This window comes from Mya arenaria, chromosome 14, assembly GCF_026914265.1.
Source record: "Mya arenaria isolate MELC-2E11 chromosome 14, ASM2691426v1".
Taxonomy (NCBI): domain Eukaryota; kingdom Metazoa; phylum Mollusca; class Bivalvia; order Myida; family Myidae; genus Mya; species Mya arenaria.
Window position 1 is genome coordinate 23,209,872 of NC_069135.1, and position 136,457 is coordinate 23,346,328.

Below are 136,457 nucleotides of genomic sequence, written 5' to 3' on the forward strand. Positions count from 1 at the left end.
AAGATTTAAAAAGTGTTCCATAAAGACATATTGTGAAAAGTAACCTGTCTTTGCGGCAATGGTTTTTATATGGATCTACATGTGGTGAAGGAATTTGACAGAGCAAAGGAACATTTCTGTGATTATTTTAAAATCGGTCACGCGATTCTAAGAAGATTTTCAGTTTTCCATATAGACACAGTTAATGAGCCCCGCCCCCTGGCGACCGTGTTTTTTACGAAACTTCATGGGGTAAAGAAATTTGATACCAGCATACACAAATGAACATTTCTGTGAAATCATTTTTAAATCGGGGCAGTGGTTTCGGAAAAGAAGTCTTTCAAAGTTTTTACTTTCGGTTGCCATAGCAACTAGAGTTCTGCATGGAACCACTTTTATTGAAGGAATCTGGATGAGGACCACCCAAGAAACTTTCTTGTGAATTTTGGTTGAAATCGTCGCAGTGGTTTAGTGGGATAATTTGTTATAAGGTAAATGCTAAAGAAGAACGGACGACGATGGACGATGGACAATCACCCTTTCACAATAGACTAAAACACACTTCGTTTTGAGGTGAATTTTAAGCGTTTAACATATGTTCGACTGACATAAGTTGCATATTTGAATGTCAACAAAGAAAAGAAGAGGAATGTGTGATGATGATAACGCGACAGTACGATGATGATAACGCGACAGTACGATGATGATAACGCGACAATACGAGCGACAGTACGAGTGTGATAACGCGACAGTACGAGCGACAGTACGAGTGTGATAACGCGACAGTAGGATAATGATAACGCGACAATACGAGCGACAGTACGATGATGATAACGCGACAGTACGAGCGACAGTACGATGATGACAACGCGACAATACGAGCGACAGTACGATGATGATAGCGCGACAGTACGATGATGATATCATGAGAGTACGATGATGATAACGCGCCAGTGCCATGATGATAACGCGACAGTACGAGCGACAGTACGATGATGATAACGCGACAGTACGAGTGTGATAACGCGACAGTACGATGATGATAACGCGACAGAACGATGATGATAACGCGACAGTACGATGATGATAACGCGACATTACGAGCGACAGTACGAGTGTGATAACGCGACAGTACGATGATGATAACGCGACAGTACGAGCGACAGTACGATGGTGATAACGCGACAGTACGATGATGATAACGCGACAGTACGAGCTACAATACGAGTGTGATAACGCGACAGTACGATGATGATAACGCGACAGTACGATGATGATAACGCGACATTACCAGCGACAGTACGAGGGTGATAACGCGACAGTACGATGATGATAACGCGACAGTACGAGCGACAGTACGATGGTGATAACGCGACAGTACGAGTGTGATAACGCGACAGTACGATGATGATAACGCTACAGTACGATGATGATAACGCGACATTACGAGCGACAGTACGAGTGTGATAACGCGACAGTACGATGATGATAACGCGACAGTACGAGCGACAGTACGATGGTGATAACGCGACAGTACGATGATGATAACGCGACTGTACGAGCGACAGTACGAGTGTGATAACGCGACAGTACGATGATGATAACGCGACAGTACGATGATGATAACGCGACATTACGAGCGACAGTACGAGTGTGATAACGCGACAGTACGATGATGATAACGCGAAAGTAAGATGATAATTATATTCATGTTTCTTTCTGTTTTCGTATTACATTTTAATACGTACCTTTCTGAAATGACATAAATTAATGCTTACAATTCCATTCTAAGCATTGTTTTATGTCAAAACGATCATTTATTTTAGTTATAGGCCACGATGAAAAAAATGTAATAATGCTTTTTTAGAATATGTATTTTTGCGGTACTGAAATGTGTTTTCTCATTTGTGTTTTGGGTATTTTTTGCAACACATCTTCTTTAGTGTGTGTGTGTGTGCGTGTGCGTGCGTGCGTGTGTGTGTGCGTGTTTGTGTGTGTTCTTTCAGAAGGCCGCATTGTACGTGTCTACAAGACGTGTGTTATGTTTATTTATAATATGATGCCTATGTCTTAATGTGTTACCTTCTTTAAATAAAGTTATTATAATAACGGATAGTACGATACTACGATAACGAAAACGCGATATCTCGAGACTACGATGGTGAAAACCTGACAGTACGATGGTGAAAACACGATAGTATCTAACGCATTATCATCATCGTACCGTGTCGTAATATCGCGTTTTCGTCATCGTATTGTCGCGATTTTATCAACGTACTGTCGCGTTTTCGTTATCGTACTGTCGCGTTTTCATCAACGTACTGTCGCGTGCTCGTTATCGTATTGCCGCGTTTTCATCAACGTACTGTCGCGTTTTCGTTATCGTACTGTCGCATTTTCATCAACTTACTGTCGCTTTTTCGTTATCGTAATGTCGCATTTTCATCAACGTACTGTCGCGTGCTCGTTATCGTATTGCCGCGTTTTCATCAACGTACTGTCGCGTTTTCGTTATCGTACTGTCGCATTTTCGTCAACGTACTGTCGCTTTTTCGTTATCGTACTGTCGCGTTTTCATCAACGTACTGTCGCTTTTTCGTTATCGTACTGTCGCGTTTTAGATATCGAACTGTTGCGATTTAGCGTTTTTCATCATCGTCCTGTATCGATTTCGCGTTTTCATAATTTTACTATCGAATATCGCGTTTCAGATTAACACATTCACAGGCGGTGGCCCTAACGAATTCCGTACCTTATAGGTATTGACTTATCTACTGTGCAGGATTGGATCTATTGAATTCCAATAAAATATGTAAAATGAGATACATCCAAAGAGTGAAATAAACCCATAGAATGGCATAGCTAGATATTGATTTTGTTATAACTTAAATTGTATCTTAGCTGCAGTGCTATAGATAGATTTTCTGAAAATCAAAATTGGTTTAACAAGGCAAATAAACGAGTGCTCGTAAATCGGCAAAAAGTCTGTGCTGCCATTGTTTAAATGGGTAATATTATATAATTATTTTGCGTCTGATTATTTGTTTTCGTAGTCAAATATATTTAATCATGAACAAGTAATACTTGACAATAATTAAAAAAAATCGAAAAAAAAAACCACCAAAGTTTAAATTATTCAATCAGCAATTCAATCCTCATATTCACACAAGTCAATGTTTCAAAAAATAAATAAATATAAAACTTTAATACAAAGAATTAAGGCTATGAATCTGTTATTGACAATCATTGTCTGAGTAAAGGAATAGCGGGTATTCGAAATGTCGTTTACCATTGGTCAAATGGTCGCGAGTGTCCAAGCAGGGGGCAATATTAAATAATGAAGTAAACAAATGACGTCTTAGCGCCGAACGATTCATGCAAAATGAAAGTTAGTTTTCTCTGTACAGAAGTAGTAAGGCAATGATGACATTGTAATTACTTAACAAAAAAGACAATATCATAGAATTTGACGCATGCTTTTGCTATTGTGTTTGTATTGGCAAATATAAAGAAATATACATAAGAAGAAAATGCAGTTAGATGCACCCGCGTTGTATAATGATATCGATGGAAACTTAAACATCATATAGTTTAAAAAAAAAGTTTTTTTAAATACTACAAACTTAACGTTTTACATCTGCAAACTGTAAAAACCCAAAAGGTTGAGATGAAACTAAAAAAGAGCACATACCAGTTAGTCCAACGAGCTGAATTTCAAATATATTTTAACGTGTGTCTGCAAGTTGAAGACGAAATGGAATGTGTGCAACCTTTGTGCAAGCAGCGTTGCACGCCCGATTGGTTTACCCGGAGAAATGCACCCGGGTTGCGCTTTGTTAAGTAAAAAAGTGCAGTTTGTAAATAAAATTTAAAGGGCCAGAATACAGGTATAACTTGATGATTTTTACTTTATTTATTGCATCATCATGTTTTACTTATATGAATTAAATGATACCCCCCCCCAAAAAAAAAAAACACACAAAAAAACACACACACAAAAAACATGTCTTTTATCAAACCATGAGTGAGAAAGACATGGACCGGACACGTACTATTAACAGTAAAGCTTTCATAGTGAAACATACATAGTTCCCCGAAGCATGCTGTGACCTTACCATTGAAGGTTGAGACATGGGTCTTGTGTGCAACACGTCTTCATGCTATAGTGGTCACTCCTGCCATACAATTTTGAAATCCGACCATCAATGTGAATGTTATGTTTCGGACACGAACTGACATCAATAACGTTTAAAAAGCAAAACATAGTAAGTTCAGAGCATTGCTGTTACCTTGACCTTTAACGTACGGACACGGGTCTTGTACGTGACATATCCTCATGATATGGTGGTCACTCTGGACAAGTTATTAGAATTCCAACATTATATAACAAAGGTAATGGACCGGACAAGAACTGTTATCAGTTAGGCTTATATAGAAAAACATATTTGATACAGAATTGCTGTGACCTTGACATTGAAGCTAGGGACAAGGTTTTTAAATCTATGTTGGTCAACTCTGCCATGCAATTTTAAAATCCAAACATGAATGAGATCCTCCGGACACGAAATATTACAAGTAAGGCTTATAAAGCAAAACATACTAAGTTTTGAATGTTTCGGTGACCTTGACCTTGACGGTAAGGACACGGGTCTTGTGCGCAACACGTCATGGTATGTCGTTTATTTCTGCTTAATATTTTAAGATCCGGCCATAAATAAGAAAGATATGGACCGGACAAAAACGGGACGGACGGACACACGGACCGACGGACGGACGTGACGACGTGCCTGATTCCTATATAGCCCAAACATTACTTTGTAAAGCAGGGGTAAAATAATTATGCATTCACATTAAAACATAGTTGTTTGCATCAATCTATAATATGTTCCTTTAACCGTTCCATTTTGAATTTTCAAATCATTGAAGGGATTTGATTACAAATAATGACAGCCAATATACAAAACCCTGAATACCATTCTATAACCTCCTATAGAAATCAATAATTTCAAAACCATTTTGAACAATGTTTATTATAGAAGTCTCAGAGAAGCACTCGGGAAACCGATTAACATAAACAAAACAAAACTTGCAACATGAGCAGAGCATGTCTATGTAACACGATGCTTGGCAGAAAATGGAGCCTACAGTCGTGGTCGACTATCCGATGAAAACTGAAATGAAACCCTCTTTGGGGGATAACTCAAACACCTTCACCCGTTTGTCATCCAAATTTGCAGGATTCGTCTTATACCACTAGATGTCGGGCCTCATCACTCGTAAGCTCATTAACAATAATGTATAGAAAGCATATCAATTACCATGATTCATATACCGTGCGATATCGAGTTGTACAACTCGTAGACAAGTGAAAACAAACTTATATGATGAACTTAGATAACATAGCAAACATTCACCATAAACACTTTTTTGTAAAATTTGACAATCAATTAAATCGATGTTAACGTATCGGTTCTCCAAAGCTGAATGCCTTTACATTCATATGCGCATGAATCATTCGCGCTTGTAAACGCCACCTGGCGGTTAATACATTATAAAAAGGGGAAACTAATTTCCTTCTTATTATTATTCTTATAACTTGGTATAGATTTAAATGAAAATGCATACTGGGAACTTATATGTAAAATTAATGTCCAAAAACAATTAATAAAATTATTGAAGTTTTAAATTTTGTTTTAAATTTCAACTATAATCGGACGAGAAATGTTCTGTATTCTAAGGCCAAAAAGTCACGTTAAAATATTTGTTTCATTATAATGTTTAATATATTGGTCTTTTCTCATAACACTCTTTCAAATGCTTCTAAATACTATTATCAAGCACCCAATACAGGGAGACCAACGTAATTTATTTATTGCGGAAATTTAAGTGAGGGACATGTTCGATGCGGAACAATATTGCGGATTCTTTTAAGTAGTTGGGTGTGTTGACCTGGTAAGTAAGTTAATATAACTTTTATCACAATATAAATACGCATAGCCGGAGGCCAGACGAGTAAGCTCCTCTCGGTTTTTACCGTTGTTTCTAGAGGCCTTAACAAAAAGTTATTGAATGTATAAGCCGAACCATGGTTTTTTACAAAGTGAAAATAGAAAATTGTATAACTTGAAACTGTTTTTTTTTTCAGTCAAAATATTCCGTTCTTGGACCTATTCTAGCATAATTTTATCGAATTTTTCTTTCGCTGCAGAATCAGATTAAGTGCGCGTTTATTTAATTGTAATAAGAACACGAGCTGTAGCATATGTTAATAAGTATAACAAAAGGCAATATGTTACCCAATATGAACGTCTCGCGTATTTGTTATGCAAAAATACATGTACCTATCCGATACATTTGTAAACCACTCTAGCTCTTCATAAAAGCTATACCTTCTAAAATCATAGGGGTACTCAGTATATTTGGTTCTTTGCTTTACCAGGTCCTAAAAAGCCGACGCGTTTTTAAGTTTAAAAAGAGAGTTATTCCAAAGTATTTGTTTCGGAATAAATTTCGGATTTAGGTTAAAATATATCGATGTCCATCCTAATGCACGGTTTGTAACACCTGACCTGATTTCAAATTAATAAGGCAGTGGCTTCTAAAAAAAATGTTTACTTGACTCGTAATGTTGGAATATATGAAGAACTTTTTGAGTCAAAAGTATATCGATTTACTAGTCGTTATGTGTCATAAGTAAATGTATATCTTTATTAACATGTGTACTTTTATATTGAATGTCGATATTGAAAGGTACAGGTCTAAATAAAGATGTGCTCATGTATGTCCAAACAATGAAATAGAAGTGCTTCTCTATTTTCGGAGAGGTACACCTCTACACATGGGATACGAAATTGAGGTAAACATCTATATTTAGAGGTGCACATACTTTTTGGCCGGCCAGTACAATTCGACTTTCCAACCAAATTGTACGTCATATTTAACGTGCAATATTTAAATAATAATCAACAACGTTTTTCGTTTATTTTATCTTGTATTGTAAACAAATGTACCTAATGCTTCAGTCCAGTCTCTATCCAATATCTTTTTATAACTGAATATTTCTTAAAGCCGCGTCGTGTTTATTTTGGTATAGTGATAAATAATAAATATATATACTTATAGTACAACGGGTAGGGAATTCGGTATTACAAATACATGTGACGTCCGTGTTTCGGCAGAGCCATTTTTTATGCATGTATGGTCTGTTTGTTACGTCTCTCGTTCAGTTTCGTTTAGGCTCTTACTTTGTGCTGACTTCTGGGCTGGCCCCTGTAGTTTCCATTGTATTATTTTAGTTACTTTACATATATGACTTTTCACATTAAAATGAAACACTTTAGATGATACTATTTATTTGTTCTAAAATTCATATCTTGACACATATAGTCTCAAATGAGCATTATGTGCGGAGAGCAGTCGGTTTCCAATGTAACTCCTATTTTCCAGTCGTAGCATGACCGTCATGTCACGTGGCCCTATGATGGGTTTAACCAATCTGAAGGCCGCTGAAAAATTAATGAAAAATGACTTATTTTTACGCTGGTTTCTAAAATAATTACCGTTTTCATGTTTTTTTTTCTGTGAGTATGGGGTTTTATAAATGAAATGTCATGAGTACATTACAGTGACATTATAAACTTTTGGAAACCTTTTTTTATAAATTGAAGTTACTTCCCTTGGATTTTTTAAATGAAATTGCCTTTATAATGAATTTTCTTCACTACTCATCCGTCTCTTGAAACAATATTTTCTGTCACTCACCTATTTCTCCTTCAACAACTGTATCGAACAGTTCGTCCTCATTCCCGCTAATGATATGAAGGAACATCTGAGGTATGAGTATAAAACCCTGTGCCGTAATGTTCAGCAGTACGGTTGGATTGTTGACTTCCGGAAGTGAGGGTAGAGAGAAGAAATGGTAGGAAACGGAAGTAGTCTCGTTGTGAAGACAGAGAATGTCGTATGGTGAACAGAACTTCTGGCAAAGTACGGAGTCTGACTCGACCTCTACATCACTGGACAATACAAGGTAACAAAATTAATGAAATAACTATTTATAGACTAAAATATATTGTCTGATTCTACAATAACATACGTGTGTTTGTATATTATGTAAGATCTTGCACTTGTACTGCATTGCGCATAATTTACCTCCTCCTATACATATATGTATTATACACTGATGTGTTTTTTTTTAATATGCCCAACCTCGTCCATTTATGTACTGCTTCTGAATTAGGAGGGGACACATGTAACCATGACATGATCGTAGTAGGATGGGAATTTTGAGTTGACATCTTGTTCACAGGGGGGAAAGGCTAACACTTGTTTATGTTATCCAAGCCTATATATACAAGAAACAAACTATTTTTATGTTTTCCTAGCCTATATATACTATTTATAGGCTATGAAATCATTAACAAAATACAAATGTAGCTTGCTTCTGTCCCCTGTAAACAGGATATTTATAGTCTATATATAACAACAGTATATTTAATATAATTTAAGGGTAGTGTGTACAAATAGTTAATTCAGTATATGATTTAATAGAAGTTGACACATATTTTATGATATTAAAACATAGCTTTGTATACGATAATTGTGTCCAATGAAAAGTAATGTCATGAAAATCTAGTATCAATGTACGTCAGCATGAGGCAGATGACAGGATCCTTGGGTGTTTCATTGTCTCCATCAGTTCAGGCAAAGAATGAAGCATGGTTAATTGTTCGTGGCTCTAGCTGCTGGATGATTACCATAATGAGTATGATTCAAATGTTATCTTTTGGTGGAAAACATTTGGAGATGTTATTATCTGAACATTATTTAAAACGTCATAATAATATGCTTTAAGATTTGTAGAAACAGCTATGTATAGACACGGAGGTCCGTGCTCCAGATAAGTGTTACCTGATTAACAAACTTAAATATACTTAACACTATATCTTGATGATCATGCAGTAAGCAGCATCGCACTAAGGATATCTGATTTTTTTTTGGCTGTTTTATGGGCAAAAGCTTATCAAATCGTTGCCTTCCTTGACCTTTGACTTGGTGGCCAAGATCATTATTAGGTCAATGGGAAGGCAAATAAACATTGAATGTTTACGACCCTACATGTTTGTTGTACTATTTTTCAGGTAATATCCACGCTAGCATAGACCTTGAGCTTTGACTTCACTCAATCTCAATAAGACCTTGACCTTTAACCCCATTCACTATAAGGCTGATCTTAGGCTAAGACCTTGACCTTTGACCTCAATCACAATAAGGCTGATCTTAAGCAAAGATCTTGACCTCGATCACTATAAGGCTGATCTTTAGACCTTGACCTTTGACCTCAATCACTATAATGCTAATGTTAAGCAAAGACCTTGACCTCGATCACTATAAGGCTGATCTTAAGCAAAGACCTTGACAGTTGACCTCAATCACTATAACGCTGATCTTAAAGTATCTGATGTACGATTAAGAATGTCATTTCATCTAGCCATTTGCAAAATCGTTTGATTCTGGTACCAGGTGAATCCATGTTAGTGTGATATCATTTGAAAGGCTAAAGCTTATTGATAACTAATCTGTAAAATAAATGGCCCAATATGCATAACATATAGAGTTATGGAGGTCAGTGCTTTTGTTCTTAATTTTAACTGAAACCGAAAGTGAAATGACCCATTTTTCAATGTTTCAATGTCAAAACAGCGTTTTTGCGCTATTTCTTATGTCAAAATAATTGCATATCCTTCCTCAACACATCAAACCATTTTAATGATACCAACATGATATGGGGTCACCAGTCATTTAATTTTCACTTTATTGTACATCAGAAACCTTAAAATGTAGCAATATACATGTAGGGCTCAAGACAACATCATTAACTTCAATGTAAAAGCACATGAACAGTGCAAACAATACATAACTGATACAAACATGTCGACGGAGTGTTTTTGAATGGAAAGGTCAAAGGCCTGTTGTGTTTTTTAAAACAATTGACCTAGTTACCTGCCTCACATGTATCAATACAAAGTTTGGGACATTTTGGGACACATTTTTAAATTCAACCAATTATTTAATTTTGACATCTTTATATTTTGGGACAGAATAAAATGTAATTGTTCACCTCCTTATCTGGGTATTGGTCATAGAAACTGCATGTTCATGTATAAAACTATATATTTTTTCTAGTATAATAAAAAAATGTTTTCAAAGCTTTCCTATTACTTGACTTTTATATAACTGATATCTTAACTCATTTGACAATTTGACCCAAATATGTTGTACTGATTTCAGACATAATATATAAATATAGTTCAAAGACATACATTTTGACCAATTTTCATGACCTACTTCACCTAGATAACAATATAGAAACAAAAATCCCAAAGAACTGATGTTTTTGATAATGGTTTATTACTAGGTGTAAACAAGACATGGATATTTTTAACACACAATATATACATATATAATTTGAAAATTATAATCTGCTTTGTATTTAATTTAGGCCCCATTTTCTTTATCACTTGCAAGTCCCTTGTAACAGGATCAAGCTTAGCTCACTTATTTTTGTTTACGTAGAATAAGAAAGTTTTTTACTTTTTAGAGTCTTCAAGAAAATTAATTTAAAAATAATCATAAAACAGTATGTTTTGGTTAAAAAAAAATCAAGTTTAAGCAATCAATATGGTAAAAATGAAATATGATTCTTAACAATTATTACCCTCAAGATATTTCAAGAAATCGAGACCAACTGCTGGTTAATGATTTGGTTGGTCAGTTGGTCAAAAATTACTAGTAACCAGTCAACTCATTTAAATGGGCAAGATATTCTATGAAAACATATCCAAGCTTTAGACAATCTGCGGCTGATTTTGAAGCTTAACTCAACAATTCCTATTGCAATGTTTAATATTGCAACGATAACATATTTATACATGGTGATGTGAGTACATGCTTATATTCTACAAGTCAAACACTTTCATGTACATTTCTGCTTAAAATTTAATACCACATGCGCAAATATAATGTACACCAAGAGTCAAAATCATCATAATGGGTATTAAAATAATTATAAAATATAGACTAGCTAACATTTCATCTTATTCTATCAGCATCACTGGAGTCCTACGAAATTGAAGCCGACGTGACATACAAATAAATCTTTGAAATAGCCACACCAGTGTATCTTGAAATCACATCAGTAATCTGCATGGTAATCTGTAACTCGATATCTTGTGGCCCATCGATTCGATTCTTCAGTGAAACTACTGCGTTATTTCTACCAATCTTCAAATCAAAATCCTGTCGCGTAGCAGAAACAACTCCAGCCTGACGCGGACTAACGCTTGTTATGTTCAGATACCAGTCAAAGTTTTTCTCAGCCGATTGTGGGCCAGACATTGAAAATAGATCAGTTGGAACTCGAACATTTGTCGGGAAGGTAAGAAAATTGTACGACAGGGATAGAGGCGCGTTCAAGCATTCTAGGTCTCCCTGTTGGCAATTGAAGCTCAGGCGCTTGCAGCGTACACTACAAAATACAAAAAATGAAAAATATTAGAAATCTGCTGTGCATCGGTATGCATTTTAAATGTGGTTTCTTATTTCATTTTCAAATAGTAATTTAATAATGTATATGCAATGTTACCGGAACCTGACAGGAAAAGTTACAATGTACCAATACTTTTGATAACGAGCAGAATTCTAGTTTTTCATTTCTACTTCAGAAGCCATGCTTAAGCATAGGAATTCATTGCATATACAAAACTATAGTTGTTTAAAAATCAAATTATGCATATTTTTATCATTAAATATAACACACACCTGTGTTTACAAAACTTGGGTAACAGTTTTTAAGAATGCCTTTACAAGAATCACCTTTTCTATTAAACCAATGAAATCACTTACACAATAAAAGTCAATATACTGCCTTAATACAGTGAGTATTATATATTTACTTTGCAAAAAGACCTTCAATATACATGTACCTGCTTTATTGGCAAAAGTTGTTTGTCTTAAAGTCCAAACGAATTCTTTTTTAAAAAACAAAAACACTTTAATTACAAGTCCTAAGGACAAGCTTCACCAATGATTTGCTTGCGGACAAAACAAGATTTCACCAGTAAAGTATTCCTTAGTACCTATTTTGAATTAGAATATTTTGGGGAAAGGCTATCAAAACGAAACAATTATTTTGAAATCAGCACCTTAATAACACATACCTGTTTCTTCTAGGACCTAGAGCAGACCTGGAGAATCCTGACGGACACCTGACCATCGGGCACCTGTGACTGCCACGCGTGTTGAAGCACATTATGTCATCGCTGCCACCACAACGATCGGTCCCCTCACGACATTCGTCAATATCTGGTTAAATAAGATAACGTGACTATTTCTTGTGCACCCATGACTCTCCATGCCACCGTAACATTGGACATTAATGACTGCCTTGCATATTGAAACACATCACTACATTACTGTTACACCACAAGATCATCCACTCCATACGCTAATCATCGTCTAGCTAAGAGGCATTTATTAATTCAGATATATAATTTACAATTTTCAATAAAATAAGTAGATGAGGCAATCTATTGACAAGATGGTAAAGGTTTACCCCTATCACTCAAAAAATACAAGGTTTGAGCCCACAACTAGCCATTACCTGGGCCCATTTTCACTAACAACTTGAGTCTGAGTTTCAAATTTTAAAAGGTAAAAAAAAAGTGTCATTTGAAGCAATTTTTACCTTCAATGCTCTCCAAGAAGTAATTCTACCATGAAATTAAGTTCGCAGCTTTGAGCCTTTAATGTCTTAAAGGGGCTAGACACCAGATGGCCCAAAATTAGCAAATTCATAATTTCTACAATACAAGTCTAGTTTTGGCAATAGGAGCTAGTATAATACACCATTGTACATGATTTAAAGATATTTTGTCGCTGTCTCAGCTGAGTTTACCCGTTTGAAAATAGAGCATAATGGTTTCCCAGTTTGAATCTATATTTAGCATGTGAGTCACATAATTATTACAGATACATAAACCAACGCTATTTTTAAATTAACTTTGAATTATATGTGATAGACAAAATTAATTGAGTAAATCTCAAGTTGGATAAAAACTGCGAAGAAACATGTGTTGTAAGTGATGTGATACATCAGTAAGTAAGATTCAGTGTGTTGTACACAATGATATCTGTTTAATGTTAGTGTTTGACAATATTTTTGTTTCTTGCAATCATATCATCTGGTGTCTAGTTTCTTAAAGTCTTTAACTCAGACTGAAGACATTATCTTGCAGGGTCAAATATAAGCCAAACAATCAGTACATTAAATTTCTGCTTCAATTTTTCATATATCTTACTGACCTTGACATGATCTTTGATTTCCCATCATTCTCCATCCATTAGGACATGCACACTGGTATGACCCGGGCGTATTGATACAATCCCCGGAACACACCCCTGCTCCCTGGTACAGTCTGCATTCATCTACGTCTATAAAAAAGACAAATAAATATAACCTTCCAAACACTTGGACATGAACACTGGTACATCTATAATTAGAACACAATAAATATGACCTTGACACAAATGCTGATATCCTTTTGGCCATGTGCCCTGATATGACTTATGGTAACATTCTTTGATACAATTAAAGTGACACTCTTATTCAAAATCACTACATAAACATGTATAACAAACATAATTTTTGAGTGATAGACCTTTAACTACTTCCTAAATAATGCATTTATGGAAAATATTAACTACTGATAACAAGATTGTAACCATATATTTAATAGCTAAATAAGCAAAAATATTAAATGATTGGTGAATGCTAAAAGATTTACTGCAATTTACTATCATCTCAGAGGGTAGAAATACTGTGTTTACTGCACCTTTCTTTCAAATTAAAATCGGTATTCTCAATAGAAACCATTGACTTCGACAATAATTCTTCCTTTTTGGTATATTAAAACAATTGTCTTATTTGGGAGTAAGAGCTTGTACATCTAAATAATATTTCCAAAAAATGCACTCTTAGTGACTGGTGCAGGCAAAATTTGTCTATAATATCTTTGAATGGAGCGAAGCACTTAGAACTCCAACAACTATTTTCAAAATACCAGTAATGATGAGGGTCTTGCTGTTACCCATCAACTTGATACTGTATGAGAATGTTAGCAGAATTCCATAATAATGTGTGACCTTGACCTTTGAGGTGTCTTTATGTGCCAAATCCTCTTTGTGTATACATGTATCAATGCAGCAACTCATAATGATTTACCTACAATTGTGACCTTGACCTTCAGGTAAGTGATGTTGGTCCTTTACGCAATATGTCTACATTTGTAAGTTTAATATCTGTTCCAGGTCATTTCAAAATAGCACTCACAGTGCATAACAAAGATATATCCTGGACATGAATAAAAAGGACAGAAGGACCAATAGACAGCAATTTCCAATCAGTCAACCTACGAGAGCATTTAAAAGAAACAAACAAAAATTTTCACCTACCAACACAAGTCCTCCCATCTGGCCCGAGGGTGTAGCCCGGATCACATGTGCAAACATAGGAACCAAGAATGTTCACACAGCCTTGGGAGCACAGGGACCGATCATCACACTCATTGATGTCTGAAACACACATATATATATAAATACTTGACATAGCATATCTATACACATAAGTATATGTCCTGCCATTGGCTCAAGTGTGTTCAGGTACATACATGCCAAGAATGTTCACACAGCCTTGGCAGCATAGTGACTGGTCGGCACACTTGCTGATGTTTGAAATGCAGATATATTAATCAAAACTTTATTTGATATAATTTTTCCATTTAGACAAAGCTTGCCTTTGAATAAAGTGTGTAGCCTTGGTCAAAGGTATATTTAGGTTTACGCATCCTAGCCTCTTAAGTTTCATTTATATCACAAGGAAGACGTAAGACAGGTTGGATTGAAAAGATCTGCCATTTATATTCAATTATGTTGTTTGAAAAACGATAATGCCTAGAACATTTTAAGTGCTAACCTCCAACAAAAATTCTTCGCAAATATACAGCACTTTATAATTATGTTACACATATAAGTTTTAATTACATACATTCTTAGAATGTTTACACATCAACCCATCATGTTCATAGATCTATGTGTAAAAGGCATTTGGACCTTGTACCAATATGGAAACCGTTTTCTTTGAATTCATACATTTATTTATTCTCATATCAGAGCAGTAATCATGGGGTAAAGCTAAAATTACTATGCAGTAAGTAGAATGTTTAACAGCAATATTCAGTTATACATATACTACTTATTGGCTTGACAATATGGTACAAGACAATGTCAAGACACCCACTCATCTCATTTTAGTGTTTTAAGAAGAAAGGAGCCATCTTATTAGCAAGCGTATGACATAATATCATAAGATAAAAAAATTCAAATACTCAAATCAAATTGACAGTTACACTTGCAAAATGAAAACAACAACAAAAAAGCTGTCCCTTAACTGACAATTAAAGCTGCACTCTCACAGATTGATTGTTTTGACAACTTTTCATATTTTTGTCTTGGAACGGGACAAATTTTGCGTTGATATCCGAATACGGTGATATATTTATTATGTGATTGTAGACGAGAAAAGAGGGGTTTTTAACTGTAAATTGTAAAGATGGCAAATACCATAAGTATGAAGTTTTAAATCACTCTAGTGTGACAATCTATTATTAAATTACTACAATATTTTCACTCTGATATACCAGATTCATTTGTAAGTAGGTTAGATTTTCTTAAATACATATACCAACCTCTACATTGTTGCGTGCCGATCAACTCAAATCCTGGGTCACAATTACACCTGAAACTGCCCGGCGTGTTCTCACATACGGCGTTGCTTGGACACACATTTCCATACTGACATTCATTTCGATCTGGTAACAAAACAGAAATATAATATAGCATTTTTTCAATCGAAAGAGGCACAGCTCAACAATTATAAAAGCCAAAGTTTTGGTTCTTGCTGTAAATGTGCATATCGTGTCCAGCAACATGTGTATCAAGTTTCATTTCAATATCAGGATACCAAACACCCCTGCCAATATTTTACCATATAAATTTTGGTTTTGAGGGAGGAGCACATGTCAAAAGGTTGGGCCCCTAAGTTACACCCACTTTGACGTCAATTCCTACATTTGCACCTGTATATAAACTCACCTTGACATACACCTCCAGTTCTGGTATACCCATTAGGACACGAGCACACGTAACTTCCTGGCCTGTTAATGCACTCTGCACCACCTGAACAATCGTGCCGTCCATTGATGCACTCGTCAATGTCTGCAAGATAAAGACATTCAGTCTTACAAAAAACTTTTCACTCCATTGCAATGAGATTTGATCAGATAGGTTAACTACTAAAAAACTAATACATTTGGTTTTACCAATTTCTTTTATCCTGATTATGCCATGAGCTGAAATCTTATAAAAATCATGTTTGAGTTTATCTGGGTAGAAACTATTACTAGTGTAAAGTTCAAGGTCACGAGAAAGAGTCTTTGGTTTGGCCTTACTCAAAGACTCAAGCCAGCAGGGTGACTGCACATGTGTTTTTAAACGTATTCAATTTTAATTCAAGCTTTATTTATTTTGCCAAAATTGTGAAGAGAGTTATGATATGTTACTCTCATTGGCATGATGTTGCACTTAAGTTTGTTTTTTTCTTGTGGGGGGAACCAGATTACCTGGCAAAACCCACTTGTCTGGCATTGAGACCACAAGCCAAACTCATATGCACCTGGCTGTGGATCAAACACAAGACACCAGTGGTGAGAATGAAATGCACTAACCACTTCACTTACTAATTCAAATTGTTTTGTAACGTTTCTTCCCTAACTAGCTCGGACACGCTACCCTAAATTAAACAATAAACCTATTCTCGGACTGCATTGTCCCAAAAATTAAGTATGAAATTAATATTATATACACGTGATTGACAATGATTGCTTACAAAACCAATGATTGGAGAAATAATGATAATGGTTCAAAAATCAATGTTTAATTATCCCTAAAACAAGAACGAACACACAGAAACACTACAACAACTATGCTATAACTTCAAACAGGACCAGCATACAAAACGCTTATAAACCAATCACAATATATCAGCAAAACCTACAGTCCTAAGTGTATAGCCTTTACGGGGAATCAAATCATTGACCCTGTTCCGTCTGTATCGCAATGATCCAGGCTTACTAAGAGGCCAAAAAGAAACCCCACGGATGTCCGAACCTAGAAACTAGAAGATGTAGCGCAATGCTTCACTTTAATTCTCCTAGCCTCCAATAGTTCAGAACCCGCCCTAAACAGTACAAAAAGATACTTCAAAGCTTCACTATATATTAACTTGATCTTCTCACATCGGCGTCGAGACACGAACTAACTATTTCTATGCCTTTCGCTTCTTATATACCCTAACATCACGTGACCAGAATGGAATGGTCCATTCTTAACAAACTCTAAGGGTAAAACCATTATATATAACTAACGTTACAGAGTAGGGGTGTCAAGTTTATCAAACATACGAAAACGTAGAAAACTATTAAGAATACAACATATTCGTATTAATTAATCATTTACTAGCTAAATTTAGACATTTAATACTAAAACCATAACATTAGTATTAAATACACAAAATCGTCATAAAGAAGTCATCGCGATAAAGCGAAAATCAAATACTCTATAAAATTCACTAAAACAGAAATGATTATTTTCCGGGCTCCAGACTACATTATTCCATGAACATTACAGTTTTTTCTGTCAATTTATTCTAGCTTTTGCATACTTGACCTTGTCTAGGGTACACCCTTTGTATTGTTATCCATAAACATACTTTGTTCAACTAATTCTCTAGCTTGTTTGGTTGTTTTGCTAATTAACTTCGAAATTATTAAAAAAATTGCTTATTATCAAAACATTTATTTATTATCATAAAATTATATGCCATATAAATTCATCAAATCAAAATCCCACTCACCAACGCACTCATCGTTGTCTCCGACCTCGTAGCCAGGACGACAGTTGACCTTGTCCACACATTGGTAAGAGCCGTATGTGTTCTTACATGTCTGGTAGCTCGCACACACACTTGTTGTACACTCGTCTATGTCTGAAGAGCATAGAATACATGTAATGGATTATATTATCAATTTTTGTTTAATACATATATATATATGTATGTAGTTGACCTTGTCCATACACTCATCTATGTCTAAAGAGCAAAGACTTCATTTATTAGATCATTTTTTGTTTTAAACATGTATGTTTATTATAAGTTACATTTGTCCATACATTTGTATGAGCAATACAAGCTCCATCAAGTTGGTAGCTTGCATAGACACATATTGTACACTTGTCTGTGTATGAAAAGTTACACATTTAACATTTTTTCAAAACCCAGATAAATGTTTACATATTTGAACATGTTGACACATAAGGCATGAGCCAAATGCATTCCTACATGTCTGGCAGCACTAGCAGATCTTCTAAATTGTCCAATTTTACTTATAGTTCAATACAGGAGAAAAAAAGGAACAAAATAAGCCCAGAATGCACCATTTTGGACTAAAAGACTGGACACTTAACAGTTCGTAATCAATGGCCCCAGAAGAAACTGTATCTAAAAAACACTTAATCCAGCTTACCCACACAAAGTGAAGAACTGCCCGCCCTCAGACCTGTCGGGCACCGTAGCTCTTCACATTGCCCTGAGCCTGAGTTGAACCTTGTCCCGGTGGGGCAGCGTTTTGGGTTACATCTGAATGAGCCCTCGATGTTGAAACACTCGTAGCCTGTCCCACAGTTGTGCGTTTGTAGTTCACATTCATTCTGGTCTGAAAGTTTGGATGAAATGAAAGATGATACATTTAACGTATACAAATAGGGGGCTAATATATAAGATCCCTGGATCTATGTTTGTAGAACATTCTAGTTAAGGTACCCGGTGTACACTTAAATAACACTGTGTTAACTGAAATCGGAAGTTAGATGACCGATTGTTAAACTTCTATTAACTTCCAACTCAAAAAGGGGTGAGTACACTTAAATAACACTGTGTTAACTGAAATCGGAAGTTAGATGACCGATTGTTAAACTTCTATTAACTTCCAACTCAAAAAGGGGTGAGAGTGGTCAAGGACTGAGTGTGGTCTAGTGGTATAGGTGTCCGCCTCTCGACCAAGATGTAATGGGTTTGATCCCAACCAGAGGATCTTTCTCATGGCCTCTCAAAAAACAAAAACAATCCTAGTTTCTGCCCAGGAAGCTGGAGGCTGAAGAATGATTCATATCTTCACTATCGACCTTATAAAATAAGCATAAACCAGCTTCCAACTCACACTGATATAAAATTTAGTAAGACCAACAACGCAACACTACATATTTAACCACTGCATAGATAAGCCACTCACCTTGGCGACTGATGTTCCATTCCAGCCTTGGCACATGTGAGTGTGGTTTGTGGTCACCAAGACCGACAAGTAGGTTTCCGACGTGTACTCAGGTTACCCCAAACACACACGACCAGAACCTCAGTTATCATGCGAATGAGAGTGATTAATATAATTTTGGTTAATTAATTAAGTTTAAACTAACCGCTGCATTCCTGCGTGCTTTCATCCAGAGTCCATCCAGTGCCGCAGGGGATGATCCTACGGCAGACAAAAGATCCCCTGGTGTTCTCACAGCGTTGAGAGGATGTACAGGTGTCCATTCTCCTTGCGCATTCATCAATGTCTGTCAAATAAAAAATAAACATTTACTTCATTTGTTTTCAAGTATAAGGTCCTAGTTCGATAAGAAACAAACTTAAGTTGCATAAAAACAAAGCAAAGACTTTTCAGCCATCTGATTAGATCAGTGTTATAACTGTCAAATCCGAGTATAAGATTTCAGGTGGGAAAATATTCACTTTTACGATTTTTTGGCAAAACTTGTCCCTGGGTGCAAATTCATATACTTTGTCAATTTTTTGGCTTGGACACAATTTCAATGACATCATTTCCGAAATGAGGTTTTGTGCGCATACAAAATGGGCACTTTTTTTCTAGAAAAGCGTGATGACTTTTAACTCCAGTTTTAGGCATATAATAAAAAGAAAAATTGTTTGTTACAGTGAAAGATAGCAATATATACACCAAAAGTGAATATATTTTTTGGTGCTCACTATTACGATCTTACACTGAAACAAAGAACTATCTTCTATTTGTTTATTTCTCTTGAAAGGTTTTTGAGTTGGGTCAATGTTTTAGCAATCAATGAAATGGGAATGATAATACATCAACTTTTACTTTAAAAAACAAAACTAGTTATAAATCGGCAATGCATCAGCACAGTCAATTTCCACCCTATACCTTCACATATGTTGGTGGTCCTGTTTTTATGGAAGCCTTCCTCACACTGGCAATAGAAACCACCAGGCCTGTTCTTGCACGACTCGTTAGGTCCGTTACAGTTGTGTTGTCCAATCACACACTCATCTATATCTGCAAAGAAAATAAATAAGTAAGTATAAACTTAAGGAAAACTCCGTAAAAAGAAGTACTCAGTTGTGAACAACATTATTGATAGTAATGATTATCGACTTAATAACAGGGTTTCTGAAAACTGATAAATTATATGGGTTTTTTTGTTTGATCATTAAATGAGTTAACCATGATACTTAAAGATAATGCATTAATAATTTTTTGCATCAACCTATGTTGTGCGCCTTTAATATGAGCAAAGTAGATTCTAACCTTATTGGACTTCATTATAGAAGCAAAAGCAGAGCAAGGAGATGCAAATGCTAATCAACATTCTCTATGTTCATCAAGGGACATAACTATTACAAATATGTTACTCAGAGTTATGCTACACTGACAATTCTTGTTACAGTGAACATGGGTAGCAAGTTTCATGTTAATAATCTTGACGTACTCTAAAATTATACATTAATAAAGATTTCAAACAACTCCAACTATAACCACTCGTAGGATAAAAAATAACCAGCATTTTGTTGCATTGAATATAAGATGAGATCAAAAAGGGAACTATATCAGCTGAAGCACATTACGCTATTCTTAAACCCCAGCCATTTTCCTTCAAAAAAAAAAACCTTGAGTGTCTAGCCATTTTCCTTCAAGAAAAACCTTGAGTGTACATAGGCAGTTTACAATGTTGGAATTCTTTGCATTTAACTACACTACAGGTTAATCCTGTAGTAATTTTAATTTAACTCTATGGAACCTTAATGATTCATTCAATAATACACTTCACAGGGAATAAATTTGAACTTGGTAATGACAAGTATTACACGTTAAAATACCACAATAAATTCATGTTATCATTATTAATTTCACAAACTACATTTATGAATGCACCGGTATATAACCGAAACTTGACATATGGCAGAGATGGCCGAGGAGTTCCGATTGAGACAATATGTGGTGAATAGCCAACATAGAAGAACTTCTTCTTACCTTCACATCTGCCTGTCAGCGTGTTAAATGCTAGGCCAGTAGGACAGTCTAGAAGTAAAACCGTTCACTTGTTATTAAAGCTTATATTTACATCTCACAATAAAACTATGACAAAGAAGAAATAGACTTTTTATGGCTGGTCACAAAAATGTATATGGTATATCTTCTGCTCTTTCACAATCAAGCCACCTACATAATTTCATGATATCTGTATGTATTTTAAACATCTTAAATGACTTCCAGTTTATTTTTTATTTTATCAAAAAAATATTTTCATTATGTTTGTTTATATATTGAAAACTTGATAAAAACATTACCTGAGACCTTCTTAAATTTTACCACACTTGGCTAGTGTGCCAGGTAAGTTTTGTGCAAGCTGGTATATGTTTATTTGCATGAGGGTGAGAAAAAATGTGTATATATTGTATATATTCAATCATAACATTATGTTAAGCCCCCTTTCTGGTTATATCTGACAAAACATGCAGTCTTCCGAGACTCAAATTAACAGACATGTTAACTGACAGACAGACGACATTGAATGGCCAACATGTTACAAGTCCATACATCCCATCTTTTCGAGGGCATGTTAAATGAAAACACATTTATAGATTGTTTGTTTAATTGCAACAATGAAATACAACCTACCATCTCTATAGCAGGTCCGTCCGTCAGTTGCAAGCTTGTACCCCTGTTGACATTCACAACGGAAAGATCCGATGGTGTTGTGACAAATCTGGCTACACAGCTGATCGTTGCCAAATATTGCACACTCATCTATATCATCTTCTGCAAAAGGTGTAGTTAATTGAAATTTAGACAAGAGTGCCCCAAGTTGGTGCCAATGCTCATCTGGGACAGTATTTATCTTTGGCAATTTACTAAAGTCAATTTTTACATTTTCTTAATTTCAGATTTAGAATAAGATTTGTATATTTAAAAACAAAATAACAAAAAAGATTCAATTTAAACAGAGACAATAAGGATAAGGAATTTCTGAAATTAACAAATTATTATATCATATGATCGGTGTTATTTCAATAATATTTCATAAAAATGTTATTTCTTTGTTATATATCATATTAATGATGGTATAATATTTGTTTTATTTGTTTTACATATAAAAAATCATGCCTCTGTGGAATTCCTTACCATCTGCATCATCGTCATCATCATCGTCATCATCATCATCATCATCTCTATCACCACCGCCACCACCACCACCACCACCAGAACCACCACCACCTGACGTATAGTTGTTCACTGACTCGGAGCCAGCACAACAACTAACATAGGTAAAGTCACAGGGATTGCCGATTGATGGAGCTGTACACTGCATTCCCATGTTGCGAGCTGATAAGCCCATCTGGCAGCATTGACAGCATTCCTGGAAATAAATATATATCTTCATATAACTTTCATGGGTCAAGTTACAGGGATCGCAAATAGATGGACCTGAACACTTCCAGTCAGCACTGAGGGAGCTGGGCAAAACCTCTCATGCCATTTTTGACCAAAACTTTCCACACCATATATACAGGGTGGACAAAAGATCCTAAATCATTTTGACATGGTGGACATCCCATTCCTGCAAATGAATATATATTCACATAATTTTTTATTGGTAAGTTGAATCACCAAAGACTTGACCGCACACTGCATTTCCACCTGATGGGCAGATAAATCCATCCGGCAGCTTGACAACATTCCATTTTTTTATTTATACAGATTCATTTTAGTTGTATTATCAAGTTTTCAGCAAACTTAACTCATATCAATGAATTTTGGCTTTATACCAATGAAAGCTGAAAGCTTATAGAAAAACATTTGAGTTCTTTTCTTAGTCTACTTCCATTTAAGCCAACATTTGTAAGTTCTTGGCAAATTGTATAAATTTGTTTTACCTTAAACGTGATAGCAGCTATTGTATCATCCCTAACAGCACATCTTCCACCTTCCAGGGCCAATGTCGTGCCTTAAATATAGACGAAATGTATATACGTTTCTGCACATAAAATCCTTTGAAATGATACCAATAGGGGTCACCAGGAATCCAAACTTCACATATTTGTGTATCTAATACCTTAAGGCCTTTTTATGCCAAATATTAAATTCATACATCATAGAAAACAAGAGCTGTCACAGTATGTGACGAATGCGCCCGAATGTGACATTGACCTATGAACAAGGTCAGTACTTGGAAAGTTGATCTTGCCTTTACATGTCAAATACAAATGACAAGTGATTTTAAATTGCGTCTAAACATAAAAAAATACCACCCATACTTGACAACCTACACTGTTATGTCCTTATAAGCAGCATTCCATTGTGAATAAACACTAGGTGTGACCTTGACCTTAGAGGTAGGGACATGGGTCTTGCACGTGACATGTCGTCTTGGTATGTCGGACACATGTGGCAAGTCATTTTAAAACCTGTCCATACAAGAGAAAGTTACAGCCCGAACATGACAACCTATCTCTATGTCCTTATATATGCAGCATTCCATTGTGAATAAACACCTAAGTGTGACATTAGAGGTAGGGACACGGGTCTTGCATGCGACACGTCGTCTTGTTATGTGGAACACATGTGGCAAGTAATTTTAAAATCTGTCCATACAAGGGAGAGTTACAGCCCGGACATGACAACCTATACTCTATGTCCTTATATGCAGCAGTGTGACCTTGACCTTAGAGGTAGGGACACGGGTCTTGCACGCAACATGTCGTCTTGGTATGTGGAATACATGTGGCAAGCTATTTTAAAATCTGTCCATACAAGGGAAAGTTACAGCCCGGACACGACAACCTATACACTATGTCCTTATATGCAGCACTCCATTGTGAATAAACACTAAGTGTGACCTTGACCTTAGAGGTAGGGACACGGGTCTTGCACGCGACACGTCGTCTTGGTATGTGGAACTCATGTGGCAAGTTATTTTAAAATCTGTCCATACAAGGGAAAGTTACAGCCTGGACACGAGTTATTGAGCCGGACACACGGAGGGACAGAGGGACAGACGGTGCAATTTTAATATGCCCACCTTCGGGGGCATAAAAATAGAGAGCCCTAACTGATGTTTGAATTACTTGAGGCCCAACCCCTATGAATGTTTGATAGTAGATTAGTTGTTTCAAATGCTATATTAACCTGTTTATCTTGTATTGATTATTTCCTTGTAATAATATTCATGCAACTTTAAAATATTATTAAATTAAATAGAAGCAAAAAGATTGAAGTGGATAAACTTAACAATTGAAAATTTTCTATCAATGTCATTCGTTTTGACACTAAATGATGTGCTGTCATTAAACAGTGTATGATATAGCAGTCACTTCCTTTTTATGATTGTTTATTCCTCTACTGATGAAGGCGTAACACCGAATCGTTTAAAAAAAACACACACACAAGAACGTGTTTGTGTGATTTCTTATATATCTCATTTATTATTTACACCTCTTATATAAATAATAATTACCAACTGCCCTAAATATAAGTTTATACATTTATAAATTAATTTAGGGATTCTGGGTTGTACTCAATTATTCCAAGCTAATTAACCGAACATAGCTGCAGTGTAGTTTATCAGCATAGTCCTGTCTGGTAATAAGGCAGGGAGAGGTCACATGGCTGATCGTTAGCCTTCCACTGCATCCATTGTCATACTTACAGGTAAGATAACTCGATGCTACAAGACAGTGTGGTCTTGTGTTGTGGGGGAAACTGGAGTACCCTGAGGAAATCCACATGTCTTGCTAGGCGACCACAAACCAAACTCACATGAACCCAGGAGGCGAATTGAACCTAGGTAGCCTAAGTGTGAAGCCAGTGTGCTCACCGAACAAAAAATATATCTAATAAGAGCATACCTTCTTGGCATTTAGAGTTCTGCTTTGATTTCAGACAACAGACTTCCATGATCTGACTACACATTAGTCTCTTGGAGGCTTCAACATTGGGCACTCCATACAGGTTGTCACAGCGATCGTACGACGCAGCCCATTCTGTCCCTGCTGAGCAGCATTCATCGACAATGTCCGATATGGCCCCTGGAATTTGTTAAATGTGTTTTATTAGATACATTTATTACATGTGCTTGTGTACTTGTCTCCACCAATCAGATTGCAGTATTCATCCTGAATACATTTTTTAGAAGGCCCTTGACTAAACTGAGTCATACAGACATCTTACGCAATCTGACTAAAGACACAAAATCAAAAGTAAGTTGTTGTTTTTTTGATATGCTGGATATATTGAGTTAAGCAAAGCAAAACAAACCCAAACTCTTATTTCGAAATTTACAATAAAAGGTTTTGTCATTAAGCTAGTGAGAAAATATATTAAATAGCTAAATAATTGAAAAAGAAATATCAAGGCATGCATTTTTGTCTGTGTTTTTTTCCCCAACCCTGTGAACCAACTGTTGTACAAACTCTCATACAAACATACCAGCAGACAACTGTATAAAACTGGTTTAGTATTAAATGGTTTGGATAAAGTTAGTCCAAATGTTTAGTGATTGGTCAATATTTATAATGACTGCTGACCAATGAAATTGCTTGCATGTGCAAAGTAACCAAAAGATAACCTGGGTCAAAGTTATCCAGTTTTATACAAATGGCGCGATGAGTCAAAGTCAAGAATTTTCAATATATTGTGTCATATCTCATCAATGTTAAAAGCTGATTAAAGGGCATCATTGCCAGATACCCACCAATACACTACTGCGCTATGCTTCCTTGTGTACTGTGGGCAATTTGGCTTAAATTGTTTTGTAATATTGAATAATTAATGAGGCATTGGTTCCAGTCAAGCAAACATTTTTGGAAATCTACATAAATTATGCACAGACACTCATACTAATGTTTTCCCATAGGAAAGTATTCTGGCAATAGCTTGGATTTAACTTTGTCCCCCTGACCAATCACAGGTGGAGACAACTGGCAGTACAGGGTTATTGGAGAGTATTTATTTGTAACAAATTGTGATTTCATTGGAACATGATTTATCTCCCCTGCTTTATGCATATTCATTTAAATGAGATTTTGTCAGTCAAGATTCGCAAAGTATGTATTAAGTGTATTAAACAGAAGAAAGTACTGTGCTTGCCAATGATGTTGCAACATGTGAACATTTTATTGTAATGGACAAGTGTTTAAAAAACGCCATGCATGACAATGACACCAACGCTATCAGAATGCCTCATATTTTTCTTTGAAAAACAGACAAGTAAAAAAATACAATACAAAATGCAGAATTTCATTATTAACAGCAGATTTCAGAAGATAAGTTTGAATAGAATTGTAAGAAAAAGCATTTAAAAAGACCACAGGATAAAAACAACAAATACCAGTAATATTAATTAAGATCGATAATGACAAAAGCCTAATTCTACACAGTGGCTGAATTAAATGAGACATCTAATGGTGTTTTGGTGTTAACAAGGTGAAATACATTGCAATATTACACTGAAACATCTCATTTTTCTGTTTATTTTATGCCTAAAATGGATATTACATGACAATTAATTGTAAGTTTTCAGAAAAGCTCACTAAATTGAATGCAAGCACAGAGTCATTTCGGAAATGACATGGTTGAATGGAATCCCAGCCTTGTGTGCGCTGACTTTGAATTTTAAGTTAAAGCTGACTAAAATTTCAAATCAGGAAAATATCAAAATGTTATTCACTGTTTGAAACAATGAAATATCATTTTTATTTCACTGATAAATCTCAATAAATCACCAGAAAACCTATAATAAAATGTATCCCTAAAACGAAAGATATCATAAAATCTACAGATTATATAAGAATTCTGTCGTCTGAAAGTACTGGTATATATATTTTACAAAAGAGCAAGACTCATAAACATGCTTATAAACTATCAACTTGCATAGAAATCATGAAATAACTGAAAAAATGAATAAGGCAATTGTCCAGTAGCACATCAACAGAAAATATAAATAGAGATTTTTGCAATTAAAATTACCTCTAATAACATTTTTATAAATGTGAGGAATACCCATGATATAGAAAGACCATAGAATATGTACGTTGAATACAAGTAATATGATGACTTTTGAAAATAATATATATGTATATATAAAGCAAATTGAGAGAAAGTTCTTAGATTTGACTACATACCACGGAATCTAAATTTGAAATTAAAATTATTTAAGCAACCTTTAATTAATTTATTAGCATGCATAACATCTGCACTGATTTAACAGTGTCCATTCTATATCTTTTCATTGATAATTATATAAAAAATAATTCATTCCACTCATAAAAATGTTTAAAATGTGACGATTAAGTATAAGTATAAAATGATTCAATATTTTTTTATTGTTAAGTAAGCATTTATTCTTTTGTACTCTGACTATTTTAGCAAATAAAAGCAAACTTAAAATAATTTTGTTGTTGAAAATAAAAATAAAATACAAACACTCACCATTACATAAAGTTACAAATCCAAAGACAAATATAAAATAGAGAGAAATATCCATTTTATCACTTTAATAAAATAATACCAAAATTTCACCAATAAAAATTTACAAATAAAAAATATTTTTAGCAAAAATTATGAGCTCAGCTCATACTATTGCTGCAAAGACTTTAAAGAAGGAACACTCGTCCAAATGTGTTTCATCTTTGAACATATGAGGCCCCGACATAGGGTGACAGTATCACAAGGAAATTGAAAATGTTGTTTCCTGTCCTTTTGCTGGTTATAAATACCAGGGTACATGTAGGTAGGGAAACCGGAAACAAACAAAAAATTTTTGACGCCTTAGAGAAAATATCAATTTTGTCCTTAAAACAGAGCAAATATACTGGTACTTGAAAACAGAACAAACCTGAGCCAATACCAAAAGCCAGAGGTCAAACTCTTAAACACAGACATAAATAAGTTGTAGACAAACAAATGTTACTAAGATTTGTAAAGTATTAAAACAAACGCTTTAGTAATCTAACAGTAATTAAGCCTGGCCTCTGACTGAAGGGTGCCGAAAAGTAAATAAAAGACAAACCATATTGTGTATCTTTGTTTGTACCCTGAGACTTCATCCGTCAAGGTCAACATAGCTTATGTCTGACAGTCTGTTCAGAAACAAATAAAGTATATTGGTCAAACAGAAATATAGCAAATATATGTCTGAACATTAAATTTCCTGGTTTCAAGGGCAGTAACTCCATATAAACAAGTTCTACTATCAGTATTTAAGTATTGTTTTCACAATGGTGAATTACAGCCGCAAGTTAACATGGCCAGGTTCAATAAATACATCAAAAGCAATTTAAAAATATTAAATGGTAATATAAAATGTTTGGTATAATATAAGAAATTTGACACACCACTGTGGCACTATATTAGGAGCCCCTGAAAGTGCATATAAATCTTCATGGGCTGACTGGCCGGTCCTTATAATGTCATCAATTTACATTTGCCTAGCCCAATGACATCATTGTTTCTTTCATATAGCGCTACCATTACAGCGCGCTTCACGGAATTTGCTTGCATGCCCTATTGCATGCATACAGCATCAATGCAAGAAAAAAATATCAATCTATGAAAAACCCTTAGTGGTGTGTAATTTTTTTTAAATATCAAACACTCAGGCTGATATTTAAATATTATAGACAATATTTCTGTACTTAGTAGCATGCTTAGTTAAACTTAAACAAGTAATTACAACAGTATATGGATCACATTCATTGGTACATAATGTCAAACAAGAGAGTGGTTTTGTTTTGTTGAGGAAACTTGAGTAACCTGAGGAAATACACATTTCCGGCTTGGTGACCTGGTGGCAACCCAAACTCACATTATGCCTAAGCCATATATTAAACCCTAAATGCACTGTTGAGAAACAGGCCATAATTTATCGTAACTTCTTAAGCGTAATAGACTTTTAAAACTTATTTCAATTAGCCAAAACACATACTTTAATTTGATTTTAATAAATAAACAAGAGCACCGCGGAGTGGGTGCCAACGCTCGTCTGTAATTCCAAGTCGAAAAGGGGGGATAACTCAATATTAATTAAAGGCAAAATTATATGACCTGCTATAAACATGCATAGTGTTAATAGGAACACGTGTAGCAAGTTTAATGTGAAAATGTTGAACGGTTTTTGAGTTATGAGGTAAGGTTAAAGTTTTTGGACGACGACGACGCAGACGCAGACGCAGACGCAGACGACGCCGACGACGCCAAGGCTATCACAATAACTCGACTTTTTTTCTTCGAAAAACAGACGAGCTAAAAATGGTTAATTGTGATTATCATTAAGAATTTAAGATAATTCCTATTTAAATTCTTTAACTCTTAAAGAAGTAAATATTACGCCAATTATAGAAAAACAAAAATAAAGAGCTTAGCTTAATCATGTTATAAGAGACTTAAGTAGTTTTGAGAAATTAGGGCCTGGTAAGCTTTACAACCAGTAACTTGAAAATCAAGGCTTATTTAATATGCATGTTCAATAATTAATATATTATTTTTATTTATTATTAAACTAGGTTGCCCATTCCAGGGCCTCATAACTTAGGCATTGTATATCTATTAAGACAGATTACCTTATTTGGCTGATTACAGATTGGATATTAATCACTAATTTGATTATGTTTTGTTATTAGGCCAATTAAGTAAGAAATACACATAAATATACAGACCTTGGATGCTATTTAAACAATGTGGTTTATTTTGCATACAATTAGATGTATTAGATTTTGCTTCATTCATATGATCACTATAACATTTATTTCATGCTCTAAAACCAGTCAGCTGTTATTGTTCCTTAAGAGTTTATGATGGTCCGCCTGTGCCCATTGGCTGCATTATGTCTTGACCTTGCCACTTATAACCTTGACCTTGCTTAACGGGATATCATTAGAAGTTAGAACTGACTACAACTTTCGGTCACATCTACTTTCCAGAAGTCAGTTTCCGAAACAGAGTGAGGTACAAAGAAATTTGAGTGTGTTTCCCTAGCTCTTTTAAATAGACTCCTTGGTCTCTTTTAGGTGCTCACATACAAGGGAGACAACTTTCCAGAGTATTAACCAGTACGTGTACTAGAAATTTCCCAGTATGGAAACATCTTACATCCAGCACCAGGCAACCAATTTTGAATGTCTTTTTGTATGACAACTTTGGGGATTGAACCCAGGACATTCCCTGCTCTATTGTTTTTACTACAGGTTTCATGTTCTAATAGCTCAGCTAATCTTGTTTTTTAGAGTCTCGAAATATAGTGGCCATGCAGCACTGGGCTGGCATTCATAAAGATTCTTAAGTAATTTGCCAACTTAAGTCATTTTCTTAAGCATCTCACTGATCATATGATATAATAACTTCATAACATCAGAAATACATTATTTCATTGATTTGCTTGAAAATACAATCATACTTTGAAGTTTTATGTTAAAAACACATACCGGTAGTCTGTTCTTTTAATTAGACTTTGAAATAATAAGGAGATTGACTTAAAATAAGAAATTAATTAAGATTTTTAAAAGTAGTTTGTCAGTCATTATTCGATTTAGGTATCTCACTGTTGTGCTAATGTCAAAAAGACTTATTTTTATAGACTTTAATCTAAACATTAATATTTTGTAATTTCACTATAATTTATAAACAGTTAAGGAAATCGGTTTTAAGTCAGTAAATGACCCTGCTTTTATGCCGTTAAAAGTCTTGAGGGCATTTGATTTCAATAAGCAAGTTGTGGCTGTAAATGAAATATGTAAAACCACCCAAAAAACTACTTTAACAATTAAACATTTCTTATACAATTGAAACTAATTTTAAGGAATATCTGATATAATATAATCTTAACTATTTTTGCCAAATGAAGAACAAAATGGTGACATAAATAGAAAAATATGTCACCAACAAAGACAGCAAATATCTTAGTCTTAAAACAATGTCTCTGTAATTGCATGAGATAAAATGCTGCATTAACTTCGTTATCATTCCCTATTCTGTAATTGTCCACTAATTGCCAACAAATTGAATAGCCCAGTTTCCTTAGATAAGTAGACTGATCAAAAGTATCTTTTATAGCTAATTGGGGTCAGACTGGTCACAAGACAGGCTTTCAAAGTCAATGGCACTTAAAAAGTCCTTATAAATTAAGAGTATGAATTTACATTAATATACTGCTGCCATTCAAAATAAGTTAAGTATTGTGCATAAAATGGTATTTATAATTAATTTATAAGGACTGTCCGTTTCATATATAAGCATTAAATTATTTCATATAGTTTATAAACACATATTTTTAGCAACCTTTAAAACATTTTTTTTTGCAATGGCCTTAGTTCTACTTAAACCTGAACAAGAGCTGTCACAGTATGTGACGAATGCCCCTGAATGTGACATTGACCTACGAACAAGGCCAGTACATGAAAAGTTGATCTTGCCTTTATGTGTCAAATACATATGGCAAGTTATTTTAAATTTCCTCTGAACATAAAAAAATACCACCTATACCTGACAACCTACACTGTTATGTCCTTATAATCAGAATTCCCTTGTGAATAAACACTTAGTGTATCTTTCACCTTAGAGGTAGGGACATGGGTCTTGCACAGGACACGTCGTCTTCGTATGTGGACAAATGTAGCAAGTTATTTTAAAATCTGTCCTTACAAGGGAAAGTTACAGCCCGGAGACACGAAAACCTATGCCTTATGTCCTTGTATGCAGCACTCCATTGTGAACAAACACTAAGTGTGACCTTGACCTTTGAGGTAGGGACACGGGTCTTGCACGCAACACGGCGTCTTGGTATGTAAACACATGTGGCAAGTTATTTTAAAATCTGTCCATACAAGGGAAAGTTACACCACGGACATGACAACCTATACTCTATGTCCTTATATGCAGCACTCCATTGTGAATAAACACTATGTGTGACCTTGACCTTTGAGGTAGGGACACGGGTCTTGCACGCGACACGTCGTCTTGGTATGTGGAACACATGTGGCAAGTTATTTTAAAATCAGTCCATACAAGAGAAAGTTACACCACGGACACGACAACCTATACTCTATGTCCTTATATGCAGCACTCCATTGTGAATAAACACTAAGTGTGACCTTGACCTTTGAGGTAGGGACACAGGTTTTGCACGCGACACGTCATCTTGGTATACGGAACACATGTGGCAAGTTATTTTAAAATCTGTCCATACAAGGGAAAGTTAAAGCCCGGACTCGACAACCTATACTCTATGTCCTTATATGCAGCACTCCATTGTGAATAAACACTAAGTGTGGCCTTGACCTTTGAGGTAGGGACACGGGTCTTGCACGCGACACGTCGTCTTGGTATGTGGTACACATGTGGCAAGTGATTTTAAAATCTGTCCATACAAGAGAAAGTAACAGCCCGGACACGACAACCTATACTCTATGTCCTTATATGCAGCACTCCATTGTGAATAAACACTAAGTGTGACCTTGACCTTTGAGGTAGGGACACGGGTTTTGCACGCGACATGTCGTCTTGGTATGTGGAACACATTTGGCAAGTTATTTTAAAATCTGTCCATACAAGGGAAAGTTACAGCCCGGACATGACAACCTATACTCTATGTCCTTATATGCAGCTCTCCATTGTGAATAAACACTTAGTGTGACCTTGACCTTTGAGGTAGGGACACGGGTTTTGCACGCGACACGTCGTCTTGGTATGTGGAACACATTTGGCAAGTTATTTTAAAATCTGTCCATACAAGGGAAAGTTACACCACGGACACGACAACCTATACTCTATGTCCTTATATGCAGCACTCCATTGTGAATAAACACTAAGTGTGACCTTGACCTTTGAGGTAGGGACACGGGTCTTGCACGCGACACGTCATCTTGGTATGTGGTACACATGTGGCAAGTTATTTTAAAATCTGTCCATACAAGGGAAAGTTACAGCCCGGACACAACAACCTATACTCTATGCTTTTATGCAGCACTCCATTGTGAATAAACACTAAGTGTGACCTTGACCTTTGAGGTAGGGACACGGGTTTTGCACGCGACACGTCGTCTTGGTATGTGGTACACATGTGGCAAGTTATTTTAAAATCTGTCTATACAAGAGAAAGTTACAGCCTGGACACGACAACCTATACTCTATGTCCTTATATGCAGCACTCCATTGTGAATAAACACTAAGTGTGACCTTGACCTTTGAGGTAGGGACACGGGTCTTGCACGCCACACGTCGTCTTGGTATGTGGAACACATGTGGCAAGTTATTTTAAAATCTGTCCATACAAGGGAAAGTTACAGAGCCGGACGGTCGGACGGACGAACGGACGGACAGTGCAATTTTAATATGCCCACCTTCGGGGGCATAAAAAGCCAAGGCTAGAATTGTTTATGGCCTTTGGAGGAGATTTTCCAAGTCAAATACTACAAGTTTAATATAAATGTTCTTGTGTAGCATACTTCAGGCATACACTGATTGGTAGGTATTTATGTTCCTTTAAAGATCCATTAACCTAAGATCTACAGATCCATAGCAATGAATTAATCCCTCCCTTCCCTCTCTTTATTGATTCCAATTCACTCTCTACTCCTCCCTCTACATTCTGTCTCAATTCTCTCTATTCTCAATCCCTGTCTTCAATCCTATATACTCCCCCTTCAGTCTCCATCCCTATCTACCATATCCCTTATCCATTCCTCTCATCTCCCCTTTCTATCCCTTCCGCATCCCTTTCTTCTCCCCTCTCTTCATTTTCCATCTGACACAACTTTCCTCACTCTATTATCCATCTTTATTCAACACTTCTCCACACGTCTCTAATCCTATCTCTCCATATACCAACTCCCCGCTCTCCATTATCCATCCCTCTCTACGCCCTCCCCCCTCCCTCTCTCTATATCTTAACTACCCTTTCTCCATTTTCTATCCTTTTTTTCTTCCCTTTTTCCATTCTGTACCCTCTCTCTTAAAAAATGATTGCTAAAGAACATCTTTCGAAATGCTAGCTCATGTACCAAAAAAGGCTGATACAATTTTATCTGATAGTCTTACGATTTTTAAGTAGCAAACATTCAATTCCTGAGAAGTCAACAGAACTGAACTTTTTGAAGAAACAAATAAAAAAAAAACTTACAATAGTGCTTGACACCATGCTTTATAACATCTAGAGTATGAGCAAGCCTGGGAAAACATCTTACCAGAGCAGGGCTCATGGGCCTGTGCCAATGTCGCCCAATTCAGAGAGAAATACCTTCAAGATAGACAGCAATAATTAATATGGGACGGATCATCCACTTACATATGTGATAGTTTTCTTCAATGCATGCCTGAAAATATCAATACAATGCCAAATTAAATTGATGGACATTTTATGGACTGGTCGTTTTATGGACTGCAACTTTGAATGCATTAACACTGCATTGCCATTGTTTTAAATAATTATTTCTAAATTTGCTTCAGGCTAAGGGATAGAATTCTACCAGCACTATTGTGTTCTTTGATAGAACCTACTGTTTACACTTAGGTTATAAACAACATAACTCTATGACATACAATATGTTAGGGTAGGTAATCCAGGCAAACACGTATTTTTAGCAATACTACTAAAAATAGTTTAGTGTAACCTTGGGGAACCTTCGAAACCAAAACAGACATCATCGTGAACATTCGATAATTAAACAAAATTAAACTATTTAAACATACGATTTGTTGTATCAATGTCAAAATAAGTCAAGTTCAACAGTACTAGAGTTAAAATAGTTTAAGTTAAAAATCTGTCTGCTTCATTATTTTGCTATTTTCACAATTCCACCAATTTTCACAACCCGGAAGTAGACGGCGCAAATAATTTATGAATGGACCAAAGTGTCTGCTAGAGATTTTTGGTGTTTTGGGTGCAATTTTCGTATAAGGAGGACAAATTTCGATGAGTGGATTGTTGATTGTACCCTCTAAGACATGACTTGCTATTTGCCACATTATTTACGTTGCAGAAAGGGCCACTGAATAACAGTAACAAAACATGTATTTTGCAGTGTTTGTGTTCACATCTTATTTTAGGAGGCTGGGTTGTTTGGGCAGCAGATAATAGTCAGTAGTATACCAGACTTAGTATGATGGTCTTTAATTGAAGATAAATTTTGACTGTTGTAAAACAAGGTGATTAACAAGGTTCAGTATCTAGGAATTAACATTTGTCTTCAGTTGAACTAGTGACAGTTTGTTCCAGGATAAACTCCAAAATGTTTAAACGAAAGAAGAAGTCACCTAGTGCAAAGGACATCAGTTCTTTGACTAAAAAGTCAGAGAACTCAAATGTGTCTTCACAGAGCTACTCCTCCCTTCCAAAAAGCATGTACTCAGGAACAGCTGATAAGAGTGGTCCACCAGCTATGCCACCAAGATCTGTGTCTGGATCGGCAACATTGAATTTAAATTTGAGCAAGAGTCCACCAACAAGTAGCTTACAGGACTTAAAAGGTGCCAATAGCCCACTGGATTTACCCATGGAAACATTTCAATCAATAACTGCTGCCTACAGTAATTTGAGTAAGGGTTACAGTCCGGGTGATATGAACAATTTGAGTAACACTTCAAGTAAACAAAAGTTGCAGAGTAGAAGCCCATACCAAAGTCCTGTTCATTCATCGTATAGTTCCAGTAGTGCCAGTCACAAAGCAAACACTCGTCATCGGTCTCTTGAAAAGGGAGAATATTCTGGTTTGTTCTCCGGGGAATCGTCAATAGATAGACAGATAGAAAGATTACAAATGATGATGCCTGCAGATGGTCACTCGGTAGAATTAAATAACAGTAGCAGCACAATGCCTGTTTCAAGAGGGGGAAGAAGTAGTAATAGTTCTATGACATATTCGCGTGAAAGGTCGCAAGAGAGAGAATATCCCCATATGGGGGCACGGTCTTTAGAGAGGGATCATTACTATCACATAAATAATAATCGATCAAGATCAAGTGATCGACAAGACTTTACCTCACAGTTACATCAGACTCAGGAACAGTTTAGACATTTTAGTCGAGATTCATTGATATTAGAATTACAATCACAAATTACAGATCTTAACAAAGACTGTGCGAAAATGCAGCAAGAACTTGATTCAACCAAAGACAAGTTGAGCTCTACTATGAACAGTATTAAAACATTTTGGAGTCCCGAACTTAAGAAAGAAAGGTCCCTTAGAAAAGAAGAGTGTGCCAAATACAGTCTACTTAATGAGCAGTTTAAAGCAACACAGGCAGAACTGAAGGTAATGTATTTGGAAATGTTCACATTTATATACATGTAGAACATAATTAAATCTTACTTTTTGCTGAAGAAAACTTCATTTGTTTTATTTTTGGTATTATATGTCAATTGCCCATTTTCATGCGTGAAAATGTAGATGTACCCGTAAACTGTAACTTGTCAATGAATTGAGTGTTTTTAAAAAAAATGTCATTCCTTCTATGTTAGAAGCTTTGGCTAGTTTGTTATTCTTCTGTATAAGTAAAAGACAATTTGATTTATTTTTGTTTATTAAACAGTTAAACAGTTTATTTATTGCTTTTACTCAATGACTTCTAAATGTTCTTCGAACACTGTACAATAAACACCTGTTATATGGAGTCCTGGACCTCTTAAAAATGACACAATAGTTGATTGTTATACAGTCTGCAGTTAAAAGACATTGCTGACAGCTGATACATTAGTGATCATATTTCACTATCTAAGATAATGATTTCAGTTTTCTGTTTTAAACTTGTGGTTTAAATTAGAAATGAAATAAAATATGTTGTCGCAGATGCTATTTTCATGTAATGCAGGTGAAACTTGAACATAAAAAAGAAAAATGCTGAAATAAACTTGAAATGCCATACAAATCAGTAGATAAAATGACATCTGGCTGTAAGTTAAGAACATTTGGGGCATGTATTTTACATTTGAAATTGCTGTCATTTAGTTAACTTTTATTCTGCAACATGTAAAAGAAGGTATAAACACGGGGAATGTAATGTTTGTTGCCATTAATTTGTTTCGTGTTTTCAATTAATTAACTATCTCTGACTGCCTATAAAGAAGTACTGAAAAAGGGTACATGTATTTATACAGAATTGTTTCATATAGTTACGTATCTGAGGGCTATGTGTATATATTAATTAGCTATTTGTTTATTTGAAGGAACCAGATTTAAATAAAAAGATACCGTACCTTTAATGGCAATATTAATTACCGTAATTGCTATATTTTCATCCATGTTTTTTTTTAAATGGGGGCGGGATTGACATTTTATCTTATACTTTGTTTAGATGAGTGTTTCACTGTTGAATACGTGTTCATACAATAAAAAAATAGAATGTCAACCCTGCCCCCATTTAAAAAGAACATGGACAAAAATCTAGCAACTAATATTTAGTCGCCTTAAAGTTAATTAAACTTGCAGGAAACATTTTAATGCGTGATTTGTTCTTTCCTTAACAAATTGCCACTAAATGATTGGTGTAGGTTAAAATATTGGCACTCACAGAGGGCACATGTTATCCATCAACTTTCAAGGGATGAAAAGAATTTCCAAGAACATAATTGCCAAGCGGTTTTACGGTACAAGACAGTTTATTCAGGGCAAAATTTCGATTTCATTTTACAGCTACGCCAGACTGTATGTATATATACATGAAAATGTATGGTTCAATCAAGTTACTAGATGATATTGTATTGGTTTTTTATTCATTACGTAGTAACTCGTACTATAGGAAGGACCCAGTTAAGCGATGATTCCATTGAATTGATTTCAAATCAAGCTGTTAAAATGTGCACGAAAAATTCAGCATATGGCTTTTCCTGGTTAAGGTTTCCCACCCAACTTACAAACAGAAAACCTGCATGCTTTGAAATGCGTGAAATATGTTTTGTCTCACAGCTACCTTGTGAGATAGAAGTATGAATACAGTAGTTATAATTGTTATATAATAAAGGTGATAATTAAAGAAGTCCAACTTCAACACAAATTATTTATTTATGAAACAACGTTTCGGCCATTATTTAATAAAGGGAATTCCCATAATTTGTATTTAAGCCATACGACAGAAAATATACTCAAGGTTGAAATGTTTTGAGTCTGAGCATACATGTACATCTTTCAACCAACAAATTTAACAGACATAGAGGATATTTGTTGATTACAGTGTAAGATAATTTTATTTCTCGAGGGTCATAGAAAAACACATTTTCGCAGATGGTGAAGCTAGTTCACATGTATCCAGTGGTTGAAATTAGCGCAAGCCCGCAAGCCCTGCACTGGTAAAATGTCTTTTTGGCTTGCTCAAATTCTGAATTTTATATAGCAGGGCTTGTTCAAAAATTTGATGCCAAGCAATAGTATAATAATTTGGGCTTGTTGATCCAAAAGTCTAATTTTGATGACTGTGTATCCCCTAGTTGCAGTGTCCATCTCAAGTTTTCATTTAATAGCATGTCTTTTAAGTGATTCAAATGAATACTGTATATGATAAAACGGTTTTAAGTATTGCGTTATGATCTGGATAATGGTATCCGACTTTCATGGATTTCTGCAGATCTTTCTTTCACGTGAGTCGAATACCACATCCCAGAAAACAACGCAGTACTTATATCCCTATTGTATTGCGTGCACAGACATTTTGCATAATTATAAAAATTTAGTTATAAATTCATTAACAATTCAAGCAATCAACATATTTTACTCATATTACATATTAAATAAAGTAAAACACAGTCTCACAACTTTCTGAATGACCCTCATAATACTGCTTTTTTTTCTTAAAAAACTCTAAAGAATTATACATGATCTCAATCTGTACCATACCTTAATCAAAAACACATTAATTAATTTATTTTGCTGCTTTCTTGTGAATAACTTTGATTAAGTGCTAAAAATGTTAAGAAAATAGCATCAAAACAGAAAAAGGATGTTATCAGACTTCAATTTATGAGAAAACCCAGCTTGAAAGATGCTACCAGCCAATTATTTGATTATTTTTTTCCAGCCCATTTGATTTTATCTTGGTATTTTATTTATATATACATGTACAAGACTGACAGGTATGGTTCTTAATTGTTACAGCTAATTAGGTAGTGTAACCGGTGCTTCTGCCAGGGTTAGAAAAGGGCAGGATTCTAGGTCAAAAAGGGGACTTATAATTGGCATTGAATGAGCCTTAATGGGGGCAAGGAAGGGCCAATTGTCAATTCATATTGTGTATGTTTTGTAACTTTTTTCCAATTGTCTTTTCTGATAACTCTTTCATCTGCCCCTGAATACCCTTCAGCTGGGAGATAATTAGTCCCCAGAGGTAGAAAGTATTATATTTCAAATGCCATGCTTCAAATTTGGTTTGTTTCTGTAATTTTAATTGGGATTTCACCAAACAAGAAAAGAGTAAAGCAGGACATTTAAACATGTGCTAACCTTTCTCCTTCTGGTGTCTTGGAGTATTTCAAAGGCAGATAAATGAGTTATCTGAAAAGACAATTTTAATTGCTGCCTGTTAATTGACCAATGCCTGGCCAAAGTTTCATGAACATTCTCAAGTATTGACTCAGTTGACTTCACAAAAAAGAAACAATGATTTTTACAAATAATTGTACATTTAGAAACTTAAGCTACACCCAAACAACCCAGAATTGATGCATGGCATATAACTCTCGGGGACTAAATCTCCCAGTTAAAGTGTTTTTCAGGGGAAGATGAATACAAATGTAGGTTATCGGAAAGGAAGATACTGATAGTTTGTTATGAACATAATACATTTTAATGCATGAATCTACATAAATAAAAAAATACAAGTGTGAGTGTAAGACTTTCCTCTGACAACAGTAGAACTATTGAATTACAAATGTTTTTATGGGAGTTTCAGGGGGGTTAAGAGGAAGGGTTTGGAAAGCACAGTCCCTCTTGATATGTGAGCTCCTGTGTATAGATTCAATGATGATGAAAATAACACAGGATGGTCTAATGAATGGGAGTAAGGGTTTGGGGAACACTGTCCCTCTTGATATGTGAACCAGTGCTCCAGCCAGGATTTGAAAAGGGCAGGGTGGAGTTTTGAAAAGGGCAAGCTACATGAGTCGTGTAGAGGTTGGGGTGGTTGTGGGGGGGGGGGGGGGGGTCCACCCTTGTCACAAGGTGTTTGTTTTTTTGTGGGGGGGGGTCCCCCCCCTAGAATTTGTTTTGTTTTTATACTCAATTTAAATCATTTTCCATGATTTTCAGACTTATACAAAATGGTGTTGTTGTTTTTTCTCAAAATTTAGAAGGGTGTGTTTTAATATCAAAATTAAAATTTGTCTTTTTGTCTGTGGTAGTATGATTGTACTTGTTTGGCATCTTCTTTAGTGCAATGTCACATATTTCTTTTAAAAGTTTGTAAGATGAAAGACAAAAACAAACACAGTTAAACATCAAATAAATAGATACACACAAAAAAAAAAATGTAGGGGACGAATCTTAGCTTGGTACGATCGGGTTTGGGTACGAATGTTACATTCAGCCTGTTTGTTATTTAATTGTCTTTGGTAAAATAATGTTTAATATGCTGATGTTTTAGAATAAAATGACAATAAAAATCACTACCCTGGTTTAAAAAATCACTTATTACACATAGAACATTGATAAAATAACTCAGAAAATCGTTCTGATAAAATGGCGGTTTCGGCGAATTTTGACAAGATCGTGGACATGATAAGTAAATACTAAATAAAGCATCAACATAATTTTGTGGATTACAAAGAAATTTTCATCATGAATATTTTATAAATAAACTTTCAAAACGTTTACTGAAAAGGTGATGTATTTGATTGTATTAGCGCCACCTTTCTTATGTTTACATATCGGCAGTGCCGTCTGCTTCAAATCAACAATGTTGAAAATGGCAAGTCTCGTCTGTACAGTACAATAAACAATTATTTTAAAAGATTTAATTGTGCTTCACAACATTTTTCACCATCCCTTCGCATTTTCTATCGCATTTTACGAACTTTCATCATTGGTTGAACGAGTTCTCAATGTATATTCTGATTGGCTGACATTCAATAGGCACGCCTCCTGCCGATGTTTCCCTATTTGGCTCTTCCTAATTATCGGATTAGTAGATGACCGATTATGAATACACAGGTCGTCTGCTCACTACACAAATACACAATTAGCTGTCATATGACTTGGTCAAGGCACATGGAAAGATGAAAGGGCAGTACGGCATATTTTAAGCAATCAATGGGGGCATGGTGACACCTAGCGGGAACACTATTATCATAAGTATTACGTAATTTGTCTCAATTATGACAGCCGATTAAGGGCTGTCAATCTTTTTATAATCATTTCAATAGTAAAAGGGCACAAACGGGATATTTGGGGCTAATAGAGCATTTTGAAAAGGGCACTACTCAAAAAGGGGGCAGGGCGGTAAGAAAAGGGGCACGGGCGCTGCGCCATTGAAAAACGGGCTAGCTGGAGCACTGCTGTGAACTCCTGTGTATAGATTCAATGAAGATGAAAATAACACAGGATGGTCTTATGATCGGGAATGCTCCACATGCTTACAGAAAGATATTGGATTTGCAAACATTTGTATCATTTGATGCATGCCAGATGCATCAATATTATAGCATAAGATTTGGAAAGCTGTTCCCTTTGCATGGGAGACTTTCCGTTCGGCTGCAAGATTTATTAATAATGATACTCCAAATTAGCATTTGTACTTGTACGAAATACAAAATGTGCTTGTATCAAAGAAGGTATTAAGTGGTTCAAGTTGAAGTCTGCATTTATTTGGTAGGAAAAAATTATGTCTGAAATATTATGCATTGCTTTTGATTTCAAGACTGAACTTGATGTTTTAATTAATGGTTAAAGGTTGTTAGTATGTTCTTACAGAAATAATTGGTTTTGGTGCGACACAGCCGCATCACCATTTATTTATGTAAGTACTTACCGACAATCTTTGAATTTTTTAGTGGTCTGCATCTTATTTCGTAAACCCACCTGTTTTAAATCAATAACGTCTGACTGCTAATAAACTGAAATAAACGAATTGAATTTTGAGAAATACTGCCTCATCAGACAGGGGCGTTGTCAGTATTTCACCTTCCATTAATGTCAAATGAATAATCTTAACATCTTACCATGAATTATTTGGTGTTCGAGGGATTTTTTTTGTTTCTGGTAAATAAATGCAAACGTTTATTATTACTTTTACTTTCCTTGAAAAGGTTGAGAAAAAATATCATGCTATTAACAGGCACTTTATCTGCATGGCGTCCGTTAGCATTTGTAGTAGTTTTAGTATATATTGTACAGAGTTTATACAAGTAAATAAACTGTTTAAGTAATTTTTGATATGTTTGAAGATATTAATAATGAATATATACTGATAACATAGAAGCCAAACCACCAATGTTACATAAGACTGGTTTTCATAAAAGCAGGATAAAATCTTCATTTTTTTCCCAGCTATCAAAGTCATCTCCTGTTCCATTTATTATATGATTACCTGGAATTTGCTACAAACAGGTTGTTTCTCTGGAAAATGTTGGGAGTTCTGATGGGTTGAAAAGTGGATGGGAAAAACAGACTCCTTGAAATTGGGCTTAGGTTTATTAGTTTATTTATCTTTTGACCTGAGAAAATCAAGCTGTTGTAGGATCTTGCATTTTTGTTTTAACATTTTAACTGGTTTTGTTGTTTAAGTTTAAACTGATCAATTTTACAACAATTGTGAAACAAGCTATTAAAACATATAAATCACACACAAAATTATGGGCGAGTGTGGTCTTGTGTTGTGGGGGAAACTGGAGTACTTGAATAAAACTCACATGTCGGGCTCGGTGACCACAAAACCAAACTCACATGTGCCCAGGCTGGGAATCAATCCAGAGTTGCCTTGGTGGGAAGTGAGTGAGCTAACCACAACCCTAACTGGACAACCCAGTTTTGCAGTTTGCTGATGCTTAATAAGGTGTAACCCCTCCCACCTTTGTGTACCCAAGTACTGTCACCTTCTACCCGATTCCTGCAAAATGATATTTCTCAAATCTGCATACTGTATAATGCAAACAAAATAGTTTCTGTGTACAACGTTCCCCCCTCTAGAGCACAAGTACAGTCAAAACTCGCTATGTCAAAGTCGTTGAGACCTCCGCAAATACTTCCATTGAACGCGTATTCAATATAACCGAGATACAAAACATGTCAAAATTAACCGAACACATGGAAAAAAGGTTGATGTAACCAGAACATTGAGATAACAGAGTTTGACAGAGTTTTGACTGTACTCCTTAAAAAGCTCCTGATTACGGCGAGGGGGGGTGGTATAGCATTTGTGCTGCTATAAATTATTAAAAAAAATGCTGGCTGGTCCAACTCCAATAAAAGAAAACAGGCCTGCGTGTATACGATAAGCAAGCTGTTGTTAAAAATACATGCAGTTATAGAGATAAGTCAAATGCTTAAATCTGAATTCTCACACTGAAGCGCTTGAAATAAATTAAATCAGAAAGCCATATTTGTAAATTGTAAATTGCCATGCTGAATTTTTTTTATCTTGTCTGTGTTTTAAACAGATAGCCTTTTTATTGTTGTCAGCACTGGCAGGATTGTCGTGCAGAAGCATTGACCATGGCTATAACTCAAAAACAGTCTGAGACCCTTAAAGAAAACTTGGTATGCATGTTGTTAGAAACATCAAGCACCTGTTCAGCAATGCCCATAATTCTGGCTTTAAAAATTGTCAAGAAATGCCCCCTCTAATGTTTTACTGAAGAAACTGCAGTGCTCTTATTTAATTTATAGCCAAAAACCATGGAAATCAAGATTTAACTTTTTTCTCAAAATGTGTTGCATTACATTCTGTAGAAAAATATATTCTGTGCTCTTAGTTGAGCTATATTCTTTCAAACTGTAATATAAAATCTGTTTTTTGATAACCTTAGTGAACACGAAGTCTTGATAATAGCTACAGCTTAATGAAAAAACATCTGCATTAAAGAATTTTCACTGCCTTTCCCTGCTGTAAAAAATGCTCATTTGTTAAGTAACGACTCAAATTATATTACATGTGTTATATAATACAATTTTTCCATTCCAGAAACATGTTAACTCGATTCATGAACTGGAATCGAAAGCCCAGTCAAAATCCAAAGAACTTCCAAGCTCGGTGTCCAAAGCTGATTATGAAAGTCTTAAACGTAACCAAGATGACCAAAATAAGGAAGTTAAGATTCTCCGAAAAACTGTTGACGAAATGGAGTTGCGACACGAAACACAGAAACAGACTCTTGCGGCTAGAGATGAAAGTATTAAGAAACTTTTAGAAATGTTACAAAGTAAAGGTGTAGCTATTGATAAGATAGAAGAATCTCAAAAAGAACTGGAAAAGTTTCGAGTTCAAAAAGTTGAAGATACGATCAAAATGGGTGACCTCAAACGACAGAATGAAAATAAAGAAGCGGAAATTTCTGATCTTAAAGAGGTGAGTCTATTTATTGTCTTTGCTAGAACTACATGTATGCCTAAATATTTATATTTGCACTTGATATTTTTACTATAAATTTTGCATTCTTTTGCATGAATCAGTTGACCTTTCATGACCTCTATATGCAGAGTTTCGGAAGTTAAACTTGCGTCATGCTTTTAAATGTAAAACACAAATATAAAAAATCTCCATAATCTTCCTGATAATTGGGAAAACTATTGCAACCAAAAAACTAAAGTAATGAAGAGGAGAAAATGCCTTGATTTTGCAAATTTTCTAAGAACAGCTAGAGCACTTCATGGAATTGTAAAATCTCGGCCGAGCGTTCATACTGCATTTTTGAGGCATCCAAAATGTTAGTGGGAACATACCTAATAACTGCTCAAAATAAAATTTCTAAATTTAAGCCAGCTTAAAGTTAAACTCTCACAGATTTACTGTTAACTTTTATTTTTTGTCTTAGGCCTCACCAAATTTGTTCCTCGGATTTTTGCCAAAAAAATTGGAGCAAGCAAGCGAAAAAACATAAAAATACAAAGAAGCGAGCAAAAAGCAATAAATATTTTTTTCTTATAATCAATATAAATAAGAAAGATGATTCAATAAAAAAATTGCCCTTTAACCCATTTGAATGCAATCTTGAACTAAACCTCAAATGGGCATTGGGAAAATGTCCGAATACATACTATTTATTTATCTGTTTAGTACACACCTTTTATGGATAAACCAAATTTCTAATATAATTAAAACATATTTTAAGTATAACGATCATTAATAATTAAAAAAAAATAACGCTGCTTTTACAAAAAAGTGACAAACAACTTCTATAATCTACCTGTATCACTTTAACATCAGTTGCTACTGTATTTAGACGTTCATTAGGATTGATTTCAGATTTTTAAAAATGAAATTTTACACTGGAATCATCAAAAATGATCGATATACACTGTATAAAATACCACGCATTGGTTACTTACCTTTACAAAAACACTTAAACTAGCCTAGAACAATAATAATTGATTATTTTTTCAGCCTTTAAAAAAATGAATACCACATAAAATCTGGTTGGTGATTAAAAAAAATAGGAGCGGGAGCACAATATTTTTTATTTTTTTTTACATTTTCAAAAAAATAGGAGCAGTAAATCCGCGGAATGAAACATCAATTTGGTGTGGCCTTAGAATGAGCCAAATTTTGCCTATATATCTGAAAACCAGCGATATACTGGTAAGACTGCTGATAAAAGATCAGATCGCAGTTTTTCATATTTACGTTCCAAAATTAATGATTTATGGCTAAAAGTGTAATTAACAAATAAATGGATAAAACATTAATTTTTGAACATAAATATGAAAACCTGCGATTTTATCTTTTGTCAGCAGTCTTATATCCCTGGTTTTCATGCATTTTCGCAAAAATATGGCTCGTTCCAAAAAAGTAAAAAGTTGTCAAAACATTCTATCGGTAGGAGTGCAGCTTTAAGCTTTTACCCTCCTGTTGAGACCATAATCATGCACAAAATGACTGTTATTGTACAATATTTGGTAGATTTTTATTTATATGAAGTTTCGTTGAGATGAAAGAATAACAGTAGAACTCTTTCAATGTTTTTTTTTCTAGTGTATTTCCATAAATGTAATAACCTGATGTAGATTTTCATTTATATAAATATGAAGTTTTGTTGATTTGAAGGAAAACAGTAGAATTCTTCTAAAGTTTTTTCAAATGCATTTACTAAAATGTAATAACCTAAGAAAAATATATACAGGGGGAGATCTAAATTTTAAAGACTTTTAAAAGTTAAAAGCTTTCAAATGTTTGCCTATTATTTTGTTCAGAACTGAGAAATTATCAAATTATCGTGAAGGTCATATTGCAATGTGAGAGTTATAAAAGCATACCAAGGGTAATTTTAAACTATGCCTTGAACAAACCTGTATTGTTTAATTATAGTTGAAAATAGTCTCAAGGTAACCTCAGAAGAAAACAAGACTGATGAAATTTAAAATAACAAGCAATTAATGGTTTTATGTTCTGTTGCATTTATGTTGGCAGGAATGTCTCTTTTCTAAATGCAGTTCTCAAGGACATTTATATTCCACTGGAAATTAACTCTTAGCCTTGAATAGGCACAAGATAATAGATTCCGAGCTGAGAGGGTTGAATCTGTCTAGACTTCCTCAGAGAACACAACATTTTAGACAATTGGATAATCATTATTTACCAAAAAAATCAAGGTTGAGTTCTGACCCCCCACAAAACAAATAATTATGATAAATATTAATAAAATTCTGAAGGGGACTGTTTGGGGGGAGGGGGAATAGATGGGTAGATGCATGTCATAAGGTGGAGTTCTGAACCCCACAAAACAAATATGATGAACATTTATAAAATTCTGAAGAGGACTGTGGGGGGGATGTCAAAAGATAGGCCTCCCTTATGTTGAGATCCTGGATTTGCTGTCCTGACATGTATCATTTTGGCATCAATGCCAACACTGGTTCTTTTAGCTATGAACATCATTAATCATTCTCAGATTCAAACTTGTTAGATGAATGTGGTTTTTGACTAGTCAAATTAACCCAAATCTCTCAGAAGTATTCCTGGTGGTTATTTGAGTACCTGTAGATAGGATGGGAAGCTTACAGTTCTGAATAAGCCAATAAATGTGGCTGTGAAATGATATACGTTGTACCTGAAGGGCCTCATTCAATAATCAACTGAGAAAGAACTTTAAGTTTAAGATGAGAATTTAAGTATTTGAATGGCTTGTTTAATTAGCTGACCAATTAGTCTAAATTGGTGAACTGAATCACTGAAACATGAATAATATAAGGATAAGATTTATATAGAATATGGTCCTCCATATCAGCACCTCACCAAAAATGTTCACTGGGGCCAATCTGTGCCACTGTATTGTATGTCCACCAGAAAAGTGAATCATATATAGTATCAATATTTTCAATCCGTCAAACACAATAGTTAAGGAATAGAGTTTGGCTTCTGAAAGTTCTCTTTAAAAAATGAAACATTGAAAGAAAAACTATTGTGCTCTTATAGTGCTAGCCATCCCACAATGCCAAATTGGGAGCATTTGTCATGTGACAGTGACAGCTCTTGTTGTTTAGATATTTGTTTACTTTGTAATAATAAAACCACTGCATTGATAGCATTGATAGCTCTTCCTGAGGGCTAAGAAATATAAAAGTTGGTAGTGTCAGATATATAGCATAACTGAGTTTAAATTTTAATATTTCAGAGACTGAGCCAGTTGACAGATGAACTGGAGTCGGCCCAGGTACAGCTAAAACAGTTACCGTCCAGTACCCATACCATGCAAGCAATCATGGAAGCAAAGGTAACATCCCCCCAACCTACCTACATCAAGTGGAAGATAAGATAGAGTTTAGACCTCCCTTCCCACCCCCTCTCCCCCTCAATTTCCTGAACCCCCATCCCAACCAGCCATAACTGCCCTGGATCAACATATACATCTGCCACCCAGTACCTATATCATATAAGCAATCATGGAAACCAAGTTAGCAAGATCATGCTTAGATTTTGCTTCCACTCTACGGTAATCACCCTCCCACCACCTATCCACGACACCACTTCCATACACTCCCACACACAGCAACTGCTCTGGTACAACTCTAACAGCTGCCATCTGATCCCCATACCAAGCAGGCAATCATCAAAGGTAAGGTAGACTAAGACCCCTATCGTTTTACCCAACTGCCTTTATATCTCCTCACCATGCCAGGAGACAACTATCAACACGAAATAATACCACTCCTCATCCTTCTCTTCAGTCCTATGCCAACTTTTTCCTCATCCCACCAAAACGAGGGGAAAAAACAGGAAACAGTTTTTTTTTCACTAAAAAAAACAATACAGAAAATTAAATGTGATTTGCTCATGAAAACAGTAAGTTGGACCATGGACATTTTAGAATTTCAATGAAACAAAGGAATCAGTGTAAGTGACTCCCAACTTATAATAACAATTCAGTTGCAGACATAAATGGTTCAAAATGGAAATATAAAGGCTCGGGCGACCATAGACAGACATGACTCATGTTTTTATGCGTTTTGTTCATGTTTTATGCATATAAATATTGGTTTGGCGAATACTAAATATATCTGAGTATCATGAATTTCCTTTAGCCAGTGCAATTTTGGAATTACACCCAAAACCTGATGTAAATCTTGAAGAGAATATCATTGAATATCTTTTTATTTTTTCTAGCACAGAACTAGTTGTTTCAAATGTTTTAAGCTTGTCTGTTTTTATTAGGATAAAGTCTTATTATTGTGCTTGCCTTCGTGTTGTTGTTTGAGTGCAAAATCTTTCCCCTTGGCCATAACCCTAACTTTTTTCACGTGCTACCAGTAGCAATACTTACATGACCAACAACGCCCAAAACTCGGGCGCAAATAATTGTTGAGCCCATGGTTGTCCCCCTTGATAGGCTAAAATACAGATGAACATTGGTATCTGCCTGTCATGTGTGCTTTCATTATGGCACAGGGCCTGAAGTCATTATTGTCTGGTTACCTTCAACATCGGAGTCAGGAGAGCCCTATAAAGGGCTTTTAAAAAGCCGGTTTTGCTTCTTTGGCAGGGCCTTCACGTGAGCCCAAAGTCCATTGACACCATTGTTTCAGCCCTTAAGCTGCCAGATCAATCACACTCCTGGTACATGGAATAAACGTTTAATCCATCAAAATATGCTATTGACATGAAATTTGAAAATTCAATCAAATACCTTTACTAATATTGTTTACTGGTACTTGCCTTTATTTTTCAAGCAAAATAACTTATAATGGCAGTAGCAGATATGTTTTATATTAGTAGCAGTCAGCCGTAAGATTTCTTCATGAAACCAATTCAATTAGTCTTGTCAACTTGTCCGGTCTCAGGTTTTTTAATGTCAGAAATCATGATGAAAGAACAGATTGGATAATCTACGATCAATATGAGATTGATAGTTCAATTTCCTAATATGATTTCGAGTTCAGCCACTTAATTTATTAGATCTCTCTAACATCGACAAAACAGACGATTGTTTTCATTTTTGGTGTGTTGCCTGTTTTTGTGATTCTGTGATAATATAGCCATTTGGACTGGTATTATGAAACTTGTTCCTTATGTTCGGAATATTTTGTGACAATTTTCTTTATGGAATTATTTAATCATCATCAAAAAATTTGTTATTCAATATTAGGTAGAATTTTAATTTCCTTATGTCCGGAATATTTTGTGACAATTTTCTTAATGGAATTATTTAATCATCATCAAACAATTTGTTATTCAATATTTGGTAGAATTTTAATTTGTGGTAAAATAAATTTGTGAAAAAACAAGAATCTAAATGTAAAACTTCCCTGAAATATTTCACAGTATTATATAAAATGCACCTCATGTTGTTGTTCTTTTTAGCTCATCTCCTTTTCAAGGACAAATGCTAAAGTATTGTGGTTGCCTTCAGATGTGTCCGTATCATCGGCGTTGTTTTGCACAAACTTTTACCGTGAAGTTCTTACCCAAAATAACATTCAAGATATTCGAATGAAACTTGATACACTTGTTACCAAAAAACAAATGTGCACATCTGTCGTATGTACAGCCAGACCCATTACTCTGGCTTTAATTATGTTCAGTTATCTCCCTTGATTGACTTAAACAATTAGCTCTACATCACTCTTGTTTTAAATTAAAACAGTTATTTTTATCCAGGGTTCAAGGATTTCTTCACCTGTGAAAATATTCAGAAATCTCAGGGGTAAAGTGTATCAGATTTGGAAAAGAAGGCGTGCTGAGCCAAGATGGCAGCGTGAAAAGCTCCGCATTATAAATAACAAATTATCTTTTTACCCAGGATTCAAGAATTTCTGCCCTTGAGAAGGAACTTGGTAATCTGGAGGAAAGACTGCACAGATTTGGGGAAGAAGGCGTGTCCAGTCAAGATGGCAGCTTGAAAAGGGACATTCTTCCTTGGAAAGAGAAGGCTTTAAGGGCTGAGGTAAGGGTTTGCTTGAAAATTTGGTAAGGGTTATTATTAGCAGCACCCTGCAAATAATTGGGTAGGAAGAAGTGGGTTAAGATGGTAAGTCTAAAACGGAAAATGATTCTGAGAAAGGGACAGCCTCTGGGGTAAGATTCATTTGTTGTAAACTACGAATTTGGTTATTGTTAGCTAGGGTAGGCTGCTGGCATACCCACAGGATTTAGACAAGTTGAACTATTTGTTGACTTAATCCAACCCTGGGGAAAAAAAATTAGTCAAAATTTCGGTGGTCAGAGTAGTTCTTGGCATCTTGGCTTTCTTACTCTTGCAGCGAGGCTATAATATTGTTATTTTCTGCAGAAGATTTTGGATGAATAATGTGCAAAATATGGATTTTGAGTTCTATGTTTGAACACTGCTTCAGTTCACGATTGTTTAAAACAACAACAGAGTGTTTGCAGTCATTATGATTAGAATTTGATCAACCAGCATAATTTTTTCATATCTATTAGTCCATTCAAATGTGTTATAGGCCATGAAAATACAGTATGTAAAATAAAAATTTTGAAGAAGCCCGAGCACTATTTTTTGTATCTCTAGTTTGCAGTTTGGTACTTATTTCTTTATCTTTGTTCCTGTTTTTTCCCAGCTTGAGACGTTGAAGACTGACCTCGCCACCCGGGACAATGAGATTGTGGGCCTTAAGATGAAAGTGGACACGCTAACCAATCAGCAAACAGAACGGCAACACTACATCGACGTCCTGAAAGATCAGATCAAATCCAAGGAACAACAGTCATCCATGTTTAACGCTGATGTAAGGGTTTGTCCATGTATAATATATGTATTCATGTATATAATATGGCAGTTAAAGGAGAAGTACAAGGGTGTAGGGTGAAAGGGTTCTACCTTTTTCATTATTCAATGTAAATAATAGAACCTTTTGGCTTCAAATCTCAACTGATAGTTTTCCATGTTTAAATCTGATGTCAGCATTAGAATTTGTAGTTTTCTATGTTTGAAACTAACTTAAGGGTCTGACAATTCACGTAATATTAACTTAATTTAGAGTTATTCAACTTTATATAGGAATTTCTTTTATGGATATCACAAATAACAATATTTCATTAACCAAAATCACATTTTAGTATGTGTTTTGACTATTTGAAATAAGCTACTTAAGCCTGTTAAGCTTAAGAAGTTTCAAAAATTGGGGCCTGATGCATGTAGTTTTCCATGTTTGAAGCTGACGTATGGGTCTTAGCTTGTTGTTTTCCATGCTAAGGCTGACGTATGGGTCTTAGCTTGTTGTTTTCCATGCTAAGGCTGACGTATGGGTCTTAGCTTGTTGTTTTCCATGCTAAGGCTGACGTATGGGTCTTAGCTTGTAGTTTTCCGTGTTTGAAGCTGACGTATGGGTCTGAGCTCAGTGCTAGTAATATGACTATTGGTATCATTTTAACATATCCTTTCTCTTCTCATAAATCCCTTTAAAATAGTTCTGAAATAATGTAGGGTCTCCAGACATCTAAAATTTAAATGATTATACACAGGGTACTTGATTAGGTAAATATGGATTAAAATTTCAGCGTTAATTTATTTTCTAGGTGTTTTGCAAGAAGGCTAATGGAAGGAAACTCAATATGTCTCAAAATGTCAGCATTTTAGTTTAAATGTTCAGTATATCTGGCTCCTTTTGATAGCTAGCTAATTGAATTATGTTATGGTTATCTACGCAATTAGCAATTTGTGATTTCTTAAAAATTCATAGAATTGGGACACACCATCTGTTATTCTGTTATGAAGAAATTGTCTCAGAAATAGACTAGACTTTAAGAGAAAAATCTACTTAAATCACTAGAAGACATAACAAGATATATTAATGAAAGGCAACACAGAATTGATGACTCTATTGACAGTTTCAGCACCTGTTTAGAAAATGCCAAGAAGTTAAAATAAAGCAGATGTTCAGCATAAGAACAAAGCTGTTTTGCATCGAACAACGCAAAAGCAAGTTTTTATATGTCCCTGACCTTTCCCTGAAGTCTGAAACATTTATATATGTTGATATATATATGTTTATATATATAACTTGAATGGGATTTTTGCTTAAAATTCAATTAAGAAAGGATAATAAAATTATAATTGTTCAGGTGTATCATTTTAATGTTAAATTATATAGGATTTATTTCTCTTTCCTTTGGCTGCTTCTACATTAAAATGCGGTGAAAAAGTTATATACCGTATATGTCTTATTAAAAGCACCCTGTATGTGTTTTTGGAGAATCCTGCATGCTCCATTTAGCTACTCTTTAAAGTCCTTTTAGTAGGAGTCAAAAACATGATATAACAATCAGTATAAGCTGCATCATAGCTGTTAACAAAAAAATAAATATACCAGCATGTGTAAATCAATATAATGGTCCACTGAATTCATTGCTGTAATATATGAATACACAACTGTTTTCACTTATAAGTCCAATACCTTTCATTCAATTGAGTTAATACTTCACACAGTTGTTCAGGGCCATCACATGATGAGGTTAGATAACTCCATATTATTCTTTACACAGATTATGGCCCCTGATTGACTATGAAACTTAGGTTTAAAGTTTTAGGGCAGGTTGGGATATTTATAAATAACTTCTATACCCTTTGTTCAATTGACTTAATACTTCACACATTTGTTTTGGACCATCTAATAATGAGGTTACATAACTCCAAATTATCCTTAATACAAGTTATGGCACCTGATTGACTTAGGTTAAAGTTTTAGGGCAGGTTAAAGTTTTTGGGCAAGTTGAGATTTTCACTTAAAACTCCAATACCATTCATTCAATTGACTTGATACTTCACACAGTTGTTCAGAGCCATCACATAATGAGGTTAGATAACTCCATATTATCTTTTCTACAAATTATGGCCCCTGAGTGACTATGGAACTTCGGTTAAAGTTTTAGGGCAGGTTGGGATATTTATTAATAACTTCTATACCCTTCATTCAATTGACTTAATACTTCACACAATTGTTCAGGACCATCACCCAATGAGGTTACATAACTCCATATCCTTAATACAAGTTATGGCCCCTGATTGACTTAGGTTAAAGTTTTAGGCAAGTAGAAGTTAAGGGCAAGTTGGGATTTTAATAAAAATAAACTTCTATACCTTTCATTCAATGCACTTAATAAAATTCAAAATTATTTATGACCATCTTACAACAAGAAACATAACTCCATTTTAACCCCTAAATACAAATTATGTCCCTTGAATATTTTTTTTTATTTATTTTTTTTTATTTATTTTGACAGGCACATTTTTACATTCTTAGCCAGTTTTTTTACCAAGGGAAAACAAGGAGGGCTATACTTTATGGCCCTTGAATTTTTTTTATTATTTTTTTTGTTTTTATTTTATTTTAATTTCAGTTATTTGAATGACTTGCGTCATTTTTCGGGTGGTGGGAGGGCAGCATCAAAGTCACCTTATGTATTGAATAATTTTAATTAGGTTTGACATAAATAGACCAAACTTGGTAATATTACATTGTTATTGTATTCACTTCTAAGTAAAAGCGGCGAAGTCGAGCACGCTGTCTTACGACAGCTCTTGTTTAAGGTTAAGTTAATTATTGGCCATGTCACAGAATAGGAAAGTAGACCCACAAAAAGACCCCACCGCAATTCAGTTAGGGCATGCACATTTAATAGGACATTTACAGTAATTAATTTAGCTGGCTCTAACATCGTAAATGGCATGGTAAAAACCATAGAACCAGCTAATATATTGGTGTCCTAATGTCTGGATAGAATTTAATGTCATGACAAAGATCTTCTCTCAAAACACATTACCGGTACAGAACATTGAAAGTCCATTTTCCTACTAATCAAACATTTAAATCCACTCGCTATCTAATAAAGGCAACCACAACAAGCAGTCTGATAGAGTTAATCTGTAAAATTCTCAAATATTTTTTTACATTACTTTAAATAAGATGTAGATTCATAAAAAAAATCTGTAAATTTATTGAAATAACCACTGGCATTTGAGACATGTCTCAACGTCAGTGTCTTATTGTTTTGTTCAGACAGGGAAAACCTTGACATTATAGTTTCCATTTGCATATTTTTTTTATTTAAGACTATATATCTGCTTGTTGTTGTTTAGAGGTCGAAAATCAGATGGTTGAGCCAGCTTGCGTCATTGAATTGTGTATTAACAATTTTGATACAGAACAGAAGACAAAAGATAAAAAAAAACCCTGGATGAGAAGCTTTTTGTTGGAAGCGTACATATTATTGTCTCAATGCGTAATTGGTGATGATTGTTGATTAATCTTATAAGCCCTTCAATTTTAGATTTATGAGCTATGAGAGAGACTTATAGAGGAATATGTCCATGGACAAGAAGTTGAGCAATGTGCTTGGAAATGAAGATTTATTCAGGAATGTGGATCCAATGCCCCCCCCCCATTTTTGTAACCCAGTTAACTGGTTGCTTCTGGTTGTTACATATTTGGTGTTACTACTGACACCCCAGTTTGCTTTAAATTATCATTGAAGCCAGGGGAGCCCTCAAAAGAGCTTCTTAGAAGCCAATTTTGCTTCTGGGCAGATTGGAGGCTTTAAGTGGTCGCCAAACCCCTCGCTGAAATGGTTTCAGCCCTTCAGTTGCCTGGTCTATCACATCCCTGACATTGTTCACTAAATTTAATCATAATGACTGCTATTTCAGATTGATGATCTTCGAGAGAGACTTAGAGAGAAAGATGCCACCATAGACAAAAAGTCGAGTCATGCACAGACATTAGCCATGGACAAAAGAAAATTGGAGTTGGAAGTTGCGGAACTACGAGACAATATCGAGATTAAGGAACGGAAGATCAGCGTCTTGCAGAGAAAGGTATAAAAGAAGCAATGATAGTTTGATTTATTTAAAATGTCCAAAAGGTTGATAGTCTTATATCATCTTTTGTGATTTCTTTCCATTTCTCTTGTTTGGCAATTTGTTTGAAAGCCAATCAGTTAGGCATATAGTCTAAGAACACAGATCACTTTTTGCATATTGTCAGAAGTATAAATTCAAGATGAAACATTCATTCTATAGGGAATTTAAACAGTGTTTTCTAAAGTTGATAAAAAAGGAGCAATGGCGATTTTTTTCAACTTTAGTGAACAAGTTTTATCAAATTTGTATTGTGAAATTTTATATCATTCAGAGTTCCAGACATTTAGTGCATATTTGCAATTAGAATTATAGAAAACGCTATTTCTTGGGTTATTTAAAAGCTGATCTATTTTTGCATGGACAGTTTCTTGATTCCATTTGTATGTATACATGTTATTGTACTTCCTCTGTCGACGTCAGGTTGACAATCTTGAAGAGCTACTATCAGAGAAAGAAGACCAGTTGTTGCAGATAAAGAGTCAGTCCACTACGTCCGCTGAGTCTTCCGACAGTGCCATATCTGCCATGGAGGAATCTATAGGCGAAAAAGACAGGCAAATTGAAAGGTAGTTTAAATAATTGTCTATTTTCCATTCTTGATTAAATATAACAGCTAAAAATATGTAATATTAACTAAATTTTTCTCCACAATGTCGATTAGATCATCAGACAGTGGCATATCTGCAATGAATAAAAGCGGGGTGAAAAAGCCCATGAATATTTCATCACCACAGTAAACAAAATTTCTTTTATTTTTACTGCACCGATTTTACTATAGATGTGTCTATGAAAGATTGAGAGTTTGCATTCATGTTTTTGTGTGCAGGGATGCAATTTGTCTGCATATTCACTAGATGGACCATAAACTTTTTAAGTTAAATTGAGTAAATAAAGTGAACTAGTTGGTTTTTGGTTGTACTTTTATTTGTTGTCAGTATTAAAACCCGTTTGCTTCAAATTTGAAGCAAGGAGAGCCCTGGAAAGGACATCTAAAAGAACAGGTTTACTTCTGCTGCAGGTCAAACACATTCCTAAGGCAAAAAAAAAAAAAACCTGTGTTTCCAGTAACCCGACCGAACTGTGAGAGAGACTTATAGAGGAATACCGAACGTATTTTTTCCTTGCCAACCCTAATCTTTTTTTAGGCATTTTTGAAAAAGGGAAAAGTCTGAAATTCATATACATTGTCAGTATTTTCGTTGTTTCGGTGTCTCTGGTCTCAGGTCCTTTGTGATCCGGGAAATAAACACTCATTACTGATCTGCATTTCTGAGACGCTTTGTCAACAGAATAACAAAATATTTCCTTCCATACTGTTAGTGGACGTCAGAAAATGTCTGCATTTGCAGGGCATAAAATGTCTGAGATCTTTTCTCAACAGCATTAAACTTTATAGGAGAGTATTGTGAACATTTCACCCTGTCCCTACATGCCTCTGCTCCGCCAAAAGACAAAGGGAGTTTCATGTCCGCTATGGGCTGATTAGTCGAAGGAAAGGAATTTCAGACTTTTTGTGAATTATGAAATGCTTAAATATTAGATAGTTGATCCGATGCAACAGAATATTGCATGATCCTGTAATTTGAAATCGAAAATTTGATATGGAAAAAAAAAATCACACCTTCCGACCCATTTTTTAGCTCCACTGGCCGAAGGCCATGGAGCTTATGTCGTCACAGATTGTCCGTCGTGAGTGCGTGCGTGCGTGCGTGCGTGCGTGCATGCGTGCGTAAACTTTTACTTTAAACGACATCTCCTCTGAAACTGATAAGCGGATTTTGACAAAACTTCACAGGAATGTTCCTTTGGTGGTCCTTTACCAAAATTGCTCAAATGGTTCCGGTCCATTGCACAATATGGCCGCCAGAGCTAAAAATAGCAAAATCTTTAAACGACATCTCCTCTGAAACGGTTCGGCAGATTTTGATGAAACTTGACAGTAATGTTCCTTCGGTGGTCCTTTATTAAAATTGCTCAAATGGTTCTGGTCCATTGCACAATATGGCCGCCACAGCTAAAAATAGCAAAATCTTTAAACGACATCTCCTCTGAAACGGATAGGCAGATTTTGATGAAACTTGACAGAATTGTTCCTTGGGTGGTCCTTAACCAAAATTGCTCAAATGGTTCCGGTCCGCTGCACAACATGGCTGCCAGGGCAAAAAAATAGAAAAACCTTTAAAGAACATCTTCTCAGAAACCGATGATCAGATTTTGATGAAACTTAAGAGTAATGTTCCTTGGATGGTCCTTTATTAAAATTGCTCAAATGGTTCTGGTCCATTGCACAATATGGCCGCCACAGCTAAAAATAGCAAAATCTTTAAACGACATCTCCTCTGAAACGGATAGGCAGATTTTGATGAAACTTGACAGAATTGTTCCTTGGGTGGTCCTTAACCAAAATTGCTCAAATGGTTCCGGTCCGCTGCACAACATGGCTGCCAGGGCAAAAAAATAGAAAAACCTTTAAAGAACATCTTCTCAGAAACCGATGATCAGATTTTGATGAAACTTAACAGAAATGTTCCTTGGATGGTCCTTTATCAAATTTGCTTCAATGGTTTCGGTCCACTGCACAAGATGGCCCCCAGAGGTAAAAATAGAAAAACCTTTAAACGACTTCTCCTCAGAAACCGATGATCATATTGCAATGAAACTTGACAGAAATGTTACTTGGATAGTCCTTAACCAAAATAGCCCAAACAGTTCTGGTCTGCTGTACAACATGGGCACCAGAGCTAAGAATAGAAAAAAACGTTAAACTACATCTTCTCAGAAACCGATTATCAGATTTTGAAACTTTACATAAATGTTCATCGGGATGCCCTTTAACCAAAATTGCCCAAATGGTTCTGTTCCGCTGCACAACATGGCAGCCAGAGCTAAAAATAGGAAAAACCTTTACACCACTTCTCCTCAGAAACCGATGATCAGATTTTGATGAAACTTGACAGAAATGTTCCTTGGGTGGTCATTAACCAAAATTTGTTAAATGGTTCCAGTCCACTGCACACCATGGCTGCCAGAGCTAAAAAATAAAAAAAACTTTATACGACTTGTCGTCGAAACCGATGACCTCTTTTCGATAAAACTTGACAGAAATGTTTGTTTGGTGCTCCTTTACTCAAATTGCCCAAATCATTTCGGTCCACTGCACAACATGGCAGCCAGAGCTATTAAAGTAAAAAAATTTTTTAAATAACTTCTCAAAAATTGAAGATTGTATTTCTATGAAACTTGACGAAAATGTTCGTTAGGTGGTCTTTGCTTGAACCTTTTGGCCAGTGGAGTATGTGCCTCTTGTTTTTGGCATGTAACCAGAAACATAGAGGTTTTTTTGCCTTAAGCATGACACAGGGATTACTGGTACTTTTTCTGATGTGCGCTTCATCCGCAATGTTGTCACTGTCACACTTTCTACTGAACATCTTGTTAAAAGAGTCTTTAAGCTTGGAATGTATGTTTGTCATTGTCAGTACATGACCCCTATAAGTTTAAGGGTCAGAAGGTCATGGTCATGTTGACCTTTCATAGAAGATGATGGGTGCTGCGAATGGCTGACACATCAGATTTGCTGAATTCTAGTTCAATAAAAAATCAGTGAACAATTTCAAACCTGTAAGCAGCCGTACCATATAATAATGTACAATACTTTTACAGGTTAAAGGAACAGAGAGACATTTTAGAATTAGAACACCAACAGGAATGTGAGAGGCTGGAAAACGGCAGTAAACTCCTTAAAACCCAGATGGACTCTCTACAGTTGGAGCTTTCAGATAAACAGGTAGTCATACATGGAGATTATAAGTATCTTCCATGGCTGAGAGTGTAAGATAGGTTCATCCCGACCCAAGTGTAGGGTGTTTTGCGGAAACGAGGTTTACCCTGCGCAAGGGTTGGAATGAACCTATCTTACAAAAGCAGCTATGGTAAATGCTTTTTCTCCCACCTCAGTTAAACAAAATTAAGTTAAAATGATTTTTTTTTTGGCTGGGACTCTTTTGTGCATAGTGAAAATAAATGGGTATGGATATATGATAATATGTGTTTGTCATGGATATGCGCGCAGTGATTCAGATTATGTTAATAGTCAAATCGGTCTTTAAATAGTTCTGAGGAGAGTGAAGCATTATTTCTTGAAAGGTGCGTGAAAACTTTTTTATGGTGACATTTGAAGCGAGAAATAATTAATAAGCATTCTAAATATTGCAACAAGACAAGGTTTCTATGATGCTACAGATGACAGTCTTTAACAAGGGAGGTTATTACAATGTGATGACCATTAAAAAGGAGTTTCATATGGGTGTGAACTTTGCCCATGGGCAAGATAAGAATTTCTAGCATGGTTAAATTTTAGGATCTACTTATCTGAGGTGGGAGAAACATATATCTCACCTTCTACATAAATGACGCTATCCGATTGGTCTAGAGCGATCAAGGAAGGGGGAGGGGTAAATCCATTCACCCCTTGGAATTTTAAACCCTTTATTATAATTTTATTATTGTTAAAATCCCTAATTAGAGATACTCTGTGAGATATATTTGTTACACTGTAAGTAGCTATAAGTGTATGTTTTATACACCCTCCTTGGTTTCATATCATGCTTGATATTCTGGTATGAAACCACTGACAGTGTGTAACCAATACTCCAACAACTACTAACAGTGTAACTAATAATCCCAGTATTTTTAATACACTTTAAAGGGCATCCAAAGATAAATTTAGGAGTCCGCAGGTACGCTACCAATTGTGACCAATTTGTTGCAGCTTACATAAGATTTGCAACTTGTTTTTACCTTGAACAAATTGTACCATTGAAACTATAAAAAATGTAGGCTCAATATTTGACGGTGTCGAAATTGTGAACAAGCCCGAGTTCTTACATAAGTGCTTTGCATCATATATTTAAAGAAGCCCAGTAATATAAAATTTAGAATTTGAGCAGGCCCTATAAAGTTTTTCACCTGTACAGGGCTTGGTTTATTACTCTCACTGCAAAATGTGGTCAATTTCGTTGTTGCTCTCACTAAACCATTAAACTGTTATTACATTCTGCATTTGGCATAACCAATAATATGGTGGGGTCTACATTGTAGTAATAATATGGTAGAGAGGCCACCTTACCTGGAGAAAGGGACAAAATCTCTTCTTAACAAACTCCATATCTGGACAAAAAATGACATCAACAAAATCCCCCCACTGGACAAAATCCCCTATCCCCATAAATGTTGCTAGAGGTGGACAAATCTTCCCCTCCACCATATCATATAGCATTTTTTCTTGCCGTTTTCAAGGGTTATTTGCCATACATATCCTATAAATCCTAACCCGCTAAGATAGCATCTGTACTATCTCTCGACACAAGGCACAATGGACATTGTCCACTAGTTGTTGACAGGCATGTTATCTTTTCATTAAGCACAACATTTGTCCTATTTTCAGACTGAGCTATGTGAATTACGAGAGGAAGTATCAGAGCTGAAATCCTCCCGCTACAAGGCTGATACACGCCTCAGACAGCTAGAACTCAATATCTGTGAGAAGGATTCAGAAATCTCCAGGGCTAACCAGGAAATTGAGAAGGTTTGTTCTTGTTCAAATTAAACTTGAATTGAATTGAGTTTAAGTTGATCACTGTGAAGTTCTAAGAAATTTATTACAAGTTATTTGACACAACAAGGTTACTAGGACAAAGAAAGGTATCTCTTAAAAGCATGTGGCAATTTCCAGAAGGTATAATCTTGCTTGAAAATTGCTTTTTCTGAGTGCCCTATATAGCTCAAATACCTAAGTCAGTTCTCAATCTTAACTTATTTTACCACATAACATCAACTGTTTTAAATTTGTATGTTTTTTACTCTTTTTGAAAGCAAATTCTTTTACTGAATATGTCAATTAAAAAGATTTTGACTGAGATTAAACTTATTATAAGTATTTTGTGACTTAGGGGCCTGGCTTATTTTTGCATGCATATTCCACTAAATTTTCACAGCATTTTCAGTGCTGTATATTTTTATGTACACATGTATATGCGGCCATCCCTATGTTAACATTACAGTTGAAGGTGGAGAGAAATGCCGCCAAGTTTGAATCTGCGGAAGATCAGCTAACAGATCTCTCGAAACAAGTGGAGCAGTGCCAGACGGAGATGAAGTCTGCCCAGACTGAGGTTGACCGACTACTTGAGCTTATTAAAGACATGGAGAATGAGAAGTTGGAAAAGGAGGCTATTATCAAGGATCTTCAAGAGTATGTGTTTTGTTGCAGATTGATACTTTCCCAGAGAGTTGATTTTTGAAGATGTTTGCGATGAAAAGGAAATTAGAAATTAAAATTGCAAAATTAATATTAAATTTGAAAAGCTTTCTGTATATTTCTGAATGGAAGCAACTTATAAATTTGTTTTTCGCACATGTTCACAACAATTCAACAACAACTTAATTTTAACTAAATGCAAAAGATATGAAATTTAAAAAAATCTAATGTACAAGTAAATGGAAGCCAGCAATGCAAAAACTAAACCATACAAACTGCAATGAAAAAGAATAAGAATAATAATAAAGATGGACCTAACAAGAATAGATCTACATGTACCAACAGTCATCTGATTTAAATTCCAGGCTAAAAAAGCTTTGTATGATAAATTTATATGCCATGATTCATTGATATTCATTTTAAATTTTAGTTGCTGATTGTTTTCTTGCCATTTTCAGTACAATAAATCAATACAAGCAGAAGTTTGGTACGCTGAAACGACAACATCAGAAGGACAAACAGAAAAATGCTCATCTACTAGAAGAGGCGAGACGACGAGAGGAAGATATTGGTACAGATGCTCAGCACCTTAAGGTTTGCACACATTGATATGCTGAATATCTTAAAGTTTGTACAAGTTGATATGCTGAACATCGTAAGGTTTGAACAAGTAGATACGCTGAATATCATAAGGTTTGTACAAGTAGATACGCTGAATATCGTAAGGTTTGAACAAGTAGATACGCTGAATATCTTGAGGTTTGAACAAGTTGATACGCTGAACATCGTAGGTTTGAACAAGTAGATAAGCTGAACATCGTTAGTTTGAACAAGTAAATACGCTGAACATCGTATGGTTTGAACAAGTAAATACACTGAACATCGTAAGGTTTGAACAAGTACCTATGCTGAATATCTTAAGGTTTTGAACAAGTACCTATGCTGAATATCTTAAGTTAAGGTTTGAACAAGTACCTATGCTGAATATCTTAAGTTAAGGTTTGAACAAGTACCTATGCTGAATATCTTAAGGTTTGAACAAGTACCTATGCTGAATATCTTAAGGTAAGGTTTGAACAAGTACCTATGCTGAATATCTTAAGGTTTGAACAAGTACCTATGCTGAATATCTTAAGGTTTGAACAAGTAGATATGCTGACCATCTTCAGGTTTGTACTAGTAGATATGCTGACCATCTTAACGTTGCTGATAATGGTGAAGTTTGTGGTGGTAATGGCAGCAGCATGATGATGATGATAGCTATGCTGTGTTTGCCTTTTGTTGATATGATGTTGTAGTAGTCAATTTTGTGGACATAATGATGATGATAAAAATGGTGATAAAAAGTAAATAAGAAAATAATTACTGATGCAATACTTATCTATTTTCAGGGAACTATGAAGGAAAAGGAAGGTAGGATAGAGGAATTGGAGGAGGCATTAAGAGAGAGCGTCAAAATAACGGCAGAACGGGAAATGTTACTTATGGAGCAGAAAATGCAGATAGATGACAATCAAAACAAGGTGCTCTATTTGTTATAAAAATGTTCATAAATGTAGGGGCTTCAGGGCTTTGGTGACTGGGTCTGGGCAGTGTTGTGAGAAAAGAGCTGATCTTACATTTTGTTGTTGACTGACTTTGTGTTTGTGTATTAGTATAGGAACAACATTGTTAATGTGATCATATTGATAAAGAGGTCTAGAAAATTAATCTCTTTGATAATGCTACTGAATAACATGTACTAGTACCATATACTAAATTAAACTCCTACTTCTTTTAAACTTATTGAATAAATTAAAAATTGCCATGCAGACAATGCCCTTTTATGGCTTTGATGTGTAGAGATTAAGAAGGAACTATTTCTCATCCCCTTACAGATTGAGGAACTGCAATCCGACCTTGAAAAGGCACGAGCCTGCACAAAGGAGTACACAAGCAAGTTGTCCTCGTATGTGAAACAGCTGGAAGACAAAGATGTGAAACTGAAACGTATGAGTGCTGACAGACATAAACAGATGGAGGAGGTTTTCGACATGAAGTGAGAATTTTTAACCTTTATGACAAGTTTGATGATTTAATTGTTAATTCTAAATTTATGAATAACACATGAAGTGAGAATGTTTTACCTGTATGCCAAGTTTGATGAGTTTTATAGTTTAATCCAACTCTATGGGATAGTGACAAAAATTGTAAATTTCAAGTCTTTATGCCAAGTTTAATGATTGTACATTCTTAGTTCATATTTTTTCCATATAAACTTTGCTTTCAGGCTTTCACAAGCATGATTTTAATTACTGGCAATAATCACTCATTAGGTGGTCTAAAAGTGATACAATTGTGAGTTGTTTTATATAATCAGTATGAAATTTCATTGGTGCATTTAACATAAAATACTTCCATAGATTTAAAATCAAGTGAATTTTTTCGACATGCCTTGCACCTTATGATGTCATGAAACAAAAAGTACATGGAGGAATTATACAAGACATTTTTCCTGCCCTTCCTTGTGAGATCATTCAGTTTTTACCTTATTCACAGACAAGAGGCCTTGACCTCAGCCATCAGCGAGAAAGACGCCAACATCGCTCTTCTTGAAATGACGAGCACTAAGAAACAACGCAACATGGAAGAAATCGATAAACTCAGCAGAGAAAAGGACCATTTAAACAATCAACTGAAGGAACTGGTAAAAAATTGCCACACAAATTTGAATATCCTACATATTAGCTTGTCTGTTTTTGGAAAAGGAAAATATTGAGGTATTGTCAAAGCATTGCTGTTGTAGTGATAATGCTTTATTGACTGCGGCCTTTACTCCGAAATACATGCAATTTGGTACACATGTTACCCATAACACTTTACATAGTTTACAAAATTAATGAATTGTCCAGTATTGACATTATATATGATCGTGTATAATTGGATATAACTTGTACTTGAAAGCTTGCTGATATTTGTATAAATACCCGTCCTTATTATAATGTACATTTTGTCTTAAACTTGTACAATGTATACATTCCTGAATGACATATAGCACTAAAAAGTAGTCCACATGTACACATACCTGCTTGACAAATAGCACTAAAAAGTAGTCCACATGTACACATACCTGCTTGACAAATAGCACAAAAAGTAGTCCACATGTACACATACCTGCTTGACAAATAGCACAAAAAGTAGTCCACATGTACACATACCTGCTTGACAAATAGCACTGAAAAGTAGTCCACATGTACACATACCTGCTTGACAAATAGCACAAAAAGTAGTCCACATGTTCACAATTGTATAAAGCAAATTCTCTGTTAATAAAAAAAAAATTGTTTCAGATTCAAAACAGAACGCGGTACCTCCAGGAACGAAGTAAAAGCCACAACAAGAGATCAAAATCAAAAACTCCTGAGACAACTAGAAGGGCTGACGAGCGTCGAAAAAGTGACGACCAGAAATCTTCCACGCAGACTTCACCATCTAGTAAAGACTCGTCAGATGTAGATACAAATCATGTTGAACAAACATAACACTATTTTGTAGAGTATTTAAGAAATCATTATGAATCGCTTTAATATTTGAAACCATACGAACATATTTTCTGCAATATCATTTGAAAATTTTAATGAATTTCCTTTGGTTTAAATGCTTATGTTATTTTTCAATGAGTATTAGGGCAACTCTGATATTCCGAAACATTTTTGTACATTTCAATGGTTTGCAGTCAATCCAAAGAGGGCATTGTATACTGCTATAGATCATCAACATTGCTTGTTTATAAATTATCAATACATTTTTGAATTCTTGATAATTTCATTTTCAACAGATAAATTAATTTATCAGTATATAATAGTATGCCATATTAAAGCATGCAGTATTTAATACTTAAAATTTGTTTCAACAAAAGATATTATAATTATACATTTTTATGCCACCACAAACGAAGTTTGAGGGGGTATATAGGAGTGAGCTTGTCGGTCGGTCGGTCTGCCGGTCTGTCGGTTTTCATGGTTTCCGGACGATAACTCATGAAAGGCTAGACAGATTTGAAAAATTTTTGGTACACAGGTGTAACATCAGAAGATACAGGTCAAGTTCGATATTGGGGCTGGTTGGGCCAAGGTCAAGGTCACTGTTACTAAAAATAGAAAATGGTTTCCGGACGATAACTCATGAAAGGCTTGACAGATTTGAAAAAAATTTGGTACACAGGTGTAACATCAGAAGATACAGGTCAAGTTCGATATTGGGGCTGGTTGGGCCAAGGTCAAGGTCACTGTTATTAAAAATAGAAAAACGGTTTCCGGACGATAACTCATGAAAGGCTTGACAGATTTGAAAAAATTTTGGTACACCGGTGTAACAGCAGAAGATACAGGTCAAGTTCGATATTGGGGCTGTCGGTGCCAAGGTCAAGGTCACTGTTACTAAAAATAGAAAAACGGTTTCCGGACGATAACTCATGAAAGGCTAGACAGATTTGAACACTTTTTGGTACACAGGTGTAACATCAGAAGATACAGTTTGGTACACAGGTGTAACATCAGAAGATATAGGTCAAGTTCGATATTGGGGCTGGTGGGGCCAAGGTCAAGGTCACTGTTACTAAAAATAGAAAAACGGTTTCCGGACGATAAATCATGAAAGGCTTGACAGATTTGAACACTTTTTGGTACACAGGTGTAACATTAGAAGATACAGGTCAAGTTCGATATTGGGGCTGGTGGGGCCAAAGTCAAGGTCACTGTTACAAAAATAGAAAAACGGTTTCCGGACGATAAATCATGAAAGGCTTTACAGATTTGAACAATTTTTGGTACACAGGTGTAACATCAGAAGATACAGGGCAAGTTCGATATGGGGCTGGTGGGGCCAAGGTCAAGGTCACTGTTACTAAAAATAGAAAAACGGTTTACGGACGATAACTCATGAAAGGCTAGACAGATTTAAACAATTTTTGGTACACAGGTGTAACATCAGAAGATACAGGTCAAGTTCGATATTGGGGCTGGTGGGGCCAAGGTCAAGGTCACTGTTACTAAAAATAGAAAAACGGTTTCCAGACGATAACTCATGAAAGGCTAGTTTTTCTTGTCAGCAGTGTAACTTCTAAATTACCCAACAGATTTAAATAAAACAATACATGCATGATAAAAGAAGATGCAGTGTGCAGTAACCTTGGAGTTATGGCCTCTTTTCAAAGGAATGGTTTGCCATTCCTGTGTCCAGGCGGCATTTGGGGGTATTCGTCACTCCTGTGACAGCTCTAGTTTAATTAGTTTTTGAAGAAAAAGAAATAATACAGGTATTTCTTGTGACAAAACCTGTTTGTTGTCTTTATTAGAAGGAAAATGATCTTTCATACCACATTTGTTCTTGCCATATGTTTGTTATTTTTCACAAAGTATGAAATTTGTATTATTGTAAACCCCTTATTCTTTCATTCAGTTTACATTTTGGAAAGAAAATAATTAGAAAGTCTAACATGATAACACAATATCACGCAAATACAAAAAGGAATATGTCTTATACATTTTGTTACCAAATAGACAAAGATTCTATCTTGTTTCCAATATATAACCATATTATGAACATGATATTAGGCATAAGCATACATGCCATATTAATTCCAGGAGATTTTTACCCATCTCCAGGTTCCCAAGTGGGAGGCGTTTATCCCCCGAATGTTTTTTGTGTGCATAGACTAAAATACAATTCATTTCCTTTATAACATATAAATCAATACATCGCTATCCAGTCAAAAACAAGCGCTAGTTGTTTGATAAAATGCTTTTAAAAGAATACTAAAAAAAATGGCCGCACTGGAGCAATTAATGACAATCGATGAAAATCGCCTACTTAAGGGCAAAATCCCATGGGAAGCCTTTTAGAAATATGGCATGTATGCATTAGGATAAACCATCTGGGCCCAATTCCTCGAGAAAGATTAATCATAATAAGCTTGTATTTCATTTAGCCAATGTCCTAATTTAAACTCTTTTTACAAAATGAAATTTGTTTATTGTGATTTGTCATAAAAATGAATGCCTTTTTAAGGTCTTTTCAAATTAAGAATGTAAACACAAGTTATACCAGAAAGAAAAATACTGAACTTAGCTTAATCCTGTAAGGGACTTAAACTGGTTCGAGGAATTAGGCCCTGGTGTTCTGATAGCAATTTAGTTTAGTTTTTTCTCTTTAATGGAGATGTGCAATATTTATTATGCGTGCTACATTTATATCACGATTCTCATGTAAATGGTATTAGTGGCATTATATGGACCTACAAGGGTGTTTAAGTCACAATTTTATCAGTTCTCAGATATGTATATATATATCTATGTAATTGTAAGTATGTGTACATTGTAGCAAAGTAATAATTTTCATTCTTTTGCTTTTTTGTGTGTTTAAGAAAACATCTGCCTTTATGTTAAGTGTAAGCATGTGGAAATCATGCAAAAAGTTAATATAAAATTAGTATTGACGGTTACTCTGAAGAAATTAGCTCGGCATTATTATGCATAGTTACCATTATGAGATGTGTCGTTTTATTTTGGCTAAAAAAAGTTAAGTAGATAATCATTTATAATTAATTTACATAAAGTGAGGTAATACCAGGGTGCCAATTGGAATCTCTTTGTTGCAAGTGATTTGAAAGTTATGCTCTATTTTGAGGATGGCGCAAAACCGTTCTAATTTAATATAAAAAGAGGAGATATGTCTGTCTTGCACTTTGTTGTTGAATTATTTTTTGCAAATTGTTTTAATGATTTAAAGAAAAAGTTTGTGATTTAACTATAAATTATTATTTGCTTAATCATGCAAAAAGTAAAGCTATGAACTTGACAAGTTTATGCATGGTTACAATAAAACAATGGGAAGTGTTACTATGGCTAAATACATTTAAACTTATAATTAATTTACATAAATGCCCTTCATTGCTTGGTGCCAATTCGAATCTCTTTGTTGCATTTGATTTGAAAGATATTCTGTATTATTCTTTTAGAAGTCTGTTGTTGAATTATGTAAGTCATTCTAAAGAGTACAATGATAGGATTTCAGTAAGAGTATCATTTTTATTACATAGTGGGTCTTGGGCACATAGGGAATGTAGCCGAGGGGGTGTATTCAATAACCACAGTAGATTTCACTTAGTTTTAAGATTAGATTAAGTGTTTTGATTGGACAAAAATTGGTCAATGGACTGATAGGAATCAATCAGGCATGTCTAAGATCAGAAAGGATAAGAATACGACCCCTGGCTAGAGCTTCCCTGAATTGACTATGGATCGGCCACTTAAATATGCTGTGCCATTTCATTCAACAAATAATCATTGTGTATGTAATGTTTACAAAAATTTGTATTCCCTGTGATATTATGATTTTTCATGTAGTTGTGTCGACAGCAAAGCTTGGGATTACTTTGTCCAGTGTCGTCATCCGCCACATCACATTTTTGTTTCCAGTGACTTTTGAACAACTTGTTGTAGAGACTTCAAACTTGGTTGTCAGTTTAATGCTCTATATTTATTTTGGGGCCAGTAGGCCAAAGATCAAAGTGACATTCACAAGAAAAAACATGAGTGCTCCTAACAGGCAACACAATCATCTAATGGGCAGAATTCTAATTCTATTAGAACCGGTTTGAAATGTTGTGAATTTTGCCTGTTTAACTTGAACACATGTGCACTGATATGTATATTGTTCACACTTGTTGTTTATAAGGTTTTTTTTGCGGACATGTATTTTGAATTTGTCTAAATACAGCTGCAACCTGACATGATGCCAAGAAGCCCTGATTTTAGTTATAATCAGAAAAGTTGAACCAATGAAAATTAAGGCCCCGACTTAAACTGACTTCAGCATCATGTCAATCGCATTCTAGTGGTTTACTATGATTTAGGCCATGAGCTTATCTTGAAACCTTTTTTGGTGCCAGTAGTTTGTATTAAGGATATCGTTTCATATTTTATTTTATTTTTGCCCATCGCTTTTAGAAGAAAAACAGTTGATGTATTGTCATGACCGTGGATTTGTTATCCTTGTAGTGCAAAAACTTCAGTCTTGGCAGGAACTTAAAAACTATCCAGGATATTCAAATAAAACTTTATACACATGTTGCTAGGGATAATATGTTGCCAGGGATCAATGTCAAGGTCCATAACTCTGGATTTTAAATTGTTGAGTTACACCCCTTTTTCTACTGAAAAACCACAGACGAGCATTTGTGAACACTTATCTTCACACTTTTCCATTTTGTTCTTAATGTAGCAAGGTCAAAAGCTTTGTAGTCAGGTTGTTTTCTTATTTTTATGTTATATAGACTTAAAAAGTCTCAACTGACTAGTATTGCCTCTATCATCCTGTATCAATGTCGTGTTCACACAGTTATGAAGTAGAATACATGTGTATATGTTTCAGATTAAGGTTGTTTTTGTTTCGTTTTTAAATCCATTATAACTATATTATTTTTGAAAGAATAGGTATCTAGTTTTTAAAACCATACCTTACATATGTCTTATATAATTTACCTTTTCAATTGTGCAATTTTATGAATTTGTGTAACAGATATGTTTCAAGAGTATACTGTTGGATTTAAAAAACAACAACATTTGATTATACCCCCACTTGTTTGGGAAGGTATATAGGAGCTTATTGATCTGGGTGTTTTTTTCAGGATTATAACTCTCTCAAGGGTTGACCGATTTCAATGATTTTGGTACACATGGAAAGCAATAAATATCAAGTTACATGTGTTGATAGAGTTATGGCCCCTTTTCATTTGTGAATTTGCCAAAAATATGGTGTCTGAACAGAAATTTCATGAAAAGTTCAACAATTTTATACAAGTTTTGGTACACATCTTAAACCATGAACTGCAGATCAAATTTGATTATTTGGTACAACCCACCAATATTTGAGGGAGTTATGGCCCCTTTTCAACTTAAGGGCCATAAATATGGTGTCCATACAATTACTCATGTAAAGGGTGATGAATTAAAAAAAAATGATGCACATGTTAAAACACCATAAATAACAGGTAGACTTTGACTTTTGTCACAAACTACAAATATCTGAAGGAGAAATGGCCCCTTTTCACTTGGAATATGCCAAAATTACAGTGTCTGGACAATTACACATCAAAGGGTTGCCAGATTTGAAAAAAATACAGTGATGAAAGGGCAAATGATTAAAGTTTACCATTACAGTGTCCCGATGGCGGGTTGGGGTATTTGTCATTCCTGTGACAGCTCTACTTATGGATTAGTATAGTAATATATCCATTGTTTGGTTGTTATATTTCATAAATATATAGTATACCCATTAAGAGGTTGTAATATTTTGCAATAAAAGGCATGTTTATATCATTGTATGTAACAGTATGGAATTATTGTTTTCTTATAAGATGCATGTATGGTTAACTCGATGTAACAAATTATACTTGTACTTACTTCTATCAATATTTTTATAGCTTATTTTAAAATGTGTTGGTCCATGACCATTTACCTGTAAAAGAAGTATACACAGTGAAAGATATGTTCTATCAATTATTGGTCACATAGTTTAACAAACGTATAAAAATATTTATACATGTCAATAGAGATGCATTGCGATTCTTTTGCTGTAATTATGTAATGATATTATTCATCATTTTGGTGTATAATTATTGTAAAAGTTTGTTTGGAGGATGTTTTTTGCAAAAATATTAATTATTCTCTCACAAAACACAGTTTGGGGAGGAATATAGGAGATAGCTTGTTAGTTGGTCTGTTTGTTTTGTCTGGAAGATAATTCATGAAAGGCTTGGTGTGCTAAATAATCTTTGGTACACATGTGGAGTCTCAAAGATACAGGTCGAGTTACAAACTGCCAACAAGTCGAGTTACAAACTGCCAATTTTGATGCCCCTCTAAGTGAGTCAATATAGTCAGGGCATTGTCTGTCCAACACAACCTTGTCAGAAGAATAACTTAAAAACCACTGATGGGATTTCAAAGAAACTTGCATAGAGGGCAATATGCAGAGCACTATAGCTTTAGTTATTGCTGAATTATCTCCCATAGTGTCATGTGTATGATTTTGCAAAATTAAAAAAACAACAACTCATGATTGTGTTTTGAAATAATAGTTAATATGTGTTAGTTTAAAATGTTAACTTTTGGATATAATGGGTGATGTAATTTATAGGAAGGGAAAAAGCCTGAATTTGATTATCGAAGGTTTTGGACTTGTGATCTCTCCAATTGAATGGTACTTTTTTAATCAATGTATGTGTAAGATTCAGATATTTAAACTAGTAATGATTATATATAATCAAGATGTGCCATTTTGTATGATATTGATATCGTCTTTTTTTTTTTTTTTTAATGTCAAATCTTCTCATATAAATATGATCTAATTCTTTGCACGAGTCTTACTTCTATTTCTAGGCATCCTCCACATGCCAGCATATTCATAACATAAATGATACCCTGGGCAAATCAGCTGGAAAAATCTTATTCTCATGAATAATTTTTAGGTGAAACCTAGCCACTTGATTGGTCACATGAGGCACACCTCATGCCGTTAGGAAATGGCTGAGAAGTCCCTGATGAAATCTCCGTTCAAATTGTTTTAGACTGGACATCACCTTTTTTTGCCAAATTTGCTAATAGGTCTTCACAAAGGAGATTCTTTCCTTTTTTTAACAGCTATTTCTTTTTTTGAAACGCTTTTGAATATTCAATCATTACTAAGTTTCCTTAGCCAATTTGCCCAGAGTATCCTATGTTATGAAAATGCTGGGTTGCCGAGGATGTTTTTAAGCGGCTATTCATAAACTTCTCAAACACTAACACTGCTTATTAAAAACCAAGTATTTTTCATCATTATTCTGTGATTGCCATGTAAATTTGCTTGTATGATTATTCCATATATTTACTCTAAGAAATTAACCGGGCAGATATGAAATGAAATCAACTGGCTGTATATCATATAATGTTATTTGAATTCAATTTCAGTCATCAGAATAAGTCTTCAGTATGAAAAAGCCAGTGCTTTTTTATTTTTATCAAGCCCTTAAGATTTTTAGCAAGCTACAGAAAATAATTTACCCTGTGCAGAGCGTGTGCATTCTCGTGCATCAGAGGTTTGATAATGATAAATCTATCTCATAACATCATCACTCTGGTGGATGAGAATGGGCTTGTGCATATTTGTACCAATGCAAGCTTTATGCATACTTGTCCCCAGCGTTAAAGATGCCTCGTCTTTCATGACCATTTGTGGGTGTTGCCAACTTAATTATAACTGTGTGTATTTTGTCATTGATTTTTTCCTTCCCTACTCTTTTTTGTCTGCAATAATGATTTTGCACTGGTGTTCATTTCCGTAACAGTTAATTATGCATATGTATTTATTTCTATATCTATAACCATGCTTTATTCCCAATGCTGTCTTTGTTTAAAAAATAGTTTGCAGTGTGACAAAAATGTGGACAACAAATACCGCAAGGCTGCGTAATCCTGTTAAGTATGTTGTGACTTAATCATGACCATCCAACCCGCCAAAAAGTTTGGATTATGTGAGAACGACCCATCAAAAGTTTTGGTCATGCAAATATGACTCATAAAAGAGTTTGGGTTATGCGTTTACAACCCACCGAAAGTTTTGGTCATGCTATTCCAACGCAACGAAAGTTTGGGTCATGCCTATGTAACCCAACGTAAAAGTGTCACTGCAAACAAACGTTTTTATAAGGATGGCCTCAAGTATATATTCTTATACATGTACCTGTGGTAAATAACTAAACATATTACATTATATACTGTATTTCCCCCCTTTGTGCATGGTTTACCAATGTTGTGTACCTAGCGCTTCGTAAACAGTGACCTGCCTCTATTTTATACCATATGCATTTGTTATCATTATTTTACTATGTACATTTCAACATTAAAATGTTAAATTTCAATAGGGTGTTTGTTGTGCATATGCATCTATCAAGCGTGTACTGTGGTACCTGCAGTTACTGACGAGCCCATGACATAGTTGTCACAGTGGCGGTTTGGTGTTCATTGTGGGCGAGCAGGATCCAGGAAGCTGTTTAATCAAGAACCATTAATTTGTTACCTTACTTAAGTATGAATGTTCCTTGGTGAAATGCCTCCCAGATATGTAGAAAGATTTTTAAGATCACATTTCAAGTCACTGGTCAAAATTGCTTGTTATAATTATATCCCTGCTTCAAAAAGTGAAGTGGGGACTACATAGGAATCATGCACATGGTAACAACTGTCTATCGGTCTGTTCCATTTTTGTCTGGTCCATCTTTCTCAATCCTGGTCAGATTTTGAAATTATATAGAAGTGATCACCATAGCATGCAGATGTGTAGTGCACAAGACCCGTGCTCCTGCCTTTAAGGTCAAGGTCACTGCAACCTTCTGTACTTAGTATGTGTTCATTGGTCTGTCCGGTCGATATCTTTCTCATTCATGGTTGGATATCAAAACTATTTGGCAGAAGAAACCACCATAGCATGTGGATGACTGTGTGTCCCTACATTTTAGGTCAAGGCAAACTTTTGTTTTGCTACTGATTATAGATTGTGTCTGGTCCATATCTTTCTCTTTCATGGTCAGGTTTTTAATTGTTGACCACCATAGCATGTGGATATGTGGCGCACAAGACCCATGTCCCTACATTTAAGGTCAAGGTCACAGCAACCTTCTGAACTTCGTATGTTTACTATATAAGCCTTGCTGATAATAGTTTGGGTCCAGTACATATCTTTGTCATTAATGGTCAGATTTATTTCAATTGTTTGGCAGAAGTTACCACCATAGTATGAAGATGCTTCACACACAAGATACGATTTCGTTGCTTGGAGAATATTAAAGCCACCACTTGGTTTTTAAAGCTGCATTCTCACAGATTAAATATTTTAACAACTTTTTTTTTGCGTAAATATGTGCAAACCAATGATATAAGGTTGCTGACCAAAAATTTGGATCATAGATTTTCATATTTCCGTTCAAAAATTAATGTTTTATGGCTTGAATGAATAAAACATCAATTTTGGAATTTAAATATAAAAATCTGCGCTCTGACTTTTTGTCAGCAGTCTCATATCATTGGTTTCCATGGATTTTTGCAAAAATTGGCTCATTCTAAGACAAAAAATAAACAAGTTGTCAAAACGTTCAACCTGTGAGAGTGCAGCTTTAAGTCTGGTGGTGCTATAAACAATGATTTACTAAAGTACCATGTGTTGAAAATTGGTGTTAAGATTGTCGGTGCTAAAGACAATGACTAATGAAGTACCACGTCTTGAAAATTGTTGGTGCTATAAACAAGAACTTATTGAGAAACCATGTTTTAAAACTTGGTTTAAAGATTGTTGGTGCTACACACAATTATTTATGGTGGTACCACATGTGTTGAAACTCGATTTCAAGTTTGGTGGTTCTTGAACAATGATTTATTGAGGTACCATGTGTTGAAACTCAGTTTCAAGTTTGGTGGTTCTTTAACAATGATTTATTGAGGTACCAACGTGTTGAATCTTTATTTAAAGATTGTCGGTACTATAGGTATTGGTACATGTACATGTCGAACCAAAGGCAATGCACAACAAGATGGCTGAGGTGCTAATTTGGGATTTTTTTTTAACCAACTGGCAGAACTGAACAATGACCTAGCCAGAGTTATGGGCCTAGCTAAATATCCACCATTTGTCATGTAATAATGTTTAGTTCTATGTTGAACATTTTTATGCCCCCGAAGATGGGCATATTAAAATCGCACCGTCCGTCCGTCCTTCCTTCCATCCGTGTGTCCGGCTCAATAACTTGTGTCCGGGCTTTAACTTTCCCTTGTATGGACAGATTTTAAAATAACTTGCCACATGTGTTTGGCATACCAAGAGGACGTGTTGCGTGCAAGACCCGTGTCCCTACCTCTTAGGTCAAGGTCTCACTTAGTCTTTATTCACAATGGAATGCTGCATATAAGGACAGAGTATAGGTTGTCGTGTCCAGGCTGTAACTTTCCCTTGTATGGACAGAATTTAAAATAACTTGCCACATGTGTTCGACATACCAAGACGACGTGTCGCGTGCAAGAACCGTGTCCCTTCCTTTAAGGTCAAGGTCACACTTAGGTGTTTATTCACAATGGAATGCTGCATATAAGGACATAGAGTAAAGGTTGTCGTGTCCGGGCTGTAACTTTCCCTTGTATGGACAGATTTTAAAATAACTTGCCACATGTGTTTGACATACCAAGACGACGTGTCGCGTGCAAGAACCGTGTCCATACCTCTAAGGTCAAGGTCACACTTAGGTGTTTATTCACAATGGAGTGCTGCATATAAGGATACAGAGTATTGGTTGTGATGTCCAGGCTGTAACTTTTTCTTGTATGGACAGAATTTAAAATAACTTGTTTAGTAATGTCTTTTGCATGTCCACAACACAATGGCAACAATATAGTACCTTTCCCATTTTCCTTAAAACACAGACTAGCTCAATAGTGTATAATTGAGCTCATTGCCACAAGATGAAAATTTAACATCTATCAAGAAATGTGGGGAACTGGGAAAAGCCAGACAGAGTACCATGAGGAAACCCTCTCATGAACATGCTAATCAATTAAATACGGTTTCTACTTTATCAGATGACCAATTTCTTTGAACAGAGCGTTACCGGGGTGGGACACAAATAAATAAGACAACTGCAGCTTTATTACAAAAGTAATTTTTAGACTTATAGCAGAACAAAATGTAAAATCATTTTGTGGACTAGTTAAAACTGAGCACTGTTCCAAATTTGAACACATTTTTAGCACCATAGCATGTTTCTTTATCACAGACAAATGCTTTGAAACTTGTTTTCCTCTATTCAGATCACAAGAGAATTTGTTCACTAACGCACTCCTTTTCCTATAGCAGGCCCTAGCACCAATTGTAATATTTCTTACCAGGCCGGTTACACTCCACTAAGTGAAATTTAATTCCTCGGGCAGAAGTATATGGAATGCAATGATGCACATGATGTAATCTCTGACACAACATCAAATTGAGACACAAACTAAACACAAGTGTAATAGCACTATTCCTAAATCTAGGATAGTGTACGCTTGCCAAGCACTTTCCCAGAGTGTAATTTCTGATGCAATATCAATCGGAGACACCAATTTTGAGCACAGGCGTAATAGCACTATTCCTTTATGAAGGATAGTATGCGCTTGCCATACACTTTCCAGCGTGTAAATTCTGACACAATATCATTCCGAGACACCAATTTGAACACAATAGTAACTGCACCATTTCTAAATCACAAATACTTTGAAAAACAGCATCATTATTGGGCCAGAAACCAAGATAACTAGCTTGCACTTTATTCTTTGCACAATCAATGTATAACCACAATCACATATTTTCCCATGCACAATGTGAATCTGTATTATAAAACTGATCACTTCCATATTTACGGTGTCAGGGTTCTTGGTTAAAACAAATCACTATAAAATCAGTAGAACACACATTTGGCACAGCGTTTTAAGGAAAATCTATTAACTTTTTCAAGGGTTTATTTGTTCTAATGATTCCCATTCTTTCAGCACAAACACAGATAGACACAGAATATGGTTGCTAAAGGAGATGATTAGTATGTAAGCCTCTAAAATACTTCAAGCAGTATGGGTTAAAACACTTGACGCACAGCATTAAACTTATGTTAAATCCCAGATGAACAGTGAAACTTCCTTCATTCCTTAAAAAAAACTTTTTTAACATTTAAACTTTGTTGGATCTCAGATGGACAGTGAAACTTTTCCGTCATTCCTAATAATATACTTTTTAAACATTAAAACTTGATGTTGAATCCCAGATGATTTGAAACTTTTCTTGTCATCCCAAAAAGACTTCTTAACATTTGACAAAAAGGTTGTTACCTACATGTACAAATGTGCATCACAATTTTGTTTCACTCACTTTTGAGAAACTCAAGCCCACAAGATTATATCACTATATTCCTGCACATCTATGGAATCAGGATCTCCACAAAACATCTGAAATTCCCTCCCAGAATAATGCAGTGGTCGCAATTTTGATTCAAAATATTTCACATAATAAAAAGCACAAAATGAATATGGAAGGTTACCTAACACAAACTTTGCACATTGAAACACAATCACACACAACCTAATTTCATAAAAGCACATTCTCATAAAATAATTCTCTCATTTCCCCTAACACAATATGCACACTGTCTTAGATAAGAAGTCCCACAAGTAAAACTTTTCCGAACATAAGTCTATCTGACGAAACTTCCAAGATTGTCCTTCCTGTAAATTTTTCTCTATGTAACATGATTTTCAAAGCCGATGACAATCATGGGCTTTGTTTGCCATGATTCTTCGCCATTTAGATGTACAAGTTGTAAAACATTGTTCACTTTGATCGCACCAGAAAATCGGCAATCTGAAAAGGAACAAAATTTGCTTAAGTATATTACGATCTTGAAAATAGACAAGCAAGTCATGTTTGTCTTGAAGGAGAAAGAAATACATGATATGCTATATAATTTTAAGCCAGCTTTAACAATACAGCATCAATTTATATTAAATATCTGTAACCATTTAAATTGAATTTAAAAAGGTGTCATTCATCAGATTTCAAATTCAAGCTGAGAGTGAAATTCGATGGATAATCTCGAAAATTAAAAAATATTTTAAGCAAATTAGACAAATCCAACTTAATATCAACCTGCTAGTCTAAGCTTTGGCAACCATGACAGCAGATTCTATAGTGCCCAAACTGCAACTGGTAGCTGTGAATACAAGCCGGAACTCAAGCCCCCAAGTCCCAAAAGCCAGCTGAATGTCTATGAAGGATTTTCTGCCATCCACAGAAGATTATGCATAGTCGCCCAGGTTTGGTGTAGTTCAAGTTTCATCTGGGAAAAAACCTGAAGCCTCATCGGAAATATACATGATCATGTTGTTCACAAAATTGACAGATTAAAGGAATATACTGTTATGTTTACAAGTACAACGTAGCGTTGTTATGTACAACTTAAACATAGCCAAACAAAGATAAGATGAAATCGGGTGATACATATTAAAAAAAGTTTCAACAAATATAGTTAAATATCCCCATGATAATAATGCATGTTAAGGTACATGTACATGTAGGTATTAACAAAATGTTTTTATAGTTCTATAAACTCTTATGAAAATTGTACAGAATTTTGATGTCCCAAGTTTAACTTGAATAACACAACTATCGGACTAAATTTCAAATAATTGAATTTCCAACAAAAATATATATGAGGCAACATAAGTTGTTAACGAGAAATTCATCATTTAAAATAATAACAGAATATCCATAACAATTTACATTGAAACCTGATTTTCTACTCATATACAATTTTGAATGTCAGATTAACCAATAAGAAAACACAACAAGAATCACGATATGTATAAACACACTCATTCAATAAACCTGTCAATTTACCAACTTCCACAAGTTGATATTGGAAATACAATTATTGATCATTTCTAGCCTATGAAAATAAGCAGTTTTAAAATCAAAATGAGCAGAAATCTTTTGTTCTTTATATGAGACATGCTCACATTTTTAAGGGCCAGTGATTGAAAAAAGTTTGTGTGAAACACTTAATAAATACTTATTTCAATTATAATTCACCATAAAAAGTTTAAATAAAAGCTCTATTGTTATTCATTATTTATAAATGTGACAGAAAATGGCTTTATTTTGCAGAAAAAGCAATAAAGAAATGCTGTTGAAAACTTCATTATATTAGGCTTGGATTTATATAGTTATTTTAATAAGGATACGTCCGCGAATTGGATTTTGTTCATGAAAGTAAAAATATGAATTTCTACAGTGTAAAAAATGTTCCCAACGTAAGATCGTGAACAAGTCCTTTAAGAGATAAAAGTTTGTAAAACAACTTCTTGATTTTATGCTTTAAACTTGAAGAATGGCCTTAATGAAGTTGTAAAATCTTCATATGTTAATCCATCTTACATATCACTCATTTAATGATTCACATTAGCTCAAATTTGTGACAACCCAAAAAGTTGCTTTTAACATACAAAAGACGGTGTTTACCAATGATAAGACGTATCAAAACATGATTTGTAACTATGCTACAAATATTTCAATTTATAAGGATATTTAAAAACCTTCCTTTTTACTAACTAGTTTACATACACATAACCACATTCAATAATTTACAATTATCTGGATTATCATGAAAGAGCTAAGCATCTATAAACATCCATTACTTTAAAGTTGCACTCTCACAGATTGAATTTTGACAACTTTTTTATTTTTTGTCTTGGAACCAGCAAATATTTGCGTAAATATCTGAAAACCAGTGTAAAAAGACTGCTGACAAAATATCAGATCACAGATTGTCATATTTCCTCTCCAAATTTGATGTTTTATGCATTTTTCTTAAATCGTTAGTAACGGTTTAAGCCACAAAACATCAATTTTGGAATGGAAATATGAAAATCTGCCATCTGATCTTTTGTCAGCAGTCTTATATCACTGGTTTGCAGATATTTACCCAAAACGTTGCTCATTCTAAGACAAAAACTAAAAAAAAGTTGGAAAAACAGTAAATCTGTGAAAGTGCAGCTTTAAATATTGCAGTTCAAATGGCTTATTTTAAAATTACTACATAATGGAGGTTGTTTAATAGCATGTACATGCCAAAATAAATGGTCTGATGAGACAGTGCATTTTATAACCATTTATTTTGTGCATGTACATTCTAACAATCTTGAACATTTTTCGTGGTTTACTTAACATTGTGTAAACTACTCATTTCAAATGTTTATATCTACCTCTTTGCCTCGTTATAAGCAAAATTAATGACTGCTGAATTTCAAAAAAATCATGTATTGACAATTGTGAAGTATACTGCCTTCTCATTGGACAAAGTATTATGTTGACCACGAAACCAGAAGTATGCAACCTCAGCAACACATTAAAATTTGTTAACCGGGCAATGACAGATAAGGGCTATTCCAGTAAAACATATATCCCACGGTAAATATGCTTGTGTAGTGGTGGCATTATTTAGAAGTGCCTTCCCCATGTGGGTCATATGTTTAAATGAAATAGCTCTCAAGACTTAATACAGGTTCTTAATTTCACATTCAGATATTTACTCTATTAATGTGTCTCTTTCCACAACATATCAGAAAGAAGAAAAAGGGTAACATTTTTCAAAAATCAATTAAATAATAATCACCTAACAGCCAACATCTGTCGACAATTGGAAACCAAGTCACAATTTGTAAAACTTGCTTTAAAAAGTAAAATAAATTCAATTACTTATTATTTCTAAATAAATATGCATCAAGTTGCATGTTATTGATAATCATATTCATGAGACCATGTTTTACCATTCAAAGTAATAATAAAATCATACAAAACCATAATATTATATATAAAACAAAGAATTGTTCAATTCAACCATGATTATAGTTGATCCTTGTTTAGGAAAAATCTTATTTACAGATAAACAATGACTGTCAAAAGTAGTTGGTAACTAAATCTACACAGTAGATTATATTTTTAAGCAGCCCCGCGAACAACAACGACAACAATGTAATCATCTAGCATGCAATCTGCTGGCAGCTTGGGGCCCGGCGAAGTAGATATTCGTAACCAAACTGACAGGGCGGGAAAGCATGAAGAAGCCCAACATTGTCTTTGTCCTTGGTTGGATAGGGCGGAAGACTGATAACCCCCGCAGCCTCTTTTTGCTTAAGGTATGAAACCAGATTCTTCAGCGGTCGCTGTTGAATATTTCGTGCAGGATCATCATAGTTCTCCAACGAGCTTGGGAACGCTATCAACACGCAATGGTTTCTTGGACCAGCTTGCAGAACACGCTTTGCAACATCGTCAGTTTTGCTGGGATCAAGACGCAGTCTCTGTTTGATAGTCAAAGCTGGAGTCTCAGTAGTTGTAGGATCACGCATTAATCTGTCAACGATTTGCACATTTCCACTGACCACATGCATTCTCGCTGGAAACGCACTGGACTTTAGTACCAAAGCACCATTCCATGCCACAGGTAACCTCTTAGAAAGGTCAGACAATGAGTGAATATTTTCTAATGGTGACATATCTTCTGGGGATCTAGAGCGTCTTCTTTGAGGTGAATAATCGTCTCTCCTGCGATCATAATAATCTCTACCAGGAGACCTAGACATTCTTTTGTCACCTGGCGAAGGCCTGAAATCTTCATAACCTGGCCTTGGCCTGTCACCTGGCCTGTATCCATTGCCTTCTCTTGCCCATTCGTCCCTATCACCTCCTGGGAAAGGCTCTCTTGGTGGACCAGAATAGCCATCTCTTGGAGGTCCATCACTGTATCTTGCACCATCCATTGGTTGACCGTAGTTTCTCTTTGGAGGTGGTGCATCATTAATTTGTTGACCAATATGAGTTGGATCTGCAAAGTCTACTCTTATGCGTTTGTCTTTTCCACCCAAAGGGAAGCCACGCATCTCGTTCAAAGCTGCCTGTGCTGCATCACCATTTTCATACACAACGTAAGCATAGTTTTTGCCATGTGGCCAATCAATTTTTAAAATGACACCAAATCTGTCAAACTCTGCTTCAAGAGCTTGAGGTGTTACCCATGGCCCTAAACCACCTACCCAAATACAACTTGAAGGTATAATTTTTCCGTAGCCAATTTTGCACTGAAATCTTCCAATGTATTTGCCAGACATTTCAACTTTAGCTCGATGGGCCATGTCTAAATTATAGTACTTCATAAATGCATATGCATTTCCTTGGCCTCTCTGTGGTCTTTTGATATCAATTTCATCTATCGGCCCAAATGCCTCAAAAATACTTCTTATTTCTTGTTCTGAAATATTATAATCTAAGTTGCCAATAAACAATGTTCTAGTTGCATTAGCATCTTCCTCAGGTGGTTTATGATCTAAATGATACGGGAACTTTTCACTTCCTGGAGCTCTTTTTGGAACAAAGCCTCCTTCTTGGTTATGTGGAGGAAAAGCATGATCATCGTGATGGAGTGGAGGTCCACCATGAAAATCTCCGCGGAATGGAGGAGGTGGTCCGTGAAAGTCCCTACCAGGTCCTGGTAGTGGTGGGCCTGGGGGTCCAGGATAGCCACGCCCCATTGGAGGCCCAGGCGTTGGATAATCACCACGTCCACTGCTAAATTGTTCACGATAAGGAGGTGGACTGGAACTGCGTATCTTATTATACACAGACTCGATTCTGACGGGCCTGTCGAATACAATTAGCTTATTATACTTGTCATGTTTTGCTGCACGAGCATCTTCGGGATACTTGAAGTTAATGTAAACCACCCGTTGATCACCACTGAATGTGATATTCACGTTCATTTCACCATACTTTTCAAACTCTCTGTACATTTGATCTTTCAAAATTCTGTCTGGCACTTTGCTACTAACACCACTTACACACAATGACCTATACTCAGGGTTTCTTGTTTCAGTTCTTGGCATTGCGGGTGGATAGTCATCATATCTATCGTCCTTATATTTTGCACGTTGGCGATCCATTTCGTCCTCGAAAAAGGTGTCTTTCATGCGAGTACGGGAACGTTCCCTTTCTGATGAATATCTATCTCTGATGAAGTCATGCTCAGGTCCTAGATATTCTGAACGGGATCTTTTGATTCTAGGCGAAACATCCCTGTCTTGTGATCGCTTCATAATTTGCAAAACACCAACAAAATTATTTTTTTCCCCAAAAAGCGATCAACAGCCTATCGCCATAATAAATTTGCATACATGAGAAATCAATGCGCCTTTTTTCAAAATGTTTCCAAATAAGTGAAAAGTTTTATTCGTCTTAATCAGAAACAATATGTCTCAATTAAAAACAAATGAATGGTAAATTTTGATAGCGTTCAGGGCTGAAAACTATTTGGTAGAACGAGGACTATTTTTACACAATTAAGACCACGCTTAAAAGTAGATCTGTTCTATTGAACCCAAAGAGAAATCGAAAAAAACACAACAAGAACGAAAGTAAAGCTGGACAAAACGGCATTTATTGAACTGGGAAAGCAAACTCACAACACCAGTTACTTCCCTTGTGTAATCGATTTTGAAATAAAGCGCATATATTATTAGACCATTTAGGCACGCACTTTTGCCTGAAAAATGCATTTAAGTAAACAATGTCTTTGTTTCAACCTTTGAATACACATAAGATATTGAAATGAATATCAAAATATTTTTTAAAAAGTAATGCAAGTGTCTCTTACTGACCTTAATCTTTCTTCTTGTTCACTTTATACGATGTCATTGAGGGAATTTATGATTTTTGCCATGTCATGTTTTTCCAACTTGTGACTGATTTGAGGGACTATTTAGCGACTTCGCAGTGGTTGCATGTCTATGCATCAGAAATTTTGCCACGGTGTATCAGGTGTTTGTTCAGCAATGGTAGCAGTTTGTTGTTAAAGTAATTTGAGATGGGGATTTTTTTGTCATCTACACGCTTGTCCTTTTCGTTTGTCACTCATGCATTTCAGATTGTTCAGACTAAATTTGAAGGTGTCGCTATCGTTTTTTTCTGTATATAGCGTCTATTATTTCGTCCCTAGCTTTCTTTGGATAGCCTATGATCTGTCCTTGATATCGGTTTGAACAGAGGAATCACTGTAATGGGGGAAATCTTTAAAAATCAGGAACATATAAAGTGAATTTCATATATCGGCCCTCTTTTTACTTTTAATGAATAAACACCAACCCGCTTGCTTGAAAGGGAAAATTAAAAGTTAACTAATATTCGATAAATGTGAGTTAACTGGAAGAAAAAGTGTTATCAAGATAGGTAATCTTTGATTGAGTGAAGTGTGAACGCACGACCATGATTTGTGGCGAACTTCGAGAATATTGTACAATGTCACAAGCCATGTATGACGCGTGCTTTTTTCACCGAAGTACAACGATCGGGCGACGAGAAACTATGACGTACGTACGACAAGGTTATGTACGATACGCTGGGAAACGTTCATTTTTTCAAAGACACTATGATATGATGAATCATCCCGCTATTAAGAAAGGTGTCATACTTTGAACAACCATATTGTCTTTAATTTTATACCTCATTTGCATGTTTACAATTAATTAAAGAAATTAAAAACAAACAAACACCCTTTCTCTTTTTTAAAATATGAGCCCGGTGTATATGCAGTCACCAAAAGACAGACCCGATAAAAGTCAGTCTCCTATGCATACATGTCTGTGTGTCTTGTTACTCACAGCGTTTTCAATGATTTCAAAGTCATTGAGGTTTTATAATATGGTGAGAAGGTTGGCAAAAAAGGTGAAGCATGAAACGTAGTGAGATCATGACTGAAGACCAAATATGATCAATAAATACATGCGCACATTATAGCTCAGCGGTAGAGCGTTCGCTTAAAATTCGGTTGCGGAAGTTAGGTGGTTCAAACCTCGGCTTCGTTAAAACCAAAATACGTTAAAATATCGTACCAGTAGCTCCATTGCCTAGGCATTTAAAGTAAAGTACTAGGAACAGGTGTATTAGGCACTGGCCCCGATATTACGACAATACTTAAAGCTGCATTCTCACAGATTTACCATTTTTACAATTTTTTTTTTATTTTTTGTCTTGGAATGAGAATTTTTTTAGTAAATAGCTTCAAACCAGTGATATAAGATTGCTGACAAAAAATCAGATCGTAGATTTTCATATTTCTGTTCGAAAATTAATGTTTTATGGCCTAAACCTAACGGTTTAAGAAATATGCATCCAACATAATTTTTTGAACTTGAATACAAATATCTGCGATCTATTTTTTTTTGTCAGCAGTCTTATTTAACTGGTTTACATGGATTTTCGCAAAAATTGGCTCGTTCCAAGACAAAAAATAAAATAGTTGTCAAAACGTTCAATCTGTGAGAGTGCAGCTTTAAGTCAAATCTCAATCTCAACTCATTTTACCATATAACATCAAAATATATTGAAAAGAATACCTCATTCTATCATTGAATATGTTGGTTAAAACCTTTGGTCTAGATTCCAATGGAATATTCTACAGCCTAAAATGTTCTTCAGTACAGTTCATTGCCTTGCTACAATAGCTGAAGTATATTTTTTGCTCTAGAACAAGTTTTTTTTGAAATATTGACTTATTGTCAAAATCTTTTAATAACACATTCTATGAGAAAATACATTTTCAAAAAGTATAAAAACATGCAAGATTTTCAATCATTCTATGCTGTTATGTGGTAAAATGAGTTGAGACTGAGATAGTGATTTTTGTGATATTCGGTACTGGTTTAACCCAGAAAAAAACTTTGTATAGGTGCTATACACCGAGCACGTCAAAGAAGTAAGAGTTTTGTATCTTGTATCTCTCTCTGCTTCTTTAAGTCTTCTTATATCTGGATTTGATTGTGATGGAGTCACGGCAGGATCAAGCGATAATGCAGCCAATAGGCGCGAGCAGACCTTGATAAACTCGAATTAACAAACAGATTCACACTTATTAATGTCATCTTCACCAATGTCTTTTATGTATAAAACTTTCAGTTTTAATTTGTGTCTCAATGACTGTCACAAGCTCATAGCAACCACTTAGCGAAGACGTTACTCGAATATTATGCTGTAAGGACCTACTTGGGACGCACTAACATCCCCACTTACGTAGCGTTAACGTAGTGGAGACGTTGTATTGACGGCAAGAGCGTAGCAACAATGCAGTGGCAACTCCTTCTACGCAAATGCAATTGTCGCTACGTCCACGATACGTCATACTACGTTACATAATACCCTATGGAAGAATGGCTAGTTGCGTGGTACGTCCATGATACAACCATTGGATTTATTTCACTCCCACAGTGCGTCCTAACACCGACTGTGCTGGTCACAGGTAAAATATGATCGTTAAATATATTAACTTTCTTCGCTGTTTGACTTCTGGATATCGAATGACAAATGTGTCAAATTGCAGGACCATTTAAAGTGACGTGGCGGACGTAGTAAAGACGTAACTACAACACGTCCAAATATGCACGGACGTATTGAGGGAACCCTTCCCACGCGGCATGCAATAAACGTACGCGCACATAGAACTGAGTACACAACCAACGCAACATGAACGTAGCAAGGACGTGACATTTGTTGTCTTGGAATGAACCATTTTTGCGTAAATGTCTGGAAACCGGCGATATAAGACTGCTGACAAAATATGAGTTCACAGTTTTTCATTTTAATGCTGATGTTTTTTAATCAAAACCAAACTCTTATAGAAAAATGTTTTCGGCATTTTTTGTCGAACAACTGATATCTGTTCTATTGTACGTTATCGCATGTGACTGAATTGAAGGCATTGATGCCGAAACAAGCTTATTTTGAGATAAAACAATTAAAAATGTCAAAAATGTCAATCTGTGAGAGTGGCTTTAAAGCTGCACTCTCACAGATTGACCTTTTTTACAATTTTTAAAAAAAACATTGTCTTGGAAAAGGCAAATATTTGCGTAGATAGCTGCAAACCAATGATGTAAGATCGCTGATATAAGATCAGATCGTAGATTTTCAGATTTCCGTTCGAAAATTAATGTTTTATGGCTTAAACCGTTACTAACGGTTTAAGAAAAATGCACAAAAGATCATTTTTTTATCTTAAATATAAAAATCTGTGATCTAATTTTTGTCAGCATTTTTATATAACTGGTTTCAAAGACCAAAAAATAAAAAAAAGTTGTCAAAACGTTCAATCTGTTAAAGTGCAGCTTTAAGGATAATATGTTACAGTAATTATTTATTTTTGCGTTACTAAACCATACGGAAAAAATGGAATTACATTATAACTGGAAGAACTGGTTTCCAGCTTTGAATATTCTTTTTTGGTATCCTCGAGAAATTATCAAAATTATTAATTCACCCATCGTGGCCATTTCAATCACGGCCCGGTTTCAAATCATTAAACCAGGTGAGCACCGTGAATTGAGAATTTAAGATAATCTTAGAAGTGATATAGAAGTATCTCACACTTGTCTCACAATGTAGGTATTGTCCCAGGTCAACGTTTTAGAGAAACTAGCCGGCTGGAACTCGTATTGAACAAGCGAAAAAACACACACATGGCTTTGAAAGAAAAATGGGCATGTATTCAAAATCCAATAAAAAGATGGCGAAATATCATCAAGTAAAAATTAAAATTGGAAAGAAGAATGTGTTCTATTACATTTTTCGAAAAAGCATATTTGGGTCGACATATCCGCTCCGCCCATTTACCGGCATAGTGTTTACACACTTAACAACAACAACAACAACAACAACAACAACAACAACAACAACAACATCATCATCATCATCATCATCATCATCATCATCATCATCATCATCATCATCATCACAACAACAACAACCAGTAGGTGACTGTGTAAGGAACTTTTATTTTAAAAAGAGTAATCATGTTGTACAATTAAATTTTAACGAATGTTTTTTCTGATTTAATACTTCACAAGAAAACTCATTTTATGCATCAAACTAAATGAAATTATATGCATTTGATAAACAAAAATAAACAAAAAATAAACACACTTTTAAAATAGCTACAAGTGTGTTATCTCTTTAAATTAAAATTGAAACAAAGCAGTAGATTTAATTTTCATTCAGATAACAATCTTCTTCTTTTTTTAAAACAATGGTTTATATACAACACATTTTCTAAAACGAAAAAAATAGTTATTTAGCAATAATAATAATAATAATAATAATAATAATAATAATAATAATAATAATAATAATAATAATAATCAACATATTTTCTAAAACGAAAATATACTAATATGTTGATCATAATAATAATAATGATAATAATAATAATAATAATAATAATAATAATAATAATAATAATAATAATAATAATAATAATAATTATAATAATAATAATAATAATAATAATAATATACAACATATTTTCTAAAACGAAATAAATAAAACTAGAGAAAATATTTACAATAATAATAATAATAATAATAATAATAATTTTAATAATAATAATAATAATAATAATAATAATAATAATAATAATAATAATAATAATAATAATAATAATTGAATGGAGCCGAAATCAGTAAACAACTATTTTCTACTAGCTGAGTTTTGTTATCATAACTCCCATTCTTCTTTGATCCTCCAAGAGCCGCCCTCCCTTGGCTCAGTCCCCATCTGGACCGATGAGTGTTTCCTAGGAGCTTTCTTCTCGTATCTCATCGGCTTCTCCCTGGTGATGCCAGTATTCACATCCGGTTGACTGCCCAGTGAACTCGTGTCGAGCATACTGTCGATCTCTCCCGGAAGCTGCCATGGATCACTACTTGACTTTCCAGTTCTGGGTTGTAGCGCGTCAACGAGCCAATATGTATTCATATCCCCTTTACCCTTAAATACGATCAAAAGCAGAATTGTAGAAAGACGTTGTCACGTCATGTAATGTCATGTCATGTTTAGTTTTATTCTGTCATCGACAATTGACGAATTTGTATACAAAACAACACTGATTACGACACCAAGCACCACATATGGGTAGAAAGCTTCACTTGTGTACTTAACATTTTGACAACTTTAGGAAAAAAGTTACTCCTAAGAAAAATAAAATTGGATAAACGTAACCACTGTATATTAGGTAAAATGACCATATCCGGTGTACGAGGACAACACATGCGGTGAAAATGTAAACAATAAAAAGTAGATCAATTAGATCAAGCATGTTCAGCCTGTTTTTAAAATCATAAACCAGTCAGCTTTATAGCCGAAACATATGGAAGGTAGCCAATGGTCTGGGAATTCCGAATTGGTGTAATTTATCTTATAGAAAAATGATTTGTTTCATATGATTTATTTCATATGTTCTGCATTTTGGCTATAGATGATATGTCATTTAATGCTGAATAAATGTTATGTTATGTTATGTTATAGAAAAATGAAATTTGGTTAATGTGGAATATCACCTTTTTATCATGGAAATTTAAATAAAAAAATCTTAAATGGTATGATTTTACTAGTAGCGGTAATCGTTTTTTAAATTAATAATCGATTATCGCCGACTTCGGGAGCAAAGAACGACTTGCGACAATACAACTGCTTTATTAATACAAAATTGTATTAAACTGCTCATACTTTGACATTAATTGAGCCTCGACTCTTTATGTTGAAGTTCCCAGTTTTCTTGAGGTTTCTGTATGTTGAATCGCTGATATGTATCCTGTTTGCTGAAAACAAAAATATATAAACGTGTAGGTAGTCCTAAGTGTGTTTCTTGATTAGTGATTTTTTTCAAAAACAAATTCGAATCGTTTTACCGTTTGCTCCATCTGAGAAATTATAATAAATAGTATTAACCGTATCACTAAAGGTACAGTAACGTTACGTGACGGCCCCAAACACTCCAGCGTACACAGAACTTACATACAGATCAAAGTAGTCATAACTACGTAAAGATGTTAAACAATATTATTATGTTACACTTACGCAGTCCACATGAGCGCATTCGGGATGCAATATTCACCGTATCGCCAAAGAGACAGTAACGTAGCATGACGGTTCCTACTATCCCGGCAGACACGGAACCTGCATACAGAACACAAGAGACGTAAGTAGGTAAATCAATGGTGCTTATTTTATTAATCTTTAATACATATATTATTATTATTATTATTATACATAATATGTACAGACTATATATATACATAGCCTGAGATAGAGTAAAGAAGATTCAACATCAAAAGAAAGTCAGAAGTAACTTAATTTTTACAAATTGTATTGCAGCTCCAATGTTTGTAAGACACAAATGTAAGCCAATGTTGAAGATGCCTCATATGGGTGCAGTATGCTTGAAAATTAACATTGCGGTCAACGACTCTATCAAAACAGCATGTAGTAATTCTCCCAACGGCTACCCGTTGCAAAACAGTCATTTTCGAAATTTTGTAATTTCAGTTTCAATCTAGACCGATCTCCATTATCGAACCTCGTTGTACATGTACAACTGTTTGTTTTATGACTGACCCATGAATTATTTTATATTACTTTCAGTGCTATCTTTTGTGCACAAAGCGATTATTTTTCTAACCAAATTTGGTTGAGTCAACATTATTATGTTATATAGATATACGTGTGTTATTCTATATTGTGAATCTGATTACCACCACTTAAACATATAACACACCTGAGCTTACTCCAACAAGGAGCTGAATGGGTATCTTGATACGCGGTACGAGATGCACGTGTTGTTTCAGCATGCCAACAATGTCTAGAGCAAGATACGATATCTCCATCGCGTGCCCGTCGTCATTTGGAACGGGAACACCTTAAAAAAATCAATGGGTTTTGAAACATCACGTTACCAATCTTTGGCACTAGTACAGCGGCTGTTTAGTGTATTAATGTTTGTAATAAAGAAAATATCAATATTAGTTAAAATGAATTCACAAATACAGGTACTGTATAGATACATTTAAAATATATCAAAAGAATACCACTGCAACCTCGGTTTGATTTAAACTTTACATTGACTGTACATAATGATAAATATCGACGCCCAAAATACCAACCCTCCGAAATTAGAATCTGTTTAAGTTGTTTTTAATTCTCAATAATCATAAAGACACATATTCAAGGATACCTGATTCCGAATGGCTACACTATATTCCGGTGTCGGCCAAAATAAAATCATGCTTCCGGGTCGTTCTATCCATTCAAGTAGTTCTCAAAATAGTCTCCCCATTTAGGTAGAATTTAATGATGTGTACATTGCATTCTTGTATGTATTTTCAAGTGTACCCATGATTTGTTCTATATTTTTTAGGGATGCAAACGAATGGCAAAATTGATATTCGAATATTCGGTAATTCTTTCGAACGAATATTCGAATATTCGATTACCAAAATACATCTTTTAAAAGTTAAGTAAATTATGAGACCGGATGAGACCGGATTTTACGAGGAGAGACCGGGAAATAGTATCGCCCGTAAACTATTACAATATCATTCGGAACTCCTCGGCCATTTTATCGAAAACAACCTCGGATGTATGCAGGTACATCAGTTGAAGTAATTCGTAAAATTTTGAATTATATCATTAATTAAATGTAGTGTTTTAGAGTTGTATTTATTGATCTAAGTTTAATTTGATTGCCATTAAATTGTATTATTGCAAACATAATTAAGAATCCCAAAAGTAATGTCACAAAGTTTAACGGCTAAATAAAATTACTACGCGATCTACTTGCAGCGGACTTAAACGTACCACTTTTTGAGTATGTAAACCGTCCAAATACATCCGAGGTTGTTTTTGAAAAAAAATGGCCGAGTAGTTCCGAATGTTACAATATTCGCTAAAGTAAATGCCGGTGCATTTAAGCTCTACTGTGTCGTAACCACTACGCGCGGCGGACACTGAATTTCACCAAATGAGCCTCTGAAATTCCTCATTTTAGAAAGACAAAAATAATACTTTATGATCAAAGATAGAAACAAAAACTTTTAATTTATAATCCTCTGCCTTTATATTTGTAAACAACGGGAACTTGGATGGATTTCTGGTCAATTGTTGTTATGTGCCTATGGAGGGTCTTTCCGTAGGACGAGCAGCCTCGTTCTGGGATTGACCACTACAAAAAAATGGAACAACCAAACCAACTTGGGAACTAGTTTATTTCAGAAATTCTTAATTGGTAGAGGCAATCTACCGAAAATATTTTTTGTCTCACTTGTCTTTCCGCCAATAATTGTAAAATTACGGGGCCTTTTTATCGCCGGGACCCGACGATATGTCCCTTAATGACACATGACGCGTGTTTAGTGTATTGTCATCACATTCACACGTCTGGCATTATGGGCCAATCGTTGTAAAAACAAGACAAACGAATCTAAAACACTACAACCGAGGTGTTGGCAAAATAATTATTATTATATTAATTCAAGAACAAAACATCGAATATTCGAATACCGATTTTGACATTCGAATACTAAACGTTTGATCGAATATTCGAATATTCGAATATTCGTTTGCATCCCTAATATTTTTAGACATTAATGTTGTTTCGAAGGATATTTTGCAGTACCTCTTTCTTGGGTCGATAGATTCAGAGATGACCCAAGTGATGCGGCCGTAACACATGCCACTTTGAAGTTATAGATAGTGACTGTTAAATGTTAACTAATAATGATAGCAAAAAAGGGAGAAAATAGTGTAAAAGCTGAAATCTTTTCTGGAAATTCATAATTTAATGATAAGAAGGAGTCATTTTCCATAACAAAGAAGACGTTTCGTTGTGCCCGACACCTTATATGACGAAACGTGCATGGGGCCTGTGGAGAAGTTATGATTGAAAATACATCAGTGACATTGCTTTATCATTGTGTTACAATGATTAATATTTGTATTATCATCACATTTACTTTCTCGACAAATCTTGACACATGCTATTAACATAATCTAGTTCACAAATATTAGCATATTATGATACTTATTTAAATGTGTTTGTAATGTACCTGAAACAACCATGTATGTATCATTGATGGTCTCCACTTTATAAACATCGTGTTTTTCCAATCTGCTGTCCATTGTCGTATACAAGGCATTCAGGAGTTCTACCAAATCCATCGGCGTGTATTCTATACTGAGTTGGGTGAAACTAACAATGCTTGTGAACATGACAGTCGCCGATTTGAAAAACTCAGATTCTACCTTGGAATTTCGTTTAAGCCGATCTGCGACGGATTTCGGCAACATTTGATATATAAGCGAATCCGTCCTGCTTTTCTCCTCGTTGAGATTTGTTGAGGCTTTGACTAAGATTTTGGAATACGCCTGCATACTGCTGGTTAGCTTTTCGAGAAAATATACGATTACAGGGAAAGCTGCAATAATCACAGATGCAACAACACTGTAGATGATTATTTCCATGTTGTATATCCGGATGGTTGTATTAATTCGACGCGCAACTCTATCCGCAAGCATATCTTGCAGTCTATAGAGATAGTCAATCCTAAATGTAGCATTATCAAAATATACTTGCGCCTTTTCAAGAGACGTATAATCTGCAGTGAAATTACTTCGCCTTATCTCATACCTTAGGTTTCTAATAGCCTCTGTGTATACTTTTTGATCAGTTCGCTCGTCAAGAAGAGGATCAACCAAATCTGAATAATATGTTGCACTTTTGTAGCTGTAGGTAAACCTTGCAAGTCGGCGGAAGTAAAAATCGTAGAAAGCATCACTCGGAAAATTGCCTTGAGCGTAAAACATTGCTCCATAAGCTCGTTCTGCTCCGGAATCTAACGTACATCTTGTGATCTTTTGAAACACCACCAGCGTCTTCCAGGTATCCCCAAAACCACTGTCTTTGATGTTGTCCACCATCCACTCCATCAGAAAATCAACTATGTCCAAATAGAACTGTATCTCATCAAAAACCCTGGAATTATCAGAGTCAAGAGCTACACGGTGCTCATTGATATACTTTAGCAGATTCTTTTTCGTTCTAAAGTTCTTGTTCGGGTTAGTCGCAAATTCCAATGGCCAGTCCCACATCTCAGAAAATGCATCGTCCGTTTTATCGTACTCAGCAATCAGGAAGGATTTAGTTCCCGGACCTATTTTGCTTATGTACAGAATTGACATGTCCCTCTCTTTCTGTATGTGGAATATAATTCGTCCAATAAACAAGGCCCTTTGCATCGTTCCACGCGCCTAAAATAATGGTTTGTGACGTACATACTTATATTTTTGCGATGTTTGATTCGTTGCTGATAGGCAATATTGACAAATCATTACAATACCAAACTATAGATATAAGTCAGTTAAATTGGTTCATAATGAAATGGTAACTGTATGATTAATCACAGTAAACAAATACGAAAAAGTTCAAAACAGTTCCCCGTTCAGAATCACACGGTTGAGGCCCACCACACACTAACACTAACATTGCCACAAAACAACAAGACAAACTAAAATGGCATCAAAACCACTCTATTAAAAAGCGTTGGGGTTATGACCTTAAAACGTTAATTAATTAAAAAAATATATTTTTTAACCCTTTCATTTTCATATAAAGCGTTAGGATTGATACCTTGAAACGCTAATTAATTTAAATAAAAAATAAATAAAGGCAATACTTTAACAAACGTTTTCTTCAGATTGAGTTTACACTTGCTTTTCGGTGTTTTTATGAAAACGGTTTCAAAATCAAAAGAGCTAAATCAAAGAAATGAAATGTTTGCGAATGGGTGCAAATAAGTCAAAGTTTGCGGTGACATATACATCAAATTTGCGACGAATGCCCCGTGACATGCTGTGAGACATAGCTGCGAGTGATTTTTCTGCTAAACTAACCGTATACAAGTAGTCAATAAAGGGTACAGCATTTTATATTATATGCTTTCCGTTAATGGCTAGAAATTATAAGTGAAATACATCAGTGCGCACAAGTAATTCGTTTGCATACAATAGTTTTCTGATCAGTTGCAATTAATCGTCATCTCTCAGACATACACTTAAAAATGTTTGTTTCCGTTTAATATATTTCACGTCGTAGACATAACACTGGATAAATGTAGCGTTTGTCGCTTACTCGGTGATTCAAAATTATTTCGATCTTACACTGTACCAAACATGTATCCTGCATTTAGTTGTCGTAAGTCAATTAAACATTACCATTATCCTTTAATTAAACACGAGACAATTGGAAGTTTAGGAACGGGCTCGACCATGTCTACAGGCGCACGGATCACATTTGTGTTTGGCGTTTGTATTTGTGTATGTGATATTAATATGTTTGTGTCTGTAGTTTGTTGTCCTTTGGGACCTTTCCTTGTGCCCATAAACAGGGTTTGAATTTTCGACTACCGGTCTTGTCCCTAAATGTTTCATAGTATTATTAATAAGAGCTGAACAAGAGCCACATGTTTTAATAGAAGATGCACGTGCTAAACTTATACCTACCTCAACTGTGTAATCCTGTTCAATCACGCTGTCGGTGATAGAGTAGAGGGTGAAAGCCCAGCCGCCAAATAGTGGAATAACTAAAAGTGCTAAGAGCTTCCCAAGATGAAGCCATTTTGCTGACCGACTGAGATAGTTCACTCGGAAACATCGACCTTCAATAGAAACAAAAATATCTAAAAACAACAACATTGGCAAAAAAGCTGAGATACAAAATTACCTCCAAAAAGTAACTTCCATTAATTTTTATACGTTTCCAAAACCTGAATATCTTTCCTCCAGAATATGTTATTGACAGGAGTATATCGTGTTTAAAAGTATTACAAATGTGATCACTTCTACAGTTCAACAATGCCAATTGACTACTTAGACCAAAGTCCTCTGTAACCTCAACGAAAATCAGCCTAAAAACAAAATAGAATCCTGAATTATAAGCAGAACAGAACATATGTTTATTAACAGAGCATCTCGTCATACTAATATATATTAAAAGCAGTTCATACAAGTAAATATCGCAACATAGTAGTCAATATTCAGAAAGTATAATTGTTGAATACGGAGAATGTTTCATATATGGCAATCTTGTGATTAATTAAGAAAAGAGATATACACTCGAAATGCAGATGGTTAAGGGTTATATCAGTGACTAAAACAATGTCATTGATTAGCCGGTCTCTTTTTTACTATTGGCTTGCAATAAGTGTTTGCATACACAAAAGTTGATTTGTTTTACCGCTAACATGTTCTATAAATTCAAATGTATTGGGTCTTACAAAACAATACACACCTACCAGGTTTAATACACAAACCGTGCGCGGATACACTTATAATTCCACAGATTAAACCAGACGTAAAAAAATACGTTCTCCTCTTGTTATCATTGTATGTTTTGAGACCGTTCTCGCATATATCCACGAATTTAGAAAACAAACAAACTTGGCTGGCATAATTATATATCGTACCTATAAATGAGTTAACTAATTGAAGCGCAATGTTAGGAGGCACGCCATATTATTATTTTGGTTAGTACATTCATAGCTTAAAAAGCCGTACCGATTACATATTTCTGCTATAAAAAAAAGAGTCCATGAGTTGTCGACTCCTTCAAGTGGGTCGTCACTATATAACCATTTTTCTTTGCCTTAATGTCCTCTCTCACGGAATACTATTGACTTGATTAATCGTATGAAGTTCAACGCATACGGTCCCACAACGGACACAATGTAAGATAGCATGAAAACTCACCGCATCCAACATACACAATGTAAGATAGCATGAAAACAGCATGAAAACTCGCCGCATCCAACATACACAATGTAAGATAGCATGAAAACTCGTCGCATCCAGCAGACACAATGTAAGACAGCATGAAAACTCGCCGCATCCAACATACACAATGTAAGATAGCATGAAAACTAACCGCATGGAAACTCACCGCATCCAACAAACTCAATGTAAGATAGCATAGAAACTCACCGCATCCAACAGACTCAATGTAAGATAGCATGAACACTCGCCGCATCCAACAGACCAATGTCAGATGGTATGGAAACTCACCGCATCCAACAGATCAATGTCAGATAGCATGGAAACTCACCGCATCCAACAAACCCAATGTAAGATAGCATGGACACTCGCCGCATCCAACATACACAATGTAAGATAGCATGAAAACTCACCACATCCAGCAGGCACAATGTAAGATAGCATGAAAACTCGCCGCATCCAACATACACAATGTAAGATAGCATGAAAACTCGCCGCATCAAACATACACAATGTAAGATAGCATGGACACTCTTCGCATCCAACATATACAATGTAAGATAGCAGGAAAACTCACCTCATCCAGCAGGCACAATGTATGATAGCATGAAAACTCGCCGCATCCAACATACACAATGTAAGATAGCATGAAAACTCACCGCATGGAAACTCAACGCATCCAACAAACCCAATGTAAGATAACACGAAAACTCACCGCATCCAACAGACCCAATGTAAGATGGCATGGAAACTCGCCGCATTCAACTTACACAATGTAAGATAGCATGAAAACTCACCGTATCCAACCGACCCAATGTAAGATGGCATGGAAACTCGCCGCATCAAACTTACACTATGTAAGATAGCATGAAAACTCACCGCATCCAGCTAACACAATGTAAGATAGCATGAAAACTCGCCGCATCCAACATACACAATGTAAGATAGCATGGAAACTCGCAGCATCCAACATACACAATGTAAGATAGCATGAACACTCAGCGCATCCAACATACACAATGTAAGATAGCATGGAAACTCGCCGCATCCAACATACACAATGTAAGATAGCATTAAAACTCGCCGCATCCAACATACACAATGTAAGATAGCATGAACACTCGCCGCATCCAACATACACAATGTAAGATAGCATGAAAACTCGCCGCATCCAACATACACAATGTAAGATAGCATGAAACTCGCCGCATCCAACATACACAATGTAAGATAGCATGAACACTCACCGCATCCAACATACACAATGTAAGTTAGCATGAACACTCACCGCATTCAACATTGGTTCTAGCTTCATTGAAAGGGTACAACGCACTGATGTATGAAGCGGCACTTCCCCTTTTCTTGAACCCTCTAGAAGAAATGTATATTTTAGTTCTCAAATGTTTGATAAGCATGTAGACATGCATACTTATTAGGAAGACTACATTAGTAACTTGGACCCACTGGCCCTAACTTCTCGAATTATCTTAAACGTAACATGTACATAATTTTCATTTACCCAAATTAGTTGCTTATACTTCATTTTATAAACCAAAGCATAATTGATAATGCTATTAATTAAAATATTTTCTTTAAAGACTTAAAACTGTTTTAAAACAGAAAATTACACAATTTATACCAAATTAGGTCATGACAGTTAACGCATCCTTCTACATACTATGTTAATAGAAGTTCGGACCAGATATACAAACATTTTCTTTAGAAACTATTTATATGTCGCGATGTTCGGACCCGATATATTAATCATTCATTTAAAACTACAATTTGAGACGTACGGGCCCGATATATATATATATATATATATATATATATATATATATATATATATATATATATATATATATATATATATATATATATATATATATATATATATATATATATATATATATATATATATATATACCATTCCTTTAGAAACTATAATTCGAGAAGTTCGGACCCGATATATTAATCATTCCGTTTAGAAACTATATGTCGAGAAGTTATGACCCGATATATTAATCATTCATTTAAAACTACACTTCGAGACGTTCGGACCCGATATATAAACCATTCATTTAGAAACTATATTTCGAGAAGTTCGGACCGGATATATATACCATAACATTCATTAAGAAACTAGGTTTCGAGAAATTTGGGCATGATCTTTTAGGCATTTATCTAAAAACTAGTATATTTAAGTTTTGAAATAAATCCAACAAACATTTAGTTAATTGATAAACAGAACAGATGGAACTGGGTACTTACGTATTAGAATCTACGGGGCTTTTCATACTCCTCACTCTTTCAAAGTAACATTGAGTATCTGTATTCACTGAGACGTTTGTTCTTATTCCTATCCATGTTTCTTATTCATATCCATGTGACCTCATCATACAGTGTTCAAAGATTAGTAAAACTCGAGTATGTATATTATTTGTTGTTTTTTACGTGGATCTAATGAATCATAATTTTCTCCTAGTTGTAAATTAGCAGTTTTAAAACGCTCATATTTATCAGACATTTACCCAAACTAGATAACTAGGTACTAAATAGTGCGGTATGATGTAAACAAATTGGTAACTGATCGGTACTCAGTTGTTGGTACCTAACGCCAACGTATTGCGATTGTCATGGAATTTTCCGCTTCCCGTGAGATTTATGCGTATGATTACATAAAACCTCATCCTCAATGTTTTCTTGTGAAAGTGGTCATGGAATTCGGAATAAAAAGGAATCGAAAAATATATACCAAAGTCATATCATATGCTTGATCTAATGAATATATGTAGAATGCAGTTGATCCAATGTAGATGTTTCAACGTTCAGATAATTAGATAAATAGGAAATATTTGAAATGTTTTTGTTTGTTTAGAGGTTCAGCAATCGTTGTTTTCATATATCGACATCACAGTCACGTGTGGGAATGAACTCCTAATGTTGTCTTTACTGTTATTTGACCTTGTGCCCTTACAGGGTAAATTTAAATTGTTCCCTGGAGTTCTTACTTGTTTTTTAACGGACTATATTTTACTTTTAACTTTGGACCAAATCGCTGCAGCATTACAATTCATCTATTCGGTTGTCTGGTAACACAACGAGCCAATGTCTTGTACCAGCTCTTTTTTTCAAAATGAAAAACAACACAAATTATATTCTATTATAAACATTGCCCATGTCTATTTTATAGAGACAAATCTGACGCTATTAATAATGACCTGCACCAGATGTCATTGTTCATTTAAATGCTGTTTTTCGATTGGCCAAGCACGGTGTCATTTACACAATGGTAAACGGCTTTTCAAACATCGCCAAAAAGGCCGAACTCAATTTGCTGTTTGATCTAATATGACTTTTAGCTAGATGAGCATTTAAATATAAGAAATTATCCTAATTTTCTTGAGTTCAGGCAGTATGCTTACTTGGTTACACACACAGAAATTGCGCGCTTCATGAAAAATACGTAATCGATACGTAGGACAATCGAAACGAACATTCTTTAATGGCTTTGTTCGTTCTATAATGAAGAGAAAATTGTAGTCACATTTTACGTCATTGAAACATAAACACCATCAGTATCTGTACCACTGTTTCTAGTCTTACAGTACCCTGATATGATATAATTGATCTCAAACGTACGACGGAAGTTTCACGGCAAAACCAGTTAAAACTGGATGAATGATTCTCGGACAACGCATAAGTATATAAAGCATATTGTCAGACCATTTTAATTGAATGTTTTGAGTGACCTCAAAGTGGGCAACGATGAAGTCAGATAACTTGCAAAACAGGTATGAAGACACTTTGTTGAAACTAAAAACATTTCTTTCAACCTCAACTATTATTATTTTTATTCATTTTTGTACGTTTACCACTATTTGTCTTCTTTTCAGGTTCGAGAAAAAAAGAGGAAGCTCTCTTTCTCATCTGAGTGTGTTTTTCCCGATTGCAAAATTCAGCGTTGGATTCGGTAAGTACGTTTATAAACATGCCCTTAAACATTTTTCGAACTTGAGATACACGTTTGGTTTCATACACATTAAATACAATTGAACATGATCAAAACTATTTTTCTGAAGATATCTCACGAAAAGGTCGACTGACTTAAATCATATGAGCATACATGTTTATAACCATTTTGAATACAACCTATATTTACAGCAAATGAAGTTGCAAATAGGCAATCATTTAGTATTATGCCTAACCATTACGAATTTCAACTTCAACGGGTGTTTAAAGGTATGCACACTGCCGTCTCATCGCTAGGCTCACTTAGCCCTTTCTTAATCATTAGAATTTTACTTCCGGTCATCTAACAATTACAAAATAGTGAAAATGCAGAGCCGGTATTCATAAAACATCTTAAGTCGATTATCTAAAAATGGAAGTGAAATTAAGGGGAAAATATAACTGTTTTATACAAAGGCATCGTTTCTTAGTAAAGTCAACGTAGATAAAATACTAAAGGAAGTATTAAGTTGTTATATCCCATGACCATAATCAAATTTAAATTAGGAAAATGACTTGAGATAGGAATTGTCTTCAGATGTTTTATGTATACCGGTCCAGATCAATACTTTGGTGACAAACTACTAATATTTGACGGAGTAATGAACCCTTTTTAACTTAGAATTTGCCAAAAATACGGTGGACAGACGGTAACCCATGAAGGGAACGATGAACTTTTAGAAACAGTTGAGAGAGCAAGTCGTTTAAACATAAACAATATGTGCATTTGTGAGTATGATGTCACGTTTACGATAAACGCAACATCTTCGGATATGTTCGGATCGCAATTCATTGCATAACAATATACATGAAAAATATTAATCTTGTTATTGTTTGTATTGTGTCAGAAGGTCCCGTAAAATATATATCAACATTTTAGTAAATGTTAGTTTTTTTAATTTTAAATGTGTAGTTGCCATAACTGTTTGAATTTTACGTTTAAAAGTGATTTCAAGTGGTTGATCTTTTCCCGCGATATTGTGACGTCATTTGAAAAAAATGTTCTGGGTCGTTCTATTTACAGAATGTGTAGGAATGGGTTACTGATTTTTTTTAAAAATGAAATTAAGTTTTTTTAACAATTATTGAATGAAATAATGAACTATTGGTGTAAATATAAGTAATGAATTGCGGGCTTGATGTCATTATCGGGGATATGAACGCAATTGGGCTGGTCAAAGTACTCGTGGAGTCCTTCGGACTCCACACACATTGACCAGCCCAATTGCGTTCATACCCCGATAATGACATCAAGCCCGCAAATCATTCCTTAAGTGAACGTTAACGAAAAGTATGGTCGCTTTATTTTCCCTTTTCAGAGGTTTATACGACCAAATTATTTTACTATTTTTTACTCTATATATAGAGGATATTTGTTTATTTCAGTGTAAGATCGTATTTTATTTAACGAGTGTCATAAAAAAACATATTTTCACTCGTGGCTTCGCCACGAGTGAAAATGTAGTTTTTTTATGATCACGAGTGAAATTAAATACGATCTTACACTGAAATAAACAAATTTTCTGTTTCTTTTATGCTTATTTTCGGAGTTTTATTTGTTTTTTTATTTATTTCTGAATTACCCCCTTCTTTGAAAAGGGTGGGCTTTACGCCGCTACCCGTGGGGCGCCCCTCATGCATAATTATAGCTGTCAACTTTTTTACTTTCGGTTTGCTGAGAAATAATTCTCTGCTATTCATTCTTATAGCTTAATATTCGCTCGTTTTTTATTGCAAAACTTTATGAACAGTAAAAAATGAAGTATTATTAGTGCACAAATGTTCCAAAATATAATGAAAACACTTTTTATTTTAACCAAATTACTACGCCACTATTTATAGAATGAAAATTTGGAAGGTCAAATGTGTAAGCAAAACAAATGTGGATACTCATTGGATTTTAACCATTCTTCTTAGTTTAAGACTGCATATACGCGTGTTTTTATAGTAAGTTAATATACAGTCAACTGTCAGAGACCAGTCTGTTTCGCTTTAAAATGTTTGTTTTCCAGAAGAGTAAATGCCACGCTAGTTTGTTGACACATTTTGAGATGTGGGTGGGGTAAAAAAATATTGGATCTATCTGTTAATTGTTGTGTGAATTCTCCAGGAAGCTCATTTTACGTACTACAACGGTTAACAGTTCAAAATACATTTGATCGATGCTATAAAATTTTATTTATGTTCGAACAGTTGTTTTTGTCTGTAATTTGTTTGGAATGAAAGCAAATGTTCGAACATTCAGCTTCAAAGATCAGTAAAATGTTTGATAAACGGGATAACCGGTAATAAACGGTAAGTTGTTAATTTCCAATTATATATTTATTTAAATTTATAAAATATTTCTTTATGTAACAACAAAGGATTTTAAAAGTAGTTCTGAAAATTGATATTTTCACTCCTTATTTTGCAGTGAAAATATCAAATTGATATTTTCACTGTTGTTATTTCACTGTTAAAACCCCATATTTCATTGTAAAGCATGAAAGAAATATATATATGTTCAATTTAATCGACTCACCTTACAAAGCTTTAAAGCACATAGTGATTAAAATACCCAACTAACTTGATAACATGTTAGATAATATGGTTATAGTACGGTTAAATGTGATAGTCTCTTGTAATTCTATAACATAATGGCCATGCATATTATATTGCACAAATTGCACTTGTTTAAATGAATGTGGATGAGACTTCAATAATTAGACAAATAATAAAACCTGGTTTTATCGTTCCGTCAGTTGCGGCTCCAACGACATTCGGAGCTCCTCGGCCATTTTTTTCAAAAACAACCTCGGATGTATTTGGACGGTTTACATACTCAAAAAGTGGTACATTTAAGTCCGCTGCAAATAGATCGCGTAGAAATCTTATTTAGCAGTTAAACTGTATGACTTAACTCTTGGGAATCTTAATTATGTTTGCAATAAAACACTTCACTGGCAATCAATTTAAACTGAGATCAATAAATACAACTCTTAAACACTACATTTAATGAATGATATTATTCAAAAATTTACGAACTACTTCAACTGATGTACCGGCATACATCCGAGGTTGTTTTCGATAAAATGGCCGAGGAGTTCCGAATGCTCCAACGATTGCCCCTCGTTGTACACGAAACTAATGGACACGTGGGCCACATCGCGGGATATCTGGTCTTATCTTAAAGAGTTGTATTTTTCGGTGATTGTTTTATGTATATAATATGTAAATCAACCTGTAAGAATCCCATCTGAAAACTTAAACCTAATTCCATTATTATTTTCAAAATATATGAGCAAATGGGTATGACATGGGCCGATGTTCAAACCGAACACTAATTTGTTTGCTTCGATACATATATATGAAAATGTATGTTAAATTGGAGCGTATTTAAGTAAGAATCTACTCATATTTAAAAAGAAATCGTCTAAAGACCCAGAATATCGCGTCGCAGCATATACGGTTTTGGTGTATGGTATTATCAATCCAGACTTGACATTGTAGTTTGTCTTTATTTAGTTTAGTAATGTAAATATTTGCCACTCAAATGTTCCTTTATTATTTACATGTTTAATGAAACACACAACCTTGAGTACTCATAAAATAGCTTATGTTTCCGTTGTATAGTAATATCAATAAATATTCCTCACTATTGTCATTTTGTCCTTTGCAGGCGGATTGTGCCGAGCTGATTATCTAACAGACAGGGGCAAATGGTTTCACCTTGCGAAGCTCCTGCCTGTGGTTTTTATCCCCATAATAGCAGGCTTGGCATTTACAATATATTCTCTCGCAGCCAGTATCACGACAAAGGACAATGCGACAGAGGTATTTCATATCATCCGCAAATTGATATTTTTCAATCAAAATATATTTTAATAAGTTTTTAATAATCGTTTTCGGTTTTAATAGAAGCATATTAAAATATATGTCAATCAAGTTTCAACAGATTTGAACGATTATGGCATTGAATTTTGTAAATCAACCTTTGCAACCGTTTGTACAATTTTATATATCAGTTCCATACTATGCATTGAGTTTTATATACGAATACAGATATTTATAAGTAATTAATGGCGGACAATCGAAAATATAGACAGCGTTAATACGTCAATGAATAATAATATTCCCATCCATGATAATTACAGTATAGTTATGATTATTGGAACAGTTAACAATGCAACAAATACATGCAAAGTTTAGAAGGAATTATTTATTACCATTTTGACATAATGCATTTCCATAAATTATTACAATTAAAAATGGCAATAGCTAAATATGATGAATAAATCGCGAAAAAAATGTGCAGACTATGCCCTTTATTTTTATATATAGAAACCTTTGTTAATGACATGGAACGTTGATGTGTCAGATTTCCCCCAACATATTTTCAGCACTTAACGCATACTGTCAATGCGACATACAGCCGAAGACCGTAGGTTACTTCTCAGGGCCCCGTGCCAATAATGGATTGGAGTCGTAAAGAAATAAAGACTGTTGGCATCAAGTTAATTCTTTTCCTCAGAAATAAAGACTGTTGGCATCAAGTTAATTCTTTTCCTCAGTTGAGGTATAATTTAAATACAGTCTAAAGTTAAGTTTTTACAAATACTATATATACTAAAATATAACGCTGAGCTATTTTCACTTCACGATAAATATCTTTATTGGTATAAACCCCTCCCTTGCCTTATTTGCATTCATATAAAATTTATTTAATATGTACAATTGTATTGACATACTATTTTCAGGCACAAGGAACAGTGATGAAGTCTATCCATCTTGGTCGTTTGATATTTAATATTCAACAGGAGCGAGACATGTCTGTTTTGTACATCAGCGAAATAAGACCGGGGACGAAAATGTTCTTGATCCAAGCATACCAGAAAACAGATTCAGCTTTTGCAGAAATGTGGAATTGGCCTGAGGAATTTCAGCAAACGGAAAGTAAGATTTTCAGAACTAAAGAGAAGCTTCAGATGTATATAAACGCACATAGGACGGCTTTGGATTCTGCAACGTCCACCGTGTTCGGCGAAATCCAGTTCTACATTGAAATTGTAGATTTTCTCATGAGCTGGATGGTTGAAAACATCAAAGATAATGGATTTGGGGACACATGGAAATCTTTGGTTGTGTTTCAAAAAATTACACAGTGTATGCTCGACGCAGGCGTAGAACGGGCATTGGGGGCAACATTTTATGCAAACGGCAATTTTCCGGAAATATCTATGTATGCTAGTTACCTAAGACGTCTTGCACGTTTTAATATCAGCTACAAAAGTGCAACCCTATATTCAGACCTCGTGGATCCATTCTTTGATACAAACTCAAGACAGGACAATTTTACATCAGCAATAAGATTTTTCCGGCAGGAAATAAAACACGTCATCTTTAATGGTAACTATTTGTCTGTGGCAAAATCGCAGCAATATTATGACTACGTGTCTCAAAGGATTACCTTCCTTTACAACCTACAGGAGAAAATCGCAAGTAGAGTGGTTGAAAGAATAAACATGACAATAGACCGATATAAATTTGACAAATGGATCTACAGCACGGTTATTATTGTAGTAATACTGGCCTGTCCAATCATTGTTCTATTCTCAGAAGCACTGACACGGAGCATGCAATCATGCTCCAAAGTGTTGGTAAATGCGTCAAAAGAGTTGGACGAAGAAAAGAGTAGGACCGATTCGTTGTTGTACCAGATGCTTCCGAAACCTATTGCCGAACGATTGAAGAGAAAGTCGAAAGTAGAATCGGAATACTTCAAAACAGCAACGATAATGTTCACAGGTGTTGTGAATTTCACGCAGATAAGCATCCAATACACCACCTTTCAGTTAGTCAATCTTCTGAATGTCTTGTATTCGACGATAGACGATAAACTCCAGCTTTACGACGTATACAAAGTGGAAACAATCAATGATACATACATGGTGGTTTCGGGTGAGTTTAAAACAGAAACACACACTCTTAAGAAGTTAATTTTACTGGAGACATTCGTCAGGTGTTCAATGCATTTGTTAATATTTATCATATTTCGGTTTTTATATATCACGATTCGTCTTCCACATGTTTACTATTTACAAACGTTGTTTTTCGGCAAACGCCGTTTTAGTTTAAACATATTTATTAAGTTCAATAAAAACATAAATGAATGGACAATCTACACCACCAATATAAATGTGTCTGAATGGATATAGTAAGATGATTTTAATGATTAATTGAGTTAGTTCCATGTTGTTGTTTTTACAAATGGATAAACTAGAAATTTTGTTTGTAGGAGTTCCTGTCCCAAATGGTATGCGACATTCGATGGAAATCGCATATCTAGCTCTTGACATTGTCGAAATGATGATGCAAAAATCGTTACTGCTACCAAAGGTGAAAATACCTATACAGCTACTAGCCGGTATCTCTACAGGTGAGCAGACACCAAAATACAGTTACCTTATTGCAATAACTCAAAATCACCAACGCCCTTCGATAGCTTGTCATTTATCGTCTATAGAGTACCCAATAGTAGCATCGCAGGCACATGGACACACCATGTGGGTGTTTTATAGTCTGATGCATGTAAATAATGTTAAAGTTAACATACCATCTGTTATTTAATTTAAGGGTTTAAAAATGTTTGACAACGCACATGTACGCAATTTGGTCGAAACTGTTTCACTAATGATCGCATGAACGAAATGTCGCAGTGGCAATTATTGCATTCGACCTTAATTCCATCGACCATAAATCATTGAAAAAGAACGTGATATATAGCGATATTACGAACTCTGATATACGAATCATAAACCTGGCAAAACACTCCAATTAATTACAATTGTAATATAAACATCATTTTTTTAAAGATGCTTAATTCATTGTGTCCCTTTGTTTCCTTAACAAATTGATTGCATCATTAAAAAAAGTGTCTAAATGTACCCTTCAGTAATACACTTCATATTAATGAACAATGGTGTAAATTGAATGGTGACTTTAAAATAGACAACAGTGGTAGGGGCGGATCCGAAATTTGACGTTGGAGGACCGCACGCACTTGAGAATTGCAACCTAGGACGAAAGCCCTCTACCACAATAACCGACACACAAATTTTTAAAATGGCCTGTGGTGTTTTGCGGTTCTTAGTCTTGACAATAATTGTTTTATTTTAATCTGAAATGCCTGTTGCTGTAACATATGCGTATGTTTGCTTTAATATTGACAATTATAAAAAAGTTTGGAGAGTTTGGAGGCTAGCGCCTCCGCGGATCCGCTAGAACGTGGTGCCTTGAATGATATTTTTTATTTTATTTTCAAGGTCCAGTATCTGCAGGCATTGTTGGAACTGTAATGTTACGGTACTGTTTGTTTGGTGACACTGTAAACACGGCATCCCGTATGCGATCCCATGGGGAACGTAAGTGTTGATTTCCCAATCTCATACGCAGTTATCTCCGATGACAAGCAACATATATATCTGCCATTATGAGCGAGTATAGCTGGATTTCGCATATATAGACTTTTTTCTTTTCTATTTTTAATAGTCCAATGTCCAATGGAAATACCCTGTGTTTTGTACTTAAGTGAGTTTAATCTAAGATGGGTTTTTACATGCGGTCCATGAACAACAAACATAAAATTAAAAGAATATGATTTGAAAAACACACAAAACCAACATGTACACATGCTTATAAGGTATTTGATGATGATCATTCCACGTAATTATGATCCAAATATTATGATGATGATCATTCCACGTAATTATGATCCAAATATTAATGTTCTTGCATTTATTTAATTACCAACTGAAAACATTGCTTTATCACGTTTCTTTATATTTTCAGCCAATCGGATTCATATCAGTGATACCACTTACAGAAATCTTGTAATCACTGGCAATTTTCACATTCAAAGCAGAGGATATATAAGCATCAAGGTAAGAGTCAACACTAGTATTTGCCTAGTTTACTAAGACGTTTTACGTACATTCACGATAAATCATTTTACATCAAACGTATATGTAATCGTGTATATTGTCATAAAGTATTTGAATCGCATTGTTCGTATTGTAGGGAAAAGGGGGCATGCATACCTATTGGTTGACAGGTGCCGTCAACAAAAGATCACATGTCAATTACAGAAAGGATGATTGGACGTTGCCAGGGGAAACGTTGTCTGTAGACACGAATGATATATAACAGTCAGCCTACCAGGTGCCTTGAGCACGTAGCGAAGAGGAAGAACAGCGGTGTGACACTAATAAGGCAGCCCTTTTTCATCTTTACAAAATGTCGAACATCCATCTGTCATTAATCGCGGCCTCCACATCATTTTGGCAACAATTTAACTTCTTTTGCATGTTCTCCACCGACCGGTGGAGTTAAATGTCCCTCTTAGGGTTAAGTCACACAGGGGATGTGACGAGTCCAAGCAATAATGCAATCATTTAGCCGCGAGCATATAATCATTAACTTAAAAAGAAGTAGATGTAGAGTTAATTTACTTTTTCTTCTACAATGCCACGAACATTGAATATCTTCTTTTCTGGGAGTGGTCATTTATTATTTATCCATACATGTATCATGTAGATGTTGTGTTTATGCTTGTGGTTATACATACTGATTTGGAATACTTTTAATTGTCCAAATGATTGCCCATCCCTAATATTCTTAAAACTGCCGTTTTTGATGTAAAATTGTGAATTATTGAACAAATCATGTGTACGGTGTTGTTATTTCATAATAGGTCAGTTATTGTAGTTTGTTTGTTGCATTGATACTGTTGTATGAGGTAGTATGAAAATAAATTGTTGATGACATGTCAACGTATTCTTTTCTTTTGCATTTTTAATGTTGTGTTAGATTGTATAAAACATGCAATTGATGATGATTCCTCGTATTTTGTACATTTGATTAAAGTTTCACACCCGGAGTTCATATTCACTGAGTATTGAGTCTGATTCAGACTCCGAAAAAAACATTTGTTTATATGTTACAACATTCTTAAATATAACTATATTCTATTTGTGATTAATTGTAAATAAAACAATGTTCACACATTTTCACAATCCCTGCTAATCCCACAACAATGTTAAAATCAAATCAAAATTTTAATAATTTTTTTTGGAGTATTTTGTAAATATGGGCGCAGGTGTGTTGCTAAATAAATTGCATCTCGATTTATTTTAAACATTTTCATACTACAACCAAAAACAACAACGTTTTGATAATCTTCAATATGAAGCATCTACCACACGTTAGTAAACGGCCTTTCTGGATATGCAAAAATTGAACGCGCGTCAATATATTATTGAAAAGAGCAGTTATACTTATTCATAATAAAACACACAACAACACAACAGGAACGATTGCAGTAATTCAAATATTTACGGAACAAACACGAACATCTAGTTAAATAACGCAACAAGACAACAATATATCAAACTATCGTCATTGGTAAATGTTTGGAAACCGACATGGCACGGTCAGTAAAAACTAGGAACTCATTGTCGAATTTACCATAAAACAATGAGAACTACATGGACAAGCCCAGAAGTCGAAAATTCAAAAATAAACCATGTTTAGGGGCACACGAAAGGGCCACAAGGACAATGAACTAGAGACACAAACATATCTACATCACATACAAGCCGTGTTGAGTCATGCAAAACGCTGGTATGGATATTTTTATCTTATAAAACCTTTGTTTATGATAATTATTTTGACGCATTTTACAAGCCATTTAAACACCAAGTATAACTTAAGTTATATTCTGTAAATAGGGTACTAAAACATCTATTATCAATAGTTATAGTGCAATATACTGGTAGTTACGTAGGATGCGACTGACAATTTATTGGTCGTGACTCGGAAGAACGCAAATATGTTTCGTGCACAACAGACATGTGTTTCTGTATTTAACGGGAATGAAAATCGCTGTCTTCCCCAGTCTCAGTAAGATAACCCACGTACCACAAGGCGCCATTTCAGAATAATATTTTAATGGTGTTGCGAGATTAAAAGTAAGGTGTTTGAGAAAGGCACAGTAAAACTAAGATATATTTAAAAACAAATAATACAACCATTTTTTTTGTACAACCTTCAAACGGCGATGCTCTAGGGGATTATTTAACATTAACATCAAATTACTTTGCGTCATTGCGTTGACGTGAGGGAAAATAAATAAATATGCGTTAAATGTTTGTGTATAAAAACAGCATTTGCAACGTCAAAATGAACTCAAATTTAACTTTTCAGGTAAGCAATCAAAACGTTCCGCTCACATGTGGGGCGGATCGAAATATCAAACCCTCGTGTTCTCTGCGTGGTGGACTTAGTGCGCAGGTTCTGCACATGCAAAGTCAAATAGTCTTATATTCAAGATGAAACGAAACACACACTTAACGAGAGGCAAAAATCCGTCACAAAACACCTCAATTTTAATAACTCTTGCAATAAATATTGGGTTTGGCATGGTAAGTAAAAACATAGATTTTTTTTAAAACAAAGTAAGAAGCCACTTGGGTTTAAACCGATCTATGTGCTAAACTTTACACATTTCCAAACGTTTATAGAAACGAGCAAAATTGAACCTATAAGCCGTTTCGAACGCATATACCATCATCTGAAAATGAACAAATCCAGCTAACTCCTCCAATTTTAAAACGAAATAACCTAGATAACGCATGGAACGGGATTAAACTCTTGAGGTTGGGCACATGTTTGCAAGGCTTTGATATTGGAGTTTTTCTTTCAAATTCAACGCAACAGATAATTCCATTTGATGTACATTCTCTCTGCTGGTCGAGGGATATAACTGCGTAAGAGAATGGTTTTCTCGCTTACCTTATGGTGGAATAAAATGTATTATAATACCATGCAAATGGCGAATAATAAATTTATTACTGCATTTCAAATACAAAGTAACGCGTCCAATTCATATCCACTATCATGTATATTATAATGTTTCAATATTTTAAAGCAATATTCAGCCATTTTATATATATCTTTTATATATTGTTTGTCGGTAAAATTATAAAATATACATGTTCGAACGAAAGGTCGTTGTCAATGACAATGACATAGTTTATTCGCTATAAGGCAACCGGCCCATTACAATATGTTAATTTATTTTGCTTAAAAATAATTTTTATTATTTTCGCTAAATTGAATTTAAGGGTTGTCGTTCCGTTGCTAAGCAAGTCTCTATCGGTCAAGTCAATACGGACTGGTTCTCGATATTTGACACTAGTTTAAAGTACACTTTTGAATTAAATTAAACCGGTCTATGAACCGGGAATCTTTCTTTGCTAGCGAAATCTCGTGCGGAGAGGATCGAAACTAAAAAGCTCTTAGAAGAAAATAAGAAACTAAAGAAGTTTAGTTATTTAATAATTTAAACGCGGTTTAATACGCCTGCTACAACAATGCCGGGTAGAGGACGCCCTAAAGGAAGGAAAAGAAAGGTGGCGGAAGCAGTAGATGTGAGGGAAGAGGCACAGCCACGTGCACGGCGGCAAAGGCAACCGCCTCGTGTCACATTGGAACCACAACTCCACCAGGCGCCGCAATTACCCTTGCCAGACGCGGAGCCGGGAAACAACAATGAGGGTAATGTAATTGACTTTCAGGATATCATTGCTAGGTCTCATATTTGCCCCCTTTAACTACGGGAAATGTGGTTCCTACAGAAAATAGGCAAAGTCCTATAGATACTGGGTGTGGCTTGGCGGGGTCTGTCCAAGGTGGAGATTTCCCCATGGGTGCAAATTTTGATGGTAGTTTGGACATGTATAGGTGAGCGAATGATGATCTTTCAACACATGTACCAACGCAATTGAAACATCAAATTATGAGGGGAAAATATATAAATTTGGCTATTCTGTTAAAAGGGGCAATTGAATTGAACGGTATGTGCAAAAGTTCCATACTGTCAATATCGCTGGATGGCTCCCTTGAGGCCAAGCCAAAAGAGTGTAAGGATAAGGTACAATCCATCGAAAAGTGGACTGATGCATTTTAAATTTACATGTCCATCTATCTGACTATGCAACCTCATAAAACAAATGAAATGCTCCAATATATGTACAATGTTAGAGAGGGTGCTTCACGCCAAGGCGGCTTTGCATGGCGCTCATATGACGAGCAGTTCAGGCTACGCCAGGCCATAACTCCGTCATTATGGTCCAAAATTAATAATGATCTGTGATGGCGTTGTATGATTGTTCGCGACACGTCACCGGAACTCGAACGGTCCCGGTAAACCATAGCCAAACACGATCGTCTACAAGTTTTGCGTGCATTGATTTTAATAAAGGGAAATGCTCATGGGCCATGTGTACATTTAACCATGTCTGTTCACGGTGTGGTGCAAGGCATGCTGAGATTTATTGCAGTCATTCCCCGCCAAACCTGAATGCAAATGTAACTCCTGCAAATACAAATTTCTCTCGAAACAACCAGGCCGCACAGGGGCTCATGGGTTACTCAACATAGATATTTCACACGAGGACCGGGGTTTTTTCCGCCCGGATGGAGTACATCTCGGCTTCCTGGGGATTGAATTTTATATTGACGCTTTAAGGGATTCGATAACACATTACGTATAATTTAATAAACATAATTTTTTGGGGGAAATTGTTTAACAATTTTGTGGCGGGGAAAAAATTCGCAAGCCGAGAGCTGGCTAGGCTGTTATCCATTAATATGCGTATTATATGGATACTGATTTTAGAATTTCATTCCTCAAGTCGTACTTTTTTTTAAATGCTAGGTACAACTATGTAGAAACACCTTTGACTGTAGCAACATTAGATGATGACATGAGTAGTTTAATCTTGTACATGTTAGAATTATTTTAATATTTCTGTGGGATATAATGGGATCGCAGATCCTCGTAGAAGACACACATAAATAGAAAGTGGTTTTCATCTTTGATACATTCTAATTGACATACTTTACCTTATCTTCTTTCTCTAGTATTATCAGTATAACGACCCTTTTCAAAAAGATGACGCAATAGACTAACATACTTTCCATAAAACCTTTTCGTACATGACTTTATAGAAAACATTTCGGAACAAACATTTTGGTTACTAGTATCTAAAATGTAACCAAAGCCTAAGGATTGTAGACACACCACACGTGTTTTTGTTACCAAATTATTTCAACCATGTAAGTCATCAATATACATTATACTATAGCATTTCTTAACAAATCTAAGAACAGGCATTTTGAGTATTTTAAGCCAATATTTAACACACATGTTTATAAGATTCCATGAACATTGGGTATCTGCCTTAATCCCCTAAAACAGTATTATCTGTTGTATGTAACTAAGCATACATAAACCTTTAACATGCATAAATATGAGACATTTCGCGGTCATCATACTTACCAAGGATCTTGCTTCAGCTCCATTTAGGAGTTGTGAGCATATGTTTGCATCAATAGTTTAAAAAAGTGACAGTTAACCGCAATTATATAAAGAACATAACAATGATACCAGCACACGTTTACGTTTATACGAAGTCCATGTACCATGCAATTAAAAGATAGCTGTGGTGCTAACGTTGGTCCTACATAACAAAACGTATTGCCCAATTCTAGAGGAGTAGTGTTGTAAATCCATTTCCCAGTTTTTGAAGGTCTTCCGACCGTTTTAGAAACAACAATTTTGGTTTTAATTTCCGATTTTACTTGTTCGTGTCACAAAACTCTGAAAGTAAATTTACCTGTTTTTGCAAACCGTACACAGTATCCGACAATAACGCTATATTCGGCAAACATAAGTAAAAATAGACTAACAGTATATGGATGCAACTGTATTCCATGGACATTATTACTTAATTAATTTCGTCAATAAAAGAGGAAAACAATATTGGACTTGCTAAATGGTTTCTATCTTTAGTATCAATACATTTTGAAAGTCAACAAAACCAACAAACAATTCGCCTTTCTTTTTATGAAACATGCGTTCTTTAATATATTTTTATTATAAAGGCATTATAAGCGGTGATAGAAACTCGTTATGTCGAAGTCGTCGGGACCTAGGAAAAAAGTTCGAGATAACAAACATTCGACACATCTGAAATACAAAAAATAGCACCAAACCTAACATATTCGAGTCCGATTAATGTCTGATGTTTACATCCGCAATTGAAAAACTCGATCTGCAGTTCGACATAAAGAACACAGAAATGTGTGAAATTCGACCACGGGGACTGGAATAGGAGTTCGACATAGCGAATACAATCGTCATAACAAAATCGTCATACGCAGACTCATTTATATAGAATAAGAAGTAATAAATTCGGGCCTGGTGAAAAGGTTCGACACAACCGGAAAATCGATATATCAGATGTCGACATAGCGAGTTTGGACTATAATTGTGGTGTCTATTATCAACAGGAATGTCGTAAAGATGACTGAATTCATGCAACTGTTGGTGGGATATTTCTATCCGCTTGTAAATGCTCACTTAGAGTTTCGCATTTAAATCACCTATCAGTATTATTTCATTATTCGGATTTTCAGTAGTCACAGTAAAATAGCGAGTTTATCTTCTAGGAAATGTATGCCTTTTACAGGTATATTATTGTAAAAAGGCGACTCGTTTAGGGGTAAATAAAACTAAATACTAGTATACAAACAGCAATACTCATTTTCTATGTTCATAAAGTGTCTATTTATCTTTCGGGCAATGCTAATTTGTGATCAAAGTTAATATGTTCAATATGTTGCATGGTGGCCATTCGGAGGCCTTTACACAGACATACCACCCATGGCTCTGCCACGGCTTGCAATTTTGTTGCTGGCAAGAAGTGCAATCGTGTAGCTGACTCAAATATTAAGACTCTCTATTGCTTTCCACCTATGTCTCCGCTAGTACAAATATATCAAAAGAGAATATATAATTCAGTCAGTAGGATCATGGTAATCAAGCAGAACGTTCCATACCCTATTCAGTGCAAGGAGTAGGTGATTTACATATCGCGTTCCATTGGTCTCGTAAATATCTTCAGTATGACATGTTTAAGTACTTATTTTCATTGAGCAAAATCACTCCTATAATCATGAGGTTACAAAAAATGAAACTGGTTTTGCTCTGATAAACTTTCTGGTTAATTTAAGTTTCAAGACTCGTCGAATGGTGAATATTTACACAAAATATATATCAAAGCAACTCTTGTGCACTGAGGAAGAGTTAAAGAAATGTTGCGTCCATGATACAATTCATCGAGTAAAGAGCATTTGCTCAATGCTACAACATAAAACAAAATTAAAATTAAATTATATTGATACGTAATCACTGATCACAATATAATTGTTAGCTTTGGTGATATCGTTCTTAATTTGTCTCTAGATTGATATGATGGTTTTACTAATCTTAAATTCCATTAATATGCGTTTTGCTTGACTACCTTTTGTAATGAGTGTGAATCTATAAAGATATAGGCATCATTATTATGTATTTTTACACATCAGTTGAATTTTTTATTCATCTCCACTATCTATAGAAGTTACGCTATATGCTTTGTGACCTTTAAATAGTATAACCTAAGCCTATTCCCGTGGCTTTTTTCATTAGAAGTAGATCAGATTGTATTCAGATTTACTTGTAATATGTAATACATAGGGGTGTCTGCAAGAGTGTGTTAAGTCCTTTAAAAAGTCAGGTAGTAACTGGAGTCCTACAAGCGACGGTCGAAATGTTCTAACTCAAAGTCACATGCACAATGTTTTAGTGATGTAAAGTTATTTTTGTATGTACATGTATATACAAATGTTTTCTCGTCACATTATTGATCTTTTTAACCCAAATGCAATTAGAAAAAACAACAAAACCGAAACTATAATCTAAGTATACATAAGACCACACGCTCGCGCAACATCGTGCTAATAAGAGTGATATAGTATTATTTATCGTAAGTTATTTCATTTTTCATCACAATCGTTGTTAAATAAATAAAGTTGAAACTAATCTTTATATAACCTAAATTAAGCGAGCACAAAGTCATTACGTAATTTGCATATCACGTGACTTTCTGAATACCGCTTTATATACTAACGATTTTCATTTTTTAACTAAGAAGTTTTTGGTTTAAATAGTTTTCCATGGTAATGCATCTGAACACCCTTTATCAATCATTATTTTACTTTATGGTTTTTTTTCAGATTGCAGAAAAGAAATCAAGTTAAAAGTATAACATTTTGGTTTTAGGGCGAACCAACGCCGGTAAAGTCAAGAAAAAAACGCGGAATAATCATCACCTGATCAACTAGACCACTAGGACTACGAAACAACTCCTCGATATTTTGACAACTTGACCATACATTAATGACATCACGTGGTGATGTAAATCAACCAATCACGCAACAACAAAAATGAAACTTGTGGTCGACAGTATTCAAAGACGACATTTGACCTTATATCAACATTTTTGCTGAAGGGTTCCAGCTTTTAGTATCTTAGTTTTAAAAATCCTTATGATTTTACACACTTTATTTTGGCATACACAAAAAGTATTTTTGCAAAAACATGAGCGGGTACCTATCTGCATTGTTTTTCCCTAATCAACAATGATGCTATGTTCCACCAACTTAACTGCCTCATTAGCATATAGTAAGTCAGTAGAGCAGTACGGAATTTCGTTGGTATTTCCCCATACATTTCTTTCAAATAAAGCATCGCGTTGACCTCGGGAATTTACCAGACATTAAATGAGTCTCTATCATAGTAATATACTTACTATTATTGTTTTCTCTAATTATTATTCGTCAGTGGCACTGAGGCGTTGACGTTAATTCGTACTTATTTGACCAACTGTTTCCTATCTCTCTAACAGCAGAACAATGACATTAGATACATTTTCGAAGAGAATTTATTCGGCAACCTAAAATACATCACAGACATGAAAATATAAATTTGGGCTGAAACTGTTAATAAGATAGTTATTAAAACAGAACAGAACATTCAAATAATTAACACTTCAATACAAATCAATAAATTTATCATTATTTGTTAATAACAATAATATCCTGATGTATGCTTTTTTCATCACACTGGATCACGCCGTAAAGCAAATAGTGGTATTCTGATTTTAATGAGATTGCATAAAATTTAAAGTAGTTCATCGTGTTAATATAAAATATATGTAAAATATATATGTTAAATATATTCGCTAAACATAGATATAATGTTTTAAAATTAAAGGCATATTCTTGATTCATAGACAATAGTCTACAAAATTAACACAGCAGAATTGAAGTTCAGAAAGGCGAAGTCAACGTAACTTGTCACTTTTAGTCATGTTCAGAGGCGCAGTTTGGATAAAAAATGTTGTGCAAGTCGATTTTTATGTGGGTTCGGGAAACATGAGCTTTATCTACAATTTTAATCGTTTTTGAAACCTGAGTACCTTATTTGAAATGTTAAATGAAACTGAGTCTGAAATGATCAAATGTTGTACTGAAAAGGTTACAAATTAGGAGTATTCTAAAGCTATAATATTTTTGAAAATCTATCATAAAAATGCATGGTAAACGTTAGCTATTTCATGGAAATAAATCCATTGTCTTCAATGTGTAAGATTAAACACCTAAATAGAACATATGGAAATTATAAACTAAACTACAGAACAGTATTAAAACAAAAAAACACAACAATTCATTCAATGAATTACAGAAAAATGCATTATTTTCCTGAAAATCCTGAATTTGCGTGCCCGAGGCTGTACTTATCGGAAGAACTGCGTTTGCCCTTGAACGCACAGCAGAGGCCAATGCCGATTATTACTTGAACAGCAAGCACAGCAATCAAAAGTCCCATGAGGATATTGAAGTGCATTATATCCAATACATCTGAATCTGAAACGTTGAAAATGTATAGTAAGTTTCAAAACCGAAAGTATCGCGGATCAACAACCTAAAAGTCGTTTTTGTTGATGAATATTAAACATAGCTGCATGATTGAATAAGGTTGCTCTTCCAAATCTCATAACAATATAGCATTACGTTAAAAAGATAGTATGATGCATTTTACAGTCTGGCTTTCTTGTTAAGTTGCTGTGTGTTACTCGTTTACTGTCTGTAACTTTATGCATAAAACAATTTACTCTTGATTTCTTTCACTACAGGAAATGCGCCTGTAGTTTCTATCATATTATTTAACAATTACTGACAATCTTATGAAGGTATTGAATTGTCAGTTAAATTCAATTTGTGCTAAATACTATAGAGCAAGTAAACAATTCCTTTATCACCCCTGAGTATTTTGAAACAGTTTTAAAGTTTCTTTACCCATATTATCTTTTCCTGTCATTTCTCCTTCCTTTTCTTCCATCTCAGACGGATCAACTATGTTATTAAGCCTTGCAGCGCTGGGAGGGTAAGAGTGGCATTCGGGAAATCCTTTTGGTGCTTTAGGTACTTCTGAAAACGATTCGTTGATTAGCATCTGCATACCGTCCAGGTTATGTAACTCGATGTGGCAATGCATATTCCACAGTCCGGGATTATCAGCTCGTATTCTTAGTACTACGTACCCTCCGCTTGGTACAATGATCGTGTCCTTACGGGTCGGTCTGTCTAAATTAAGGTCCGGGACATTTCCATCTTTCCAGTTGGCATTTGACCATGTTGCGTCATTGCAAAACGACTTGTCAGGTCCCGTGTACAAATTTCCACGGCAGTCGACATCACTGTTTTGAGCAACAAATGCACCGTTAGATTCGTTGTAGGTTCCGTATCCCATTTTCAAAACGTAAAAAGAGTGTCCGTGCATGTGGATTGGGTGTGACCATCCTCTACCTAAGCCCATGTTCATAAACACCATCTGTACCGTTTCTCCACTCCCGATGCTCAAAGAGTATGTACATTTGCAATGGTTATCTACTCCGCATTTAGGTTCATCACAAGGAGAATACCATTCCTGCGGCTGGGTAAGAGGACTGACATCTGGTGTGTCAAACGTTCTTCCATTTACAGACCCGGGGTAGGACTTTATACCCGGAAAAGCGAAGTTTAGAAAGACTTCCTTTGATCGTCCAGGAGTGAAGATAGGCGACGGATCATCATATACAGCGGATTGGAGTTCATCAAATGTGACGCATTCCGTGTGCATTTCGGGATAGTATACAAACGGACAATTAATAATTTTGCATTTCAAAGTTTCTGTACATTCCATACGATTCGTCGTTGGGTCTTCATCAGTTGCACCCTCGTATCTTAGTATAGCATCGGCGCGGTGGTATCTTCCTTTAACAATTGTGATTCCTCTGATCCAATAGTTTCCAACTTCTTGGTCTGCAGTTAAAATAAAGTCATATCTCTCTCCAGGATTTATTATAAATGATTCTGCCTCTACTTGTTCAATATCATATCCATCCGAAGCAATGACAGTGATTTTGTGGTTGTCGACGGATACTCTGAATGGATAAAGAGCTCCTGTGCCAATAACTCTGAACCTGTATTCGTTTCCCTTTGTGACTTTGAATACCGTTAGTGGTGCTCCGTTGTGGTCAACGTTATTTTCCTGATAAAATCGACCTTTGCCGTTGATCAGACCTGACTGAATTCGAAAAAAGCTAAAGAATGTTGAATCCAGAGACTGATGACCATTCCACTTATGTCGCCCATCGTAAACACCATACAGCATTTTCATGTGGCCAGTGTCAGAGTCGAAGTCATGGTTCCAGTCTTGAATTTGTAAAATCTTATCCTCGACTTTGGTTTCTAAACGCTCTTTGATAATAAAAGCTCCAAAGAGTCCCATGCTTCTTTGCGCGCCCATGTGAGAATGCCACCAAAATGTTCCCTTGGGCTTGGCCATAAATTCATATCTAAATGATTGCATTGGCTGAATCGGGCACTGTGTTACATATGGAACTCCATCCATCCAAGGTGTATGAGGTTGATGCAATCCATGCCAATGAATGGTGATAGCATGGCTTCGGAGAAGGTTTTTGACGTGAACAATCACTTTTTGTCCCTCATAAACGATAATGTCTGGTCCGGGAAACTGTCCATTTACTGCTGCAACAATCTTTGGGTTGCCCCAGCCGTCCGCCGTGATAACATTTTCTTCTGGAATAGGGTTGGCTTCCGAGGTATTTGTTACGTCGTAGGCATAGAGTTTCCCGGATTCTGGAAAGGTAAGAGTCTTGTGGTCCATCATTGTCAGTTTATGCTCAACTTCAAGATGAAACTCGCACACCTCCATGTCTATAGTGCAGTCCTGTGATTGTACCACTGACAAACCGGCGGGAAGCAATATTGCCAGAACAATACACTCGAGTGATAAACACCCAGTCATGGTGATAGCTAAAACGAAATAAAAGGTTATTTTCAGTATTTCACAACGTACCTGGGTTAAATGATAGTAATTGAAGCCATTAATGTGTGTAATCATCCAGCAAAGAGGTGCATGAAAATATTGGCTATTCAAATTTCTCAAAACAAACATAATCGTATGTGGCAATATTCAGTTTTAAAGTTGAGTGACTGTCAATTGCAGTTGACACATAGGTAGCAGTATCGGTCAAGGATCATGATTGTTATATCATTATTAAATGTATTCATTTACACAAGTCATATTTATCACCTCATCTGACTGATATTGCCATCTGAACAGTCGCTTAAAGACATGTTAATGAATGTATTACGAATATAAGCAGATTTTAATTAAAATTCATCCCGTATTAGATTTTAAATGTTGAATGCTACAATTATATCAATATGAACAATTATGAACAAATCTTTATCTAGCAAATAAACCAGTAAAAATATGAACATATAGTTTTAGATGCGCAAGATTTATGAACTGTTTATATGATAAGTTTTTCATCTATCGACAAAAATCTTATGAATAAAATGCGTTCAATTGTTTTGCAAGTATAGATTATCTACAAGTTGAAATGGAATAAAAATAATTGCATTAATGGCTGTTAAAACAAGAAGAAAAAACATCGATAAATATATCTTTTATATAAGTTATAATTCCGGAACATGAAACCTAACATTAAACGAATGCAAGAAATGATATCCATAATATGAAAACATTCATTAACGGATGTTAAAGTGTGAATTTAGTACATAATTATATAACTTACGTAAATTATAACTTCAAAACATGAACGGAAAACCAAACTTATCCATCAAAAGAACGACTGTCATCCTCGTTACGGAGATAAAAGTCATAAAGTAAGGATTGAAAAGGTTGGCTGAGTCCTAAATACCCATGTTCGGTAATATGATATATCAACCTGAATATATTATTATACATGCTGATTTGTTTATCGAACGCTTCGTTTGCTCAGTGAAAATGTGGTTTCAGTATATAATCGATACACCTCCGATTGATCTTACTAGTCATGTTGCGTACCTGTGATCTATAGTTATACTTCTGAATTGCATTGAAGAACATCGTTTAAAGGAGCGCATTTTAAAATCATTCGTATGAGAGTCAATTTCAATTGAGTGCCGAACGTTACTTTAACCTACTTCGTTATATAGTGTAAAATGAACTTGCTGATCTAAATGCACTGAAGGATAAATGTTGTTATAAAATATGTGTCTCCGTGTCTATTGTGAGAATTTCTATCGATGATCTCGTAAATCAGTTAAAGAACGCACAATCGCAATGCCATTTCGTACCAAAAAGACCATTTGTACAACCTCAACGGCGGCTTCGGGCAGTCAGTTTCAACTCATCATGGGCGGTTGAAGCAAAAGCACTTCAATCTGTACAAGTATTTATTTATTTCACCTCTTTAGTATTAAGTTCCACGTCAAACGTAAAATAACACGCCAAATCGCTGACAGCGGCAGTCGGGCTTCCTTGAGCTGTTGCACTTGCTTCGAAATTCAGTTGGTCATTTTGGGCTTAGCAAAGGCCACGAGCCTTTAATACTTCAAAACTGTGCAATACTGAGTTCATTTTCAAAGTAGTAGTGATACAGCGATAAATACAGGCCCAGAAACCAAAAGCATTAACATATTGAAGTTCCCATATTTAAAACGTGTTGCATGTGTTTTATTCGTCAAGGGACATGTTAAATGGTTAAATTTACAATTATGATATCAAAGCGTAATACGTATTAGTTATCTTTCATATTTTTAAAAATACGGAACATATTGCAAGCGAGCCGAAGGCGAGCGCAGCAATATGTTCCGTATTTTTAAAAATATGAAAGATAACTTGCTTACAGTTTGTCACGTCCGCACACCCGGCAAAACGTTGACTGACAAACGCCGACTCCACCCAAAAATTGATTGACAAGCCAGGGAAATAATCTAGTGGCGCGGCACCGGTTCTTTGATGTCACGTGATGTCTGGTGCGGTACATGCAGACCTAGTTCGAGCAATCATCGATGTTTAATGAACAGTTGTTTTGTTTTTATGTTAAAATATCATTTTAATAAACACACAAGATATGTTGTTGATTAATTTTGGTTGCAAAATTTAATAAACACACAAGATATGTTGTTGATTAATTTTGGTTGCAAATCTAGGGGTCGGCCACTTTAGAATGCCCGTATTATGGAAAGCATCAACATTTTACAGTAAACAATACAGGCTCCGCCTACTTTCTAGAAAAGTCACGTAGGCCAAATATCACTGTAAATTCTATTAGATAATTGTCCTGAGATTCGTTACAGAAAAACACTTTTTTTGGTGCCAATCCGTGACACAGCCCCTTTAAGGGAGGAGAAGAAATGAAAACATACCGGTCCTGAACGTTCAGTTTCTCCGAGGCGTAATTAAGACACAAATAAAAATCATTCATGCAAGCACATTGTTTATGTTTTTGAATGGGATACTTAGCGTAATGATAATTGAGTTAATCGTCGGTGGCCTTACATTTTCGTATATCTTGAAGGATATTTACAAGGTCTATCCAGGCCAGATGTGAAGAACTTACGATTGATATTCAACGTGAAAAGAAGCGTCACGAAATACCAGATACATGTCACACATATATAATATAATGATATAGTTCAATATCAGTTACTAGTGAGCAGATGAACACACACAGGCATCATTTTTGCAACTGCAATTCAAGCCGGAGCAACGGTGCTATCTCATCAGATTCAGATCGTAATGCTGTCAACCATGAGTCACAGTTCGCCTAATATAAGGTTCACTTGTACACGCAGAACAATGGCAGGGAAGTTTTTAGAAAATTCAAAATTTAATGACTTTAATTTTGTATACTAGTATACTTGCTCATGTGTTAGGACCAGAAATAAGTTTCACTGTCTCAGTCACGCACCAAAACACTTATTTCATCATTGTTTTACTCTGTGGTACCGAAATTGCCGGGGAAAAAAGAAAGTATAAAAAATATTTTGGGTTTAATGGGGTGCGAACCCACGCCGGTATAGTAAAGAAAGATGAATAACCGATGCCTCAACCACTAGGCCACATGGATTGCAAAAGTATTTGGATATTTTGACCTTTTTTAATCCATTGATAACATCACGTGATAATGTAAATCTACGAGCGTATAACAACATTTATTGAAGGGTTCAACCCGTCAGTATCTTAGTCTGCTTATGATTTGCAACTCTTTATTTCGTCATACATAAAAGAGCATTTACAACAACATGAGGGAGTCCGTTTGGTTTAAACATATTTTATTCAACATATCTCTATATACATATAATACACGTTAAATATGATTTAAGTATTTGCATTAATATATTGAATCGGATTGAAACGAAAGCATAGCTTATAAAGTTTCTCTCCGTGAGAATTAAGTTACACGTTATGCAGAGTAATGAGAAGGTTAGACAGTTTTTATTACATAGCCCCACAGACGATTCTACCGGCCTCATTTTGAATTCTTTGAAGTTCATTCGTAGTCTGTACAATTATCCCACACTGTATCAGCATATTCAAGAATTGGGCGAATGTATGAAAAATAGATAATTTCTAGACATTTTCTGTCCAAACGGATTTTTAGCTTTCGCATGATGCATATGCGTTTGAGGGCCTTACTTCTAATGTACTCAAAGTGCTCGTGCCATGTACAGTCACTGGAGAGGACCAAACCAAGATGTTTGTGCGAGTTAGTTTCTGAAATTTGTTGACCATACATAGTTAACTCGGGGTAGAAACGAGGTTGTCGTTTTCGGGAAAACAAAATTGGCATAGTTTTTGCAGGGTTAAAGGTTACTAACCATTTATCAGCCCAAGTACTTATGCTATGAATATCCCTCTGGATTATTTCAGTGGCCCTCAGGGGCTCATCAACCAGAATGTACAGACTGGTATCGTCTGCGAATAACCTAATATTACTACCAATATTAACAACAATGTCATTTATGAATATAAGAAATAAAAGGGGACCTAGAATGGAACCTTGCGGAACACCGGCCTCAAGTTGGGCCTCACTAGACATGGAGCCAGGGAGAACTACGCGTTGCCTACGATTACTGAGATAGTCACGGAACCACGATAGTAAGTTGCCATGGACACCTGTTTCTTGACGCTTCACAAGCAAACCCTTGTGCCAAACTTTATCAAACGCCTTGCTAATATCAAAAAATACTGTTCGAACTTCAAGGCCATCATCTAATGCCTTGCAAAAAGTGTTGTAAATGAAAGTAAGTTGATTAACAGTGGAGTCACCTGGCCGAAAGCCTGACTGAAACGAGGTTAGAAAGTTTATATCACGAAGATGGTTAAAAAAATGTTTATATACTGCCCGCTCGAACACTTTTTCCATTGTATTAAGTAGGGAAATAGGACGATAGTTTACAGGAAGTGTCGGATCTCCCTTTTTGAAAACTGCACATACATTGGCATCTTTCCACTGCTTGGGAAACTGACCGGTAGAAAGAGATGTATTAAAAAGGGCACACAGCGGGCGAGCTAAACAGTGCGAGCATTCTTTTAGTATTCGGTTGCTTATTCCATCAGGACCTGAGGCTTTGTTTATGGGGAGGGTGGTTAAAATGTCGGTGATATCACTTGGTAGCAAAGTTATATTATCAAGATTATTATTACCGTAGCGATTGTTTACCGGCGGAATGACATGACCACTATCGTCTAATAAAGATTGGTTTCTAAAATGTGTATTGATCAGTTCAGCTTTATCAGCGTCATCTAGACACAGTTCTCCGTTAGTGGGGTCTTGAATTGCATTGATACATGGCTTAGATTGAGGATTAAGAAAAGATTTTAAAATCGTCCACCAGCCTTTAGATTGGACAGACCCAGAACAAATCTTTTCCGAAAGATAAGAATAGTAAGTTTCCTTTGCACTCCGAATGGCCAGAGTGGTTTCGTTTCGAAAACTTCGAAACTTATCCCAAAGTAGAGTTGAGTTTTTACTCTTAGCATTTTTATAGTACCGTTTACGCTTGCGAATGAGATTTTTTAAATGCAAAGTCATCTAGGGAACGTCGTCTGGTCGAATAACGACTGTTTTAGTTGGGATACATCTTTTGGCGTGATTCAAAATTGCGTTAGTTACATTGTCAGTGTATGTATTAATATTTGCATCAGAAAGAGAGTCCCATTCAGTATTGTCGAGACGACCTCGTAGCTCCTCGAAGTTACCCCTGTCGTAAAACCATACTTGCCTCGGAAACGAGGTTGTCTTACACTTAGCGAATTTAAGTATTCCAAATATAGGACAATGGTACCGAATATAGGATGGGAGAAAAGGATCCCCAACACCCGAAGATATTAAGCTATTAGTGTTTGAAGCGAAGATCAGATCTAGTGTGGATGAGGTATTTTCGGTAAAGTGGGTCGGCTCGGTTATAACTTGCGAAAGTCCATAGACAGAACATAAGGTTTGAATACGCCTGGAAGAACTTGAGTTGCTTGAGTTGTAATTAAAATCACCAGTTATTATGACATCACTGATTCCTGTATCAATGACAAGTCCCACAGAGTCCTCTATAGAATCACAATACGCGCTAGATGAGTTTGTTGGTCTGTAAAATGTCCCAAATAGTAAACGCTTACGGCTTTTCAAAGTAATTTCGACCCATATGCTTTCCAGGCAATTGATTTCTAAGTTTAGGCGGCGAGTGAAGTGTATACTATCCTTGATAAATACACAAACACCACCATGACTGTCGCCTGGTCTATCACGTCTCTCGACCGTGTGATAACCAATGAAAGATATATCTTCGCAAGAGATTGATTCATTAAGCCATGTTTCAGAAAAAGCTATACTATCAAATCCATTCAGTTCAGAGAAAAGTATATCAACCTTGTTTTGCAGGCTTTGTACATTGTAATGGATAAATGAGAAGTGATGTTGTGACAAGAGGAGTTTTGATAAATCTGAACTGGATTATGTTGAACATGACGAAAATGAATCGGGACCAGGATTACGGTGAACATCACCAGATAACAATATGAGCTGGACAATCCATAATTCAAATACAATGGCAGAGAAAACTGAGTAGACGGCTACAAACCATAACCCGTTACAACGGAGTTTTATTACATTAGGCTGGATCTTTTTTCCAGTGGTTGGCGTTGAGTATGAAACGTGGTATGCCTTTAGAGAAAACAGGGCTAAGACGTTGAATAGGATTGGGATGGAAAATATTAAAACTATACTGATTTTCCAATATCCCCCGACGTATAACTTTGTCAAACCGGCTACCGACGACCAATTATTACACAGTGCGTTCATGAAACAGAATGGATAAGAAACAGAAACAAAGTCACCGCCGATATCCGGTTGACGACATTAAATGTCACTGGCGAGTACCCATATACTATCATAAGGCAAGGAGTATGAAGACCAAAGTGTGAAGAAAAGAAAAGTTTACAGAATGATGGAGATCTAGAAATGTGAAAAGTAAGAATAAACAAAAAAAAAGTGATGTGTCATGTGGAAGAACCTAAGAGCGTAATAAAACCTTGATCCTTAAAAATGATGATTAATAACAAATTTCTGAAAAACTGAAGTGTTAATAGATGTTGATGTAAACAACAATAGTATGTACAAAGAATTACATATACCTATATGCTAAATTAAAAGTTTCAATAATTTGTAACAAAAACAAATGGACTGTATATGCAGTGAGTGATCGGTTCATAATTAGTTATAGTACAAAATAGTTACATATGTATATATATATGTGTATTAAATAGGCTCTAAACACTTAATAGCTACGACAAAGTAATGATTAAGTGTTGTAACTATACATATGCGCCCACAACAATAAATTGTTAGATGCGACTCAGTCAACCATTGACCTTGTACAGGCACACACCAACCAACAGATTAGAAGCAATGATGTGCATCCAAATAATATTAGTATATGTTATATACTAACTTGATCAAAGGTTAACAATGATACAATTAATTTGGTACGTTACAATACTGTTTCAATAAATTAAATCATACAGTGAACTCAAAGTATGCAGAAAGTTAAAGGCACATATTTTAAAGTTATAGTACACACGGGAGTCCGTTTAAAAATTAAAGGTATGGCAGCTATTATGATGGGAAGAGAGTCCTTAGATTTGTTTAATTCTGCAATCTAAAAACATTGTAAGCAAACATGTGATGATGTCCTATAATTGTTATTTTAATTGAAGAAAATCAAATCCAGAAATTCTGCAAGGAATCTATGCTAGATTTGTTTTAAAATGTCGAGATGTAACTCGTTTTGTTCGCACATTTTATCCGACAGCACAATAGTTTTACATGTATATGGACTGTTCAAATAACATTGGGTTAAAGGGACTACCTTAAACGGTTTGTAAGACATTTTGTGCACTTAATGGCTCCAGGCCTAGCTTTTATTCAGAGATTTTCAAAATAATTGATTCGTTTGAAATTTATTCCGACATTGTTCGTAAAGATTTTAACCTAGGACGTAATGTTCTGTTAGACTATATTTATTATAGAACGTATGATAATAACAAACATGCACGACAGACTTATTATTATTTCTAAAATAAATCTTACTGATTGTGTTAGAGCACTTAATAGAGATAATAAACAGTAAACATGGAGAAGTTTCATGTAAGCACATCCATAATTTTGAAAGTCCATTGATTGCATCAAACCCCATGAGGGTGCGTTTTAAAATTGGCTTTTGTTGTCTGAATAGGTTTCCAATAGCCTTCTATATCCCTTTTGTGGTTACAGTGAAGCTGAATCATTATCAAACATGCCCCCGACGGGCCTTACACAAGTCAAGCCAGAGCTCATTCAACAACATTTTGGCTATCCAAATCTGCCATACAGTCACCACAGACTGACGGTTATGAGAGTCCACGGGGTTTCCAAAAATAAACCTTTGAAAATATTTTATTTATGATCACATTTACCTCAAATCATTACCCTTAAAACTAGAAAACAGTTTTCTGGCTTGTCTTACGCTGCATTTGTAATATGATGCATGATGGCGAATAATAAATTAATAACTGGATTTTAGAAACAAGGTATCGCGTGCAAGTCATATCCAGTAGTACGTATATTTCAATTGTTCAATGTTTTAAAGCAATATTCAGCCAGTTAATATATTTTTATATAGTGGTTGTCGGTATAATTATTTAGTATTTCGTTACGTACCATGCCTCATTCAGCCCAAGGACATGTGATCTTCATATCACGCTCTACCTCTTTTCAAAATAACTTGGGTATAACCACAGGGGTTAGTATAACATGTACATTGACTAAAATAAATTACATAAACTTGATTTTACAAAACGAAAACTAGTCATGCTTCGATTGCCTTTATATTCATTTCATTTAAAGTTTCAAAACACTTTTAAAAAGAGCATTTTTACACAACATTTATATCAAAGCAAAATTTGTGTGCTTAACAAAGGTTTGAAAAAAATTCGCGTTCATAATAAGAATTATCGTGCAAAGAGCATTTGTTGAATGCTATAACATATGAAACAAAATGATATTAAATACGCAAGGACTAGTAAAAATCACATTATATTTTTAGTTTTGGTCATAACTATCCCAGTCTAATACCTTTAAGTTTTCTGTAATCTAAATAGAAAAACATAAGCCTATTACCGTGACCTCTTCATTTGAAGCAGATCAGATATCATACAGATTTATTTGTTTATCACATACTTAAATATCTGGGCCTGCAAGACTGTAGTAAGTCCATCTACAAAATCAGGTAGTTTCTGGAGTCTTACAAGCACCCCTCGAAATATTCTTATTTAACTTAATTACATAAAGAAATTCGTACTTATTTGACCAACTGTTTGTTGTCCCTCTCATAGCATACCGATAACATTAAATACATTCTGGAAGAAAACCCATTTAGAAACATAAAATACATCACCGACATAAAAACGTAAAGCTCGGTTAGATTGCAATTGTTTATTTGAAACTCGACAGAACAAAACAGAGTGTATTAGGACTCATACATTTATAAGTATTAAGTATTTAAAATCCTATCAAGACATTTGTTTCGTTTCACTGCACTGTCACGTCGAGAAGCGAGTATTTTGATTCGAATTTTAATGAGTCTGCTTACAATCAAAATATTACAACGACTATGGACATGTATGTATAATATATTCATGTAACGTGTCTAAACATAGATATACTGTGTTAATAAGTTCTATCAATGTACATTAATGTGACCACACCTGAATATATCCTAACCTATCAAATAAACAAGTTATAAACGGTATGTCTTAAGATGTGCAAGATGTAAGAACTATTTATACAATAAGTTTTGTTTGCGTTACCTGAAGTAAATTACAAATCGATTTTGGTTACAATAATACAATTAATGCAAGATCCGTCATAATAAAAATTATACCTTAATGGCTTTGAAAACAAAAACAAAACACATCAATGAATATCTTATATACGAAAGGTATAATTTCCAAACATGAAATTGCATATCAATCTAATGTAAAACAAGAGCACCGCGAAACGGAGCATTATACGCCCAAAGAAGATTCGCCTTGAGGTCCTTTTAATGTAGTGATGATTTGTATAAAGTTATTTGAAAATCGCTTTATTAGTTATCAAGTTATGGCCCGGACACGGAATTGCTAACGGACGAGTAACAAAGATGTGGCCCGGAAACAGAATTGCTAACGCCCCCCATGGTGATTCTAGTCTTTGAGGTATGGGCCTGGAAATTGCGCGCGACACATCCTTTTAATGTAGTGATGATTTGTATAAAGTTATTTGAAAATCGCTTTATTAGTTACCAAGTTATGGCCCGGACACAGAATTGCTAACGGACGAGTAACAAAGATGTGGCCCGGACACAGAATTGCTAACGCCCCCCATGGTGATTCTAGTCTTTGAGGTATGGACCTGGAAATTGCGCGCGACACATCCTTTTAATGTAGTGATGATTTGTATAAAGTTATTTGAAAATCACTTTATAAGTAACAAAGATGTGGTCCGGACACAGAATTGCTAACGCCCCCCATGGTGATTCTAGTGTTTGAGGTATGGACCTGGAAATTGCGCGCGGCACATCCTTTTAATGTAATGATGCTTTGTATAAAGTTATTTGAAAATGACTTTATTAGTGACCAAGTTGTGGCCCGGACACGGATTTGCTAACGCACCCCCATGGTGATTCTAGTCTTTGAGGTATGGACCTGGAAATTGCGCACGACACATCCTTTTAATGTAGTGATGATTTGTATAAAGTTAATTGAAAATCGCTTTATTAGTTACCAAGTTATGGCCCGGAAACAGAATTGCTAAGGCCCCCCCCATGGTGATTCTAGTCCTTGAGGTATGGACCTGGAAATTGTGACAAAGTTGTAACGCCCCCCATGGTGATTCTAGTCTTTGAGGTATGGACCTGGAAATTGCGCGCGACACATCTTTTTAATGTAATGATGCTTTGTATAAAGTTATTTGAAAATGACTTTATTAGTGACAAAGTTGTGACCCGGACACGGAATTGCTAACGCACCCCCATGGTGATTCGAGTCTTTGAGGTATGGACCTGGAAATTGCGCGCGACACATCCTTTTAATGTAGTGATGATTTGTATAAAGTTATTTGAAAATCGCTTTATTAGTTACCAAGTTATGGCCCGGACACGGAATTGCTAACGGACGGACAGACGGACAGACAGACGGACGGACGATGGAGGCCATAATATAATACGACCCTTCGGGCGTATAAAAATGATGCATAATACAAACGTCATGAACGGATGTTAAAATGAGAAATGAATAGATATTTATTTAACTTACGAACAATTAAAATTCCGAACATGAAACGGAACATCAAACATACCCATACATTGAGGGCAGAAAGGTTGGTTGCGTCCTAATTATTCAAGTATATCGTTATTTTTGCTGATTTAAATTACAAAAGTATATCGACCGCTCCGCTTTTTAGTGCATTGGGGTATCTATATCGGGTGGATCCTTATTTAAAGCTGCACTCTCACAGATTGAACGAAAAAGAGGGAAAGAGACATTTTTTGCGAAAATCCATGGAAACCAGTTATACAAGACTGCTGACAAAAATTAGATCGCAGAGTTTTATATTTATGTTCAAAAATTGATGTTTTATGCATTTTTCTTACACCGTTAGTAACTTTCGAACGGTAATATGAAAACCTGCGATCTGATCTTTTGTAAGCAATCTTATTATCATTGGTTTGCAGATATTTACGCAAAAATTTGCTTTTTCCAAGACAAAAAAATAAATAAGTTGTAAAAATGGTAAATCTGTAAGAGTGCAGCTTTAATATTCATACTGCGTGTGTGATGTACAAACTTGCTTTAACCGTCGTTGTTATAAAAAATATACAGGAATTTGCTATTACATGTATTAATAACAGCTCTTTGCTGATTTAAATACGTTAATATATAAATGACTGTATCTATGTGTCTTGTCAGTCGGAATTCCTCGGCCATTTAGAATCAAAATATCCTCGAAGTAGAAGTAGAAGTAGTTCCTAGAGTTTTAAATTATAGTATTAATTTATTGGAGTGTTTTCACGTGTATTTTGTAATACTAAGTTTAAATTGATTGAGGGTGAAGCGTTTTATTGAATACAATCTCATTGGCTGATACATTGTCGACGAAAAATGTGACGCAGTGAGCGTGTATCGGATGGTTGGCAGTAGGCGGAACTTTAAACACGCGCGAAAGTTGAAATGCTTAATGATGAATGCACCAGTCAGTTGTAACCACCCCCCACCCCCAGGTCCGGGGAATAGCGGGGACTTGGACTTTTGGTACAGCCAAGCCAGGGCAAAGTCCGCGCCCTGCGGGGACGAACTGCTCGTGAACCCCCCACCAAATGCCCCCGCACCCAAGGGACTCTAGATAAGGCCCATTCCCCGCTATATTTGACGTAAAGACAAATCCACCGCATTCACCCCGCACTGCGGGGCCACCTGAAAGGTAAAAACACGGCCCATTTCCCCGGCTATCCCCGGTATACCCCCGGACCGGGGGGCGTGGTTATAATTGACTGGTGCATAAGTCTACTACTTAATGGTTGTCTGTCTGCAATCTAATTGGCTGAAAATGTAGGTTGAATTCTAAATTGATATTATAACGCGATATACTTGCAGCGTAATTAAATGTAAAGATTTCTGACATTGTTAACCGTCCATATACATCCGAGGTTGTTTTCGATGGAGAATGCCCGAGGTGTTCCGATTGTGTTGTCTTGTGTGAGAAGTCAACTACTTTCACCATTTTTCAGTTGAAGTAGGTAGTTGGCGGAACACAAACTTAAATGACAGTAAATTGCCATCTTTGTGATACTCATCGTATTGGTGATGAATTTCATTATTTATTTGAGTTTAGTTGTTTCATTAACGAAAGACGACGTATCATTGAATACTCTAACTTTACAACCCCAAATAAAGTGTCATTTAAACGTTTCATGAAATGAAATCCAGAATGTAAATGTTTTTAAAGTTGTGTAAACTCATGAAATATATTACTAGCAAATTGAACTTTAGAATACAATGTACCCCTCTTTATGACATGGTGTTAATAATTATAGTACGGTTAAAATTAATTTTTCAATGCCTATTTATGTGTACAATATGTTCATTGCAATGCTCATTTTGTCCTGTATGACATATGACATAATTTAACTGAACAAACTTGAAACTTTGAACTGTTATTGAACTATTCTATATATAATATAAAACAAAAGCCACAAATCACATATTTAAAAAAAATGAAAATATAGTTAAATATCAATTCATATTGAGCAGACGGCCACATACAGACAGCATTTGCAAAATCAAAGAATCTAGCCAGAGCAACGATGGTATCATCTCTTATATATTAACATACTTTATCATATTTAAAGAACTTAATTTAATATATAGCTTTTAAGGCAAATGATTGAAAACAATGCTTAATTGATAGTTTAAGAGATATTTTTTAATCAAATTAACAACAGAAACAGAGTAAAACAACATACCAGTATAAAGATGACAAGAACCCAAATAAGACTTTCGTAACTGACTGTCAGTGGTTAATAGGGAAGCCTGGGAGAAGTGATGGGTTTAAAAATACTGAATTGGAAGTTAAGTTGCCAACAACAAACGTTTTCATCGTTTAGTTTTCCCCAGGCTACAATTATAGGTCTTTTTTCAGTTGTCTATGACTCTTTGTTCAGTCAATATCTATCACACCTTGTCTGGCTTGTGTTGATTAATAACAGGCCAGGAGATAAAATAATAAAGGTGGTAAGATAGGTGACAACAGTCAGATGTAAGAATTAAGAATTATGTAAAGTTATGAAACCTTGAAAATGTAAAGGGGAAATAACGAAATCTAACTATTTAACCTAAAGATACAATATAATAAGTTATATAAATGAATTCCAGATAAAAAAAGACAATAATTTCCATCATAAATACGTCATTACAGTTTAATAAATTGCAGAAGTTGGAATATTTGTTATTTTTAAGCATTAATTATAATTATTATTATTGAATATTTTGCAATATTTCATGATGCAAAAGAATAATCATAATACATGCAGGTCCTATGGAGTCTCTAAAACTTTTCACCACCTTAGTTAGTGTTGAATCGATAGAGTTCATGTGTACATGCAGGAAAATGGCCGGGAACGTTTTCTTTTTTTGAAGTGAAAGTAAACATACTTTTTAAATAAAAACATAATAGTTCAAGAGCCGGCTGGCTCATCAGTACTTGTTATAACAACAAAACAAAAGAGTACATTAGTAGGGGCGGTTCCAGGATTTGACGTTAGAGGGAGCGTAACCATTTGACTTGCGCCCCTTTCTCACAACCGATTTTTTGTTTGAAAGTGTTGGCAGGATTTGTAATCCCCCAAGAATATTTTTGAAAAATCTAGTCCGAAATGGTACAATTTGGGCGTATCTTATTACAATTAATCAGCTACATGTATATTGAAATAAAATGTAAGTGCGCCCCCGGTGCGCTAGTGTATAAGATCAAAGCCTTGTTATGACACCAAAAATAAAAGAGTACCTGAAGAGAACGACAACCAGAACCTGCATCATATCAATAAACAAACGTGGTAATTACAATTCAAACAAAAGCATTTGTAAAAACAATCTAAAAGCCCTTTCTACTCGAGTACAATCTGGAATCCAATACGCAAAATATTCAGCATAGATTCATTGCATGTTTTTTCTCGATTTGATTCTTTTCAAAGCACTATTTTCTATGTAATTTTTAAGTACAAAACAACAAAACAAAGGGAATAATTTACATTTTTGCTTCCATTTTTTAGCATACATAGTTGAACAAATTTAAGAATCAAATTACCATAATCGCTGTATTATCTTAATGCTGCACTCTCATCAGATCGCAGTTTTCCTTTCGAATATTACTGTTACTAATGCTTTAAGAAAAATGCATAAAACATCAATTTTTGAGCAAAATATGAAAACCTGCGATCTGTTTTTGTCAGCAGTCTTATATCACTAGATACCATGCATTTTCGCAAGCAATTTGCACGTTCCAAGACGAAAATAAAAAAAAAAGTCAAAACGTTCAAT

The 136,457-nt window shown here is 35.1% G+C and overlaps 5 protein-coding genes across 6 annotated transcripts; 1 reads left to right on the top strand and 4 right to left on the bottom strand.

Moving 5' to 3' along the window:
• Positions 1-7,314: 7,314 nt before the first annotated feature.
• On the bottom strand, positions 7,315-28,132 carry LOC128216421 (fibulin-1-like). 2 transcript variants are annotated; one of them, XM_052922984.1, is made up of 17 exons: positions 27,945-28,132; positions 25,364-25,543; positions 23,393-23,463; positions 22,641-22,875; positions 22,137-22,277; positions 21,489-21,536; positions 20,382-20,513; positions 19,624-19,764; positions 18,675-18,863; positions 18,008-18,139; positions 16,189-16,311; positions 15,783-15,905; positions 14,491-14,610; positions 13,342-13,470; positions 12,198-12,342; positions 7,741-7,994; positions 7,315-7,484 (listed from the first exon to the last, which is right to left on the bottom strand). In XM_052922984.1, the coding sequence occupies exons 1-17, from the start codon at positions 27,997-27,999 to the stop codon at positions 7,339-7,341; spliced, it is 2,364 nt and encodes a 787-aa protein (XP_052778944.1). In that variant the 5' UTR covers positions 28,000-28,132; the 3' UTR covers positions 7,315-7,338. The 2 variants fall into 2 exon arrangements, with proteins under 2 accessions (XP_052778944.1, XP_052778943.1); XM_052922983.1 differs by lacking the exons at positions 7,315-7,484; positions 7,741-7,994 and adding an exon at positions 10,368-11,506 and having other exon boundaries at positions 27,945-28,130.
• A 7,006-nt stretch (positions 28,133-35,138) lies between these two features.
• On the top strand, positions 35,139-74,150 carry LOC128216422 (ELKS/Rab6-interacting/CAST family member 1-like). The gene is made up of 15 exons (XM_052922985.1): positions 35,139-36,757; positions 44,607-44,990; positions 48,253-48,351; positions 50,875-51,018; positions 51,653-51,820; positions 55,738-55,905; positions 56,371-56,516; positions 59,614-59,737; positions 61,397-61,537; positions 62,013-62,203; positions 62,668-62,803; positions 63,601-63,732; positions 64,087-64,247; positions 64,748-64,895; positions 65,539-74,150. Exons 1-15 carry the CDS (start codon positions 35,735-35,737, stop codon positions 65,728-65,730), a joined length of 3,357 nt encoding a protein of 1,118 aa, XP_052778945.1. The 5' UTR covers positions 35,139-35,734; the 3' UTR covers positions 65,731-74,150.
• A 3,411-nt stretch (positions 74,151-77,561) lies between these two features.
• LOC128217342 (putative RNA-binding protein 15B) lies at positions 77,562-84,196 on the bottom strand. The gene is given in 3 exon segments (XM_052924442.1): positions 77,562-78,661; positions 78,947-81,838; positions 81,841-84,196. Coding segments are annotated over 2 exon segments (2,148 nt in total). The 5' UTR covers positions 83,947-84,196; the 3' UTR covers positions 77,562-78,661; positions 78,947-81,796.
• A 5,193-nt stretch (positions 84,197-89,389) lies between these two features.
• Positions 89,390-97,748, bottom strand: LOC128215926 (uncharacterized). Its single transcript, XM_052922528.1, has 7 exons — positions 97,703-97,748; positions 96,233-96,381; positions 93,775-94,975; positions 91,449-91,589; positions 90,752-90,850; positions 90,401-90,492; positions 89,390-89,662 (listed from the first exon to the last, which is right to left on the bottom strand). The coding sequence occupies exons 1-7, from the start codon at positions 97,746-97,748 to the stop codon at positions 89,390-89,392; spliced, it is 2,001 nt and encodes a 666-aa protein (XP_052778488.1).
• Positions 97,749-118,350: 20,602 nt separating this feature from the next.
• Positions 118,351-122,730, bottom strand: LOC128216597 (uncharacterized). The gene is made up of 3 exons (XM_052923211.1): positions 122,596-122,730; positions 119,786-121,807; positions 118,351-119,353 (listed from the first exon to the last, which is right to left on the bottom strand). The coding sequence occupies exons 2-3, from the start codon at positions 121,797-121,799 to the stop codon at positions 119,181-119,183; spliced, it is 2,187 nt and encodes a 728-aa protein (XP_052779171.1). The 5' UTR covers positions 121,800-121,807; positions 122,596-122,730; the 3' UTR covers positions 118,351-119,180.
• Positions 122,731-136,457: the final 13,727 nt, after the last annotated feature.

Coding starts and splice junctions, on each gene's coding strand:
- LOC128216421 (XM_052922983.1), bottom strand. CDS start 27,999: ATGGATATTTCTCTCTATTTTATATTTGTCTTTGGATTTGTAACTTTA. Junction 20,514..21,488: donor GCTGACAGGCAGATGTGAAG/GTAAGAAGAAGT, acceptor TTTTCTTTGCAG/ATATAGATGAGTGTGTGATT. Junction 11,507..12,197: donor CTAGGTCCTAGAAGAAACAG/GTATGTGTTATT, acceptor TGTATTTTGTAG/TGTACGCTGCAAGCGCCTGA.
- LOC128216422 (XM_052922985.1), top strand. CDS start 35,735: ATGTTTAAACGAAAGAAGAAGTCACCTAGTGCAAAGGACATCAGTTCT. Junction 62,804..63,600: donor CAGATGCTCAGCACCTTAAG/GTTTGCACACAT, acceptor ATCTATTTTCAG/GGAACTATGAAGGAAAAGGA. Junction 64,896..65,538: donor ACAATCAACTGAAGGAACTG/GTAAAAAATTGC, acceptor AAATTGTTTCAG/ATTCAAAACAGAACGCGGTA.
- LOC128215926 (XM_052922528.1), bottom strand. CDS start 97,748: ATGCGGCGAGTGTTCATGCTATCTTACATTGAGTCTGTTGGATGCG. Junction 96,382..97,702: donor CATTGAGTCTGTTGGATGCG/GTGAGTTTCTAT, acceptor TTTCTATTGAAG/GTCGATGTTTCCGAGTGAAC. Junction 90,851..91,448: donor CCTTGTTGGAGTAAGCTCAG/GTGTGTTATATG, acceptor TTCTGTATGCAG/GTTCCGTGTCTGCCGGGATA.
- LOC128216597 (XM_052923211.1), bottom strand. CDS start 121,799: ATGACTGGGTGTTTATCACTCGAGTGTATTGTTCTGGCAATATTGCTT. Junction 119,354..119,785: donor GACAGGAAAAGATAATATGG/GTAAAGAAACTT, acceptor TCAACGTTTCAG/ATTCAGATGTATTGGATATA.